This window comes from Grus americana, chromosome 2, assembly GCF_028858705.1.
Source record: "Grus americana isolate bGruAme1 chromosome 2, bGruAme1.mat, whole genome shotgun sequence".
Classification (NCBI taxonomy): Eukaryota; Metazoa; Chordata; class Aves; order Gruiformes; family Gruidae; genus Grus; species Grus americana.
Window position 1 is genome coordinate 28,318,567 of NC_072853.1, and position 144,179 is coordinate 28,462,745.

General features: G+C 40.1%; 2 protein-coding genes and 1 long non-coding RNA gene across 6 annotated transcripts; 1 reads left to right on the plus strand and 2 right to left on the minus strand.

Annotated features, from left to right (window-relative positions):
- Positions 1–719: 719 nt before the first annotated feature.
- LOC129203764 (Y+L amino acid transporter 2-like) lies at positions 720–26,755 on the minus strand. 3 transcript variants are annotated; one of them, XM_054818688.1, is made up of 11 exons: positions 26,616–26,755; positions 26,384–26,478; positions 18,410–18,927; positions 13,340–13,465; positions 10,045–10,189; positions 8,936–9,059; positions 8,077–8,180; positions 7,670–7,766; positions 6,160–6,309; positions 4,114–4,297; positions 720–3,381 (listed from the first exon to the last, which is right to left on the minus strand). In XM_054818688.1, exons 3-11 carry the CDS (start codon positions 18,909–18,911, stop codon positions 3,290–3,292), a joined length of 1,524 nt encoding a protein of 507 aa, XP_054674663.1. In that variant the 5' UTR covers positions 18,912–18,927; positions 26,384–26,478; positions 26,616–26,755; the 3' UTR covers positions 720–3,289. The 3 variants fall into 3 exon arrangements, with proteins under 3 accessions (XP_054674663.1, XP_054674662.1, XP_054674664.1); XM_054818687.1 differs by having other exon boundaries at positions 26,556–26,703; XM_054818689.1 differs by lacking the exons at positions 26,384–26,478; positions 26,616–26,755 and adding an exon at positions 25,517–25,669.
- Positions 21,968–28,951, plus strand: LOC129203765 (uncharacterized). Its single transcript, XR_008576143.1, has 3 exons — positions 21,968–25,625; positions 26,625–26,888; positions 27,855–28,951. It is a non-coding gene; the product is annotated as an uncharacterized LOC129203765 (long non-coding RNA).
- Positions 28,952–32,656: 3,705 nt separating this feature from the next.
- On the minus strand, positions 32,657–54,780 carry RIPK2 (receptor interacting serine/threonine kinase 2). 2 transcript variants are annotated; one of them, XM_054818684.1, is made up of 11 exons: positions 54,443–54,780; positions 50,421–50,574; positions 49,096–49,251; positions 46,072–46,229; positions 42,789–42,838; positions 42,272–42,433; positions 39,123–39,208; positions 38,852–38,941; positions 38,121–38,226; positions 34,482–34,661; positions 32,657–33,259 (listed from the first exon to the last, which is right to left on the minus strand). In XM_054818684.1, exons 1-11 carry the CDS (start codon positions 54,628–54,630, stop codon positions 32,934–32,936), a joined length of 1,656 nt encoding a protein of 551 aa, XP_054674659.1. In that variant the 5' UTR covers positions 54,631–54,780; the 3' UTR covers positions 32,657–32,933. The 2 variants fall into 2 exon arrangements, with proteins under 2 accessions (XP_054674659.1, XP_054674661.1); XM_054818686.1 differs by lacking the exon at positions 50,421–50,574 and having other exon boundaries at positions 54,443–54,779.
- Positions 54,781–144,179: the final 89,399 nt, after the last annotated feature.

A 144,179-nucleotide genomic window follows, 5' to 3' on the forward strand; every position in this document is an offset into this window, starting at 1 on the left:
CAACTTCTGTTTTCCTTTGCTGATGCAGAAATGGAATCTGATACCAATTCTCTTCTCCTGTTTTTATTCAAAGAACTGTGATTCTTCATAAAAAAGCTAGAATCCTGTATTTTCTTGATTCCTAAAGAAGAGCTAGTACTACTCCCAAGTACTGTACTTCCCTGGCTTTTGCTCCTGAAAGACCCTTTCCCAGCTCTCTTCTCAAGGGTCCCCTGTCCCTGCAGCCTGCCAGGCTCCCGTTACACATCGCAGCGCAGCCTGCGCCTCCACGGGCTACATCTGCCAAAGGCTTCCAGTGTCAACCATACCCCAGTCCCTTCCACCCCAGAGATGCCAGCTGACAAACAAACTAGATGTCAAACAGCCTCTTCCTAATATTTTGTTACGTAATGGTGAGATACTTAGTCTGGAAGCCAAGACTGTCTCTGAAAAAGTAAAACTTTTACTGTTTGACTGCATAATTGAGCATCTGTAAATAATGTAAAAAAATGTGTTTCCTCTTAGAACAAGAAAGTGTTTGGGTAAAGAATTACTCATAACTGCAGTGAGAAAGAGTCCCACCTGCAGTAACTAGAAATTCTTCCATAAATGCTTATTTTGTTGTGTTATAAAGAACATAACAGTTAAGAGTCTCCTGGCAACCAAATTGCAAGATGTAAGGCAGGGCAAATTTCATTCACAGTACTATTTTTATGCTTTTAAACCACACGACTACAGCATTTGCCAAGGATCAAATGTTTATTTAAACACTTCAGCATCTATGACTTCCTTTAGATATTTGACAATAACTTACATGTATTATTTCTAAGGAGTGAAAAATCAACATACATTAACATTTCTGAGATTCCAACGTCCACACAGAATTTCAGTAATATTATTCACATTTATAACCTTGCATCTGACTACTACTTTCCTTCTGTCCAGAAAAAAAAGAAAACAAAGGCTTGAGCATCATGCCCAGAAAGTTAACAGTCATGCAAAACCAGATTTTGGCAAAAAAAACCACACAAAGAAGTTTCTCAGCTCAGAATTTTCTGTGGAAATGGTCTTAGTCCACAGCCCTTATTACACTACCTGTAGTGCCTGCTATCTCTTAGCACCCGAAATGTCACCTCAGGGGTCTCAAATTACTCAGGAACTTTGGTGCTACAAGGAAAAACTTTGGAGGATGGTACAGTGCGGTCTTGGTGTGACATAGCTCAGCACCAAGCATGTCTCTGAACTCTGTGGAGGCAAAGATGGTCATGTTTAGTTTGCTACCAACTTGCAGAGTTTGTACTCTCTCCGTGCCCTGTCTGGGACCGCAGGTCTGTTGTTAACCAGCGCTTTGTAAGAGATGGGGTGAAAACGCAATATTGCTATACCATTGTAGAGCAGGATCAAAATGGTGCTATAACAGAGGCACGTGTTTTGTGTGTGAAGAGTACGTGGGGATGTTGTGAGCTGGGAAAACTAGACTACAGCCTAGGTCGTCTTTCCTCTTCGTGTTTTGTGATTGTGATACTGAAGTGATTTTAGTGCTTGAAAGCTGTGGCTTCCAAAAAGCAAAACATGCACCTCTAATACCTTCACGTTTACCTTAATTTAGAGCATTTTTATTGTTCATACTTAGTTTCAAAAGAAAACCCCGTTGAAAGGAAACTGCCACAGCAGATGGCATTGAAATGCAAACAGAAGGTTTCAGAGGAGCCCTGTCAGCAAACACTTTGTCAGAGACGCACAAAATTAAAATCCTACAAATGACTTTACAATGTGGGGAGGGAATGAAGAGAGGTTTAAGTAGCAACGATTGCCTATTCCTTTGCTCTTTCTCTGGGCAGACATCAATAAAAGACAATAATGCTAGAAGCTACAGGGACTTGTATAAGATTAAATTACTCTAATTGGGGTTAATTGAATAGGAATGATGAAACTTGAATTAGAAACAATGAATGTTATATTCAAATATAATTACAGAAAGGAAGTACGACTTGCCAACAAGGATAACAAATGGTACTACAGATCAACAAAGCATATTAGAGCTGGTGCAGCTGTTTTTGTGGTCTAGGTTGCAAGGCTGATGGCTTTGTTTTTAATGACAGTTGTCGTCTCATCTCATACATTTCAGGAGACTAAGACTTAGGACTAGTTGCACATTCCTGTGTGACACACTGAAAAACTTAATGTTCAAGAGAGTGATCCTAGTTCTTAACTGCCCTTTTCCTTCATGGCACCCGCTGGTGAGTGCACTTGTCCAGTGCACGTGCCTATGCTGGGTATTGTGCAACAGGCACCCACATGATGTGAAGACCTGGCAGCTGGTGCTGGAAGCTCTCTGCCTGCTCCGTAGGAGACCTGTTACCTTGCCAGCGGGAACTGGTGAGGCCTGAAGGGTTGGGCAGGGGCTCAAGGGATTTTGTAAACATCAATAGCTTTTAATGTCTCCTTGTGAATTCCTTAAATAAGTTCCACTGTGGAAAAAATTAGTATGATTCATAGGGTCACACCTTCGATACTTCTAGGCAAGCAATGGACACTATGAAAATGTGAAATGTTTTCCCTGAATATATGCTCGCTGGAACATGACTCAGTCCCTTACAGTGCTCCATGGCAGGGTGTTCTGCTGGAAAGCAGAAGTATTTAAGTTATAATCTGTTCTTTGAAAATACCTCTTCTGCGAGAGGGTAATGAATGTGGGATATCATCAAATGAGAATTTCTCACAGAATTTAAATCATAAAAACCTTTGTTTTTCTCCTTTTGGTAAATTATGTATGCCAGGAATTATGCATTAGAATAGTTTACCACTAATACCACATTGACTCAAAGCATGTCTACCAGTTTGAATTATATATTTTTTTTACTTTGGCTAAGAATTTAGTTATATTTTAGAAGTACACTGTGGCTTCTACTTCCCAACTCAGGTCTTGAATCTTGCAAATATCTGGTCTGTCTATTGTGATATTTATCAATTTATTTGTTAGGATTGTGACTATACCAAATACTTTTTAATTATGATTTTGCAATTAATCTAATATTTAGCATTTATCTAATAATAAATGTTTGTTCATACAGTATTTTATAGTTTCGAAGTGTTACATGATAACTCACTATTAACAAACAGAATTTTTTTTAAAAATCCTGCAAAACAGAGTGGTTTATAAAACAAGCACAAGATAACACACATCAAACTGATGCATAGTACAGTGGTTAGTGCTTTAGTATAACTGAACACATGGGGAGAACTTCAGATGATAAAAATTCCTCCAGATAGGACATGTTAAGGCACAACTCTCAATGTCAAGGCAACTCTATTTACTCTTAGCTGCTGAAGATTCCATGTCTATGTCCAGGTCCGACAGAGCACAGTAGAAGAGCAGCTGAACATACTTTGTTGTTGTAGCTGTGATACATAGCAAAAATGTGTGAGACAAAGTTATATCTTAGACAAATATATGGATTTTGAGGATTTGAAAGCACTACAGAGATATTAGGAAAATCTTAAAACACCTTAATCAACTGGATTAAGCACGTTATAAATAGCTAAAGGCAAAAGGAGCTCAATAATTAAACAGAAAGTCTTGTTTAATCAGACTTTCATCCACACTTTCACTGAATTGTCAGATTGATAGCTGAGTTCAAACTGAATAAAAATATTAAAGTTTTCCGTTTCAAGACTGCCTGAATTTGAGGAGTGGAAATTACGCTTCAGGCCAATAATTCATTATTTCATAATTTACAAAAATGCATGGACCCCTCTGACTCAGATGTCCATTCTTTGGACAGAAAATGAAGCAACGGTGTCCTGGTATTTCTGCTTTCCAGGGTATCAAACTGCATGCATTTAGTCTCCACAATCCTACATGGATTTTATTGAGCCAACATACTGAAATGGCTAAACATCACAAATATTAGATGACCATATTTTATCCACATATTGGACTGTTTGGTACAGGTATGCATGGTTTTGTTTTCAGGACCACGTGATGAAGCAAATAATCTCAAACATGCCGTATACAAAAGCACAGCAAAACTTTATAAAGAAAAAGGATTCTAGGAAAAATTATTCTTTCTTTCTTCTGACTAAGCATTCAAGATTTTGGCACGCTGACTGGGACAAGATGACGTTGCTTACCAGAGAGCCACTGTAGACATTTAGGTCGTTTTTCAACTGGCAGATAGACTCCCAAATAATATGCAGGAATGCCTGAGAGGGCAATACCAATGCCAATAAGGGAATTGACTGTATCGCTGTAGAGAGGAACTATTACCAGGAAAAGGGAACATAAACAGTATACTATAGGGAAGAAGAGGTTAAGCTGTGGAGACAAAAAAAAAAAAAAAAAAATTCCAACATTTATTAAAAGATGCAGCAAATATTCTATTGTAAAAACGTTAGGCTTTGCAGATCAGACATGTCAATAATAAAAATATAGCTATTGACTATATGCTACTATGTACTGAATCTTTTGACTGCCTGCAGTCAGTACTATTTGCTGGCTTCTGTGTACGCTGCTGAGAGCCTCTTCTTTGGTACACACCTGAGTATCTGACCATTTTCTTGTTTTCAGGCCTGCACAAGCTCAATTCCTTTCCAGTTAGCAAGAGATCAATCTTTGAAAGCAGTACTTTAAAACTGAGCAGTAATGGGTAGTTTTCCCTCTAACTTCAACGGCAAATTTTTAATTGTAATTTTGATTGACAACTAACTCAGCTAGACTTTCAATTACCGTGTTGATGCTACAGAACTAATAGACTGATTTACAACCTGGGCACTTAACAAATATCGTACCACAAATAAGGAAAGTTGCAATAAACTCTTTATGGATTTGGTTTTCACTAAAATATTTTTCACTGGCTGTAGTAATGTGTCTTCTCAAGAGTCCAGGACTTGACTTTTGAATACCAGCTGAAACTGCTGAGAGTTTACTGGTACAAATACTTCTTTTTCCTTATAAAGGTTAAAAATGTAAGTTAATGAAAACCAACTGCTACATTTCAGAAAAGGAAAAAAAATGTATGTGGAGTTGTGACGTTGACAAAGTTGGCAAATGCTGATAGGAATTAAACAGTTGTTATCTATAATCTGACTGTAAACCTCGCTTTAGTAGAGTCAGTAGCAAAACTGCCAATAAGGCAAGATTTAATCTTCATCTTCCACATATTTTGGGGGAGAGTTTGGAAATGAAGTGTGAAGATGCTTCAGGAAAATTCGGTCTGCGCTGGAAGACTGGAAAGTTTTCTAGCAGTAGGTGCTTAGGATACTTTATGCCTTTGATTGTTACACATTGTTTGTCAGGATGTTACACTTTGGAAATAAATGTGTTGGTAAAAATGCTGCAGGAGGTTAGGAAGAGCGTGACAAGGAAGAAATGTTTGGATTGGTTGTTAATCTGTGTTTCTCATAATTTTTACTGCATCACTGCAGAGTCAAAATGCAGGTCATGGAGCCAACAGAGCGCAATGAAACGAGAGCCAGTGAGTGGTTTTGTGTGCCTGGGGGAAGCTGCACGTTTCCATCCCTGCTTTCTTGACAATCACTGGATTAAAACTAGAAACAAGTTTTAGGCGTGCTTTGTTTCTTTTTTCCCTCTCCTAACTGATAGCCAGACACTCTTCTACAGTCAGTCATTAAACTTGGATTTTACTGTCTATGACCACTATGCAGTGGGAGGGAACAATCAAAATATATTTGATTGTTCAAGTTTTTGAACTTCTGCATTAGCAAATTTGGGGCATTTATGGGCTTTGGAGGGATTTTGCTGAATTTGTTAAGTCATGTAAGTTTGATCAGAGTGTTAACCTCTCTGGAGCCGCCATCACTAGCTCTACTGAGGTCCACTGTGAACAATACGAAAGGGAGTTGTTCAGGATGGGCCAAGAACCCCAGGCATTTATTTATTCCTTATTTGTTTTGAAATAAAGATAGTTATAAGGTTGAATGAAAGGAAAAAGAAATGGTAAACATCATTTAAACCTCACAGCAAAAGTGCCAGAACCAGTTCTTGTGGCAACTCGAATGGCTTTTGCTCCTTCATTTCTTATCTTGTATGCTGAAAGGATTTTTATGGCTGATAAATAGTCTATAACATAACTGGTAATGTTATGGTTGTGGCATTAAGGATCACATAAACGTGTGTATTAGTTGGCTTTTAGGGCTTGTTTCCTCTCGTTTACTTACTTTAATAGGCCGTGGCCTATGCGGCTGAGTATATCTCAAATATATTAGTCCCGCAATAGACAGACCCACAAAGAGCCAGTAGTTGAAGCAGTAGTAATTAATGAGGAGGAAAACATCTTCCACAAGGAGATAAAGCAAAGTCATTAACCCCTAGAGATAATAAAAACAAAGACTTTTCAATGTTAAAATAAAGACATGTCTTATAAAAAGATTGTAAAGTTATATACCTCCTGTTTCCAACAGATTTGTCTGGACTTGGGAGATCAGGTCCTTGCAAGAAGGATGTGCTTAAAACTCTGAGAAATCTGAAAATATGCTGTGTGAAACCTGCTGGTATTGCTTCCTTGAACAGAGCAGTGAGACCCCCACATTTGGCTGAGGAGGTGTCACATTTGTGAAGCTATGTTTCAGCACCAGCAGGAAACCCTCCTAAGCAGGCCAGATGAGGAGCCCCAGGCTCTCTGGGAGAAGGCTGCTAAGAGGCTTTCTGTAGGCTTTCTGCTCTTCTGGTTGGCTTCAGTTTGAAAGCAAACTTTTAATTTAGTTTCACAATTGGAGGCACTCGTACATTGAGACCATTAGAGTAAATTCTGTGGTATGCAGGTATGCTATACCGCCTGCATGGAAAGACCTAAAATACTAGGAATTTAATGTTTGTTTTAACAGATGAGCAGAAAAAAATTCCACTGTGAAAAACGGGAATCGTCGTGTATTAAGGGAGTATAACTCATCTTACTGGTGCAAACACAATCCCTCTGAGAACAGCATTCATAATGAGATTATAACTTTTACTAAATTATTTCATGTCAAAGGACTGGTATGATGATCTATTCATAAACCGCATGTAACACCAGGCAATGAAAGACACCAAGTAAAACACATGTTCAAATAACCAGCAGTGAAATGCTTTCTAATGATTCCACCTTCTCTGTGCGTGTCCTCTGCCTTATTTTAAACTGTTAGATTTATGGATTATTTATTAAAATCATTTGCATTAATTCTATACCTTATGATTCCTCGATTTCATGTCGCAAGATTCATTTCTATAGTGACAGCTTGAAAAAATATGGCGACAGGCATCCAACGGTAGGAATTTAATCATAAGTGCTTTGTTACTCCTGCTATAACTACAGTCCTAGAAAATCAGCCTATGGCAGGGTCTGAGAGATGTTCCTGCTACATTCTTTTCCAGTGACACTCCAAAAAAAGACTTACGCAACGCCTGTCTCTACTGTTACTGTTAGCCATTCCCTGTTTTCTAAAAGTAACGCTATTGTACTTCTCACTAATCTTGTTCAGAGAGCATATGAATGTGAATCAAGCTATTCTCTTTCCACTGAACCCTCCCCGCCCTGCCCAAGACAAAATAACACCACCACCATCCTCAGTGAGTCTTAGAAATTGTGGGCATTTGAGGATGATGTCTCCAGCGCAGGAGAAGCCCGGGAGAAACACGGGGCAGAGGCGAGGTGTTGTACTCCCCAGGTCCGAACCCCGGGCTGTCGCTTACATTGAAGAGGAGAGCAGGGACTGGTGTGAAGCACTTTATATGAATCAAGCTCAGACTGTCAGGGAGGTGTCCTTCCCTGGCTCCAACATAAAAAAGCCTAAAAAAAAGAAGAAAACTCAACCAGACAGTGAACCAAAGAATAATAGCTTGTTGCTTTCTGACAAAAGCAGCATTAATTCTTTTATTACTCTGTTGTAAATGCTGCTCTCTTCTCAAGTGGTTTTAGTTTATCAATTGGTGCCGATCATGAGAAGACACATCAGATCAAAACAATTCTTACATCATAAACGAACAACTTGACATGGCAAAAATTAACTGTGTCACTTTTACAATGCAGTAATAAAGAATGAAAATTAGTAATAAATCATTCCTTTTCAATTATTTTAAATAAATCTTATCTTTCATACCTAGATGCTGCAATTATTGATGAGTTTAAGCCACTATAGCAAGACATGGCCACTGCTATAGGAATTATCCACTTAGCATAACTAAGGGTTTCACCGCCAAACGTCTGTAACAGAAAAAGAAAATAGTGAGGCCTGTTACCTTAAGCATATGGAAAATCCTGAGAAACTCTCATGAAAACGCACCAGCCCAATATAGTGTCATAGCCCATGCCTTCTTATGACACCCGATAATGACTTGGGAAATTAGAATGTGGGAAAACTGATCAGTATCAAAATAAAAATGGCAGATACATTACAAAAAATAAAAAATAAATTCTAAGCTTTGATCAAGTCAATGAGATAACAGAAGATAATGTATTTGCTTCAACGATTTCTGACAAATCCTGACTGTAGTAATCCATTAGTTACAATTGTATTTTTGTATAAAATATTGATAAGGTTTTAAAAAGCATTTCACTGCTCATTTTTGTGTTGAAAATATTGCTGTGATCCTGCAGCATTAAACACCACTCACTATACATTAGAATGATAGCAAAACCCCCGGATTCTTAAACCACCCAGACTTTCCATAGCTCGCTCTTTATCTGGCCCTGGCAAAAGCATCTTCTACAATGAAGTTCTGTTAGGAGCAGGATTTACAGAGTATATAAGAGGATTTTACAAGAGCAAATTTATTGGATATGGTTTTTATATGCACCTTCTAATATACTGGTACTCTTAGATGAAAACAAAGTTTAAAACAAAGCAACAACCTTCAGCATGGAAATATTTCAATTGTTTTGCCAAATATGCTACCTGAGATTTTTCTGCAGTGTCCTCCATGCAGTAATTTTTGTTGTAATTATTTTATACAACTTACCACAGCCACTGCATCACTTGTGAGGAGAGCTGACATGTCCAACACTACATAGTATGCTATATTAGTCAACAAGTAAATAATAGTCACAATAGGCATTGAAATTGCAATAGAAATAGGTAGATTCCTGCAAAAGGAAAATGGCAAAATTATTTCATGTTCTTTAAATAAGGAATATTTAAATAGAAGATTGTTCCCAAATTCAAACACTTGCTAATGGGTACCTCCATCACTTTTTGTAATCCATCATTTTGCAATTGTGGGGTTACAAAATAACGTGCAGCTAAGTGTGGATCAATTCCATAAGCAGCTTAGTTGGCTCCTTGTGGGTCTGTCACAAGTTTTAGAGAAAAAAATGTACATTTATACCTGTAAATTTTACATACTGTCTTTTATATGAAGCAATTTAAGAGAGCACTTAAGCAAGGAGATTTAAATGCACATTTAGGTGTTTTCTTGATCAAACCTTTTTTTTTCCTGACTCATAACCTATGCATGTGCCAAGACAAGGTGCACCATATCAGTCTGAGTAGGTGAGGCACACAACTCCCACAGGGCTGACATCTCTACAGACAGGAGAAGATGATATTTCCAGTGCTACTGTGGGCTTTTTATTTTTTTACTTAACCTTTCATCTTTAACAAAATTAAACATTTTGCCCATAAACAGTAATGCTGAAGATCACATGATAAAACAGTCATAAACCTGACACAGTCTTACTCTACTGTTGGCAAAACCAGTCCTGGAAACATAAAATAATTGCTCTGTTCTGACTGAAAAGAAGTAGGGAATTGTAGAGGGCTAGATGGACCCATGCTTTTCCCTGCTTTCAGCAGGGATCCGTTCTCCTCCTTTAAAAATTCTGGTCTGAAGTGTAAGGTGTAAAATACATATATGCAGACAAGTGATTTATTAGTGTGATGCAATTGGTGAGTGAGGACAATAATCAGAAAGAGTTCTCATGCTTACTCCTTCTTTTGAAAAGAAGAAGGTTTTTACAGAGAAGATAGTTTGACTGATTTCCAATCAGAAACAAATACAGTGCGGCTCGTCCTGCCATCGCCTGTCTTACCCGGACAATTCAGCAATTCAAAGGAAAAGCACGCGTTTACCTCTCGGGATTCTGCATTTCCTCGGTGACGTAGTTGAGCGTGTCCCATCCCGAGTAGGAGAAGAGGGCAGAGTAGAGGGCCAGCGCGATCATCCCTGGGTTTGTTGCTGAGCCCTCGAACGGAGCTCTCAGGTTTTCCGTTTCTCCTGTACAAACGGCAGGTGCCGATTGCCTGTTATGTTTCAAGGATTACAACGTAGAAGGACACTACGCTAAAAGTCTCAGTTAACCAAAAAGAAATAAACTCCCACTGTATTCAGGTTTCATTACTATTTCTAAAAGTGCACAGCTTATCTTTTCACATGAGAAATAGGAAAGTTTCAATCAGACGTTCAGACAGCTACACTTGTACAGGGACACAGCAGAAGATGTTTTCCCATGTTTGTTATTTGGATGTGACTTGTGTAATTCTACCAGAATTCATGGCACCTTGTCTCCAGGCATCGCTGCCCAGCCTACCGAAGGAGGGAGCCCAACTGAGGTCATGCGATGCCCTGTCAGCCAGGCGGAGGCACTTGGGAAACCCAATTTCAGTTCCTGAATCTGTCTCATATTTCTTCCTCTTACGTGTGCTTTTGTTTTCACCAGATGAATTAGTGGCCGCTGGAGGGGGAACTCCTGGAGGCATGGTTCTCAATGGCATGCTCTACCCCACAAAAGCGTTCTCCAAAAATAAGAGAAGACACTTGAAAAATCTTTCCTTTCAAAATTGTCCTCTAGTTTAGCTCAATCAGTTGAGACGACAGCCTGAAGAATGGTGTAAAACAGATGAAACATTAATGAAACTGCATGAGCCTTCACTGTAATTCTGGAAAAGGGAAGAAAGGCCTGAGTTTGGAGAAGGAAAGTCAACTATCAAATATAAATGGGAGTGGGTTAAGTATTAAGGAAGACAGAAACATGCTGAAGCCTCCATTAGGGAAGAAGGTAAGGTCTTTGTTGTAAAATGAAACCACTTCACCCTGTGGTTAAACTAAGGAGTTTATAGATACCGCAAAAGCAATTTAGTCTTTGAAGAGCAGTAACTACCAGGAGAATGTTCAAACAGAGGAAGGTGAAGCTATGAGATGTACACACACTTTGAGGAAGAAAACAGTTGAAAGGAAAAAAAAATAGAAAAAATCAAAAAGGGCCAAGAAAAGCTTTTTTTTTTACTCTTGACAGCTCATATTCAAAACCAGATACATTCACAGTGTTTTAAAACAAAAGGCGTATCTGAGCACATCAGAAGGAATACGGCAGGGCTAAAACATCATAACTGTTTTTTCTCATTAAAACAGCTGCTGAGTTTAAAAGAGTGCATTGACCAAATCACAGCTTCCTCCAGAAAGTCTACATCATTCCTCCTCCCAGTCCTGTCTGTACTTAAGTGCTCGGTTCTGCTTAAAAAGAGCAGAGACGAGACCTTTACTACCACTAAAAGCCCTCAGCATTTTGTGTTCCTCACAGTAATGTCTCCTTTCTGCCTTTACCCTCCCTGACCCCACAGAGCAGCGCAAAGGAACCGGCGTGGGCTGTAACGATGCAGGAGCAGATGGAATGGCCCCTGGGTCAAACTGCATCGTGGTGGCTCCACGCCAGCGAGCGGGTTGGCAGTTTTGAAGGAGGCGATTTGAAAGCACAAGTAAATTTGTGACTATGAGGACAGGGCAAAGCTGCTATAGGGATGACATCATGGACTCACACCTTTGTAAAACTGCAGCCGCTTTATGAGGGGAACTACTCCTTCACGTAACTGTGGTCCTTAAGCAATGTTTTTCCTCTGCATTTCACGTTCCTGCCCTCAGGACTGGGCTTGTTTGTTCAGGGTTCTTTAGACTTGAACAAACCAGAGACAACTGATAGGCATGCTAAACAAAAAAGCACTCTTAAAGTCTGGTGTAGCTTTACAATGTAACAGCTGATGCAAGGGCAGCCAGGGAAAGAAGGCCAGCAAACATGGAAAAGCAAGCACGCTCATTAGCTTTTGTAAGCTAGTTTTAGTAGGAGAAAAAGACAATTCCTAAACGGAAGAGGGGAAACCATTTTTATTTAAACTGCATAAAGATACAATGCCTATTTAAGAATTTCATGGGAAAATGGAGAAACCTTAGTAACTAAGCAACAGAGCTAGAGTTGGAAGAGACTTCACTGTACCAGAGGCCCAAATTAATAAAATCAAATCTATTGTCATATGCAAAGACCAGAGGTAGCACCGGAATAAACTAGTCAGTATATTCAGTTCAGAACACGGAAGACTGGTGAGGAGGATTGTAAACACACTCAAGTGACTCGCAGCTGGGGTGTAGAAAAAGACATATATCATACTAATCATCGTTTAGTCTTGTGTGCTTGACAACTACAACATCTACATACAGATAACACAGGCCTGTGGTAGACTCAAAGGCACCCTATCGAACGTGCTTGAGATTCCTGCCCTGCTGTGGGAAAGATCAAAGCACAAAGGTAAACTACGCCTGCGTGAATCCCTGATACACAGGCAAAAGCAGCAGGTTCAAAAACTCTTGAGCAAGGACCGAGCTCCTTGATGTCTGCATCCCTGCTTGTGTGCCTCTGCCTGGGTGCTGCTCTGGAGATCCCCTGGTTCGTGAGGTAACAAAAATAAATTTATTCTTTGCATTTCACCCGTGGTTTTGTGGTTGTTCCTGCATTCTGCCTGTGTCAGCTCACACATCCAGTTACTGCTGATACGAGGTGGCTCATCTGTCCTGTGATGTCTTACAATATCATAGTGATTCACAGGACTGCGCTATTGCATTCTCCTCCCTTGTTTCAAGGAGCAAGCATGCCCTCACCGATGAAGGAAAGGACGAGTTCCTCCCTCCCCGACCCTCTCCCCTCGCAGGGCGCTGCGGTGGCTCTCTGCCACGGACAGGGCAGGGGGAGCAGGGGGTGAGGAGTGATGCGAAGGACGCGTCTGGCCATTTCTGCTGTGCTGTCCTGTCATAGGACAAGTAGCAATGCCAGCCTTTAACAAGCATGAGCCAGAGACACAGAGGCTGACTTTAAACTAGTTAGCACTGAACTGATGTTAATTCAGCTGCTATTTGCTGTTCAGCCCGAGCAACGCAGAACTTGGCGTGTGTTGGTTTGCCACACTAAGGATAGATGAATAATTAAACCCCCATTGCTTAACAAGCCATAAAATTCCTCTGACCTTCCTATAGTAGACAGTTTTTTCCAGAATAAACAACACTTCCTATGTAAGTCTTAAGGAGTCTGATCTTCCTGAATAGATTTTGAAATTCAAATATGGCTCATTTTTAAGAATTTAAGTAAATGAAAATTATTCTTACCTTTACCAATTTTGTAAAGACCAACAGATATCACCAAGATAAGAGCCATAACTTTTGCATATGTGAAGACATCTTGTACACGGGTTCCCCATTTCACATTAACACAATTAATAAATGTTAAGGAACCTGCAGAGAAAAAGAATATGCATGAGAGGAGCGCTGCATTTTTTACATCACTTAAAGCATGTTTCAAATCCATCCTTCCAGATACAACCCCTCTTTCAAGCAATAAAATAGAATCAAATTTCACCATTTCAGGACCACCTAGATTTATTAAAATAAATGGAATAACTGGTTTAAAATTTACACAATGGTTTTCTGAAGGATTTTGTTTTCATGACAGTAGGTAAGACAAAACACATCAGCTTTTGAATTTTAGGACTAACTTCTGCTCCTTTTAAATAATCTTTAAATTTTATTAAAGTCAACAGAGTTGCTCACATGCAGAAGGTGAGATGTCTTTATATCCTTTATTGGAATTTAAGTTTTTCCCAAAGTTCTCCATGCTGATTCAAGCTCTAATCTACGTACAGAGTAAGGACAGCTTCTGCACTGCAAAGTTTGGATGCCGTGGACAAGATACTGAATTGAGCCAGGCGAGCAGGCTGTTACCCTGTGCCCATGGCTTAGAAGCTGCATCATTCATGCTTTGACTCTGAGTCGGAAGATTACAGAAGTACTTACAGAGTTCTCTCAAGCCTCAATTTTGACAGAATCTAATAGAAATAACAAAACAGTTGGTTACAGAAAGTGGATGGGACCAACTTTTTCTCTTTTCCTCCTTCTGCCATATGTTTGCATTCAGTTTTGTCGCAGAATTAAACCCCGATGAGTGGATAAAGCGCTGTGACAAGTGCTGCTGCTTGGCCAGCAGCAGGTTCAGCCAGGGGCCGAGCTGTGTCCCCACCTCCTCTCACTCTAGTACACACACGGCATCACAGGCAACTTCTCTCTCTCGTGACTCCATAATTCAAACCAGAAACAGATGAGGAAAGGTAAGAGTATGCATTGGTACTAGGTATGAAGCCCAGCTGCTGGAGAAGAGAGCAGAACAAATGCAGTATGGGAGGTCCAGAGTGCTCTCAAGCATGGATCAGAATGGGCTGTTTCTTCTCTAGCAGCCTTGTTGGTCTTTGCTTGTGTTTCTCTGACCTGCGTATAATCTACACTTCAGTTTTGAAAGGAAGAAAAAAGGTTGCGTAATGCTTAAAACAAAAACCTTTTAGAAACCTTTTTATATAGCAAGGAAATTAGCACCCAACCACAGATGCTCAAAGAACTTCTTGCCTTCATTATCACGAGTGACTCTGTTAGCTGCTAAGGTAATAATAGGCCTATTTACTGATTTGCCCCCACTATTTCCTATTAATCTATAATATCATGCAATGGGGACATAATTTTGTTTTTATTCTGCTATTAAGAAACCTCAATAGGTTATAGAATGATTGTTCATGCCTAATGTCAGGTTTGAATATAATTTTAAATATGTCTGTAAATAATGACTTCTGTAAACTTTGGTCTGGTAAAGGAAGGAGGGGTGAAGGGGTTGCCCTCTGCATCAAGAAATGAATAGTGTGAAGAGTTGTCTCTGAAGAACAGCCATGAGCAGATTGAAAGCTTATGGATAAGAATTAGAGATGGAGGTAGCAAAGGGAACCTTATGGTTGGTGTTTACTACAAGCTGCCTGATCAAGGGGAGTCTATTGGTGATGCCTTCTTACTCCAGCTACAGGAAGCATCGCACTTCCAGGCTCTTGTCCTGCTAGGGGACTTCAACCACTCCAAATTCTGCTGGAAGAGTAGCACAGTGAGCTGTAGACAATCCAGGAGACTCCTGGAATGCATTGAGGACAACTTCTTAAGCGAAGTAATAGACAGCCCTACCACAGGGGATGCGATACTGGACCTGATGGTCACCAACACAAGTGAGCTAATCAGTGATGTCAAGATTAAAGGCAGCCTGGGCTGCAGTGATCATGTACTGGTGGAATTCGCAGTCCTGTGGGATATGGGTCAGGCAAAGTAAAGTCAGGACCTTGAATTCTAGGAAAGCAAACTTCCAGCTGTTCAAGGAGTTAGTCAATAGGTTCCCCTGGGAAACTGCCCTCCGGAACAAGGGAGCAGAACAGAGGTGACAGATCTTTAAGGGTGCTTTTCATTGACTGCAAGAGCTCTCGATCCCCAGCTGTAAGAAATCAGGAAAGGAAGGTAAGAGACTGGCATGGCTGGTCAACCTAAAGGGCAATGCACAGGCAGTGGAAGCAGGGTGGGTATCCTGGGAAGACTATAGGGATACTGCCTGTTTATGTAGGAATGGGGTCAGAAGGGGCAAGGCACAGCTGGACCTGAGCTTGGCAAAGGACACAAAGAATACTAAAGGCTTCTACAGGTATGTCAGCCAGAAAAGGAAGGTCAAAGAAAATGTACTCCCTCCCCAATGAACATGACTGGCAAACTGGTAACAACAGATGAGGAGAAGGCTAAGGTACTCAACAACTTTTTTGCCTCAGTCTTTACTTGCAACCTCTCTTCCCACACCTCTTGAATGGATGGACCTCAAGTCAGGGACTGGGGGAGCAAAGTCCCTCCCACTGTAACAGAAGATCAGGTTCGAGACCACCTGAGGAACCTGAACATCCATGAGTCTATAGGACCTGATGAGATGCATCCCAGAGTCCTGAGGGAATTGGCTGATGTAGCTGCCAAGCCACTTTTCCATGATATTTATAAAGTCTTAGCAGTCGGGTGAAGTCCCTGGTGACTGAAAAAAGGGAAACATTGCACCTATTTTTAAAAAGGGTAGAAAGGAGGACCCTGGGAACCACTGACCTGTCAGCCTCACCTCTGTGCCTGGGAAGATCATGGAACAGATCCTCCTAGAAGCTATGCTAAGGCACATGGAGTATAGGGAGGTGATTCAAGACAGCCAGCATGGTTTCACCACGGGCACTGACTGATCTAGTGGCCTTCTATGATGGAGTAACTACACCAGTGGACAAGGGAAGAGCTACAGATGTTGTCTATCTGGACATCTGTAAAGCCTTTGACACAGTCCCCCACATATTCTCCTCTCTAAATTGGAGAGATATGGATTTGATGAGTAGACTATCTGGTGGATGAGGAATTGGTTGGATAGTCACATCTGGGGGGATAGTGGTCAATGGCTCAATGTCTAGATGGAGTTTGCTGACAAGTGGTGTTGCTCAGGAGGACATGACTGGGAACAGTACTGTTTAATATCTTCATCAATGACAGAGACAGTGGGATCAAGTGCACCCTCAGCAAGTTTGCAGTTCCTCATCCCTGGGAATATTCAAGGTGAGGGTGGACAGGGCTCTGAGCAACCTGATCAGGTTGAAGAAGTCCCCTGCTAATTGCAGAGGGATTTGGACTAGACGACCTTTAAATGTCTCTTCCAACCCAAACAATTCTATGATTCTACATATACATTGAAATAAGATTTTATGCTCTATAATTTAAAAAATCTCTATAGCAGAACTTAACTATACCTCTTTGTTAAAAGTACAGTAGTATATATCAGTAACTGTTAGAATTTTAGGGTTATTTCTTAAAAATGATAAAGTAAGTGTTGACTGACGGTTTCAATACTGAACAGTTAGGAGTCATTTGTGATGCTATAATATGCCATTTGAAACACCGCAAAGGATATGTTCACTGCATGTGTATATGACTCTGACATGTATCATGTGCTGCAGAATGTAATTAAATTCAAGGCAATGGGATCTTGCCATGGAATTCCCAGTAACTTCTACTAAATATATAGATTTAAATAAGTTCTCCCCACTATGTTGGTGAAGTGCCAATTGAATCCATACTACTGAGCCTTATCAAATTGTTCAAGTAATAAATTTGCTATCTGACACTGCTAAATTGCATATCAGAGTTAATATAATAAACTATAATTTTCCCAGCAATCTGGGTTGTTACTCAAAATGCTTGTTATAAGCCTAGTCAGTGGTGAGGCAACTAATTTGCTGTATGAGAATGCAGCTGCTGCCAGCCACACCTGGGGCATCAGCTCAGAAATCAGAGGTACTAGAGCACACAGTTGTTTCATGTGAAGACTACAGCAAGAATAACTAAGAAAGTGAAGCCTTAGAGAAACACCAGCATTTGAAGACTACTCTTAAGTGTTAGGATTTCATGAGGTGCACCTAGAACACTGGAGAAACACATTTTGATCCAATAAATAACTGCTTTCCTGTGCAAGTGGAGAATTTCAGCTGATAAAATCTTTTGGAATAGGGTTAGTTGCCTTTTAGGCTGTTGATTGGCCATGATGGTCTTAAGTTATACCATGGAGCTTTTTTCAGAAGTGAACTTCCTCTGCATCACAGTGGTCAGAGTCAGGGCTACAGAGAAAACACCTTTTCAGAATTGTCAGTATACTTTATGTTACCTTAAATTAAAATTACTTGTCCTTTTGGAAGTTTTTGTTGAGATTTAATTTAAGTAATTTTTAAAAGATTATGCTATAGCACAGCCTCAAAGGAACATGTACCCTAGCTTGACAAATTCATGTTTATAAGGACAAGAATTTGAGTATAGTCCATCTGCTGGAGGATAGCTTTGTAATGCTTATCCCTGTGTTCACCGAGGACATACAGTCACGATGAAGTCAACTCTGCGGAGTGCCTGATTACACTATACAATGTCTCTAGAGACAACATTCATATTAGACAGAGTATTTTTAATTCCATATGAATTTTAAGATTTTTTGTTCATTTTTTGTGATTTGCAAGAAATAGGGAAGAAAGAACATGGACCAAATGTGGGCTGCCAATTAGGCCAACGATCCATAGAGTTATATATATCTTTAATCAGCAGTCATAGTTTCCCCCAGCCAAATTACTGTAATTCTCCTCTCCCCTCTGATAATCCCAGCCCCAAATAAAATCCATCTAAACAAAAGATTATTAGTTCCTAAGAATATGTTTTAGAGAGGCAATAATTATTTTCGCAGAAGGTGAAGAAATAGAAATTTGGACAAATCTCTCTGGGCACCTACAATTAGAATTCTTAACTTCTAGGGACCATATCGTTACTTACATATACAAGCAGCTGCAATCAACCTGACTGCATCATATGGCGGCTCACAATGAGGAAAAATTGGTTGAACAATATAGTTAGCAAACGTGATTGCTATCACTGCCTGAGTTGTTGGTTCGATAATTAGCAAGGAAGACCAGAGTCTGATGAAGGCCACAAAGGCACCAAATGCTTCCAGGATATAAGCGTAACTGGCTCCAGATTTAACGATGGATGTTCCCAATTCAGCGTAACACAAAGCTCCAAACAGCGAAAACATTCCACCGAGCGCCCAGATGACTAGAGAGAGTCCATAGGAAGCACTGTACATTAAAACACCTCTGGGTGATACAAATATCCCAGAGCCAATCATGTTCCCTACAATTAAAGAAACTCCATTTAGTAAAGTGATTTCTTTTTTCATCTGCATTTTTTCACTTGTCTCTGCCATATTGTCCATTTCAGCTGCTCCATTCTTAGTTCTGGATTTTTTATTGCCGCATATTCTCCAGGAGGCTGGCATCCTCAACTATCATTACCTGAAAACAAGAGGAGAGAACATCTTTTGCAATGCACGTGGCATCAGAGACATGGATAATTATCACACAAGGAATAAACAGTGCAAAGAACAATTATTTTGCCTGCTTTTATCTTGCAGTCCAGGAACCACATACTAGTGAATTGTCTTAACTTTCGCCATTCCATACCTTTTTAATGGATAAATATGAGGCCACTGTCCGTGGTTATAGATCCTGAAGCTTTCATGAACTCTCATTTCACTTCTATTATTTATCTTGAATTGTAATTCTACGTTATGTTATTGGAGTTATCTTAGGGAAGAAGGAGACACTGTATCCCTAGAAACACGTTCTAATGCAGCTACCTACAGGTATACCTCTCCCTAAATTTTGCTCTCATCCTTTATTTCATTACTATTTGTTTCATCAAATCGCACCTGTCTGAAAATTATCTGCTGAGGAACACAAGAGAAAACAGAGAAAAAGATACTCAAAAACTCCAGCCTCAGGAGGTTAATGTTAACGTGAGGATAAAGAAAAAAGCTTTAGATGTTCCTAGAGATGAGATTGCTGCTGCAGTGAATAATGCAGCTTGTTTAGTTATTAACCTCACTTGACTTCTGGGTAGAAGCCACTAGCATGCATAGGGACTGAGTTTTGAACACCCTGTCCCTGGAACTTTTGTATAAGGGAGTCCAACAAAATGCGACGGTAAAAGCTTCCCACTCCAGTGCTCGCAGGGTAGGATCCAAGTAGGCTGGGAGCTGGGAAAAATGACGTAATGCATAGCTGCATTGATAAATCAGCCTTGTGCACACATCGCACCCCTCCGGGGCTGAGGTCCTTTGGGATGGGGAAAAGAAACGTAACAGCCGGGACTGCAGCGACTGTCTCAATTTGTGGGTCCTGCTGACTCATAACAATGCTTACGTAGAACAATGGATTTTTTTTTTGTGCCTGTCTCTAAAATAATTTTTTTCTCCTCCCTTCCCCCCCTCCACACACTCTCTAAAACACTCCCAAAGAACACTTCCTCAAAATCCTATGAGGTAAAGCCAAGTTTTCTGAGCAGAACAAAGCTCCTCCATGCAACACTGGCCAAAAACATTTGATCACAAATCTATGTTGTTAAAACAGGGGTCGATGACCAGTTTAAAACAAACAGACTGCCCTCTCCAAATTTCCTGTAAGATTTGCTTTCCTTTGTAAAGTACGTCTGTTTTAGCAGCCCTGAATAATTTATAATTATATGTGTTCTTTTCCAGCTTTTTTTGGTGCAACTCAGTTTCCTAGTTGATCAAATAACTAATGAGGCCTGATGAGGATTAAGGATTAAAAGATGTCAAACTCCCCTTAAAGATTAAATGCTTTTCTCATCCCAGTGGCACTTTCTCTAACCTCAGGAACACTGTGGGAACATTGGAGTAAAGTTAAATATTAATTCTTGCCATAGGTGTTCAAGCGTGACTGCTGAGTCTCCCATCTTTTCCTGACCCCTTCTTCACACACGGGTGACTCCTCTTACTTCTCCATTTGTCCCTCTAAGAATAAAAATCATCACCTTGGTCTGGGAGGAGGAATTTCAGGCATCCAATACACCAGTCATGTATCTTCCTTAAAATTCCTGATAAGCATTCCCAGTTTCCTACTATTAACACAATTTTCTGCTTGTGTGAAAGAAAGGAGGGAAATGAAGTCACCCCCTGCCCCTGAAATATGAGCTAATACTTCCAGAATCTCCTGGCTCTGTTTCTACTTTCCATGGCTCTGCGAAATGTTGGCAGAACCCCCCTCCCACGATCGCAGCTGTCCGGAGAGCCCATCAGGACAGCAACATGCTAGAAATTTGGGCAGAACTCTGTATTACTACTACTGTGGGAGCACAGCTGATTTAAAATCACCTTGTGTTTTTTATGCCTGATCAGGGAATTATTTTTCTTTAAATTTTTTAGTTTTATTTTTAAATGTGAGGCTTTCAGAGCTCTGGCTCTGTGCCAAAATGCGCAGACGTTTAAGTGGATACAGCTCAAAGGGAGTGAGAATTTAAAATGCAGCTGTTCCTGAGATGGTGTGAATGTGGAGCTATGCAACTAGTGATCAAAACCAATGGCTACCTGTTTTTCTGAAATGAAGTCTCACTAATAAATGAGATGATAAAGTTATTTTCCTGTAAAGTAGCATACATAATGGAGTGGAGATCAGTGATGAGTGGTGCTCCTCAGGGATCGGTACTGGGACTGGCACTGTTTAACATCTTTGTCAGTGACATGGACAATGGAACTGAGTGCACCCTCAGCAAGTTTGCCGAAGACACCAAGCTGCAGTGGGAAGGGATGCCATCCAGAGGGACCTTGACAGGCTGGAGAGGTGGGCCCGTGCGAACCTCATGAAGTTCAACAAGGCCAAGTGCAAGGTCCTGCACGTGGGTCGGTGCAATCCCAAGCACAACTACAGGCTGGGCGAGGAATGGATTGAAAGCAGCCCTGAGGAGAAGGACTTGGGGGTATTGATTGATGAGAAGCTCAACATGAGCCAGCAGTGTGCGCTTGCAGCCCAGAAAGCCAACCGTGTCCTGGGCTGCATCAAAAGAGGTGTGACCAGCAGGTCGAGGGAGGTGATCCTGCCCCTCTGCTCCGCTCTTGTGAGACCCCACCTGGAGTACTGCGTCCAGCTCTGGGGGCCCCAGTACAGGAGAGACATGGAGCTGTTGGAGCGAGTCCAGAGGAGGGCCACAAAGATGATCAGAGGGTTGGAGCACCTCTCCTATGAGCACAGGCTGAGAGAGTTGGGATTGTTCAGCCTGGAGAAAAGAAGGCTCTGCGGAGACCTTATTGCAGCCTTCCAGTACCTGAAGGGGCCTACAGGAAAGATGGTGAGGGACTGTTTATCGGGGGTGCAGTGACAGGACAAGGGGTAATGGGTTTAAGCTGAAGGAGGGTTGATTTAGATTAGATGTTAGAAAGAAATTCTTTACTGTTAGAGTAGCGAGGCACTGGCACAGGTTGCCCAGAGAAGCTGTGGATGCCCCATCCCTGGAAGTGTGTAAGGCCACGTTGGATGAGGCTTTGGGCAACGTGGTCTAGTGGAGGGTGTCCCTGCCCATGGCAGGGGGGTTGGAACTAGATGATCTTTGAGGTCCCTTCCAACCCAAACCATTCTGTGATTCTATAATGCAATTGGTAGTTTGTCACTAGTACAGGTAACTTGCGTACATGATATCAAACCTGAACTTTGATGTCTAGTACGGATGACCTGGTAGCTAAAGAGAATTTGAGCATTTAAACTGGCAATGTTACTTGAGTCTAGTAGAACTTTTACAATCTGTAGCTTTCATGAGAGCACAAAGGTAAAGATTAAATTATTTTCTTAAAAAACAAAATGTTTTGCATATTTTTTTCCTTCTCTCTTGTGCTAACAAACGATTATTTCAGATCTCTAAAAATGTGTAACCAGAGCTGTGTAGGGAAATATTTCTTTCATAAATAAGTGACTGTGGATGAAACCGCTTTGAAAGAAAAACAATTAAAAGAAGAAACAGTTCAAACTTCTGTACTTTAAGAGACGTCACATTAGCAAAACTTTTAACCAGACCCTGAATTAAGTCCACGAATAGGTACAGCCTGAGAATCAAAGAATAAGAGATTCAGTTTCCATAACCAAGATGTGTAACTTCACTGTAGTTAAGTTACCCCAATTAATACCAGCTGAAAATCTGCAAGAAAGTAGCAATTTGAGAACAAAATCTTTTAAATAGCTTCTGTTTGTGCGTCCTTTGCCCCCCAAGCCAATGGTAATATTCCCACTAGCGTTGACAGTGCACTGATTTAATTCAGTGGGGTCACAATGTGGAAGCTGTTATCAATTTCTTTATTCAGAACTATGTCTTCCTTAAATAAACAAAGTTTGACTGAGGCAAGACTCATGCTAGTTCTCAGCAAAGTCTTCATGCTATTAAGAAAATCAGCAGAATATAGGAAATAGTCTCCTGTACAGCTCTTCCTGTATAATAGCAAAAGAAGAATAACTTTTTTTTTTGTCAAATGTGTAAAGAATTTACTGCTGTTAAAATCCAGGCAGTAATTAAAACAATTTGAGGATATGCCCAATGGCTGTTGCCGTGGTCTAACCCTTTCCCTCATTTACAGCTTCTGCTATTTTGTTCCTACTGAACCTGGCCCATAGTCCTGCTCTACTGTCATCACTGTCGCTTCATCCTCGTGCTACCATCTCCCCTTTCTGGGACCATCACTGCTGCTTCTGCCTTGAACTGGTGTGCCAAAACGCTTAAGCTAAGAAGCCTAGCTGTTTGAGCATGGCTCTGTTCTCTGTCACTTGGGCATCTCTGTAGGTCACATTTTGAGAGTGCACATAATCCAAGTGAGAGCCAGTACAAGCTAAGGTCTGGGAGAGCTTATGTGCTGGGGACAACCATCAGAGCTGTAACAAGTTGACAGCTTACAGAGGTTGGTCTTTTTTGGTTGAAAAATCCTGTATTATAACAGGTAACAAAGCCTGATCGTGAATACTCTAACAGAGAAGAATTCAGAGTGGCTTTCTGAGAACAGAAGGATTTAATTTACGCAGTAATTAAAAAGGGGAGGTTCTTTGCATTCTGGCATTCCGCTTTAGCATGGTCAAGTATTTAAAGGGTAATTCTACCACAATAATAAAACTTTATGGCATCAAAAATTTAAGTATTTTAGTAGCTCTCGTGTACGAAGGCTGAAGAGCAAGACAAAAACGCTTCCTGACATGGAGGAAGGTCCCTGCTCTCTTGGTCCCTATGGACTGTGACAAGCAGGAAGAGCTGTTGCTCTCTGGAAATCAGAGATTCAGACAGGCATCAACATGCCGATGTGCCTCAGAGGCTGCAGCAGGCTAAATGAAACAGCTGCAAACACTTGTCCGTGTCTTGCGTCAGCAAGTGATCTCTACTACAGAACTTCAGAACCCTGTTTTCTTGCAGGTCCTGTTCTCCCTTAGGAGCTTGCTCAACAAATGGAGGAAAATTTTCCTCTCAGAGAAAAAGCAGAATGCCTTGAGAGCACAGACAGGCAAATGCCCCTAAATCCTTTGCAATCTTATGTTTACCTCCCAGCTGTATGCACAAAGAGCAACAGAAAGGAACTTGTAGACCGACACCTGATAAGAAGGAAAACGATAACATCATATACAGCTAATTCTCAATTGCTCATTTTTCGGTCAAGCCACTGCCAGAAGTCATACAAAAGAGTGAAGGAGGAAGGGACAGCTTGATAGTTGAAAACCAAAGTTGAAATTAAAGACAGTTCTTCCATAAATTAGTGCAGGACTGGTTTGGCAGGGCCGGATTTTCTCAGACACTTCCCATCCTTCAGGGATTTACAGCCTCATGAGTGATTGCTTCCTTCTTGAGGAGGTAATTAACCTTTGCCAAATAATTAAGCAAGGCTTGGTCAGGGGTTATGGAAGTGTGACATTTTATGAACTGCTCATATAGACTTCCAGAGGGACTGAGCTGCCTCTATTTGTTAGGAAATTTTGAAATTCTCAGCTTTTAATTCAAGAAATACTAGTAAATAAATCAGAGGATCCTTCTTAGAGACCAAATATTACTCTGTTCAGCAGATTCCCTTAAAAACTGAGGGCATTTAGAAAGTCATATCCTATCAACGATTTTGGAACATGCTGGACATCAAATTTGCTCCTTAACATTATTTCAGATAATTTCATGGCCTTTTCTTTAGGTGATTGTTGTCTACTGCCACATAATTTCTCAATAATGAAAGTCTGCTATGCCATCAATGAACATAGCAAAGTCAAGCCAGGCAATAAAGTGGATAAACCCCCAATATTTTCTAGTTTCAGTTAGAAAATGAATGACATTAAGGATGACATTTAGAACCAAAATCTAGCCTTTTTTAATTACGTTTGTATTAGAAATCAATATATCTATAGAATGTTTATTTAAAAGTCATGAGTAATCTCTTATTTTCTCCACGTAACTCTGGGTGTTTTTTCCCTGCGTGTAGCAGACTGACAAAAAAAAAAAAAAAAAAAACCAACCCAACAGCCATATATATTTATATTAATAGCTACTGACATGAAATCAGATGAGCCAGCAGTTTTCAACATAACTAAAATGTGAGGATCAAACTTCAAAACAGTGTTGCTCAGCATAAGCATCAACAGGTCTTAAGGGGAGTATTCATGGCAGATTATACTGTTGAACATTTTCCAGTGTGACAGGAGATCAGGCAAACAAAACAAGATTATGCGTTATGAAGGAACAGCATAAAACACTCTTAGCAATAATAATTAAAAAACCAAACAACAACAACAACAAATCCACTTTGATCTCCTCTGAATAAAACATATCCCACCCAGTAGGAAACGAGCAGATTTCCTTTTGCTTTTTAAATTTTATGTTTATAAAAATATTCAGTAAATTAATGCTTCGCAAGCTCCAGTCACGTTACTGTGGTCAGAGGCTGGTTTTCCCATAGGACAGACTTGCTCCACCCTCAGCACTCCATTCCCACCCCGAAGCAAATCACAGAGGATATTTGAGAAAGAAGCTACTGTAGTCCAAATCTATGAAAGGTATTAAAAAGAGAAGATAGCGGCTTACCAGAGGGTTTGTGATATGCTTGTTTTCTTTAGCAGAAAGGCTACTGTAATTGAATAGTGACTCCCTAGCTGCTGCTCTATATGAGCATACGTCTGTTTCACCAGGACGGGTAAGTTAACACTAATATGAATAGTCTCTTCTCTCACTCTCGGTTTAGCCTTGCCTTTAGCTGCTATTTTTATTACGGTAGCATGAATATTAAAATCAATGAGCGCTTTCAAGAAAGAAGATCCCAGACTCTCCTGGAATGTGGTTTCTCCAAACAACGTCAACTGAGGTCATTAGCAGGCAAAAGCAGGCAGCTTAAGTATCAGCTGCTCTCTATTCCTCAGAAAGTCGTGATAGAAATAAGACAAAAGGAAGGTGGGGAAAAAAAAAAATCCTTTGTCCATGTGTCACTGAAACCAAGAACAACACTTTAACAGATGTTAAGGTGAAACTAATGCAGTCTAATTCCTTCTTGTTAATTTAGAAAGCCACAATGAGACTTTTTACTAACACTGTATACAAAGAATATGTTTATTCTCGTGGCATGACTTGCCAAAACAGAAAGGTTTTCAGAGTGAGACTAGAAAAGAGTGGTAGTTAACTGAAAAACACAGGTATTATTTAATTTCAAACAACATCATGTTTATCTGTTTACTTTTTTGCTATATTTTCTTTTAAATTTAATGTACTCATTATTAAATATTTATCAACTCTGTTATTTTTCTTAACCAGACAATTATATACATGTGGCTTTTCTAATAATTTCTGACATGATGCATGGCACACAAAACAGGCTGCTCTGTTGTTAAGATCTTATATTAATTAAATAAGCTTTTAAAAAATCTAAGAAAAAAATAAGCAAAGAAAGAAATCACTTACCCAGTGTATTCAGCTCTGTCTGCTGAAACAGTATGTCACCCTCTTTATGAAGGAGTTTTGGCAAACAAGGGCCAGTGTGGTATACAGCACAACATCTATCAAAACAAGTAAACATCCAGAAAATAAAGTCTTCTGGGCAGAGCAAAAAGTTAATGAGTGAAAGAGCACTAACCTGGAATTTTTGTTTTCCATGAACAACAAGGCCAATAGTAAGGCTAAAATTTGTACTCACTTGTCAAAGGGCATCTGGAAGGAGCTGATCCAGCAGGTCAAGAGTCTTAAGGCACTGGACTGAGTTGAGGCACCAGAAAACAGGATTGCATCAGAATGGGCGACTAATCCAGACAGGAAAGTGAAATAATTGAATTCAATCACAGATATCCCTCCAATCAGCCTCAGTAATCCAACTGGAAAACAAGCAGGAGAGTTGCATCATGTTGTACGTTCCACACTGCAACCCACCGTGACTTAAAGCAATAATAAAACCAACCCAAATCTTTCCATGGTAAGTCAGTGCTCCTCCTATTTCTTCCATTTAAAGTAACATCTTGTAAAAACGTGCTTTCTGTGATAGATTGAGACAGATCTGCAGTTAATGTTTACACAGAAATGGCTGTGCTTTTTTAAAACACTATTCAAAGCAGGTATGTGACAAGTATTTTGAATAAACAGCTTCCAAGTTGCTTTATTTTTATCTATGAAGGACAGTTATTTATCCCTAAGAGCTCTCTAAGCCTGCCTGAAAAAATTGCACAATTCCAGCTGCCTGCGAATCTGTGGTTACGTATATTATAATATATCAAGAAACATTCTGGCAACAGAATTGTTTTGCAGGGATGTTGTTCTCTGCTGGGAGAACAGAGAGGCTGAGCACCACGTTCTTTAATCAGGGCCTCTGCTGTCTTAAAATCTTTTTCTTTTGTCAGGACAGTGTTAAAAAACTATAGCCTAAACCCCAAAATACATATTTTTCAAGAATGCATCATGACTTTCACTCTGAAATTTGAACTTGAATTTGTCCTGTTTCTGATTTGGGGCACCAAACTGTTTTCTTGATTGTATGCTATGCTGAGAGACTCTGTCAGTCAGACATTTGCCCTCCTTAGAGCTGTAGAGCACCTTTATATTGTTCATATATCCCCCTTCCTAAGCCAGCTTCAGCTCTTTGCTTTAATTCTGTAGAGGCTGCATGTTGGAACACGAAACAAAAAGTTTTCTTCATTAATGCTTCCCATATTGCTATTGGTCTGATGGCTACGCCCTACTTGACATTTCCCACAAATTTACAGTAGGAGCACATAAATCATAAAGCATGCAGTGTGCATGAAAAACATTTCTTTCTTGAGCATTTCTTCTGTGAATACAAAATCTAGTTCCTTTTACACTTACTTGCATTTTAAGTAAGCGGGATGGATAACGTGAAGTGAATATGACTTCCTTTATAACATATTTTTCTCACTCACTTTTGCAGTCTTGGAGAATTTGACTAGCACTTCTGCAGTGAGGATTCTCCTGTGCCAACCTACTGCTCATAGCGATTCTTCTGTGTGTGGTAGCTACACATACACGCATTTGCTTATGGAACAGCAAAACGAGGTGCACTTGCCTGAATAAGCCTGTGACACTTTCTGGTTTCTTGCCTACACTTCCATTACTGCTCAGGAAGGCTTTTCATACTCTGCACTGGAAACAAGAGTACTTCAATTATTTCCAGAGCCCTCTTCATTCATACCACTGCCTGGATGCATCAGACAGTTGAGCTACACCTCTGCCAAGTCCTCTGCTTCCTCCTGTTCCTTACCTCTGCCCTCTGCACCTTAGCGCTCGGCCAGCACAGGCTCCCTCAGTCCTTGTCTGCAACAGATGCACTTACCATTAACCCCGACTGAAAAAATACTGCCCAACACCCTCTGCTGTTAGCTGCAAGAGTCTGAATGACAAACAAATGCCACTGTTTGTGTTGTCTCAGTAAAATCAGATCTTTACTTACTTCCTATGAAGTTGACACAGGACAGAGCACAGCGCACCGACCGCATCAAGGAACCTCTACAACCATGTTAACTCAAGATATGGGAGCAGAACACAAGGATTAGCCAGTACTAAGTGACTAGGTGTCCCATCCCACTTAGGTGGGTTAGGGCGAGGTTAACTTTTTAATTCTCTGCGTGGTAATCAGGAGTAATGACAATTACTCTAGAGGTTCAAACAAATCACAAATTTACTTAAAACTCAGCAGACCTACAAAAGATAGAGGCTTGGCAAAAGTTATAGCAACACTTAAAACTTAGCAGAACTATAAAAGATAATGGCTTAGCAAAACTTGTAACGATATTACCCTAATTCGCTGAAAGTGAAGTTAGAGACAAAGAGAGTGGTGGAGAGGAAAAGAGAGAAAGAATGAGAGAAAGAATGAGAGAGAGAGAGAGAGAGGAAAAGAGAAAAGATATCACCACCCTTGGATCCAGCGATGTTCTCTGCTTATAGTTGTAGTCATCAGGTGGTGGGCACGCGCTGAAAACTTATGTTGTCCCTTTTTATAACCCGATGTGCCCGCCTCATAGGCGGGGGTCTGTCATCACTGAGCAGGCGCAGTATGTGCTCAGAAATGTTCAGAAACGTTCTAGAAATGAGTCGGTGGGTTGTGGGGGTCTCACTGTTCCTCCCCACCTTCATGGCTGACCAAGTGAGTGGTGATCTGTCACAGGCACACGCGCACACAGGACGCAGACGGTCTTTGCGTGTTTCAGGAATAGAGGGGTGGGCTCACAAGATGGTATCCTGCCTCTGCAGGCTCCGTTCTTGGTCAACACTCCCTCGTCATCAGCCTGTCCCTGCCCGTGTCAAGATGGGTGTTTGCAACATTTACTCATTATCAGAGCCTTACAGTAGGTGCTAAAATGGCATATGAAATCTAATCATAACAAGGGCATTTCCCCATGTACATGTAAAAAGAAGTTTTTACACATACATTTTAAAGGGCTCTCAATGAGCTGTTACAATTAAGAGAAAAGCTTTCATTGTCAGCAACAACAGTGCTCTGAAATATCAGCAGCATTCCTCCTTGGAGTGAAAAAGCTGAGAAGTCTGTTAGGAATTGCTATGAAGAAGCGAGGAGTGCACAAAATACTGTTGAGTATTGGAAGGTGTGTGGGGGAAACCAACCAGCTTTTCAAATGGTAGTCTTCTCGAGCACTTGCAACCCTTTCTCTCACAGAGCAGGGTCCCACCTGCCACATCCACCGATCTGGCATGACCGTAGCAGACACCCCAGACTTGGGCTTCCTGACAGAGAAGTTGTACATGAACTGCATGACTGTGCCTGACTGTCCTCACCGGCCCTGGACTTGCAGCCACAGTTAAAATCTGTGCTGAGTGTTCCAGTTGCACAGAAACTCTGTTCCTCTTTCATAGCACTGGAGTTAAACAGAAGTGGGAACTTTGACATAATTGGCTCATATGTCTGTCACCTTCACACACCCTTCACACACCCTGTGTGGATCATGCTCACAGCCTCCACCTCCCTTTCCCCATGCCTACCCCAGAGCTTTCTCCTTACCCCTTCTTCCGTATCCCTCAAGTCCCGAGTGTGGCTGCCCCCTCCTCCATTTCACTCTTGAGGAAATCAGTGCATGCCTAACATGTTGGAGAGGGCAGGTTTCTGGATTTTACTCCCTCACGGAGGGAAGCTCAGGCGCCAAGGAAAGACGAGGAAGATAGGACTGAGTTCTTCTATTGAATGGCCTCGGGGTTTCCTTGGTGGGCTGGGCTTTGGCTAGAACAACACTCATGGCCTTACGGATGCATGTGTATTCAGGACTGGGGGTAGAAAATTACTTTTCCTGCAGCTGTGCCACCTCTGGGTTATGGCACACAAAGAGGGGCAGCCCACAGTGATTGCAGCAGCATGACAGCACCATTCCTGAATGTGACTCTGTAGGCCGGATTTATCATTATTATTATTAACTGACCCCAAGTTAGTTGCCTACTGACAAGCAAGAGTCAGCAGGGCGACTTCAGAAAGCAGCAGGACACTCTTTTCCCTCAGCGAGGTGTCCTACCAATGGGTTCTCACCTTTTACGTCCAATATTTCCTCTCCTGCATGAAGAGACTGGTGGGTGGGCAACTACCACAGTTGCCTTGGCAGCACCTGGAATGGCTTTGGGATCTGTCCACTCGTTCCCCAGGGCTCCTGCACCCATCCACATGGCTTCTGGAGAAGAGCAGCTCACGGGGCACTAGCAGAAAAGCTGCAGCAGGCACACTGGCAGGCTGCAGGACATGTCAGAGGCAAGCGAGTGCAAAGGTGCAGCAGCAGCAGCACCGAGAAGGATCAACAGCACAAACCACAAATTTAGATCAGTCTGCCAGGCTGTACAGCTGTCATCATCTGCTGTGCACAGCGCTGTCCTCAAGTTCTGTTTGCTCTAAGGCAGAAGTTGCTTTCAATGAGTCGGGGAATAGGAAGAAGGTGCTGACCCCCAGACATGAGACATCAGATGCCACCTGGCAGGCCAAGGCTTTTTACACATAGCAGGACTGCTTTTACCTTCTTACACATAATTTAAAAAAAAAAAAAAAAGATTACAAAGTTTGCAACTCATGCAGACCCTACTACAAGAACAACATATCAGCTTGTAAAAAGATACCTCTAAAGAAGCCTCTGTACTTCCAGTTACTAAAACCAAAATTCAGGAAAGCTCTTAATACATGATGAATTTTGGACACACATCTAAGAAATGCTATTTTGCTACCTTGCATGACAACAAATCTTTCTTTAGGCACTACGAACAATGAACAAGTGTGGCTTAAAATGTGACATGCGGTGAAACACACAGTTCTGGTACCAAACTTCCACTGGCAAGGCTGGCAGCTTTCCTCAGAGCCTGTCCCTGCTAGACATCTTCAAGTCCGCTCTACAGAAAGCACAACCATTCATTGCACCATTGTCCTGGTCTCAGCTATCTTGTTTGAATTTTACACCCTTCAGAAAGAAGCAGGATAAAATGCAAATTCCTGGTTTGTGCCATAAACTTCAAAAAACTTTAAAAACTCCTTTTCTATCCAATAAATTATACATTCTATTCTTGTGATTCAGTTCACAAAATAAGTTAAGACAGATACTGAAAAAACTAAGGTGTTGGCAACTAGTAATGCCCACATTGAGGCTTGAATTGTTGAAATGTGGCAGATCTCACATCTCCATACTTAGGATTTCTCATTTTACTGCTCTTTTTCATATGGCAGTTTTGGTAGATTTCAGCTTTCTTGTATGTGAAATTTGGATTTTCCCAAATTTTAGATAGTGTTAGTGGAATTTGGAATTATTTATTAATGCTTGTAAAAGGCGTTTGCCTGTATTGTGTTCTGACAAATTAAAACCAGTAAATTTTTTATTAGTTTTGAAGCCACCTAGGTAAAGTCACTAAGGCTTTCCAAAATAAGATGAAAATAATACAACATACCTTTTCCTCTCAGGTGGCCCCATTTGTGCCTCAACACGTTAGCACCACCTTTCACACAAAAAAGGACAGCGGAGATGTTGTCTGGAGGAGGTTAAAGGCAGTTCATGGCAGGAGAGATCCATGCACATCACTTCCAGCCTGGCAGGGCAAGGCACGCTTGATCTTTGTACAGACTCAAACTACTGCTCATCATGTAAATACTAAAAATAAGATTGAATTAAAAGCTTGATCCAGCAACATGAGATGACAAGTATGTATGGCAGATGACAAAGGTAAGGGAGGCATTAACTAAGGAAATGTAAAAGAGGTATTAACTGAGGGTTGCCTTGTATAAGCTGTGTGTCGATCTCATCGTACTAGGATTTCAACAGGAGTTTAAGCAGGTGTAACCAAATAATGTAGAAGGCTATAGTTGCACCCTTTCTAATGTATCAGTTCTCAGCAGAACAAAGAAGATTAGCACAATGTCCTCAGACTCCTCTTTGGACTGACATTCTTTGTACGTAGTGGTCTGAAGCGCTCGCCCTGGCAACAAAATGGAAAAACCAAAACAAAATACAATAAAAAACCTGTAAAAATGCAATGTAAACTTCCTCCCACCTACCACTCTTCTCCAGTTTCTCAGGAGGAGTATGCCTGAAAAAAAAAAATTATTATACACTCAGCATGCAAGCCCCGAAATAGAGCACCTAGATCTTTTTCTTCCTCTACGGGAAAGACCAGATGGAGGGAGAAAAACCAATACTCCAAGCTGAGATGGGTTGTCTCGATGCTGTGAGGTGAAATGAAAGGATAGGTATAAACAGAAAATATGTAAAACAGGGACCATTTAATGTTTTTTCTTTGTCACATATAAACAAAATACTTTATGAATTGAGTCAACAAGTGTCAGGTGTTTGACTTTATGACTGCACTCCAACTGATTAATTGGTAACTCACCAAATGCAGTCTAGATGAACTCAGTGTCATTTCTGAGACTCTACAAAGGCATAAGAAAGACAAAGCAATACATATATAAAACTACTATATAGAAACAAGAATCATGTTGTAAGAAATATTCACATGGTTTCATATAGACAGAATAAATTTAAAGATGCAGTCTTAGAGAATTAGATACAATGTCTGGATAAGGTTGAAGTCCTAGCTGTTTGTTATCTTTCAACTTTTGTATTATAATTCTGGCAAATTCCTCTCCTTGGCTATCTGAGGTATCAAGCAGTTGTCGGACTTTTGATGTCCTTGTAGGTTTGGTGCTTATAAGTTCATAGTCTTCTTTCATGAGTAAAAATCTTGATAGAAGAGCATCCAGTGACTGATTCAAACATGCTTCAGTCATCTGATCAATAATTTCTTCTCTTTTACTTTGGATCCATTGATGAGCTACATTCTGTTGTATGGTTTCCAAAACAAAATCTGAGATTGGAGAGGATTAAAAAAAAAAAAAAAATTAGTATTGTAACTGTCTCTCAATAAATAGTGCCACAGAACAAAGAACAAGCTGAGAAGGAGCTGTTTAAAACTTATTTTTGGTCAGAAATACACTAGACTAGTAAAGATGCTTTTACATTTCATTATTGTATTCCACATTTAAAATGTTCCAATTTGTCAAATTTGGTGGTTAGAGTATTTCTTTTATCTGAATCACAGACTAATTTAGGTTGGAAGGAACCCTCAAGGAGGTCACATCTGGTCTAATGGCCTGCTCAAAGCTGGGGCAACTTCAGGGATAACTCAGGTTGCTCAGGGCCTTGTCCAGCTGAATTTTGAGAACCTCCAATTGATGGGACTTCTACAGCTTCTGTGGGCAACCTCAGTGTTCAGTCGGACCTGGTACTGAAAAGAGAGAGGTGGTAACTTCACTTTGCAGTGGGATTTTTATTGACGTTTACTTAAAACATCCCTGTAGTTTCCTGCATATTTTCCTGAAGCTGAGGATTCACAGTGAAACGGTGCAGATTCTCATATTTCCAGAAAGGGGATGATGCAGCAGATCTTTATAAAGCTGCATGTCATTGTGTGGCCCATAAAAAAAAAAAAATCTCTGAATAATTCATTATTCATTAAAATTTCTTTTTGTTATTTTTTAGGAAGCACACTTTTAAAAGTATTTTGATGCATGGGAATGTCATGAAGTGGGCTCTCAACTAACACAGAAGATCATTAAAGGTGAGATGCTGACAGCTGCGGCTTCTCTTTGCCCCGCTGTTACTAAGAGGAAGATTGACAAGCCTAAAAAGCGGGGAGAAGTGACAGGCAATGAGATGAAATAAGCTCGAGCTAGCTTTTATACCTGTTCTGCTGGACTGTGGCACTGCTACAGCAGTAGTAGAAAGGAGAAATTACATGAGCAAAGGGAATGGGATAAAGACCACCCAAGGCAGCAGGAATCAACTTTGCTTAAAAGGAGAGAAAGAAGGAGCTACAGGTACATGTACTAGGTCACATTTTACATTGGTTTTACTTACTTTGTCATATAAGGCTACAAGGGTAGAATTACTTGCACTCTTAATTTGTAGAATGCTTTGGTTTCATTTTACAGATGAACACCACTTCCAGTTTCCATTTCATACACATACATATTTGATATTTAAGACACTTATTGTGGGTCTGGGAATTAAATAAGTGTTTGCTGTACCTGAAGGAACTGGTGATGACCGCAGCATACATGATGCAGAATTTGAGGCATCTGAAATACTCTTGTCAGATGAGGGGAAATAACTGTATGGATGCACAAGAAGTTTGGCACTCTGAGTTACAGAGATATTTTCATCCGTGCTCTGAGTGCTGAGAGAGTGTAGACCTCCAGAATTTCCATCTTAAAAAAAAAAAAAAAGAAGAAAAAAGAACAAGCTGTATTACTTCTATGTTCAAATAAAATACAGCCATCAGAGACTATTTAGAGTAATTCCATAAAACAAGTCATAAACAACCGAAATTCACTTCAAATACATTATTCCTTACACTTAGGTTCTGAGTACCTTTGTGTCCCTTAGCTTTTACCAAGGCTTGACCACGGGTTTGGGGGTCTTGTTTTATTTTAAAATAACATTGAAAGAATAAATTCAGTAGATGTGAACTTTAAAAAAATCTCTGTTCAAAAGAAAATTTTTGTAGGGACTGGAAGAACAAAATAACTCCTTCAAGTGTTTGGAGAGGTACCATGGAGTCAGTATGAAAGCTGGCTAAGTTATTTTGATGAAGTTTGGCAGCATAACAAAGGTGGAAAGATTGAAAAAAAGATTCAGGTGGAGGGAAAGAACATGAAGACCAACAGTGGCATTTGGTGGGAAGCCAATGGAAGCTTTTGGTAGTCTGTCAAGAGAGCATATGACTTCAAGAAAGCTTCATGTAAATGTTTGCAAGAAAGGGGAAAAAAGGGTTTTTATCATGTGGAAAGCTTAATAGTTTCTATTTTTAGGATTTTTTATGGCAGAAAAAGATGATGGATATGAAAACAGCAGTAGGAATGACTGAAAGAAGAGCTGACAAATAGCTGATGAGAGCCAACTACAAGGCATATGCCTAATTCTGTATACAGTTTTCATTACAGACTTTCACAATGTCATTTGATAAAGAGCTTCACAGATGTTAACTAAGAACCAGAGATGCAGATGTAAGAATTCAAATGAGCATCTAGTGACACAATAAGAACAGGTAGCCCCTCAGCTCAGGATTTATAGATACCCATCCAATGGGGGTATTTGAAGGTGTATTCCTAGATCAGAGTGTTGAGCTGTGGAAGATGGCTACCAGTACAAGGAGCAGGAATAGAAAAATGTGAAAGAAATTACAGTCTCATTATTTAAAGAATGGTGGACTATAACTCATAGTAACTAGTATTTCATTTCATTAAAGAGAGAGAAAGTAAGCTGGGCAGAGCTATATAGAGTGAAGCAGCAGATGTTATCTACTGCATGAATGAGAAAGGATTAGGAGATAACTGGTGTGAGTGAAAGATCATTTTAGAAAAGGATTTTAAACAGCTCTACTGGGATAGATTGTTATAGATCTCTAGGCACACACAGATCTTTAATAGCATTAGAGAGAAAACTACTGGGATTGTACTTCACCAGTGACTATAGCATAACAAATAGAAACATGCTAATGAAATTTGCAGGTGTTATTCAGAAAGAACAGGTTGACTCAGGTTACTCAGAAATAACCTAATTGACCTAGAAGATTGGAGTAATAGCAATGGAAATTTGGTAGCACAAAACACAAGATCTAGACTTTCTGTTTCCAGCTGGTGCTAGTGATTTGGAATTGAGATGAGGAAAAAAACAAGCAACCTAGGTAGATTATTCTATAACAAAGAATCTTGTGAGAAATAAAAAATAAAATTCTAAGGTATATTAAGTAAAGTTCTTATTTCAGAAAGAAAACACTTGTCACACTTCTGTTTAAATACTAAGTACAGATGTCTGGTAGCCTTAGTTCAATGACTTAAGTTAGAACATGCACAGGGAGGACTAGTAGGATACCAGGAGAATGAAGAAGCTTATTTTACAAATGGACTTCAAAAGAATGTATCCTGCTTGTCTAGCAAAACAAAGTGTATTAAAGGATTACTCTTTATTTCAGAAATGAAATGGGAAAAGAGGGAAAAGAGCTATTTAAGCTTAAAGCAATGCCCATAAACAAGTGTGTGTATAAACTGGCTAGGGAAGAAAAATTAGAGAGATAGAAAGTTAGAAGACAGTTCCTAACTCTGAAGGAGCAAGTTTCTGAAAAAGTCTTCTAATTGTACTGGTGGAAAAAATGACTCAACTAAAATCTATAGTCATTAACTTCTGCCTTGGTGCCATGCCAGACTCATCTCTTGCCAACAGCTACCTGGGAACAGAGTTTCACCTGAAACAGTTGCATCTCATTTAGGCAAAGTAAGAAGAATGTCAGTCTTGCTTGCCATTATAAAACTACCTGGTGCAGATATTGGCAAAGTAATAACAAGCACTTATGCTGTAGTAAGGTTTTGTAGACACTATTTTCATAGACTTTACAGTATCTATACATATGTACAACAAAGTCTAAGCAGTGACTCTGTAAAGGACCACCAACTGATCAATCAGATGAATAGTACCACCACAATCTCATCAATGACCTCCACAAGCAGATATGACAATTTTTAACAGGAACCACCAGCAAGAAGGGCTGACATTTATCATTACCTTACAGTCCATGCTCATGTTCAATCTAATGCTCCATTTTCTAAAATTCATCACAACATTCCTATTAAGCTTGGTAACCACAAGTTACTTTTCACCTTTAAGATTTTCATACTATGTGTATAGATAAATTCTTGGGTAGAGGTACAGACAAACTATACTACACTTCCTTGCTGCTGTTTTCCCCTGTAACTCAAATACCTTAAGCCTCCCGTAATTTATTTTCCCTGGAATTCCTGCTGTATTTATATCTTTCCAGTACACTGAGTACAACCCCAGAATTGTGGATGTGTTCAAACAGAAGCTGAAAAAGAAACTGTCTGTGCCCTCCTACCTCTACCAGAATACCTACAATTGTGCAGCACCTCAGCACACTTTTTGATTCCCTCCTTCATGGCAGTGAAGTCAATCTCATCTTGTCTGCCTTCATAACACTGGTCCCTGCAAAGCCAAAGGATGCTCCATTCTTTTGAAATATATGCTTGCATTTTTTCAAGGGAGGGAACTGAAGTGCAGTTTTAGTTTCACAGTGTATTGCTATTTCACCTGAGTCCCATCACATTTTTCTGGTTTCTGATGTCAGCAAAATCTCAAAATTGAGTTTTGTCTAGGAATCTTGCCAATTTTTATTCAGAAAAGGTGACAGCTACAAAAGGTCTGTGCAGATACTTTTGCAAGGCAATCTATTTATTAAAGCCATTTTATTTGTTGAATCAAAAACGAGTGAGAGATTGGGCTGCATTAGAAACTTACAGTTTGCTCAGCTTTAGGAGTGCCTCAAAATGTTTAGCTTTTTTATCTGTAGAAGTAGTTCACAAATGATTAACCAAACTGCCAAGAGTCTGAAGGGACAAGTAAATGCTGTCTCTGCACTCACAACCCTGAACAGGAAAACTGAAGCTGTGAGCTGTGGGGGTTTCTTGTGACAGGTACAGAAAATCAGAGTTAAAATACTCTAGTTTTCTACCCAGAGCACTAAGTTTACAAAACACGTCTCTTTTCTGACATAAACAGACATCCAACTATCTACTGTGCAAATGCAATGTTACAGTGGGAGTGTAAAGCTGTGATGGCAATTTAAATTTATACAAAGTCACTAGTATCTCTACCTGATGAAAGGATATTACACTTGGGAACAGACTTGAGTCTTGATGTATCTGGAGAGATGCTCCGAAGGGGAAGTGCATCGCATTGTATGGAGCCAGAATATGCTTCCTGAAATTATTCCAGTTGTAGAATGAAAATGCACATTAAATAAATACAAAGTTGCAATGATTTACAGAGTACTTTCCCATCACTGTCTTTTCCCTACTATCTAATGGCTCAATAGACAGCACAGCTAAAATACAGTAAAAACAGAAGAAATCTATGAAATCCTAATACTTGTGGTTTTCCAAAGCTGACAGCAATTTTGTATAGAAGTTTAATTACTAGTAAGAACCAAAAGAAGCAGCATTAAGAATCAAAATATAAAAGCAAATCTATATGACCCCATATAAGCAAGCTCTGTAGAGGTGTAAGGGAGCAGAAGAGAGTCTCATACAAGTTGCAGACATTGTGTGCTCCATTCCTCCTTGAGCGACTGGCTTTCCCACACTTAGACGACAGAGGCCATGCCAAACATGCTCTTCTTATTACTGCTTACCCACCCTTTACTATCTTCACCTATACGGCTATGCATTTGTTACACCCCGGCTCAACTAATGCATTTTACAGCATTCCTGACTGCATAGGAAAGTAAACTGCAGAACAATTCCCCCTTACGAAGTTAACCCCCCTTTAAAGCTCTCAGGTTCTTTAATGATGCCGACACACCAAGTGCAATATGTAAAATATTTACCTCTTGGGGATTCAGAGGTATATTTAGAGATATCTGCTCCACACCTGCTTTCTTTCCACTCTTGTAAATACATCGTGATTCATATAGTGACTGGAAGAGAAATATTTACCTATACTAAATTTCTGCTAGAAGACAAGATGACAGCTCTGTAAAACACATACTTCAGCCAGATACAAGATTAGATAAATGACAAAGGAGATTACATTTCTTTTAGCAAGCAAAAGTTACCAAGTTATTTGACCAACTCATGACTGTAAAAAAAGCCACTTACCTTTGATCTCTTTAACAGAATTACTGCTTCCAGCATAGCTATTTCATCAAACGTTCGCAGGACTGGCTCAAGGTCTATTAAGCATTCTGAACAAAAAAAAGAGTACTTTTGCTGAAGGATTTAAGGTGGAAATTAAGCTTTCATTTTGCTAAAGCTACTTTCTTACATGTAGAAAGTAATTTGTCTATTGATACATATCAAACTACATACACTGCTGCACAGAAGTTTCTCACTTTCACCTGTTACAAACGCAACAGTTTTGCATCACCAAAACCAAACCCTGTCCTCATCTGGCCACCTCAGAGTGTGTCACTGTCTTCCCACTCCAGCAGAGGTGTTAGAGATTTATATGAAAAAAAAAAATTAAACAAACAGCTCCCCACCACAGCAAAATCCAGAATAGGTGCTGTGCGGCAGGGCCAGAGAAGATGGTGACAGTCAAGGCACTGACCTGTCACATCCCGTGAGTCCAAATGAAAGTGTCCACGCGCTCACCAAAGGCAGCAAGTCAGAGAAGCTAAAATCATCTGCTCACACGGGGAGGAGACACACGACAATCCAATAAGCAAGTGATAACCTGTGCTATGTTCCCTTGCTTTCCAGTGCTGAAAAGTTTACAAAACTAAGAATTTCAAATTTTGAGATGACTGTATTATAAAAATATCTCTTTGAAACTGTGCCCAAGTACAACAAAACCTCAGGAAAGGATGATGGCACATCACAATTCTACTGCATTTCTATGGACTCCACCCATTTGGCAAAATCCATTTACCATACTAGCAATCTGTCACACTACATCCTTATTAACATATTTTTTATTTTTTACTATAATTTTACTACAGTTCTCCCATATTAACTTTTTTCCCCTAGCATCTTCAAGACATACATTCGATTCTGGGATTCTTATTTTCTCGCATCACCTAAAACAGTTTTGCAGGTTTGGCACTCCATTTTCCACACTGAAATACTAGGACTGATAATTTTTGTTGATTATAATTAAATTGTATGTACACATTCCAAGTAAATGCAGAAACATGGTGATAAGTAGTCTTTATCCCTCCTTTATAAGGGGAAGAGATAGGTTAACCAAGCTCTTCTATTTAAAATTTATTTAATAAAAAGAGGGTTTGGGTGTTTTGGTTTCCCCCCCTGAGCTACGGTAATTGCAAAATTTCCCAATACGCGAGCTTTACTTCCCTTAATTTTGCAACAGTTTTGCAATTTCCTCTTTCTTTTTATGATAGTAAAGTAGGGGAAAAAGCAATGCATGTTTTCTTCAAAGACCATCTTACTACAAACACGGCACTAATAACAGAACCCAAGTTAGCTCACACTTCAGTACATATCCCAGGTAATTATCCCTTCAGTGTGACCACAGACTTTGATTACTATTTTGTTTTGGTTAACTGACACAGGAAAACAAGAATACATAAGGAAATATCATGATGTGTCTATTCTGTTTGATTTAAAAAAATATTCTAGATATATTTCCTTGCTTGGAAAAAAGAAAAATAAATCCACAATTTATAATAATACAAACCAGACTCATGCCAAAGTAACCTGACATTTCAAAATGTTCTTAATGCAAAAATAACAATGTCTCAAAAAAGGCCAGGTAATTCATTTTGGACTGTAAACTCAGCATGAAGATGCTGTATGTATTTGGATGTGTCCCCATTTTGTCCTCTGCCAAACTGATGCAAAAAAAATGAAGTTATGAACATTTCTTTCTAAGCTATCTGAACACCATTTTTTTTTACACTTTCCAGCTCAAAGGAAGTATGCATATAAAGTTTTTCAAAATAATAAACAAATTTCTGTTCACCAAAGCTACAAATGAAACATTAAGATTGCTGACCTCTCTACTCATAACATTAAAAAAAACACCTCAAAACCCCCTAAAACCAAAATCTACCAGAACCAACTAAAAAACCCTAGTATTTCAGGCTTGAGTCATTGCATCCTCAACCTAACCAGTGAGGAACTTAAAACATAGAATTGTTTAAGCCACACCTCTTTGTACTGTTCTACATTTGAATACTTTCAGTAACTCTTTTATTCAACATTTTTGCCTCTCCAGGGTGATTCAGCTTTCCCTACAGAATTAGGATCACGTTTTCTGAAGGTGTAGGGAGGAAGTTTTTAAAGCACACGCAAATTAAACATGCACAGCGAGGCAGCGGCAGGAACCGCTGTTTGCTTCACCACACTGACATATGTGACCACAGCAACACTCGCAAGAGCAAATTTCACGTTCGAAAACAGGCAATCGCTTTCTGCCAATTTTGATGGAATTACCTTCACGCAATGGCCAATCGAGAGCCAAAAATCACCACAAAATTAAGCATTTGAAGGAGAAATTGTTATGGGGGATACATTTGGACTCAACATACACCAAGTATGTCGGTTAAGCGCGACAAACACGGGCTGGCAAAAACCAAACCAAAACTTTTCCAGTTCACACTATGCCACTCTAATCTCTACAAGCTCACACTTCAGTCTTAAGCTCTAAATTCCGTAATCAGCGGTAAAAAAGGCTGAAAGTACCTACATTTGGTCTTGTGGACAAAAAGCTGAACAAAGGAAAGACGGGAAGAGAAAAGTAAGCGTGTGGGTTTAACCCGTTCCTGCTCGAAGTGGGAGGTGGAACAGTCAAAGTCTCAGTGAAAAAGATTTACACTGAGATGCAAACACAAGGTGATGTCACTATAGCTTATCTGATGTGCAATGATTTGTTGGTGTGTTTGCCAGCTTGCTAATAAATCCCACAGTACTCATTATATACTTCACTTCCCCCCACTTCTTTAAAAAACCCCAGTTCCTTTCAACAACAAACAAAAAAACCCCAAGTGCATGTAGTTAAACAAAACATGCTGCTTTTTTACAGGTAAATTAGAGAGGGCAAATGCAAAAGACTCCAACTAACAACTTGGTTTTATGGCACACAGGTAGTTCCATTCATAAAAGCTGGGTTACAGACATGGTGGAAGCAGACAAGCACCTCATCACATGCAACAAGACTGAGCACATGTATCTCTTGACATCTTTACCGTTTCCCTTTTGCGACTATAACCTTGCTCTGTAAGTACCGTGTTCAACAGAAATCTGGCAATTTAAAAATCTTTTCTCATTACACAAGGTAAACTCACTTAAGAACGATGGTCTTTCATCTGGGTTTTGTGCCCATCCACTTCCTATCAATCTTATGATGAGCACTCGGTGAGGAATGTCCATTGATAAACTTTCTTCACTTAAGTCTAGCCGCTGTCCTTGTGACACACTATACATTATCTGCAAGGGGTTTATAACTTCTGTCAAAATAGACATCGTGCATTCATTAGAAATATATGCAATATAAATAGCTTACTATAGGAGGAATAATTTAGTTTGCAGACACAGTATTTATAGTTCACCAAAATAAGGTTATGTTTCTTTTTTTTCTTAAATGTATTTTTAATTTATCAAATAACACTGTAATTTAAAAAAACAATATAGAAAAAGAGTCTAATTTGAAAAGTAACTCAAAGTGCTGCTGAACAAGCTTACAAGTTGAATCATTAATAAGTAACCCCTAAAATGAAATCCCCAGGTACCCAGGTCTCAGGTTTTCAGGTTTAGTCTTTAAGTAAAGCTGGGAAAATTCATTAAAGGAAGACATGGCCTTACCTTCAAATGGCTGCTTCCTTGACATCACTTCCCACATAATAATTGCATAACTGTTTAAAGTATAAAAAGTACAGAAGACGTTATTTTAGATTACCAACACTTAATAACACAATGTGCTCAGCTTTACATTTTAAGAACATTTTGCTAGAACGACCCTGCATGCACACACGGGACTGACTATAGCAAACTACAATGATGACCTGAATATATAAAAACTAGCAGGAATTTTAACAAGTGACTTCAACTAGAATTAGCTAATAATATTAAGTACGGAGAAGGTACATGGCTTATAAACTCCTGTTCCAAATCTGTATTAGCTCTGCTCTACTAGTATGTTGTGAATTAAATACATGTAGTTTAAATCTCAGTATGTAAATTAAAGTGAGCCCCAGAGCCCTAACTGCAATACTGTGGCATCTCCCCTGGGAAGCAGGGTACTAGCAGGGAGGATGGCATTCACCCACACCTCTATCCCAACACAAAGTCAGAGTCAGGTAAGATAGGGACCTGCATTTGGGAAGCACGCTCCAGCTTCTTCCCCAGACATACATACTTTCAACATATGCGATCTTCTCTATAGGGACAGATGTCACTTTTACATGCAAGATTCACTTTACAAAAGAGACTCTCAGATGACCACCCTGAACTATAGCCAGCAAACTGAACGCACATGTGCTTACTCAAACCGGTGAAATTTTTTTCCATTCACATCAACATGAATGGGAAGTGCCTCGATGAATACAAATCTGCTTCGTCTTTAGTAGACTAGTCACTGTCTTCAATCATCAGGATATATTAAAAAACCCCAAAAAACCCAACTTTAAACAAGTTTGTAATTTAAATTAGAATAGATTATTTCATTTAAATGAAGCATTGACTTCATTTATAAAAAATAATCAATGCAGTTGAAGAAAATAAAATAAAATAAAACAAAAACCAAAACAAAATAAACCAAACCAAAATAAAACAAAATAAAATAATGTAAAAACCCCAAATCTGGTTTTCCTATATAAGAATAGGAATTTGGTAAGAGGAATAAATGTAGTAGTTCTAAAGCTAAAATAAGAGAGCAAAAATATTTCACTGCTTAAGAACCTAATTTCCAATGTTAAATGTATTTTTGTAAACTTACCTCTACTCCTTTATTTTTCCAGTAAATCAATTTAAAAATGTATTGAAAAATTTTTAAATTGTTACTTCAAAAAAATTGATATCCAGTTTCCACTGAAGCAATAAAAATGAAACTATGCAAAGAATTATTTTTTTTCTAAAGAATTACACTTACTAGAATAAATGTTTGCTCAACTACTCAAATAACTGTACACAAAGATAGTATTTTCCTACATCACTAAGTAGTAATGAATTTTGCATACAGATTACATTTAACTGCCTCTAAGCGTCATATCATCTAACAGCTACCAATTAGGAAGAATCAAAAAAAATTAAGTAAGAATGAAATAACTGATGCTTAAAATCAATCATATAAATGGAGGTTTTCTAACTACTTATTCTGTTCACATTTTAACATTCATCAATGATAAAATTTATTCAAGCAACTTTTAATAAAAGCAGCCCTCCCTGTTAGAAAGCCGGCTTTTGATGCATTCCTGAGAAACTCATGCAGGCTGATTTTTTTTGGCATGGCAAATTGTTCCTTTTGTAAAAGTTAATGCAGCTTAACTGTTGTTTAAACAATCTGTTTCTTTAAGAAAGATCTTTCCTCGCAAATCAGCTTCAATATCTCAACAACATTCAGCTGTATCTGCTGTGGTCAATTAATCAGACATCCAGCCTTTCATTCAGTTTGGAATCTCTCTACAATTAAAGATTATTTTCGCAATTCTACAACGCTGCAGCATACCACTTCCTGCTGATTGCCCTTTACACTATTCATGTTTTCCTTTCTTATTTCTGCTTCATAGTATCTCTATCTGATCCTAAGCACTGATCTTCCTGTGTGACCTTTCTGGTGGTTATTTCCTTCACTGTCTCTCTGCCTTCATGTCTTCCTTCCTTGAACTGCCATCCCTCTTTACGATGTTGTCTTGGATTTTTTTCTCTCTTCTCAAATAATCTCTTTCCTTCCTAATTTATCAGTTTTCTAAGCTCTTCTACTGATCTTTTCTCTCTTATTTTCTCCCATTTTGTTGTTATTCCTCTGCGCACCTTTTTTTTTCCCTTTTGTCTTTCTAACACACATTTGTCTTCCTCATCTCCACTCACTCATTAAGCCACCAGCCACACTTTCAAATCCTCTAAAAGAAGAAGCCAGAGGAGGTAATGTCACGCTGCTACTTCTTCCCCCATTATATACCATTATTCCTTTTCAATGTCTTCCTAGTCCAGATTTTCTCATCAAATAGTGAGGAAAGCAGGTATGTTACCATCTCTATTCTTTGGACAGGAATGTCAAGGAACTTTGTGTGCCCCGTAAAGGTAAGGGATAATTAAGAGAAGCAGTAGTCTCCCTGGAAGTCAGTAAGACCCTCTGAGACTGATTCATCTCTCACCAATATATAACCCTGTCAAAGATAGCTGAAGGTAGAGGTGGTAAAGTGCAAGAGAGAGGTGGACTTTGTCACAGTGATATGCCTCTTCATGCCTCCTCATCTCCATTTACACATGACAATTCCCTCCACAGTCATTCGAGTAAGCTTTGAGCTCTCCAAGCCTTTTCAGATTAGCTAATTGTAACTCTAATATCCTAAGAGCAATTGCTGTTTTGTTATATGGGTCGCCACCACTCTACTACTTCCTATTCCATTACTTCTACTACTTGGAACTGACTGACGCAAATCTACCTGAACACTCGTAAGTTATTCCTTAAGGAGATGTCTCTAAATACCTCCTTCAACCCCATTACCCTGTTTTTTCCTAACCCTTTTCCAAAAATATATTTTATTCTTTCCCCGGACTACATTCTGCAAATTATGTTAATTGATGTGCACAAATTACAAGGGCATGTGCATTGAGATAATGGCATGAACAGCTCTTCCCCTCCCTACACTGTCTCTATGTGTATGTTCGTTTATAGAAACCAGTCTCCTCTGTTTCTGTAGTTCTAGCTTAATTTCTGGAGCACTACGCTTGTCACAGTGTTTCCTAAAGAAACAGGTGATCAAATCCAGCTACCACTCAATTCTATTTTCCCTCATTCATTTTGCTTATACACTTACAACACTTCTGAAAAGAATAAAATTGCTGAAAACATGTTAAAGTCTAAGTTCAGTAAATCAAATCTGAATTCAGATTGCAAAGCCCACTTTAGAACAACGTGAGTTACCTGTAGATATCGTGTTTTACACTCGCACGGGTTTTCTGACTGGGATTGTAATCTTCAGGTGGCATGTAGATAATCGTCCCTCCTTCTGGCAAAGAGGTTTCACTTCGTGATTGCGACATGGATATAACACGCCATTTTGACATGCCAAAATCTGCAATCTGGAAAGGACAAATCAGTTGTTCTGAGCAGAAAAACTGGATTTATCTGCTGACCGTTGCGAGAAATTGCTGAAATATGCCCGAAAGAACGGATAACTAAAAGTCCTTAACCTGACACACAAAAAGTACGTGTTTGTCCTAGCAACAGGAAACACCGGCTCCAGGTCAGAAAGCGTTCCCAGATCATGACTCATGCTATCCCTATAGCACTGCCCTATCTTGTTGTTCTTTTAAAGGACTCATATACTCTACGGCTGGAGAATCTGCTATGGGAGTCTGTCCTGTATGAAGAAAATCACTTTCTTTGGTTAAAAAAAGCAAACAAAAACCCACTGAGTACTTCTAGCTCCCTGGTTGTGAAGAAAGCACAGATTGAGTATAAATCCTAATAGGTCTACGTAACTTAGCTTGCAGATATCCTGAGACAGTTGCGCTCTCAGAAAAATTTTAGGGCACTCCACCTCACCTCTAAAACTATGAGATATTAATCTTGAATTAATAAATTTGATATTCTGAGATTCTGTGCTGCAAAAGGTTGCTGAATATTTTGTTTACTGTGCACACTGGGACCTTGTCATAAAGAATTTAATTGACTTCAGTTTACGTTCCCAGACATCCACGAGCCAGCGAGCAAGATGTCAGACTAGGTTACAGGTAGGGAGACAAACAGCCAGCAGAATAAGCTTGCTGGCTGAGCTGCAGAGTGCCTGGCATACAAGGGAGAAAGATAAGCAGTAGCTATGAGCCCTGCACTTGTTCAGTATTTGCATAAGAGAAAAAACTTTTTCAACAAAGATGCCTGTGCAACCACTGTGGCAACTGAGATAACAGAGATAAGCTTTCTGGAGAGCATACAGTCGAAATCTACAGTGAAAAATAACCTTTTTTTCCTCTACAACTCACTCTCATCAAGCCTTCCTCACTGTAACTGGTTGCGTTATCTTGCTCATTCAGTAGATCTGGGACAGCCGGAAGCACTCAATGAATGGTGTTACTTTTATACATATGCAATACTTCTTCTATTTGGTATGCCTGATAACCTTCTGTGCATTTCCTGCCAGCTGTTCTAATTTAGAGATTCTTGTTTTACCCCCAGAAAACCCACTTAAAGCCCCTAAGGACAACCTTCCAGACACTCCTTACAGGAGGCAGGGCAGGTATGCAAGAGTTAACCTCTTCCCGGCAATCGCTCCAGCAAAGCAACTGTTTAGATGTGGTCAGGCAGAGCACTAGACCACATCAATGCTGTTAGGGATTCAAAAAAGAGTGGATAAAAAAATTTTAAAATTACTTGGACCAGTTCCCCAGTCAGGTTTATCAGGAAGCTCAAGAGATGGCAATATCAGCACAAGTGGGTGGGAGGAGGTATCATCTGCTGAGGGTGTGAGCAGAAGGCACCTTGCTGCCAAGAAAAATGTCTTTGCAATGGAGAAAGAAGATATCAGCACTGGGCCTGTTGATCTTTGCTCAGAGGATTGAGAAAAAGATTCATCTCATGGTAACAACTGAAGCATTTGCCATTCAAGTATAAATTAAGGGCAAAGTATCTCTTACTTCTCATTTACTTGAACAGTATATTCTATAAATTTTAAAAACAGAGGATCTGTTACAGAAAAAAACCCCAACTCTTGCAATTATGGAAGCACCTAACCATTTTGTTAGAAGTACTTCTAGTCTCTTTTTCACATCATGACAGTGATATTTTAAAAGGTAGAATTAAAGTTTTAAACTTCTGTTACTTCTCTATGTATGCTTGCTTCACAAAAGCCATCTTCCGACATGTTCAGATTTTGCAGTTACGTTTTACGTGTTCTTATGCTACACTAACAGAACACATAGGCACTTATTGCATGAGAAATATCAAATGGGGTTTTAACATTTGAATTTGACCTACTATCCTCCAGAACTAACTTGTCTGAGCATCTTGGACAGGAACACTTTCTATTTTCTTCTCAGAATGGGCCAGACATAGCTACCCTTGGAAGGTTGCCATACGAGAGTGTCACTGGTACTGAGTATCAGCTACTGCTATAGCTGAAATAGCCCGAGTTCTGGCTTTTCTGGTCTTTTCAGATGGATCAAATCCACACTTGAACAGAGCAGTTTTCAAAAGAAAAACTCAAAAATTCTGTCTGCAAGGATAGAAGAAAACATCTGGCATACAATAACATCCCCTCTGTATGGTCACATCCTCACTCTTCCTCCTCTACAATAATTAAAACACTTTTGCTTACTCTGGATGCTGAATGTAGAAAATATAGAAACTTAGCTATAAGAAAACTTATGTTAACCAGAAAGCTGCTTAAGGCCTAGAACTGTTTCAAAGCCTATAGTCGTGGGAAAGGAGTTTGTAACCAAGGTAATAGGTAATGAAGCTAACTGACCATGGCAATGTACAATGCTGCTACGTTCCTTGTACAGTCCCTACCCAACCGGACAACAGGGCCGGGAATATGAATCTTATGAAGTAAGTTGTTATGGACAGGTGCACGAACAGGTGCATCCACAGCGAGGATACTGCGCATGCCTGGAAGAAGAGGGTCATCCAGCGGACACGGGTGAGAGACCACTGATGACCACCAGAGACCCTTGAGGACCACTGACTCAAATCACTGAGCGTGCATGACGGGGAGGAGACTACGGAAATGGATTCTAAGAAATTATTATCATAAGACTGCCTTTTCTTGGAAAAATAATGAATATGTATATTTTGATTCTATATAACCTGTGTGTTGGTAATCACCTGGATGCACGTTTGGTGGAGCTGTCCCCCGTGCATCCAGCGCTGTAACAAAGCAAACCTAGGGTAACTCACATCTGGTAGATTTCTTTTACACTGAAGAACAAAAGAATTCAATAACTTTACCTTGACATGAAACTCATCATCCAGCAAAATATTCTGGGTTTTCAAGTCATGGTGCAGCAACGGAGGATTCATGTTATGCAAATAGTTTACTCCCAAAGCAATTTCATACAGAATACGGAATCTCAGGCACCAGGAAATGTCAGGATATACATCTTTCTGCCAAGATAAAACCACAAAACCAGAATATAATCCTCTGCTCTGCTCTAACAGCACAACACAAAGTCTTTTATAATAAGAAGAAAGTGACTTGGACAAGCAGTAATCTTTTAAAACATATATTATATGAACTCTTTAAAAAATTGTAACTGAGCATTAAGACTAGTTAGCTGTTAAAACAAGTATATAAATGTTAATCATGCAGTGTTATGTTTCCATTCCCTAGCATTCACGTAATAGTTCATGATTGCTATACATGATGTAGGACATTTACTACATTACTCATTCATATGGAAATATGATTTACAGATGAACTCCTGTATGAAACTTGCAACCCAGAGATTATGAGTACTACAGAAAGGAAGGCAAGAATCATATCTTCAGCTGATATTGGGGGAGGAAAAAAAAGCTGTGGTGAAGCTAAGCACAAAATACTACCTTTGTAAATATTAATACACCAAGAAAAAGGCAGTAAAACTCAACTGAAATCTTAAAAGTTACATTGACACTAATGCTTTTATGAAAAACACACGGCTGAGCTCTCTAAGGCACGAGATATGTATGGATTAAAGGTACAGAAGAGATTGCAGTGCTGTTGAGACACAACTGCAGTAGCTTTACAGTAGCACCACTGGGTGCTCAAACCAAACTAATGGGAGCAGCTGAGAGTTCAGCACAGAACTTACTCCTGAGAGTAAGATCTGGTAGAAATATCCATATCTGTTTAGATAAATGATATTTGACTCCTATAAACTAAAGTCAAAATCTTCAATATTTTTATAAAGATTCAAATTCAGGAAAAAAACCCTCATCTTTGCGTGATATTTACATTGGCAAGAATTCTGAAACCCAGGCTGAAGTAAGGATAAGTATTTCAGCTTCTAATTAGAGAACAACAGAAACTGTATATAGTAATTCAACATGAAGCCAGTTATAGGTCACGACATTAAAGGTAAAAGTGTAATAAAACTAAAGTCTGCTCAATTTGGTTGCCTTTCAGGGATACAGAAAGTTTAACTGAGCACCAAAACCTACTAGTGATAATGACTGTCTTTTAATTTGAAATATTATTAATAATACACTTTACTATACTACTTCTCTTAAGTATGGAAATCACAATCTATTTGAAACAACCAGGGATTGTATCTAAAGACTGTAAGTACACTTACCCCATGTAAAAGCTGGTTTAATGACCCATTTGTCATGTATTCTGTTACTATCCCCAGAAATTCAGGCTCATTGCAAATTCCCAAAATTGGCAGAATGTAACTGAACCTGGCTTTGTGTAATATCTCTGCTTCTTTTAGAAGGTGGTTTCTATCACTTAAAGAAAACAAAAACAAACAAACAAAAAACATTACCACACCAATACTAGGAAACTCAAAGCAAATGTTGGGTTGATGATACTGTCTTTTAAAAAATTATGTACTTATATGCAGTACCATCACCTTGCACCATTTGTTTCCTACTACACTGTTTTCATAACAAGATACTGTAAGACAAATCAGAACCTGCAAATACAAGATAGCTTCCCCAGTTTTGTTTTACCACACAAATCTCTCTATTTCCATCACACATTTCATCCATGTTTCCAGTAAAAAATGATACAGTCAGAAGTCCAACTTTCACCATCCTGTGTAACCATAATGGTAATAACCAGCTACATTTGTCCTATTTTACTGCCTGTCTTCAAAGCCCGAGTTTTCACTGAGGCTCAATATTAATCTCCTACAGTGTGGCGATTCTAATACTCACGATTCTCCAACCATTTAAATTTAGCGGACATTGATGTGCGCTAAAATAATATGGGTAAGAGCAACGAAGCTGGTGAAGGGTCTAGAGAACAAGTCTAATGAGGAGCGGCTGAGGGAACTGGGGCTGTTCAGCCTGGAGAAAAGGAGGCTGAGGGGAGACCTGATCGCCCTCTACAACTACCTGAAAGGAGGTTGTAGCCAGGGGGGTGTTGGTCTCTTGTCCCAAGTGACAAGCAATAGGAGAAGAGGAAATGGCCTCAAGTTGTACCAGGGGAGGTTTCGATTGGATATTAGGAAAAATTTCTTCACCAAAAGGGTTGTCAAGCACTGGAACAGGCTGCCCAGGGAAGTGGTGGCATCACCATCCCTGGAGGTATTTAAAAGCCATGTAGATGTGGTGCTTAGGGACATGGTTTAGTGGTGGACTTGGCAGTGCTAGGTTAATAGTTGGACTTGATGATCTTAAAGGTCTTTTCCAACCTAAATGATTCTATGATTCAGTTTCTGAAGGAAAAGGAACAACTAACTATGTTTTTTCACATAAATTGTTCCTTCAAATTGGGCCCCTGCTTTGAATCACCCTCTGGAAAGAACATTTCCCGATTGCACAGGAAGCAAGAAGGTACCAGCATCATGATGTTTGGATGCCTGAATTTGTCTGTGTGAATGCTCTCTCAAACCTCTGCATAAACATGAATTTGATGCATCTTTACAAATTCAGACCTTGCAGCATGGGGATTCGAGAAGCTCAAGTTTTTTTTAAGATTGAGTATGCTTCCATGCTTAAAAATTATAAACTAATTGGTATGCCTTATATCTCCAATGTTCTTGAAAAATAAGGGTTTGTCGACAGTGAGGATACTTGGACCATGAAGAATAATTCTAAGAAAAAAAGATTTAGATTTTATACCAGCACAGGCTGGTACAGGTACAAGTACACAGCTAGGATATCCAAATACAGGACTTTTACAGCACATCTAAGACTGATCCTTTGGATGTGAGCCAGTCTGATTCAGAAGCCATATAGCTGTGCTGGGTCACGGCTGCGTACAAGCCAGGGCTATGCCCATCATGAATTGCTCAGCACAGCGCTGTGTTAATGTGGCTATACAGCTCCCAGGTGAGAGCTGGCTTGCATCTGGACCCATTGATGTAGATCTAGCCCTCACAAAGAAAAGGTTGTCAGAGCTTATGGGGAAAAGGGGAAGCCTGGACTAAAGCCTGCTGCTTTTACAACAGAAAACCTTCAAATTTAGATGGACATGAAATTAAGGGCGATTGTTGGTACTTATCTATGTGATGGAAAAAGTTTTTTATTGTAGAAAACTCTAGGAAATGATCAAAGTAAAAAGGCAACCTTCAAGAAAAGCATGGTACAAAAGACACAACTCCCTCCCTTCCTCCCTGTCTCCAGAAAATACTAGGTTTGAGAGAGCTAGGGGTTTTCCCAGGCTGCGAGGCACATCTGCATGGGATTCAGCTGTAGCTGGGAAAAGAGTTGCAACATATCAAGGTCTATTCCTGTGTCTCTAAGTCACTTCACCTTTGTCTGCTCCATACCAGAAGGGCATTGAGTAATGCCTAAATTAGTACAAGCCCACAATAGCTTCCCAACTGGCTTTGCTCTTTGGCTGATCACACACCAAGTTCTAGGATACACAGCACAGGCTTTCTGTTTGGGGAATTCACTGCACCATGAGCTCTTTCCTTTCCTTCACAGCGTTTACAGGATGGCATTTTATGTTGCCTACTATACAACTGACAAATCATGTGCTGCAGAGACTCGGGTATAACAGATTTCTTACAGCTTTCAGTCTTCTGATAGCATTTCCAAGCTTTGCATGATATATGGTAGGTGGCTGAATTATTTCAATTGCCTCAGTTGCCCTTTTCATCATGAGTTCACAGGTTAGGTGTCACACTAATCTAAATTCTTGCAAGGCTAAAAATAATATTTGTTGTTTTCTCCCAACCGAGTTTGGAGGATAAACATTGTAGTTCTGATTAACAGGGATTTAAGCAGACATGTAAATTAAAGGAAAAAAAACCCTGCAACAATAAACTTATCAGAGAACTCAATATTCCTGTTTAAAAACATGACTGAGGTTCCATTTCATTCTGGCAAGATTTCAGAGATAAAGCCTGTGTACACACACCTGGGGAATAAGAGGTGAGATATATTAAAACAACTTATCTTATATTTTAGCATATTGGGTCACGAGACTAGAAGCCTTGTTATTTTCAGTAAAGCTATTCTGCCTAAATGCCTGATACTAGATCAAAGAAACCTGAGGCAGTAAAGATTAAAGACACCTATATAAGACACAAGAGGCAGGTTTACAGTCAGGCAGGCTTCAGACAGCCTAAGATAAGGCAAATTTGCATTGATATGATAAAAAAATAGGCACTATAGGGAGCGAATGAGGCAGAGATGGACGAAAAATTATTACCTGCTGCCCCCTGACATGGAGTGACAGCTCCTGTAATAAACATGCTATCACTAGGGCCCCAGGAAAACGGGAAACACGATTGCTACGAGTTGAAGAGCTAATGGAAAATATTCGTTGTACCCGGGGGCCTACAAGCCTATTATATTAAATTTGCTTTTCTCGGTACTGCGAGATCTGAGGGGAAAAGTAAAATCAATCGTACATTGTCTCAGAGAAGCTCCTTCTAGGAGCTAGAAGCAATCTCTGGTGGATACAATAATATATTCCTTATATTCTGTCTCTTTCTGTAAAGAACAAATCTATAGTAATCACTGTATTTTAATATCCTGCTGATACTTCAGCAAAATGGTTAGCAACCAACAGACCCAGAAAGAAGCCGAACTGTGCAAATCCCACCTTGAGGAGGAACCAAGGTGCACAATGCAGAAGAAAAGACTTTCCAAAGAGACAACCTGCTTGGCGTCTCACACGCTGGGACTGAAACCACCCATTTTCAATAACCGAAAGCTAGGAAGCTCCGGGGCTGCTACGTGCTTTCTCATGGCACCAGCTGAATCACTGTTCGTGGGATTCCCTTTGCTTTTGGATTTAAAGCAGCGCTGCCTACCAAGACACCTGGTCTGTGACCCACGAACCCGAGAAACCCACGCCGGCATCACCCCCGTGGCAGCTCGACCCACGCCCGGCAGAACGCGGATTCCACCACCCGTGGCCGCTTTACCCACCGACGGGACGCACTCAAGGACCGTCCCGGGCAATACGGCAGCGTGGGACCCCTCTTCCTTGTTTAGGGGAAAAGCGGGTTCAGTTCAGTCCTTCCCCACGGGGGGCGGCCGGGGGGGGGGGGGCGATGGAGGCGGCGCGGCTGCCGGGTGAGGGGGTCCCCCCCTCACCCGGCAGCCGCGCCGCCTCCATCGCCCCCCCCCCCCCCGGCCGCCCCCTCCGCGATGCCCCATCCCGGCAGCCCCCCTCCTCACGCCCGGTTACCTGTCTAGCAGCGGCCCCTGCAGGCATTTGAGGGCCACAGGGACCCTCCAGTCAGCGTGACGGGCGGCGGACACGGTACCGTAAGCGCCACGGCTGATAAAACGCAAGTCCGGGAGTTTGTTGGAAGGGATGGAGGGAAGGGCGTAGCTGATGGCGCCTGCCCGGCCTCCGCCTTCCCCGCCGCTCATCCTCGCACTCCGCCGGGCGCAGCGGAGCCCAGATTGCCGCTCCTGTCGCCTTCCTTCCCCGCCTCTTCCCCCCACGTCCCGGACCCGCCTCCTCTCCGCTCTGCCGGCAGCCCGCTCCTCCTTTAGCCTCACGGAGGAGCGACTTCCCCTTCCCCGCGGAAAACAGCCTCCCGCGGGTTCCCGGGTCGGGGAAGGCGGAGCCGCCGCGATGAATCTTGCGGGGAGGAGGAAGCCGGGAGCGAGCCGGGGGAGCGCGGTGCCGGTCCCAGCGGTTCCCCGGGAGAGCTGTGCCCGGGCAGCGACCTTTTCCTTCAGGAGAGCCGGGCCGTGGTGCCGGCAGGCGTCCCTCGGGCCGGGGATGGGGGGGAAGCATCCCCCTCCATCTGGCAGGCGGGCGGGGGATGTCTTATTTTTGTTCCCGAAAAATGATGCGGGATGCCGGGGCCGAGCCCGCCGCCCTCTGGAGCTGTGATTTGTGCATTTGTATGGGCACTGCTCAGGTGAAGCGAGAGGAGAGTTAGCTCTGGCGCTCCGTTGTCTCCTCCGTGCCTGTGCTAGGAAGATTTTTCAGGATAGCAGCGTTTCAAAAAGGTAATTTCGAAATTGCCAGAAAGTGCAAGTTCACCTTTGCCCCCGCTCAGAGTAAGCTGCCTGACCAGCTGATGTGTTTGTGATAGCTTTATGCGAGGGTTGCGCAGGAAGGTTTTGCAAGGCCTGTTCACCAAGTCAAGTTCTCAAATGGTAACAAAATGCTTTAATTTAAAGTTAGAAGTCTGTAGCTTTCCACAAGGAGTGACAGTTCTGCAAGATGAAATGGAGGTAAATAAAGCAAATCCCTTGCCTTTCCACGTGTATGGATCCTAGGCGAAACCTCTGTGGCTTTTCACCTCTCCTCTTTTCTCCCAGTAATGGATATGGACCAGAGAATGAGGGAAAGGAGCTAAGTTTTCATACTGTGACATTGTACAATATTTCACAGCATGAATTTTAAGGCATGGCAATTATTTTCGAGTTCTACCTAGGTACTAGTACTTTAGGTAGCTTTGCTATGTTTTTCCAGTTTTCTTGTATCTTGGATGACTTATATTCTCCAAATGCTGCAGCGTTTTCAGTTTTCATTTAGCCTGGGTCCTTCAGACACACTAAGTGGTTTCCCAGAAGTGTAATTTTGATGCAATGTTTGCAATATGCAGGTTTTGGGTATTTGTTTATGTGTATCCCTCTCTGTATTTACCATGTCAGTAGTACTATTGGTCATACTATTTCAGTTTTGATATATAAGAAAGATTTTGCTTCCTAAAGAAAATGGATATATACCCTGAGCAAGTACTACAAAACCACTGTGTAAATACATATTTACGGTATTTCCCATTAAGAGATTATGAATGTCACTATACTAAAAATTTTAAGATACTGTACAAAAAATTATTTGTGCATCTTATACATGAAATCAACACAGCATATGGCAATATTTATAGTTTGAAGTATATTAACTTAAAAACCAGGAAAATTACTATAATTGTAAGAAGTGGCAGATTGGTGACAGTGCCAAAAGTATTACAATAATCTTTTATTTAACTGTTTTGTTATAAAGTGTAGAGCTATATGTTGTTTTTTATATATATATATTAAAAAGTGTACTGTTATATATTGTCTAAAGAGCCCATCCATTTCTGTTGATGTCAGTGGGTTTTGGACCACGCTAAGAAAACACTGGGCCGGTTTCTGGTAGTTGAATGGAAGCAATATTGACATTTTCATCATAGTAGGAGAATATGGGATGAGTAACAGGAATAAGTAGTTAGTTGTTGCTTTCTACGGGTCTTTAGGAACTTTGTCAGACTTTGAAGGCAAGCTTGGTGGTAATGGTGGAATGGGAAGAGGAATGCTCAGTTTGATCCAAGTTCTGTGACTGTGGCACTGTGGTGAGCTGTGTGTTTTGTTGACCCACAAAACCAGAAGTTCCGAAACCATAAATTGGTGACTTGGACCTCCCAAGACAAAGAGGGGATTTTGAGGGAAAAATTAGAGTAAACCATTACTGCTTCTGGAAAACCCCTTTTTTTTTCATTAGTATATTAAAAGATATTCTCTCAAATTACATAAGTGGCATCACAGCTGGCTTAAGGTTTCACTGTTGAAGTTATGTAGCATAAACTGCAGCTAAAATACAAAGTAATTTCAGTGCAAATTAAGGCTTTAAAATATTTTTTGAGATTGTGTTGAAACTGTTAACTGGTGTAAAACTCAATTATGATGTGATGTCAATTGAAGTATTACATGTGGTGTTCTGATTTTTACATGACACTGATTTACATGACTTTAAATCAGTGCTGTAATGGTGTTCAGGAAAGCCATGTACCAATAGCTGTTGACTTTCTGTTTCCAACTGTAAATTGGGTCATAGCCTCATATATGAGAGACTTGCATTACACTCATTACATATTGTATTGTACTCTTTATGTGCAATTGATTTTTTTAATCACTTTTAACAACTTTTGAGAAATACTTTCATAACTATATTAATCAGTATAAAACCTAACTTGTTTCAGCAGTTCATCATATGTTAAAAATACCCCAAAACTTTATTGTTTTCATTGTTTCTGATTTTTACTTAAAATCCCTTTGGTATCTGTAAATGTAAGCATGATCCCTTCTTGTAATGTGTGCAAAGCGACCTGCAGGAAAAATCAATGGCAGATTTAAGGATAATCAGAGATTAAATGGTGAATTCTGATTAGTTTTTATACTTCCAGTATGCTGAAGATTAAGAAAATAAGCATTTTCTTGTAAAACTCCATCTAGCTGTTTATGCAACCATAGAGGCAGCTCAGACTTCACTCACAGAGGAAGTGCAGCTCCCTCACCTGTGAAGAGTACGTGATGGACTTCCCAAAGGTGTGGTCATTACAGGAAGAGAAGGGTGATGGAGACAACATGTAGCAAAGCTGCTTGTGCCAGTGCTAATTTGTGCGTTCCTGTCTGGTGGTGTTGGTGGGATACAACGCTAGAAGAAACCTGAGCATATCAAAGCACTGGCATTTTCCACCCTGTTTTCTGGAATCATGTTGAACAGTTAAATCTGTGGGAAGTTCTAAAACAGTGAACAGCTAGATTTTTCTGGATAAATTAACTTGATTATTTCTATCTGAATAATCCTGGGATAAAGAAAGAATATGGACCAGTGTGGTGGGTTGACCCTGGCTGGAGGCCAGGTGCCCACCAGAGCCGCTCTCTCACTCCCCTCATTCACTAAACAGGGGAGAAAAGGCATAACGAAATGCTTGTAGGTCGAGATAAGGACAGGGAGAGATCACTCACTAATTATCGTCACGAGCAAAACAGACCAAACTTAGAGAGGGAATTCATCTAATTTATTACTAGGCAAAACAGAGTAGAGGAATGAGAAAATAAAATCAACTCTTAAAACACTTCCCCCCACCCCTCCCATCTTCCCGGGCTCAACTTCACTCCTGGCTTCAACCTTCCCCCCCTCAGCGGCACAGGGGGACGGGGAGTGGGGGTTACGGTCAGTTCATCTCACGGTGTTTCTGCCGCTTCTTCATCCTCAGGGGGAGGACTCCTCTCATCGTTCCCCTGCTCCAGCATGGAGTCCCTCTCACGGGAGACAGTCCTTCAGGAGCAAACTGCTCCAGCGTGGGGTCCCCCGTGGGGTCACAAGTCCTGCCAGCAAACCTGCCCTGGTGTGGGCTCCCCTCTGCACGGGTCCACCGGTCCGGCCAGGAACTTGCTCCAGCGTGGGCTTCCCACGGGTCGCAGCCTCCTTCAGGTGCCTCCACCTGCTCCGGTGTGGGGTCTTCCGCGGGCTGCAGGTGGAATCTCTACACCCCCTCATCCTTCCTCCATGGGCTGCAGGGGAAACAGCCTGCTTCACCATGGTCTTCACCACGGGCTGCAGGGGGATCTCTGCTCCGGTGCCTGGAGCACCTCCTCCCCCTCCTTCTGCACTGACCTTGGTGTCTGCAGAGTTTCTTACATCTTCTCACTCCTCTCTCCAGCTGCAAAAGCTCTCTCTCTAAGTGTTTTTCTTCTTCTTAAATATGTTATCAGAGAGGCGCTGATTGTCTTGGCCTTGGCCAGCAGTGGGCCCGCCTTGGAGCCGGCTGGCATTGGCTCTATCAGACACAGGGGGAGCTTCTAGCAGCTTCTCACAGAAGCCACCCCTGTAGCCCCCCTGCTACCAAAACCTTGCCATGCAAACCCAACACAACCAGAAAGGCAGAATCTAGGTCCCAGAGCCTGAGCACAGGACTGGGGAGGAAAAGGAGGTTTGTGTTTTCTTCCTGTTCCTGAGGCTGGCTGTCAGATCACCTCAGAACAGTTACAGAATAACAGAATGGTAGGGGTTGGAAGGGACCTCTGGAGATCATCTGGTCCAACCCGCCTGCTAGAGCAGGTTGCACAGGATCATTTCCAGGCGAGTTTTGAATATCTCCAGAGAAGGAGACTCCACATCTCTGGGCAGCCTGTTCCAGTGCTCTGCAAAGGAGTAAAGAAGTTTTTCCTCATATTCAGGTGGAACTTCCTGTGTTCCAGTTTGTGCCCATTGCCCCTTGTCCTGTCACTGGGCACCATTGAGAAGAGTCTGGCCCCATCCTCTTGACACCCACCCTTTAGATATTTATAATCATTAATAAGATCCCCTCTCAGTCTTCTCTTCTCCAGCCCCATCTCTCTCAGCCTTTCCTCATAAGAGAGATGCTCCAGTCCCCTTAATCATCTTTGTAGCCCTCCACTGAACTCTCTCCAGTAGCTCCCTGTCTTTCTTCAACTGGGGAGCCCAGAACTGGTCACAGTACTCCAGATGTGGCCTCACCAGGGCAGAGTAGAGGGGGAGGATAACCCCCCTCGAGCTGCTGGCCACGCTTTTCTGAATGCACCCCAGGATACCATTGGCCTTCTTGGCCACGAGGGCACATTGCTGCCATGCCAAAACAGCTTTGCTTGTTATTGCAGAGGCCTTTAGCAAAGCGCAGACCCATGAAACTGTAATTTGAAAATGTGCAGTTGACAACAGAGAAGATGCGTAGTATACTAATAAATAGAACTGGTAGAATATCAGATAATCACCTTATAATGTGTTATTTATGCAATAAACTTTTTTGGGGCCTGATTAAGTCTACACTGTTTCTGACTGCTGCTGCCACATTTGAAGGAGCAGGTGGTACAGCCAGCTGTGCCTTTCACATTGCTTGTTATCTAATGGACATAAGGATAAAAAAGTACTCTTCATACTCAGAAGTTTAAAAGTCCTTCATTATGATTGGAGACAAGATCCCTATTCATGTGGGCTTCCTAAGGCAGATCAGGCTTTTGATAAAACAAAAGCTTTTATTAAGTACTGTTTCTGAATGATGGAAACAGTATTTAGACCATGTAGCAGATAAACAGCTGCCTCTCTGTTTCTTCTTTGAATTGTTAACTTGTGAGAATTCCCACATTGACCTTTTCATTCTTGTTAAGAAGTCTTTGATCTGACTCTTCCCTTCACATGGGAATTTTCTGAAGGTCTACATTGATAATGAAATAAGCAAAGGTCCACAGCAAAGAGGCTATTTTTTTTTGTGTGTGTAATATTCCTCATGGTTTGATTAGTGTTGTGAGGAATGTAATTCTCTTTCTTGAATTTAAGTAGTATTTGGCGAAACTGGTTTTGAAAGTGTGACAGCTATGTTGATGTGTGAAGCTTGGTCTTCAACTTGCAAAATCCAGGAGGGCAGCTGTATGTTCAGTACGTGATGATACAGACTTGTAAAATGCTTTTCACGCCTTGTATCTCTGTATAAAAGATCAACTAAAATAACAACTAAAATTAAACACATTTTCCAGACTGAAGTGATATTTGCTTTCTGACATTCTTCCCTGTGGGCAGCATTGGCTGGAAAGAGCTCTTAGACTTCTGCTGTAAACAGGTATTCACCAGATGTTGAGAAGTGGATACAAAATACAGAAAGAGGTTTTTTTTCTGTGCATCTGTGGAAGTCATACAGTTTGTTTCCATCTGAAAGTCAGGCCTCCAATGCACAGATTTGTATGCACCCCTTTATATACATATATATATATGTACATAAAAATGCACACTACATGCATGTCTTTACTAATAGAAAGACTCATTTTTCTGAAGTAATTTGTTGCAATCTTGTCCCTCCATCCAGAAGAATTTTAGTGTCTTCATTTTTGTCAACATTAAACACCAAATCCAGTTGTGTTGTTTTTAAAATTCACTGGACTGACTGTGTTTCCACAACAGCACAGAAAATTGTACAGATCTGTTTGTTGTCAAGGCAATACGTTCACATTTAAAGAAGCTATGGTTTCATGATGCAATTTTAAACTGATTTAATCCTAGCCCAAGAGGGGTAATTTTCTCCCTAAATAAATCAGGTTCAATTTGTCATGGTTTCAAATACTTTCCTTTCAGTGCAGTTTCTCCTGGTTTGTTCTTAGTTGTGAAAGTGTGATTTATACTGCCTGTATGCCTCACGCCTGCCCTTTTTGGTCACTTGTTTTATAGATGCATCTGGGTTTAATGAAGTAGCTGGAATTACACTGGAAACCAGAGATGCCAATTAAATGATCCTCTGTGATCTCAATGGCTAGACTATCTCAATAGAAGACTATCAAAACCAGTGGACTATATCCAACACTTAGGCTATGACTGTGTGTTGGGATCGAGGATGGATCTCAGTCTGGATGTGTCACCTAGCTGTGACCTATCTGGAAAACAGCTGGGAAGACATCTACCCGTGCATCATACTCTCCCACCTCAGCTGCCTTGTCTTCTCATGCTGTGCTTCCCATACAAAGTGATGCAATATTCAGAGAGGACAGCTACCCATAGCTCCCACCAAACAGTGGCACCAGGACTGTGATGGTCACCATCTGTCCTGCCTCATCAATACAGCCTTATTTTGGCTCTGTCAGGGCCCTTCCTTGGTTTTTTAGACTACTTTTTTTTTTTTTTCTTCTTCTTCTTTTTGGTGATATTTACAGGTATTTTGCAAGTAGGATTGTTTTCATGGCAGAATTTAAAATGACAGGCCCAGAAAAATGGAATTATTATCATGCCCATAAAATTTGGAGAGGATTGTAGAAAGCTGCTGTATTTTTAGCAAGGTAGTAAAAAAGCAAATGGTGATTAAAATCAAATAGCAAAAGTGGTTATGTCTTGTAAAGTTAATTGAACACTTATTCAGGTCACTAATATAATTTCCTTTGAACATATAGCATTTAATATCCATTATCAAGATTTATTGGATATGACTAACCTGAGGACAGGAAAGTGCTAATCTTAAATACACTAATCTGTATCACTTAGATAAAACTATTTACATGATCATATGAAGTAATATGAAAGCATGTCAATAGTCAGAATGATATCCATAAAGTAGAATTTTCCACTTTACCGGGTAAACAATCCCACTTTTGGGACAACAAGAACATGATCTTACATATTTAGCCGTTACCTCTCATACAACTTTACTATATTTTTACTGTTGGACTTAAACAGGATAGACCTTGTTATGTATTAAATATTCCAAAACATTTGGGGAAAAAGTACTATTTTTCTCCTAACTCTTGGTAGTCCCTGAATTTTATTTGTATATTTAGAGTTGTATAAAGTATCCTGTTTTAGAAAATGAGTTTTCATTCAGTAATCACAATGCCTTTGTCCTTGCTTTTTTTGTGGATTTTCCAAGCTTTTAAAAGAAAAGAGAACGGTCATTTATTTTATGACAGCTTTTTTAAAAAAAAAAATATTTTGTCTGAATATTTTGTCCTATCTACATAGCAGAAATGAAGGAATTTGGTAGTAACCTCTTCAATTGTGCTTGTTCTAACCAGTGAGAAATTGTTCCCAGTCCTGATATTTTCCAAAACAACATGCCAGGTGTGTAGATTCTGGCTGAGATCCTGTTTTGCCTGCTGCCACCCTGGCAATATAATGATACGCTTGCTCAGATCTATTGATAGCGAGGGCTACAACGGAGGAAACCAACACCCTTTGCAATCAGCCGTGTAGTCTCCTACCAGCCTTAATTAACCCCTCCTTGTTAGCATGTGCCGCACACTAGCCGAGCCGTTCCTGAACATCTGAATTCTTTTGGAAATTATTACCTATTGTTTTAGATGACTGTTTACACAATTTTACATTAAGAGTTCTGCATGAAAGTACTTGTTGCATCCAGCTATTGCAGCATGCCGACACTACCCAGCTGACTGAATCAAGGGCAGAGCTGCTCGGAACTTTTCCAGCAGTGTGGAGGGAGGGAGCGCTTGGGAGTACAATGCTTCTGAGTCACCTGGGATTTTATTTCCATCTTGTGCTACAGCTCTGGTGGTGCCCACGTGGTGATGACACGTCATAAGTATAATGTCAGGATAAACTCTGATGTTCTCTTGAAGATAAATGACATTTCCTTTCGGCACTAGCAATTTAACAGAACCACCCCGTGCTTGAATCATTTTGAAGTGTATTTGCGATTTTCACTGAGCTTCCTCTTTTCTCCTCTTGCTTGTGGAACTTGGTCAATTTTATGATGCCAGTTCTCTTCCTAGCCACCTGCTTTGCATGAAGCCAGTGAAGCTTTCTGTGTAGAAACACTGCAGGGGCAAAAGCTTGGTAGAGAAGGAGGAAGAGAAAGAGAAGGAGATTTTGATGGATTCTGCTTGGGCACAATAACACTGTGGTACTTTTCTGTACCTTTCTCAACACGTGCTGTCTTGGATTTTCTGGGGCCACACGGAACCCAGGTCTCTTGGTGCTGAATCCGTGCCAATAAATTAAACATGTGCTGGGCCATTTCTTAGCAACAAGGCCAGCTAGCATGGGATGACTGTCATCCATCCAAACCAGAGTATCTGCATCAGAAACGCCTGTTAAGAATAGTTCCTGGCTCCAGCTCCTGAAGCATGGGGATTGTTTAGGAGAGTAGTATTTCTCATGAGCCAAAGGAGATTATACTAATAGTCTTCTGATGGAACAATCTTCTGGCAGAAGATCGAGGGCCAGGGCCTGGAAGCATTCCCTGACACCTCTGAATTTCCTAGTACAGGTAGTATAAGGCACTCAGTGGTCTGCTATGTTCAGGATCAGCCTATGCTCATATTTTAGCCTGGGTTATTTCCTCAAATACTTCAGCTTCTCCCTTCTCCCCACTTCTAGGTTTTAACCTTTATTTCAGTCTAAAATGCTGATGTTCTTGGTGTTTCCCACAAAATTATTTCAGCAGAGAGTGAGGTCATATATTTACTTTCAGCAGTGCATTAGAGAAAATTTATTTTCTCCCCTTTTTTCTCTTTTTAAATTTAAGCTGTTATACAAGTGTGGCAGATTTGATGCAAAGCACCTCCTAGAGTGTCAAAAAATCTCTCAGGTCTGTAATTACAGTTCCCAGAATTAGATAATCTGTTGGAGCTCTGTCCTGTAACTTGAATAGCTACAATTCTCTCCAAATAACTGTCAAGCTGTCAGTCATGACAGAGTCATAAAGGATAACATTCGTTGCTTTACTAAAAGACTGCAAGGAGAGGTCTAGGTGATCAAATGGATGCATAGAACCAGGTGGTCAAGTGGGGGCTGGAAATGTTAAACATTTGCATTGCTTTTTTTGCGGTTTGTGCGGGTACTTCAATAAGGGTAAAGAATCGATGTGTTTAATTGACAACACCTGTGTGCCTTGAAATCAAATTAAGATGCAGCCTATCTGTAAGTAAAACAAGGAGCTAAGGCTTGTAGGAACTGAGCACGCTTGGTACAGTGCAAGACTGAATTCTCAATAGAAGCAACAGCCCCAGTTTCCAGCTCCGGGTTTGAAACCCTTCGGACTTGAACGAGGTCAAATCTTGCCCAAATTCTGTGATTCTGAACCATTGCCAATAGATACTCCTTTATGTAATGATGTAATGAAATGTCATTTTCTTGTATAGAACTAGTGGTTATGGCTTTCTCTCTTTTTTTTTTTTTTTTTTTTTTTTTTTAAGACACAAATAAAGCCTCCCTGATGTTTGTTGACTACAACATTCAACCCCATTCACTGGTAATCCAATCCTTAGTCATTTTGCTAGTAAGTGCAATTAATACTTGTTCATTTAGGAACAGGTAATTCCTGATGACTATTCTGCTGAAGGTCTATGGCTTTTAGCAACAGTACTTATGTCTTGAGGAATTTATAGTAAGCCAAAATGAATCAACCCTGTTAATCATTTCCTCGGTTTTCAGGCATAAACACATGGCCCTGTCTTCCTGTTTGTATACGTAATTAGCATGTGTCATCTGGGAATAACGTAAGGCATATTTTTGGCGCAAATGTAACAGTTTGGGAGAGGGTAAATTCCAGAAAAAGATCTTAGAAAAAAAAAAAAAGGTGGAATATGTTCATGAACAATATATATAGAAACCAGATATTAAATCATAGGATCATAGAATGGTTTGAGTTGGAAGGGACCTCAAAGATAATGTAGTTCCAACCCCCCTGCCATGGGCAGGGACACCCTCCACTAGACCACATTGCCCAAAGCCCCATCCAACCTGGCCTTGAACACTTCCAGGGATGGGGCTGCCACAACCTCTCTGGGCAACCTGTGCCAGTACCTCACCACTCTAACAGTAAAGAATTTCTTCCTAATATCTAATCTAAATCAACCCTCCTTCAGCTTAAACCCATTACCCCTTGTCCTGTCACTACACTCCCTGATAAACACTCCCTCACCAGCTTTCCTGTAGGCCCCTTCAGGTACTGAAAGGCTGCTGTAAGGTCTCCCCAGAGCCTTCTCTTCTCCAGGCTGAACAATCCCAACTCTCTCAGCCTGTGCTCATAGGAGAGGTGCTCCAGCCCTCTGATCAGCTTCGTGGCCCTCCTCTGGACTTGCTCCAACAGCTCCATGTCTCTCTTGTACTGGGGCCCCCAGAGCTGGATGCAGTACTCCAGGTGGGGTCTCACAAGAGTAGAGTAGAGGGGGAGAATCACTTCCCTTGACCTGCTGGTCACACTGTTTTTTATGTGGCCCAGGAGACACTTAGCTTTCTGGGCTGGCAGCTCATGTTGAGCTTTTCATCAATCAACACTCCCAAGTCCTTCTCCTCAGGGCTACTCTGAATCCATTCTCCGCCCAGCCTATAGTCGTGCTTGGGATTGTGCCGACCCACGTGCAGGACCCACCTGCCAAGCCTGTCAAGGTCCCCCTGGATGGCATCCCTTCCCTCCAGTGTGTTGACTGCACCATACAGCTTGATGTCATCGGCAGACTTGCTGAGGGTGCACTCGATCCCGCTGTCCATGTTGCCGACAAAGATGTTAAACAGTGCTGGTCCCACTACCGACCCCTGAGGAATGCAACTCATCACTGATCTCCACCTGGACATTGAGCCATTGACCACAACTCTTTCGGTGTGACCATCCAACCAATTCTTATCCACTGAGTGGTCCATCCATCGAATCCATGTCACTCCAATTTAGAGACAAGGATGTCATGCAGGATAGTGTCAAATGCTTTGCACAAGTCCTGGTAGATGACATCTGTCACTCAAATAGAATCATAGAATCATAGAATGGTTTGGGTTGGAAGGGACCTCAAAGATCATCTAGTTCCAACCCCCCTGCCATGGGCAGGGGCACCCTCCACTAGACCACGTTGCCCAAAGCCTCATCCAACCTGGCCTTAAACACTTCCAGGGATGGGGCCTCCACAACCTCTCTGGGCAATGAGGACCCCCATTTACCAGCCCACTTACATAGAATACCAAACACCACTGCTATGGTTCAAGTTGTCTGAATGCCTGTAGGTATTAACATGACCCTTTCCCAAGTCTCTAGGCTGGAGCACACGGAGCTTTTCTGTGGGGGTCTTCCATGAGCTTATCGACACTTGGCCAATGTATGAAATGCCTATAAAGATTTAACAGGACTGGAGTTACCACAGCTCACCATCATACAGGGGAAAATAGCACAGACAGGCTGAGATGGTAGCTGAGATGGGGCAGAAAGGCAGATTTTGGGTTTGGGAGTGTGTTTGAAGTGATCTACAGAATGAAGTTGTTTCCCTGGAGAGCAATTCAGAAAACTAGGCACATCAATGTGATATACTCTATTGACAATGGTGAAAATGTGATGTTATGATCTTGGATAAAGCGTATGAAAAGAAAACACCCCAACGACTAGCTCCTAACAGTTAACATCCTCACAACTTTAGTGTCCTTTGAGCATTCCAAAGACATCTGCTGAATCCGCTGAATTCAGAAGTGTGTGAGATAAGTGAATAACTTTTCATTGCACTCAAATAGACATCATTGTGAAGAGGCTCAGACCTTCCATGGTGTAGCACAACAGTACCAGATGTTGTATTTATGCATTTTAAAATATAGTTCAGTGTTTAACAAAAACTCTTAATGAATTTTTCATTAAAATGAAGTTTTAACACACCACAGCTGTATGCATGATCGTCTGCCTGGTTCCTACAGCTGTTGAATGGAAATCATGGAAGAAATTTTCTGAAGTTTACACTGATTGTTCTGTATTTTACCTCTGTTGGTAACAAGACCCAGTGTCTGTGGTAGAATACCCTAATATACTTTTATGTTAGAAAGAATAGTCCCTCCTTGTTAATAAAAGCCTTGTGCACCTTATTCCTTTTCCATTGTAAAGAGCTTGGACCGAAAAAGACAAAACCCCACAAAAAATTTAGACTGCTTCTTAAAACTGTTTGAATTTTCAGGTAACGGTCATCCGGTAGAACAGCATACTAGTTTTCTACTGTATACTTTCAAGTATGTTTATTCTATGTTTCACATGCCACCTTGTGGTCTTCAATGAAAAAAAGAAATTTTGTCTGATTTGGCAAACTGGAAATATGTTTCTGTGTCAATATTTCCGATAAATGAAAATCTCAGATATAGATCCATATGTCAGCAAATTTATCAAAACCAAATTTTCAAAAGTTTTATAAAGAATAAATTTTAAGAGCATCAAATACAAATTAGTTCAGAACATGACCTTCAAACTGACAGTATTTATGTTATAGCAATCGCGCTGTACATATAGTCAAAATAAAGATTAAATACCAGAGGAAAGATGCAGGATGTGAATTCTTTTCATCCTCAGCATAGAAGTATCAATAAAAATATTGTGGATTCTGGCTAAGAAAACAATTGCAATTTAGTCAGTGGTGCTGACATTCCAGGAAGTGTTCTCCTCAGAAGTTAGATCCAGCAAATCTATCAAGATGGTATCTTAGAAGATTTTCACTACCTGAAAAATAGTTATATTTTCAAATCAGAAAATATTGTGGGTTTAAAGCAATTAAGAAGTTTGTTTTGCTGTTGTACCTTTCCTGAGTGACAAAATGAGAAGTTAATCATGTTTAAATTTTCCTTCAGTGAGAACTTCTGAGACAAGTTGAGATTGGAAATTTGAATCTAACCTGCTTCTGTAAGTCTGGAAGGGTTTAAAGGTCTTGTAGGAAAATACCCATTAAATTTTATTATTTATTATTTTTTTATTTTATTATTTATTATTTCTTTAGAACTCAAAGGTTTAAACTTGGTTTAGAAATATTTGTACTTAAAGTAGTACAAACAAAACAAATACATTATGTTTTTAAATAGTGTCAAAACTGATGAAAGATAATTGAAGAGTACAAGGAATAAGTGGGAAAGAGGGAGAAAATAAGAAGGACAAGGACAGGTAAGATTACATGGGTTTTATACCATCTGATAGTTAAAAAACTCTTTCAGAGTTCTGATTATTCATTTATTATGCAATTGTTAGCTGGACAATTTTTTTTAATAAGACCATCAACTCAAACAGACTTGCAGGAAGAAGACAGTAGCCTCAGGTTGACTTATGGAAGGTCAGTTAAACTCACTGAAGGCTTCTGTGCTTATGAATGGGTGTCATCATATATTGCTTTTCTGTACGTCACCGTTTTATGTGCTGTGTCTGCTAGACCATTAAAAAAAATCAGCCTCTTCACGTGTCTAAGTGTCCCATACTTCTTTGAAAAATGTGGTCATTCTACAGTTTTTGAGCACTAATTGAGATTTTATTTTCATTCTATTACTGAGTAGATAGTTGCCTCTCAGCTTTTGGGTACTTCTGCAGCAGCCCTGTTTTGGTGTCATGCAAAGCACAAATCATCCAGATGATTTATTGGTTTATTGACAGAAATGGCCATGGCACCTAGAGAGGCACTTATAGAAAAATAAATAAATTGGGTTGCACTTGGACTGGGTCCTTTCAGAATTGCCATGAGGTCATGTTCTTACAAGGCAGAGCTGACTTTGTGGGTCTTGCTCTGTGGTGTGGTGGGTTGACCTCAGCTGGCTGCCAGGTGCCCACACAGCTGCTCTATCGCTCCCCTCCTCAGCAGGACAGCAGGGAACAAAATAAGATGAAAAAGAACTCATGGGTTGAGATAAATGAAGAAAAAGCAAAGTCCGTGCATGGAAGCAAAGGAAAGGAAAACAAAAGATTTATTCTCTACTTCCTATCATCAGTCACTTCACAGTCCAGCCACTGCCTGGGAAGTAGGGCCTCAGTACATGTAGCGGCTGCTCCAGAAGACAAACGCCTTAATGATTACTCCCTCCCCTCTTCCTTTCTCTTAGCTTTTATTGCTGAACACAGTGTCATATGGTATGGAGTATCTCTGGTCAGCTTGGGTCAGCTGTGCAGGCTGTGTCACCTCCCAACCTCTTGCCCAACCCCAGCCTACTGGCCTTTGGTGATGGGGGGATGTGGAGAGACAGCCTTGATGCTGTGCTCAGCAGCAGCCAAAACACTGGTGTTTCTGACTACAAATACAAAGCGCAGCCCTATGAGACCTTCTATGGGGAAAGTTAACTCCATCCCAGTGAGACCAAATACAATCTCCACCCCTTGTTCCAATTCCATTTGCATCATGCTCAAGTCCCATGTAATTTAATACATTTATACATCTTCTAACCATCCTTTCGTATCTAATTCTCATTACTGAAATCCCTGCATAAATATTGAAATTACTGAAATACTACATACTTAAACCATCTTTATACCCAACATGCAGATTTATACGTTCTCATTAACTACTACCTCATTTCACAGGCTTCCTCCACTCCTCCAAATGTTTATAAGAACAGGCTATGACTTGGGCCCCATCTGACAAGATGGGTACGCAGGACAGGAGAAGCAGCATGTTCAAGCGTTGGGTGCCAACACTGGCTTGGTTTGGGTCATCATTACACTTGCCTGGTTCCTTGTAAAGTTCACTCTTTGTTGGTTCAGGTCATTCCTGCTACATTACTTCGTACAAGATATAACTCACATCACAGATTGTTTTTTCCCCCAATGAGGCACGAGGATGACAGTCTCCCCATCCTTCCACATTATCTACCAAGTACACCCAGGTCCTTGAGTGAAGACAATCCCGAGAATGGGTTTGCCTTCTCCCAAGTGAGGAGCAATCCATGCCGCCTTCCCCAGACACTACCCTGTGTGTACTACTGGGACCTTATCTCCTCCCACAGTATGTCGGGGTTTTGTCTGGGCAGGACCAGGAAGGTTAGCAGATCCTCTGGTGTTAATCAGCCAAGTGACTTCTGCTAAATTTACATTTCAGAATTTCCATGCCCCATTGCTCAATATTGTCAACATAGTCTTTAACTGTCCATTATATCTCTCAATCTTTCTAGAGGCTTGCGGATGACAGCGGATGTGATGCACCCACTCAATGCCGTGTTTCTTTGCCCAGGAGTTTATGAGGTTATTTTGGAAGAGAGTCCCGTCTGATTCAATTCTTTCTGGGGTACCATCTCGCCACAAAATTTGCCTTTTGAGGCCTAAGACGGTGTTTCGGGCAGTGGCATGGTGTACAGGGTATGTTTCTAGACAACCAGTAGTTGCTTCCACCATGGTGAGTATGTAGTGCTTGCCTTCGTGTGTTCATGGCAGTGGTCCAATATGGTCACTTGTCAGGCCTTGTGTGTTGGGTTTGCATGGCAAGGTTTTGGTAGCCAGGGGAGCTGCAGGGGTGGCTTCTGCAAGAAGCTGCTAGAAGCTCCCCCTGTGTCTGACAGAGCCAATGCCAGCCGGCTCCAAGACGAACCTGCCGCTGGCCAAGGCGAAGCCAATCAATCAGCACCTCTGTGATAACATATTTAAGAAGGGAGAAAAAAAAAACCAAACCCAGTTAGGGAGAGCTTTTGCAGCTGGAGAGAGGAGTGAGAAGATGTAAGAAACTCTGCAGACACCAAGGTCAGTGCAGAAGGAGGAGGAGGAGGTGCTCCAGGCACCGGAGCAGGGATCCCCCTGCAACCCGTGCTGAAGACCACGGTGAGGCAGGCTGTCCCCCTGCAGCCCATGGAGGAAGGATGAGGGGGTGTAGAGATTCCACCTGCAGCCCGTGGAGGACCCCACGCCGGAGCAGGTGGAGGCACCTGAAGGAGGCTGTGGTCCGTGGGAAGCCCACGCTGGAGCAAGTTCCTGGCAGGACCTGTGGACCCGTGGAGAGAGGAGCCCATGCCAGAGCAGGTTTGCTGGCAGGACTTGTGACCCCGTGGGGGACCCACACTGGAGCAGTCTGCTCCTGAAGGTCTGCACCCCATGGAAGAGACCACGCTGGAGCAGTTCGTGAAGGACTGTAGCCCGTGGGAGAGACTCATGTTGGAGAAGTTCATGAAGGACTGTCTCCCGTGAGAGGGACTCCATGCTGGAGCAGGGGAATGATGAGAGGAGTCCTCCCCCTGAGGATGAAGAAGCGGCAGAAACACCGTGAGATGAACTGACCGTAACCCCCACTCCCCGTCCCCCTGTGCTGCTGGAGGGGGCGGAGGTTGAAGCCAGGAGTGAAGTTGAGCCCGGGAAGATGGGAGGGGTGGGGGGAAGTGTTTTAAGATTTGATTTTATTTCTCATTCCTCTACTCTGTTTTGCTTAGTAATAAATTAGATGAATTCCCTCAGTTCAGTCTGTTTTGCTCGTGACGATAATTAGTGAGTGATCTCTCCCTGTCCTTATCTCGACCCACAAGCGTTTCGTTGTACTTTTTTCTCCCCTGTTTAGTGAATGAGGGGAGTGAGAGAGCGGCTCTGGTGGGCACCTGGCCCCCAGCCAGGGTCAACCCACCACACCTTGCCATATCAAAACCCCAGCCAATGCCCTCTATTCCAGGGAGATTTTACTTGTGTGGCTCACTTGATTGCAGCACATGGTTCATATTCATGAGTGACCTGTGTGATGGCCTCCATGGTCAGGTCCAACCCTCCATCACAAGCCCATCTTTATCTTGTGTCTCTCCCTAGATGTCCTGGTGTTTTGTGGGCCCACCCAGCTACAAATAGCTCACCCTTATGCTCCCAGTCCAGGTCTACCTGAGCTACTTCAATTTTGACAGCTTTGCCTTCTTGCTTATTTTTTTGATGTTCTTCAGTGGCGCTGCTTTTGGGCATGTGAGCATCTCCATGACATACATCAAGAGATAAGCAGTGCAGTTAGCAAAACTCCATGACCCGCACAGAAGCTTGCCACTTACTCACTACTATAACTATAGCATGCTTAATACAAAATTGACATTGTCTTGGATTTGGTTTGCATGGCAAGGTTTTGGTAGCAGGGCAGCTGCAGTGGTGGCTTCTGTGAGAAAATGCCAGAAGCTTCCCCATGTCTGATACAGTCAATTCCAGCCGGCTCCAAGGTGGACCTGCCACTGGCCAAGGCTGAGCCCATCAGTGACAGTGGTAGCACCTCAGGGATAAAATAGTTACGAAAGGGTAAAAACTACTGTGCAACAGCAGCTGGAGGAGAGGAGTGAGAATATGTGAGAGGAACAACTCTGCAGACACCAAGGTCAGCAAAGAAGGAGAGGAGGTGCTCCAGGTGCTGGAGCAAAGATTCCCCTGCAGCCTGTGGAGAAGACCATGGTGCAGCAGGTTGTCCCCCTGCAACTCATAGAGGTCCATGGTGCAGCAGATATCCACCTGCAGCCCATAAAGGACACCACACTGGAGCAGGTGGATGCATCCAAAGGAGACTGTGACCCCACACTGGAGCAGGGGAAGAGTGTGCGGAGGAAGGAGCAGCAGAGACAACGTGTGATGAACCGACCACAACCCCCATTCCCTGTCCCCCTGTGCCACTGGCTGGGAGGAGGGAGAGAAATTGGGAGTGAACTTGAGCCTGGGAAAAAGAGAGGGGTGGGGGGAGGTGTTTTAAGGTTTGTTTTTATTTCCCATTATCCTACTCTGATTTGATTGGCAATAAATTAAATTAATTTCCCTGAGTAGTTTGTTTTGCCGTGACAGTAATTACTGAGTGATCTCACTTGTCCTTATCTCAACCCATGAGATGCCTTTCATCACGTTTTCTCTCCCCCTGTCCAGTTGAGGGTGGGAGAGTGATAGAGCAGCTTGGTGGGCACCTGCCATCCAGCCAAGGTCAACCCATCACAAAAGGCAAGCTTGTACATCCTTCAGGAGCCATCTTCCCTCTCTCCAGTGCTGGTTCTCTCTGTCAGTCCCCTGGGGTCCTTCAGGGACGGCGCTGTTGCAGATCTGTGCAAGAACCGTCTCAGGTGCAGAAGGACATCTGATACCTCAGCTGGGTGCATACCAAAGCCCACCAATGTTTTTCATCTGCTTAAGTCCCATTGTAAATATCCATTAGTGCAGTGCTCTCAATTACTGTTCTTACAGAAATGCTATGTAAATTGTTTCTTTCCAACGTAGCACATCAGTGAATAACAACTTGGGGATATCAGAGTAAGAAAACAACAATTTAAACAGGACATTTTGTGCACACTGTGTGTCTTTGAGAAAGGAGTTACTTATCCACACGGGCTATTACGACATACTCCTCTTCTGCATTGTTCTTCAGATTCCTCTAAAGTCTCACACCATGTGCAGAAGCTGTTGCACATCATGCAGACAAAATACCGCTCGCTCCTTGAAATCTGAAGGTCAAAGTCTTTGCATGTTCCCTCAACATACGTCTAGATACCAAGGAGAGCCTTCTGTTAAAGGCATGGCCTTCAGATGCAGGGTATGAAATGGAAGTATGTTTGAGCAGAGACTGTATTATGTGAGACGTGCTCTGGATGCGCTACACATGTGCACCCAAACCTGTGAAAAGCTCCAGTGATTTCTGACAGGTGGTCACTGCCAGAAGGCATCTGCCCTCACAGCTAAGGCTACAGCCTTACCATGTAAGCAGCAAGGGCAATAAGGGGAAAATAGTACTTTTAAATGTAGAAATGAGACAAACTATTAAAAAAAGTAATAGAGAACTGAAAAAGATGGGGAATTTTAGTAGAAGTTCTGTCACACTGTGGCCATAGGCATTGGGAAGGAAGAAAGAAACAACAGATTAAGAACATAATGTGGATTCAATTAGAACCAAAAATAACCACATAAGCATTCACTGTATGCCTGACTACTGAGTGATCCTTGCCCTCCTGCTGTCCGGTGAAGCCCTCTCAGTCATGCAAAAAGCCAAGCACATGGCTCCAGCTAGCTGAGTGCTTATGGGCATGATTACCTTTAATTATGCAGGTTCTCTGAGGCATGACAGCACTCACCAGTGTGCTGGTTCTCTGGTTATCCAAGCAAGGGGACTGGTTGGAGTGTGTGTTCTGGCACCCATCCAGCCTGCACACACAAATTGTTTTGCACAGGTATAAAGCACTCAAGGAGCAAGGGCACATGGACATGGGTGGTTCTTCCATTGGCATAGAGGCTGAGCAGGGCCAGAGCTAGCACCAGCACCAAGTGGTGGGGAAACACTTCTGGAAACAGAAATTAGCCACAGAATTTGGTGCTGGTCGCACACCTGATATCATACACATGCGCAAATGCTTGTATGATTCAGGCCGTGTTCTTCAGGTTTTTTTTGATGCCAACCTTTTAAGGGTGCAGCCCCTCCTGTGGCAGATGCTCTGTCTTCATATTCTTCTTGTGCTTTTGTCAGTACATTATAGGCTCGGCTACGTTGTACACAGGATTATGTTTAAAACGCTTGACTGTGAATTTAAACTGCACGCTGACAGTTGGTAATGAATTCACCTTTGAAGCTGCTGTACAAGCAGTGCTAGTTGATTTAGCACTGTATACTACTTGAAGTCTACAAATTTGGCCTTACCATTATAGCCGGGGTTTCATGGCAATACACAGCGGCAATTAACAGCGATGACCACTCGATGTCACTGTTGTCATTCAAATTCATACTTGAAAAAGCCGCCTTAGCTGTGTTTTGATATTAGTGAGAATGTGAATGTGACATTTCAGATGAGCAGCATGACACATCTTTTCAAACAGCTGTATAAATAATCAGGTTTATTAAAACACTCTCAGGGATAGATCTTTCTTCTGTGTGTTACTCAAGTACTTGTAGAATATAAATATAATCAAATGTTGTGATCTGCATTTCTTATTTTTCATAGAATCCCTTTAAGATGTAGACTAGCTAATTTAAGGTGCCATCTGTATTACAAATCTAGGAGTAGATGTTTTTACATATCAGTATATTTTTAGTGATTATCCCTCATACACAAGCACATTTAAAGAGATCTTTCAGTATTTTACCTTTCATAGAGCTGTTTATTTGATGCATTTTTAAGTTTTCATGTACAGTGATAGAGGAGGACACATGAATTTTTTTGATAAAGCAGCTGGACAAAGTTATTAGCTTAGGTAATTATTTGCCAAAAATTGCTATTAACAATTGTATTTGTGCTTAGAAGATGTGAAAAGCTTTTTACGATAATCATTCAGATATTATTTCTTTTTTGTGTGTGTTATCTAATTTGTTTATGAAACGAAAATCAAAGTAAATGCTGATGGATGCAGCATTTGCATTACTTGGGTCATATTCCATATTTCTGAACTTCAGGCCAGCACAGAGGTCACTCATGTAGGTGGAACCCTGCAAACTTTGGGAGCCAATGCCAGAGAGACAGAGCTGTTTGGGTGTGATTGTCTAAAGCCCCAAAGAAGTATGGACTACAAAGGGTGAAGAAATTTCAGCCATTTATACACTTCCCTGAGGCAGGTATATCTTTTATGGTCTCTTCAGAAAATGCATGAAGTCTTGAAGACCGTTTGCTTGTCAGCACAGTTTGCTCTCTGTCTCAGCATAGCTTGAGCTCCTGGGAACCTTATTTAGCCATGGAAAAAATGGCTCTGTCCTTCTCTTAGTGCCAAAGCTTGTCTGAGAAAGCTTGTGCTGCCTTTGCCAAAGAAGACATACCCGGAAGAGTGGGATTTTTTCTTTTCTGCATTTTCCATCTTACTTCATCACTGGCAGAACAGCTTGGAAGCCACAGAGGCTTGCAAAACAAGAACAGGCACTGAGGGGAAGGTGCTAAGTGCTGTGGTGGTTTGATGAAACATGTCTCTTGAAGGACGAGTCTTCCTGATGAGGCACATGGTAAAAATCTGTGCTCTGCTCCTCCAGATGCCTGGAAAAGATGAATGCTTTAAGTTCAGAAGTCAAATGAGGACCCTTTGAAATTCAGGCAGAGCTGAGTCTTACAACAGGGTACAAGTGTTAGCGTTCTGCAGCTCTGCCTCCATTATTCTTGTGCTGCCTCCTCCTACAGACCTTGCATAGCCACCACAGTTGTCTTACGGCAATCTCACATAAGCAGGTATGCAGATGGTAGGACCTTTGCTCCAATCCATTTACCCAAGATGAACAAAGCAGGCTGAGGATCTTGTCCAAGGGACACCACGTGGGTGGACTCTGATTAGGCAGTTCTGAAAAGCTGAATTATTGTGGCTTTTCTATTATAAAACTAATTTAGAGTAGGTTTTGTAGATATCTTCAGGAGACATCTGCCTCTGTCTCTGAAGGCTCATACATCATGTAGGTGACAGATCGAGTCCTGGAGCAGTGATTTCCTGCAATTTGTTTCCAACGGATGAGAAACTCCTTTGTCATCCCTCACTCCTCACTCTCTGGCTGGTGAGTCACAGCCCAGCCCTGATGTCTCGTACGGACAGATCTTCCTTGTATTTGGAAAGATGGGCTTCTCTTCACTGATCATATCCCACATACAGAGGCTTCATTAATCACTGCCCTTCTGTGAAATGAAAATGAAAGTCACCATGAACCAGCAAGACCTGGTAATTCTTATTAATATGCATTTTTCTCAGGATACTTTGCAACAACTCTACCGTTAATGTGCTTTGCCACCAGAAGAGTGCTGAGTAAGCTCACGCTGCAACATTTTCTTAGTGTTACACACTATTCCACATCTGTCAGGCAGGAGAACGTAACTAAGCTACTGACACAATGGTCAGGTAAGCAACTTTTTACAAGTGAAGCACTCATGATGATTTATTATGGAGTTACATTCCTTTCTTTGAAACTCTGTCTTTGCCTATAAAAATCACATTTAAATTATGTCGTGCTGCTCCAGATGAACATCAGAATACCCCTTTGGAGGCCAATTTTTAAATGAGATCTCAAATTTTTTCTTCATCCTGCATGTCAATAAAGCAGCAGAATTCCCTGTATATTATGATTAAGTGGTATTATGAGTTAAATGCTGAACCTACCATTTTGGAAACCATAAGTTTGACATGATTTTAAAGACATTGATAATAGAAATAGATGAAAGTTTACTGCTGTTGATAAAAAGTTACAGTGTGGGGGCACTACCCATACTACATCATTTTATGACGTACTGGATTTTCCAAGGGGTCAAAAAGGGTTTGATGATGCAAATCAGTTAGATTCCCCTTCGCTGCAAAGAACATGTCTCTATTGATAACAGGGACTTTCTTCCACTGATTTTATAGCATCAAAATTGTTAATGCACTGGCAGTGGGCCCTCAAAAGTACTACTCTATGAAATGGTTCTTTTGGGAATCACATATATGCTAATCATATAATGAATTCAGGAGTATTTTTAGACGCTGCTGTCACATGAACAGTTATTGCCATGACAGCATGTTCTTAAATATTTTAAAATTTTGCAGAATATAAAAATATTAATGATTTCTTATTATCTCTTCAGCAGCCAGACTGTGTCAGGAGGGTCAATCGAATTTGTGCAGAGGTTAAGCTGATAAATAGCACATACCTAGAATTTGGAGACATAGATTTTTTCAGTTCAGACTCTGTGGCTTGCAAGCAATCAGCTTAATTTCTCTGTTTGTATGCACAAGGGTTTTAAAATAAGATGGATATACACATAGAAAATAATATTTTGGCAAATCATATCATGTAACACAAAATACCTGTAGGCAGAAAATATTCATGTCATAAAATTAAAGAACTGAAAGACTGGGAAAGACTTTTTTTTTTTTTTTTTCTTTCCCCCCCCAGTGGTATGAAGGAAGGTATTACTGAAAGGGAGATAATGGCACTTTTCTCATTTCCAGTTTCAGTCTCACTGCTACCTGCAGCAGTGGAGGAAAAGGCTGACGTGCCGGGGCACAGCCCTGTGCTGATGCAGTTCCAGGGCTGGGCCAACGTAAGTGCAGTCGGGAGTCCAGCGCACCACGCTCCCCTTTCTGGCACAGCCACGCTGCGAGCCTGGGAACTCGTGCGTACGCATTAGCAAAGCAGCTGAGCAAGCAGTCGATATTGCCCGTGATGATCCTGTCAGGAGAGGAAGAATAGGGCATGTTTCTAGCCTGGCAGCATTTGGCTGCTGCGGCAAGTGGGAGGGATGGGAGCTGCTTACCTTGCACCGGGCAAGACTCAGCCCATCAGCTGTCCCCACTGCAGTGACGCTCCCAATTAGGTGATATTTCACTGCAGTGATCTCCTGCCAGAGTGAGTTCCTGCCAGTCAGCAAAGCTGCATAACCCAAAGTGACACTTTTGATGGAGCACCATCCAGAATCGGAGTGCAGGTACACCCGGAAGGGAGAGCAGTGAGAAGGAGGTTTTGTGACAGCCATGAGCACCATTATAAAGTAAACTTTGCAGGTAACGGGATTTATAAATACAGATTCACAGATAGATTGACTCCTTTGCTAGCAATTTATACTTCATAGATATGGCTAAGTTTTAATGACACTGAGGCTAAATATATCCTGCCAGCAAAATTATGTGTGATTGATAGGTATATCTAGCTTTATAGATAACCTCTTTTATTAAAATAAAACTTAGCAATTATAGCTTGCCATTACCAGTCAAGAAGTTTTCAGAAAGGAAAAAATAATGTAAGCAGACATACAGACAGAGATCTACATAGGTATGCTTTCTCAGAAAATACTGCAATAACTACACGTAAGCTAAAAATTCTTATGGATAACTTTTTAATCGACATTGAAATGTATATACTTCCACAGAAGGATTAGAAAGAGAGCTTCTCCTGGCTTCCCCTTGCCACTGAACGACATCAAGGAGGGCCACAGACGCAGACATCTCCTGGCCTGTAAGTGAACCCGATAGTACTGACCGTGCCCCACCAGGAGGGCCCATGGCGGGATCCCGTGCTAATTGGGGTTATAGCACTATTTATGCTATCCTTTTGAGAAAACCTGCTCTGTTAAAACAGAAACTACTTCATGCTGCAAGTTCTGATTTTGTTTTGACTTTTGTTGCTTCTCAGAAAACATTGCCTTCCACATCAACTTTAAGTACGAACATCTTGTGCACCTAAAATAAATTGGGACAATACATACTCCTTTTTGTGAAATAAATACTTTAACCTCTTTATCACAAATGTCTTTTTCTTGGGCTTTATAGTTTAACTTTTGCATGATAACTCCCATCTCCATGTTTTAATAACAGTCCTGTGGATCTTCTCCTTAACTCTTGCAATATTAACGTTTATTACAAAGTTTCAGTACTGCACAGTAAATTCTTCTGATTTATGTTTGATTGACTGAGCTGCATATGCTACATTTTGGGCACATTTTTTAATCATTGCTCTGAACCATAGATACTTAGGAGATCTGATCACATACGCTTTCATAATTTAGTGTCCCTTTCAAAGTATTTGCACTTCGGTTTATATCCAACAGTTTGTTCTTCATTATTTTTTTTTCTTCTCATTTACAGATATAATATCAAACTTCAGTTCAGATGGTTTGTATCCAAACTCCTTTTTCCAGCTGAAGGTGTTGGTGTTTTTTTGGTCAGATGTATCACAGGATCACTAAAATTGCAACAGCAATTAGCAAAAATCTAATGAATATACCCCTCTTACTTCCTCAGTCTGTCCTGGAGAAATGGTGGCTTGCTTTATAGTACTGTACTGAAATGAAGCATAAACCCTAAGACACACTCTGAAGGAGGGAAAGAATCAATAATATGGTACTCTTTCTTTTTTTTTTTTTAATTGAGGTGTTCAGATGTCCCAAAACAAAACATGGGCATGTTGTTCTATGTGCATGCAAACGTAGGAAAAGAGGATTTGTGCTCTGAAAAGTACAACTCCCGTAGCAATTCATTTACAAAGCTGTATAGTCTAGTCTCTATGTGCTTTTCTAACATATATTTTCCACAGTTGATTCTAGGGGAAAATGCAATGTGAACTGTAACTTTTTCTAATTAAAAAATAAAAGAAAAAAGAAATGTGGTTTAGCTATAACCTCAGGTATACATATATGAATTCAGTAGTAAAGCTAAAAAATGTAATGTAAGGTATTATCAAAAAAGAAAGAAATAAAAGCAAAGAAAGTTAAACTAAGAGAGGTTGGGCATACTGGGACCTTTTGCTTTGCTATTATATATTTTTCCACCATATATCACAGAGGAGAAATTGCAGTATGTAATCAGAACAGAGGTGTAAGGCATGAAGGCTATGCCACCCTTTTTCTGAAAATAATATAATTTCTGTCTAACTGGTAGTCATGCTGTGAAGCTTAATTAAAGTTTATGAAGCACATCAAGATCTTTGGATAAAAGATGTAGTACTATGAACTTGGAAATTTGTCATTTCCAGCACTAAAGAGTGGAAGGCTAAAATAGAAATGCTATTGTCTTGGCGTGCCATCTTTGATTTGGTCAGCATTAATTCTTTACGTGGATTTATCCACAAGGAAATACAAAGGAAATTGTGATTTTTTTGGTTTCATTACCATTTATGTGAGAGTATTTGTAGCAATATGGAAGGTATTTTTGGTCTGAAATGCCACAGTAACCTTCTCTTTGAGTTTAAAATACGTGTTTACTCCATAATTTATTTCTGATTCTGTTTTCTTATCCCCTTCAAAGTGTGTCATTGAAATAGATAATCAGTATCATTATTCAGTGAAAGTTCAAATTAGGCTACGGCAAGTGCTCAGATGTAATTTTTCAGCTCATTTTAAATGTTCTCATTTTCTTTTCTGGATGTATTTTCAAAGGCTTGTGCAGCAGGGAAGTTGCAAGAATTATACATGACCATGACTGAAGCTGTGTTTGTTTATGTTTTTATAAACAAATCATGCAACATAGAGTGGAAGCATGTAGTCCCATGTACATTAGTCTGGCTGTGCAAACTCAGCACATAACAAAAAGTTTGATGTGTCCAAGAATCATGTAGCTGAGCATTAATTTCATATGACTCATCCCCTGTACAAACTTGTAAATGCTTAGCCTTGGAAATCACTCTATTTAGTTAAACCCATGTTTCATTATTGTTTCTGTGGACAAAAACCCTTGCGATTTTAATTTTTAAGTATTGACAAATTGTATCTCACAGTACCTGGCTGCTTGAGGCAACCTGGACAAAGTTGAAACCACTGCAATTTGGTGTTACATGCATCTCTTAAGTATTGATAGATAATTCTTTTCCTTATAGAATGTAAATCAGTGGTAAAGATAACCTCTCTGAATACAATAGTTTGACAGAGACAAAATTTATAAAGTTCAGTAAAATAAGATTGAATTTTCAGTAATCTCTTGACCTATTTTATCTGATGGCATCATGATATTATAGTTCCTGACTGTGATGATTTGACCTACAAACAAATTTCTCCTGGTGGCTTGTTGACTCAGGAAGCAATTATATTACTGAAAATCATGATATTCCAAAAATTTCTCTAAATATTAGGAAGATAACTATCATTGTAGTCTTGCTTGTAGTCGCCTTTCTTATTTAATTATCATAATTTTATGGTTTCTTTTGTCTTGATGAGAGTTTTAATGTTTTATTCATTTTTATCTTTATGGTTGTCATGGTTTAACCCGGCAGGCAGCTCAAACAACCACACAGCTGTTTGCTCACTTCCCCCACAGTGAGATGGGGGAGAGAATTGAAAAGAAAAAAAAAGGTAAAACTTGTAGGTTGAGAGAAAGACAGTTTAATAGCACAGAAGACACCACTACTACTACTGCTATTACTACTACTACTGCTACTAATGATAAAAGAATATACAAACCAAGTGATGCACTGCACAACTGCTCTCTAACTGAAGCCAATACTTGGCTAGTTCTCAAGCCAAAGTTCCTCCTGGCCCACCCCCCAGTTATGTACGGAGCATGACATCATATGGTATGGAATATCCCAGGGCCAGTTGGGGTCAGCTGTCCTGGCTGTGTCCCCTCCCAGCTTCTTGGGGGCCCCCCGCCTTCTCGTTGGCAGGGCCGTATGAGAAACTGAAAAGCCCTCGAGTGCTTGGCAACAACTAAAACATCAGTGTGTGAGCAACATTATTCTCATCCCAAATCCAAAACACAGCACTATACCAGCTGCTAGGAAGAAAATTAACTCTCCCAGCTGAAACCAGGACAATGGTGTAGTTGAACTTCATGAATCACAAGTCTAGAACGGATCACTCTGGTTCTTGATTATTGTATTTAGTTGTGTAATTTTCTATATATTCTAAATTAATCTTCTCTCTCAGATGCATTTTAAATATCATGTAATAAACGCTTTATATAGTGTGCATGTTCCTAGTATCTGATATATTGCTTGTGAGCATCAGTTAAAATACTTATTTTAGCCATTTATTTTTGCTTTTTTTTTTTTATTAAGTTCCTAATAACTTATTTTCATTTATGTGGTTTTATAATTGCTCTCCTTATGGAAGTTTTAAATTGATAAATTAAATTAAATGAAATCAAATCAAATCAAATAATCAAATCTTCCTTAATCACCAATGTTTCTGGTTTTAATAAAGGTTGATATACACTCAGTCATCTTAGTGTTCATATGTTGCGAACGAGAATGTGGTGCCACCCACATAGTGTCTGTTATATGGGTTCTTCTACCTTTTTTCTACCTTTTCCTTAAGAATTCCAATATTCTCATGTTTGTGAATTAGTTTCACACTAGTAACTTTTTTCAGAAATGTGTTGGTGTAGCTACTTCTAAGCCTTTTCAGTTTTGCTGTGCCTTCCCTTGGTTCCGTGTAAAGTCAGTGCACACAGAGCGTCCAGTCAAGTGTGACTCAGTGCAGATGCCTGACAAAGGTGCCTTAGGTTAGGTTGTGTAAATAATGCTCTTTATTACAAATCTGTTTCCTCCCTAGACCTTGCTCTGTTAGCAGATGTCACCCTCAGAAGTTCTCTAACAGTGACAGAACCTCAAGGTGAGTTTCCTAAGTGATATAAATCAGAAGTCCATCTAACTGCACCCATACATCTCAGCTGAGACTGTGGCCTTTCATTTTTATTTTCACGCTCTCTTCTTTCTTCTCCTTTAGAATCAATAAATGAACTTGGAGAAATTTCTGCCTTGCTTAGTAAATGTAGTTTCTGCAAGTCATTAAGACTAGTCAAGGTGTAAATCAAAGTCTGAATGACCACATTTAAAACAATGGCCAAAGATCTTAAAAACCTTTCACAGTCCTGAAAAGAGTATCTGCATGTACTTATGCCAGGAAGCAAATAGATTAGAGCAGAATAGAGTACACTGAAGTTTCACAAAAAAACAATGGACAGAGTCAAAGAGTCCATGAATGACAACTCTGATACTTCTGATCAAGCCTCTAAGTGAATCTTTTTTCTCTTAGTTTGTACTGTGCCTTAATTTAGCATCTTCCCTAGAGCTTTGCTTGCTTCAGTGTTTTTGTCTTACCCTTTCAAAATTCCTTAGGATCAATGATACCATTATTTCTGTATTTGTTTTCATTGTCTTGGGGTTTTTTTGTGTTTTCTTCCCAGTATTTGTCTTCTTGTATTATTTGCCATTTCCAGTATTTGCCTTGTTTTACTATCTGTCACTTGTTAGGCAGTTCATATTTCCAGTACTTGTCATTTCCCTTTGCATTTAATTTCAACATTTGTGACATGCCTTTTCTTCTTCCCATGACTCATAACTCATTTGCTTTCAGTGCTTCTCCAAATGGCTACAGGATAGATTAATGGATACTATGGAAGGTTGCAAAGTCCAGAGAGATGGCCTGCTATTCTTATTAGCATACATCTTCTTGATTTTAACTGAAAGGCAGAAGGGAACAGAATAATTTAATGCATTAGACAATGCCGCTTACTGCCTTTGACTAGCATTAAATTATTGTCATTGAACAATATTTCTTGACACATTTTTCAGTCATTTCAGAGAGGACTAGTAAGTATTTGATATCTGAATATATTCAGTACTGATTTTCAAAATACTCATATGCCATTATTCTGCATTATTAAGAAAAAGACACATTTTAAATACTTTCTCCATTGTGCATATTGCCAAACAGAGTGCAATTAAAGTATACAAGATTTTGTGTTTGCTTGAGAAAGAAATGAGTGGGATCCTTATGCATAAATATCTTTTGAGTGTATTACTATACATTGTGTTGCTTCAAAGGCACGTTTTGTGATGCTTCGTAAGTGTAATATACCTTACATGCTGCTTCTTACAAATTTACAGCTAAATCCAGTAGGAACAAGACACCGAAGGAGAGAATTTACAATGAAAAATACCTATCTGAGTATCTTATAAATATCCTTAGTTCCTATATAGTAGTTTCTTAAGTGCCCACTGTCTGTTTGAACGGTAGAAGCAGAACAAGGACTATGTTAGCATAGAGCAGGAAGATGTAAACATCCCCAGTGCTGTGGAGGGTCCAGTCTTCTGGTGGGGAGGGGCAGTAGTTAGCTATGCACCACGCAGTGAAAACAGGAGATGGGGTTTGGATGCTCAGGGGTGATCTGTGCAGGATTTCAGTTTCTTAGCCTACCCCTGTGCTAGTTTCACTGTATTTGCGTCTCATTTCAATGCCTCAGGGAGGGAGGTGCCGGACAGCAGTAGTAGCCTACTGCTACCTCTGCCAGCTTCCGCAGACCCCCCTGCATTCTTGAATTCTTCCCTCTGGTGCAGTCTTTTCCTTTCTTTTCATTCACTCCGGAGTAGAAAGTGAGCAACAATCTGCTCCCTGTGTATTAAGTGATCTAGTTTTTTGCCTTTTAAAACACAGTTGAACTTGAACCATTTATTCGTACACCAAGAAACACGAGCAAGCCTGCAGTCCTTGGGAGGATACATGACCGAATTCTGGAATGTCTGCTTTTTTCTGCTCTCCTACTTAGAAATAAAGCATCGAGCTGCTAGGCCCCATACTTAGTGTCACTTTGACATGTTTATTCTTACTTCATATTCAGAAATTTTTCTGAGTACCGGTAGATGTCACTGCACTCAAAAGAAAGTTCCTAGGGGAGTTTCACTATGAATAAAATTGCTTTCCTAAAAAAATACAAATGATAAACCATTGTTATTTCTAGTACTACTCCCAAATTTTTTTATTTGGCAGATCAAATCCTTGAGAGGATGAAATATGCCTCAGGAAGGAATTCAGGATTTAGGTCCAGGTTATTAACTTATTCTGAAAGTCAAGTGGTCAGAAATTTCTCAGTAAAATGTGTTTTCATTGGAAAAGAGAAACTGATTCATTGAAATAGTTTGTTGAAGTGTGATGCTGTAATGAAAAGGTTGTTAGAAAAAAAAAAAAACCCAACAACCCAATTTCTCCAGTGTACAACAGAGTTTGTTCAACATTAGGAAAGTAGATCCAAGGCCAAAATTCTTCAAACTCCTTTGATTAGGGGATACACTTTAAATGCAGAGAACTGGACAATCTGCATAATTCTCCCTTGCTTTATAGGCACTACTTGAACCCATCTCATGGGACAGGAGAAAAGGAGAAACTTCAGCAGTAGAGATTAGGTGAAAGAGCATCTTTCCCTTCAACTCTGACTGTGATACCTTTGGAAGGAAGAACACTTTATGGAAAAGGATAATGTCGTAATTAAGGCTGAGGGCTATATATCTAGGTTCTCTTTGAGGTTCTGCTAATGACTTTTTATTTGATACAGAGAACTTATTACCTCCATACTGCATTTTTCTCATCTTCAAAATGAGCATAATACCTTCCTCAAGGAATCCATGAAGATGAATTTATTAACTTTTTTAAAGGAATATGAGATCTCAAAGGATCATGTGAGTGCAAAACATTGCTGATTTTCCCACCCCTGTGTTACAGAAAGTTGCATTAAGCAAGAACTCAGTGAAAAAAAATCTTTTCCATTTTCCCTTGTGAATTTTTGTGCAGACTTGATGTTTTGGGGTACATGTGGGTATATTATAGTTTGAAATGACATTAGGACATTTCAAAGTTGTTAGTAAAAAAAGGCAGACCTATCTATCCCATATTATGTAATATCTCGAAAGAGATAGAAATCTAGATCTTTGTTAAAGGCTCTGTTCTGTCCAAACATGCCAAAAGATTGGAACTTCTGTCTTTTTTTTTCTGTCTACATTTCACTTGATGTGTTTGCCTTTCTGTAAACTATTACTGAAACAGATATTTGAACCCTGGAATGGTAGATTTTAATCAAATGCCTGAAGCATGTTATTGAGTGTGTTTCTCTCTGTCATTCCTATTGGAGATACTCTACTTCACATGGATAACTGCATTATCTGTTTGGAGAGAGCATAAGGGAAGATGACTTCATAGTCCAGAGAGCAGAAAACCTGCTGGGTATGTGGGAGTGTGAGGTTCAGATCCATGGGCTGAACTAAGCAAAGCAAGAACGTCATGGTTGGATTCTTACTCCCATGTGACTACCTGAAACTCTTTTAAGGTCAGTGAACATCTGTCTTCCGTCTGAGTTTGACCAGATAAGCCTTGTCCTTTAAAAGTAGCGTGACTGCTTCTCAGTAATACTTTTCTATTTTGACACATCAACAGTTTCTGACAAACAATTATTTCATCACAAAACTGTCTGCCAGTTTTACTTCAAACAAACCTACTCTGCAAAGAAAAAGCTCAATGGTAGAACATATAGGGAGTGCCTTGATGAACAAAAAGAACATTTGTTTAACTAATTCTCTGTGTTGCCCAACATCATCAAGGTTAGAAGTTCCCAGTATGTGGACTGGGGGTCATCATGGAATCGTATGAAACATTGAAACTGATGAATGCGTCATTTTTGTGTGACTGTATTTTCATGAGCAGCAAGCACTTTACTCCAGGGAACTGCTTTTCAGTTAGAGGATATGAACCATACCCATCGCAGCAGAGAAATTGCTGATTGAAAAGGGCTATGTTCCATGGACAGAGATGTGGCTTTCGCTGGCAGTACTTTATTGTGTTACGTGCCTCACGATGTAATGGTTTAAAAATACGGGCACAGCGGGAAGAAAAGCATTAGACAGACCAGCATGAAGGATGGAGTAACTGTGGGTTTAACTCTTTGTTAAATGTTAGCAGTATTTGTACTGTCTATGAAATTAGACTGTTGCCAGACTTGGGCTAATAGCTGAAAAAGGGAGATACAAAATACACCTACTCATGGCAAAAGTGATGCAGAGAGCAGTAGATGTAAAAACTGATACTGTGCTTAAGGTCAGACTTTGCTGCAGCAGCTGCCAAGGTGTTGGTGTTGGAAGGTGTTGGAAAAGCACTGGAACTAGAGAAACTAGTTGGCTCTGTACCATCTCCTGTCTTAGCAGAAGGAATCTTTGCTCCTGCCAGTAAGGTCCTGCGTTGGTTCTGAGACAAAACAGCACTACTGAATAACAATTAAATTCACTTAAAAATCCAACTCAAAGCAAACGAGTGAGCAGTTTACCTGGAGGCTGTTCTACAAATGTTTGAAGTCACCAGAAAGAATTTCACAGAGTTCAGCAGGTGCTGAATCAGACCCTTAGCAGAAAGGAAGATATGACTCTGTTTTATGGGCTTCAATAAAACCACAGCCAAGAAATGTAAGAGCTATTGGGTTATAATACCTTAATAATGGTGTCTTACTTTGCAATTGAAGAAGGCTAGAATGTAGTCTCACAGATGTGAATGCCCTGGGTAGACACTATAGACATAAGGTAGACACATCTATGGACCTTATTGTTCTAGTTTGGATCAGGAGCAAGTTTGTGAATTCCCCTACTGTCCTCAGAGTTCGCACTGCAGAATGGTCTTGGTGCATGCAGACTGGATTTCTTTTTTTATGAAACTAAAGTGCTGGAAATGCTGCAGGAAGATGCCTGCACTCCAACTGCTAACAGTTTGAACAAGCAGGATCAGACTAGATCTAGTTTTCAGCAAAACCTTTAAACTGGATATGGACGTCACATCCTTATCACCAACTCTTCTACCTCCCAGCTTCTCTCCTTTTGAAACGCTCTACCTGCTGAGGGAGAAATAGCTGAAATAAATTCAGTAATTTGTCTCTGATTCAAGAGATGCTTGCAAAGGAGATGTGATGCGTGCATCAATGTCAGTGAGAAGTCAGCCTTTGTTGCAACCTACCTTTCCCTTTTGTATTTGTTTATCCGGTCTTTATTTGTGGCATGTGGAAGCGAACATTCTTTATCATAATTTATTTTTCTCTGTGCTTATTTATGTTGCAATAAATGTAAACCATTTATAATTCTTCAGAATGAGCAGGGGCAGATGCTGCCGCAATCCAGAAAATGGTGTTTTCTGTCATGTCATTTCCATGCATTGCATGAGTACATCCTGCCATTTCCCTCATTGTCTGGTGAGTACTGCTTTTGCCGTTGTGAGATTCATTCATTAAGAACAATTTTAATGACTAACACCTACTAACTTGAGTGATTCATCATCAGTTGTCTTCCATAAATTTGCCTTCCAGAAATCAGCCTTTTATTCCCTAGGCTGATTCATGCAACCATCAGCTGGCAAAGCAGTAAGGCCAGGGACATAGGTCTGAGGAAAGTGGTCCCCTGAAAGTCAAAATTAGAGGACAACTGTGGCACTGAGAAAATAAGACTTGTGAGATGATGATACCTGTGTAAGTAGCCTGCTGCTCAATGCTCTGCCAAATGGAATAAGACATCCCCATTCTTTTTTTTTTTTTTTTTTTGGTCAGGATGGATTTTGATTTTTTATTAATGGACAAAAAGAATTTGCCACATATGGTGGCTAATATGGTTATAAAGATGTTGAATTCCAAGCAGTTAATTCAAGAGTACCAATTCTCTATGTTTCAAAGATTTTGTCACTTGTGCATTTGATCCCCCTTTTGTTTTACACTGTATTGTCGGTTCTTGTTTTCTTTGCCCTAGTTTCCAAATTCAAGCTATAAACCTCCAGCTTCACCAATATGTAAGGAAGTCAGTGCGAGTTTTTCTACTGACTTTAGCTGGTATAGGAAGAACAATATGAGCCATACAGTGGCCCTTCTTTCAGCTATGTTTTTAGTAGTCATCCTTCTGAGTGATCCCACTGTAGTAGGATAGTAATAATCAGGTAAGCACGACTTTGGGCTTCACAAGCTGGCCCTCCTTGGAGAATGAAAAAAGAGAAAGAAAATTCAGGTTATGGGAAAACCAGAAAAAGCTAATGGAAAGAGCAGATCAGGAACAAAGATCCTACCTATGCTCTGACTCCCAGTTTCCCACATGTGAGAAAGGAGGAATACCTCCAGAAATCCAAGTTTATTTCTATCTCCAACCTGTGTTTACTGAGCTCCATTGTTTGTTTCTGTATTCCTGAAGGGGTGCAAACTCTTCTATTAGACCTCTTTTCACCAGAACGTGGTGCAAAGCAGCACCTGGTAGTCCTTTTGTAGACTGAATGCACAAAAAGGCCAATTACATTGATTATGGAATTAGATATGATTTTCTGGACCTTTTACATTCTCAGGAGATACAAAGTTGTTTTTTCTGGAGATGATATGCAGCAAGGAAAGCTCTAGTTAGAGTTGGAACAATGGTAAAGGCAAGCTATTTAATCAGGTCTTTTAAAACTGATGTAACTATCATGAAGAAATAGCAGAAGGAGGTGTTACCAGTTTCCTTGAAGAGGCATCAAAACTTATAAATATACAATGAATCCATAAAAAATAAGATGTTAGCTTTCTAGCAGAAATGTTACTAGTCTTTTGCTAAGACAAAGCTAAAAGGACTTCTGAAATAAAGGAAAGTATATTGTCCTTCCATCCATATCACTGTCCAATCCGAATGTGACTTTAGAGGAGGTCAGTTGCCTGGGGTTGAATCCAGTGGGTCTTATACTTTTAAAAGAGTGCTTGAGTATCAAATGCCTGCGTGCTGAGAAGGGATTGCTTCAGCAAGCCTGAGTTACTTTCTGTACCTGCTGTTCTGCTCTCAGGAGCTGTGAGCAGGAACAGACGGTGACTCAACAGCCTTTTCAAGTTACTATTCACAGTAACACTGCATGACATAAGAAAACAGCAATAAAATAGTCCATAGTCCATACACTGTAATCTTCCTACACACAATTCAGCACTCTGCAGTTGTTAGCCAAACAGCTGTCTTCTTCAGACTTCCTCTGCTCTGCCTGTGTCAGAGAAAGTTGCAATAGTTTTATGACTGAACTCTAGTCCTGAGCTCAACCATCAACATACCTGCTGACATGCTAAATTTGTATCCGGATTTGGCACGTCAACTACCACAAAGCCCAGGCATATGGGTTCAGTCAGGGTCTCCATCTCAACTTGACACCAGAAAGTAAGGAACTGAGGTCTGCTGGACCTCAGTGAGCACTTCTAGCCCATTTCAGGGCAAGGTCAAAGAGAGCTTTCAGCTCCCCCTGAAGGTGGCTTAAAACACAGAAGAGCAGAGAGAGACATTTTTACCTGTGTATTCTTGTTTCAGGCCCAGCAGCCTCTTTTCCCAGTGATAGGGCAGTAAACTAAAATATGAGAAGTGATAGCCGGTATAATTCCCACTTCCTTTAGTATCTTCCTATATTCTGTGATTGTAGCTATCCTGTTGATTTTGGCCTGGTTCACATGGAGTCAGCTACCAGGTCTCAGGTGGGAGCTATGACTAATGACCGAGATACAGGAAAGAATAGCTACAGCTCTCTGCACCAGGATCCTGATCTGCTTCCTCACGTCCAGGTGAGGAGGATGATGGATCAGCGTCATGGCTTACATGCTGGCTCACTTTCCCTGGTGAACCCACGCCCATCCTAAACTGGGACATTTCTCATAAGGATGCTCTGACTCAGCATCGTGTTCCTGTGACAACTTGGATTCGCATTCAGTCCCTCCTGAAGCAGCTGCTGCCTCAGGAAGTAGCTCTTCCCCCAAAATCTCCTCTGCTGAGAGGACTTTTGAGCCTGAGGACCAAGACCTTGAGACCCAAGTTTTTATTTTCCTGGGAAAAGGTAGTCGGGTATGTATTTTCTCACTAAACTCCCAGATATTAAGCATGTTGAAGTTTGGTGTGTGGGTTAGGTTTTTTGTGGGGTTTTTTTTTGTTTGTTTGTTTGTTTTTTCCCTCCCAGAAGCATTGTATCTCTAAATGTTCTATTTCTTTTGTTTTTATTTCTACCTGGCTATTTATACTTATCACCTCATAATCACATAGGAACCTCTGGTAAAGCAACTGAACACTCAGATGGCACATGCAATGTTCACAACTTAAAATAGTATAGGTTATATTCTCTGTGCACTCTGCTATTTTATACTTACAGTTGTGTGGATACTTTCAAATATGCAACTGTGGCAACACACCTTCCTGAGAATTTTTCAAGTCTATCCAATATTTATGTGACTTTTATTAAAAAACAAATTAATTTAAAAAAAAATCCTTCACATCCTTTCCTGAAAAGAGTCAGTCCACAGCAAAGACACTGAACATCTAAAGTAAAATAACAATTATTTATTCTGACACATGGAAAAAGATGTCCAGGAGCTAGCTAATCAGCATAAAAATACATAATGTTAGAATTCACAGAAAATTCAGGGCAGCATAATGCAAGTTCTCCCAGCATTCAGTATTGATTATTATGCTGATATGGACATAAAAATAGGAGCATATGGCTGGGAGAGACAGTCTAGGTCATGATCTGTAGACAGTCTGGTTCATCTAGGTCAGAACACCCAGAACTGTGGGCAACCAAGGCAAAATCTCTAGTTCAAAAGGCTGCAGAGACTCCACATGTACCTAATACCCTGGGCTGCAAAGCATCTCCAGCACCTTGTACTGAATTTACAGTCTTATAAAGGCTAAGTGTCAGAGCTGTGCCATGGGAAGCATGAGTGAGAAACTGAGAACATCTCCAGTCTCTGTACTAGTATAGTATATGTTAAACAAAACTCGCTCAAAGAATGACTACTTTCCTCTCTACACTGAAAGGCAAGAGAAAAAAGACCTTTTAAGTCAAACTTGGGAGAAAAGCCCTCTCTTGATCAATATCTTCTTTAAGCCTTAGCACCAGCCTGGAGCAATATAATGCGCTATGACCCTCAAATGTATCTTATAAACTTCTTCTCTGCAGCTATGGTGAAGCTTTTCAGCTTCAAAGCTGAATACAAAACCTGCCTCCCCTAGAAACTAGAGCATTCACCTGGGGAAATCCTCCCTGACCTCCAAATGTGACAAGTAAAAAGCCTTGAGAATACATTACAAATGCAATACAAGCTCATGGAGATCCAGGTACTTAGGATATGTCTCTGGCTACATAACACACAGCATATCTGAAATTTGATTGCCCGTGCTCACTGCCTGATTCAGAAGTTTAAGCACAGTCACCTAATGCCGTTTGAGATGCTGTAACTTAGCTGAAAAATCTGCATGTCTGGCAAATACTGCCCAGATCTTGTAGAAGAACTTCCCTGGACTGGCAGCTGAAGTCTAGGAGCAGTGTCCGAGGATATGGCACTAGTTGCCTCTGTCCAAGGGACTGAAGTCAGCCACCAACTTCTTAGACCCACACATTTTCTTACTCTGTTATACAGCTCTTTCCATACATGTACTGAAGTTCATCTTAGAACAAATTCAGCTTCAGTTTCTCCCATAGCCGATGTGGATACTCTTAAAACTTTACTCCTCAGACACAAGAAAATTCCAGAATAATAGATTTATTCACTACCAATTTATAGTAATTTGATTTTATGTTAGTGCTTCTATTTAGACTGAGCCATTCCTTCTCTCCTGATATTCATCTAAAGACATATTTCTAGAGTCCTCATATCCTCTTCCGTCTCTTGTTTTGCTTGGCTAAACAACCCAAGCTCTGCAAGGTCTCATTATAAGGCTTTCTCTTTACTTAGCGCTATAGATTGTTTCTGCTCCTCTTCCAGTTCAATTTTATCTTTCTTGAACATAGATGACCAGCCCAGTACATGATATTCCAAATGGGACTTTACCAACGCCTTGTTGCAATGGCACTTCTGCAATTCCCCATCTCATATTGGTGTCACGCTGTAGGCCTTTTAGCATAAACGACCATTCAATCTGGAAACATTCTATAAATTTTAGTCACTTAAAACTGATAAATCTGAGGGACAAAACATTTCACTTGCAATTTCTGTAGAGATAGGAAGGTCGATGCAGGATTTTTATGCAGGCAGGAAGTTTTACATGGACTGTTTCTTTTGTATTTTGTTCACTTCCCCATTTCCTCGCACGCTGCCAAAGCAATTTTCCATCAGCACTTTGCCTCTTCACTGTAAACAGCCTCTTAGTTCTTCAAGTTCTCTATGTATCAGTAATCAAGGACACTTTTTACCACTTTCCTCTGTTAGTAAGAAAGGAAGCTTTATCTTCATCATGTATGTTTTCTTCTCTTATTTACAGTCAACACCATTTGCTGGTACATGTCTCATATAGGTCAATTGCCTAAAGGCACTACTGTCAAGGACTAAGACCATTATCAAACTACCAGCGGACTCTGGGGAGAAAGAGCTGTCACGGTATGCCATAAACCCATGTGAGTTTAAATGATACATTCATACATGATATGTGATTTAGGTTACAATGTGACAGACTCAGAAATCCCTCTTTGCAAAATTTAATCAAGATACTTCATTTATGAAAACACAATACTTCACCAGGGAGTTTCAGGAAATAAAATTTATCTTTGTGAAACAGAGATGGCCATACTTAAAGGATAATATAACTGAAATTTTAAATTCAGTTAAGATGACTGGCTAGGACAGGAATACATACAAAGTCTTTCCTATCAATAAACACTGATGAAATCACAATCCATCATCTGAACTGCAAATGGCTCACTTCTTACATTATCTACATAGACTTTTAGGTCCTGGAATGTGAGATGGTTTTGCATTTCAAGTTAAATAAGCTACTTGCAGAGTGGATACAGCAGGAATAAGTTCAAGCTAATATAAATTGGTGTCACCTATCTTTCGAAGCATGCCAAAATGAAGCAGGGGAAAATAAGGAGCAATGCTAAATACGAAATGTAGGCAAACTCCTTCTTATCAGAGGTGCTATGCTCCACCCCAGCACAACATTATCACTGTTGTGCACAGAATATTGGTGAAAGCCCTTACTCTTTTCTCCTGCTTTGCTTCTATAGTTATACAGCTTCCCTATTACCCCATCCAGTGCCTACAAACTCTATTAATTTTACCTTTTCTTTGTTGGTGTGGTGCGTTGACCCTGGCTGGGGGCCAGGTGCCCACCAGAGCCGCTCTCTGACTCCCCTCCTTCACTAGACAGGGGAGAAAAGGTATAACAAAAGGCTTGTGGGTCGAGATAAGGACAGGGAGAGATCACTCACTAATTATCATCACGAGCAAAACAGACCAAACTTAGAGAGGGAATTCATCTGATTTATTACTAGGCAAAACAGAGTAGAGGAATGAGAAAATACAATCAAGTCTTAAAACACCTCCCCCCACCCCTCCCATCTTCCCAGGCTCAACTTCACTCCCGGCTTCAACCTTCCCCCCCTCAGCGGCACAGGGGGACGGGGAGTGGGGGTTACGGTCAGTTCATCTCACGGTGTTTCTGCCGCTTCTTCATCCTCAGGGGGAGGACTCCTCTCATCGTTCCCCTGCTCCAGCATGGAGTCCCTCTCACGGGAGACAGTCCTTCATGAACTTCTCCAACATGAGTCTCTCCCACGGGCTACAGTCCTTCACGAACTGCTCCAGCGTGGTCTCTTCCATGGGGTGCAGACCTTCAGGAGCAGACTGCTCCAGCATGGGTCCCCCACAGGGTCACAAGTCCTGCCAGCAAACCTGCTCTGGCATGGGCTCCTCTCTCCACGGGTCCACAGGTCCTGCCAGGAACTTGCTCCAGCATGGGCTTCCCATGGGCCACAGCCTCCTTCAGGTGCCTTCACCTGCTCTGGTGTGGGGTCCTCCACGGGCTGCAGGTGGAATCTCTACACCCCCTCATCCGTCCTCCATGGGCTGCAGGGGGACAGCCTGCTTCACCATGGTCTTCCCCACGGGCTGCAGGGGGATCTCTGCTCCGGTGCCTGGAGCACCTCCTCCCCCTCCATCTGCACTGACCTTGGTGTCTGCAGAGTTTCTTACATCTTCTCACTCCTCTCTCTGGCTGCAAAAGCTCTCCCTAACTGTTTTTTTTTTTTCCCTTCTTAAATATGTTATCATATTGGCCAGCGGTGGGCCCGTCTTGGAGCCGGCTGGCATTGGCTCTGTCAGACACAGGGGGAGCTTCTAGCAGCTTCTCACAGAAGCCACCCCTGTATCCCCCACGCTACCAAAACCTTGCCACGCAAACCCAACACAATTGGCAATGCTATTGTTCTGGACTCAATTATATTCTTTTCTTGACCAGGTCTGCAGGGTCTTCCATTATCATTTGTCCTACATTAACCTGTGTGAGACTATACTGGGGTAAGAACAGGTGAAGGGGCTTTGTCTTCTGTGTTGTCTTACTCCTCACTGCCACAACATAGGGATATACATAAAGACTCCTTTTTTCTGCACAGGTAAAGATGAAACTCCAGAAGAAGCAATATTTATGCTACTTGCATTACAGTGATGAACCTCAGCTTCTCCTTTAAACAGAAAGTATGAATGTTTCTGTGGGAGTGAAGAATCTGTTATTCGGTCCAAGAAATGAAATAGAAAATCCAGTACTAACAAAACCATTTCATTATGGTGACATAGCACATGAGCAAGCCATGAATAATTTATTTTTTGTGGACCTGGTAATCAGACAAAATATCTCCAGTATTTCTGTCACTTAACAGTATCCTTAAACTGCTTTCAGTTATAGACTTCATCACCTAACATGGAAGTACAAGGGGCTGAAGCATATCTTCCCCATTCCTTAATCTCTGCTTCTGATAGCCTTGTGGAAGTTGCTTCTCGAAAACCTTCTCTTCTGCATTGGGCTATTATAAGACTTGTCTGTGGATGCATAACATTCACCTTCACCCCTGACCCCTGTGAATTTGGCTCCCGGCTGGAATCCTGGCAGCAGGCTACCTGTCAGCGATTTAATGGAAGGATCCTGCCGTCATCCATTTCAAGCTCTCTGAGCAGGAAAACGAGATGGAGGTTTCATATTTCAAAGAACAATAGAGCTCATGGATGGTTTTTTAAATTGAAATTCTGGCTGTGGGAGTCATTAAATATACTTCTGCTTCTCTTCTAGACTGTGAGATCAAACAGCATAGGCAATAGGAGGAATATTTGCTCACTTACGGTACATATGCAATTTTTGCAGATTGGTTGGCTTCACTCTGCAGCTTACTATAAAAAGGACATAAAAATAGCATTGACATGTCTGGTTTTGTGCTGAAAAAAATCCCATACTAATTTTTTTTCCCCCCCAAACTGTTTCTGAACTTTTTCTTCATTGATAGTTAGGCTCTAAAACTTGTTTTTCTGGAGTCTGTTGATAGCTGATTGGAGAAAATACACAGTTTGAAAATTATCTCAGTTTTGACTAAGTGAACAATATTTAATTTGAAAGATCTGGTATGAAAATCATTCATTTTCACCATAATCCAGCCTGGTAATGCTGAAAAAACCATAAAAAGTTATGGATAATTTAGTAGCCTCCAAGACCCTAATCCAGAAATCTTGACTCCAAGCTCACTATAGAAGCAAAATTTTCACTAAATTCACCAGACTAAACTTGGGAGCATTGTCTTTCACCTTAGGGTCAAAATCATATTAGAACAAACCCTGTCCTACTCATGATCTATAAAAGGGAAACTGTTTCTATCCAGTTTAGCACATCTCAGCTTCACAAAACCCAAATCCTAAAATAAGGAATCAGCCAGCTTAGTGCAGTACACCTGCATTTAGGGTACAGCTAAACTGAAATTCAAGTTGTTTTTTTTAAAATGCCTAACCAGAAGTACATGTGCATGTGTAATCTTCAGTTAGAGTGTCTGGACAATGCTGATTTGTTGCAGTAAGAAATGTGATGTTTTTGAATACAATTTCATTACTTTAAGAAAAAGGTTTTTGTTAATGGAGGTTAGTGTATTGCCTTTAAAGAGTTCATTTCACAATTATAGTATTTACATGTATTTAATAGCCAAAATACAAGAAAGAATTTTTTACTACTATAAAATACTAAAGGAATTTCTGTTACTTCTTGGGAGTTTTAAAGTAATAAATCTGGAATGTCTCCGAATAATCATGATTTATAAATGTTTAAACAATTATTAAACCTTTTTTTTTTTTACTTTAAGGCATTATTTATTGTGTTTTCAATAAAAAGAAACTTCCAAACTAATGGAATGCTGAATGTTTTCTCCATATATGGCAGAAATAATCTGAGCATTAATGAGGAAATATTAAAAAATGCAAGATATGCATCACTTGCATAAAATATATCAAAAGAATCTTCAAATTTTTCAGACACGGGACTGTCAAGTCTGAAGGACAACTTTGGGATACACCAACATGGAGGGGTCATAATGCATAGGTATTGGATTCAGTAAAAAACACGCAGAATCATGTCATCACAGTACAGACCCTGAGAGGCTGCCTACTGCACTGCACAGAACAAACCTCTGGATCGTAAGAATTCATCAGCACAGTGGTTTGGGGAGTCTCACCCAAGCCATTGGAAGGGTCTGTTGCAAGGACCCTTGCAACTGGGAGTCATGGCACCATTTAGTCTGGGACTGACTGTCCTTTTTGAGAGGTTTTATTCCACATGTGAGTGCTACCCTGTGCAAAGACCCTGTGAATTTTTTTTTGTGAGCAACACCGTTAGTGTGCAACAGCTGACACGGAGGAAAAGAAAGGATTTAGTATCTTAGTGTAAGTACTTCTAGAAAAGCTATTCTGCTCTTTAGATGAAGCTGGTATTTTGGAATTGCTAGCCCTTTGTGACTTTTTGCAAAGAAATAGAATCATAGAATCACAGAATCATAGAATCGGTTGGGTTGGAAGGGACCTACCATGAGCGAGGACATCTTCCACTAGACCAGGTTGCTCAAAGCATCATCCAACCTGACCTTGAACACTTCCAGGGACTGGGCATTCACAACTTGTCTGGGCAACTTGTTCCAATGTCTCACCACTCTCATCATAAAGAATTTCTTCCTAATATCTAATCTAAATCTACCCTCTTTCAGTTTAAAACTCTTGCCCCTTGTACTGTTACTACAGGCCCTAGTAAAAGGTCTTCATCTTTCTTATAAGCCCCCTTTAAATATTGAAAGGCTGCAGTAAGGTTTCCCCGGAGTGTTCTTTTCTCCAGGCTAAACCTGGAGGCTAAAATACCCTCTATAAACTTCAGAAAAGTCCTCCTACTATATTCAGCAAAGAAATTACAGAAAAAATTGGTTTGCTGCAATGCACAGAGCCATGGGATTTACTTCCTAGAAATTATAGAGACATACATGACCAAGGACAGCAAATCTGACACACTTGAAGCTCAGATGCCTCCTCACAGCATGACTCATTCAAGGTTAGGCTAGCTTTAGAGGAGCAATTCAAGCGAGTAGTTAAGCCTCTGCAATGGAAATGTACATGTAGAAAAACCCCTTCTAAAGAAAATTGCAGTATCATAGTCAGAGAAGTCAAATGATTTCAAGAACTACCCATAAGAAAATCAGTATTTTTCTACAGTGTCAGAGTTTTCTGTTAAGAATTTAAAGCTTAATTAATCCTAAGCCTGATTTCTGATGTTGAGCTCTCACATTCTTTTGAGCTCAAGGTTCATTTTGCCCTGACCCGTTTCTGTGGCTAGGTAGGCAGACCTGAGTTTTGCCACCTCTAGTGCTTTTAAAAATGGGCTTTTAAAAATGCTGAATGACCTGCTGAGGAATAGTTAGCAGTTCCTATTGTTCTTTGCAGGCCTTTGTAATTAATGCATAGTAAAAGCTCTCTTTCTGAGACTGTGTGTACGAGTAGCAGCTGGATAGAAGATGAGAGCTGCTACTGGAGCAACGCCATCTATACAGTGTGAGAAAGTAGACTTGGCAAAGGGCTCTGGCGGTACCAAGTGGGTCCCACTGGCAGATGAAACTTTAGCAAGCTGTCTGAGTTATCTCATTATGCATCTGTTCTCCTTGTAGTTTGTCAAGGCGCTCAGGGCATTGGTTGGTCTGGCAGAGCTCTGGGATTCAAGCTAAATTACACCCCATGCCAGCACTGTATATGCTGAAATAATAGGAGTTCTTCTCCTATTATGAGATTATTATGAGATTTAAATTTATGCGTTATTAGAATTTGCTTTTCAGATAATGTTGCTGTTTTAATGGGTTCACTGAGTAGTTTTCATTTACTTTTCTAGTCTTAAACGTAATTATACAGCATAAACAATAAGAATGGCATTGATAATGAAAGCTTTGCAGTACTTACTGTCCAAAAATTTTTACATTTTGAAAAGGTATTGCTTCTAATGAAATTTTTAGTAGTTTTTTCTTTTTTTTCTTTTTAATGTCCTTGCTGCATTTTAAAGCTTAATAGGTTTATTTTCTGAGTCAATAATCCACTTTTGCACTTCTTGTGAGGTCGTGTACTAAGTAAATCTATTTGCATTAAAAATAGTGACATTTTAACAAAGATTGGCTGCAAGATTTGTTCAGTAGTTTTGCCAAGCAGCAGTATGCACAGCTAGAAGACTTCTCAAAAAGACCTTGTAAAATTTTTCTTTTGGTGCCATGGGCCCCTCTCCAGCTGTTCTTTCCACTGTTCTCTTGCAGAGTGAAGCAACTCTATTGGTTTGTAGCCTAGTCTCACTTATTCGGAGAAGTCAAGATATCCTTGCAGGTATTGAATGATTGTAGAGGGAAAGTTTGCATGCTTGGCCACTTCTACCAGTCTAATTCTTCATCACAGCAGTTATATCTCTCCACACCAGTTATACAGCACTGGAACACCCTCAGTCCATATAAACTTTTGCTGTGGCCCCTCAGACATCGAAGCTGATCCCTCCTAAGTGAGTGGTCCCAGTCATACTAATGCCTGGGAGGTGGCATCTGCATCTCACCATATGGCCCAATGTGCAATCCATTTTCAAAGCATCAACTCTCGTGTGTTGCATGGTGTTTAAAACAACCAAGGGTCCATTCACTCATGGCTGTTCTGTGTACTGTTTTGGCAGTGGCGAGAATAATTTCTGGCTTCACTGTTTCCTGGGAGTCAGAGGGATTCACCAATATGCATGTCAGGGTGAGCTGCCAAAAGAATGTTAACTGGTGTTGAAGTGGTGCCAGGGACATGGAAATGAGCCAGGGGGTCAGCTGGCAAGTACTGGACCCTTCAAGTGCAAAGTATAAAGACTTCCATGTGCAAGCCTGAGAAGAGAGCAGGAAGAAGTAGAGGAGACATTCATCAAAGCAAGAACAGGCGACTGTGCTCAGGGAAAATGGCAGCAACAAAAGGGAGCAGTGCTCACCAGACTGAAGTTTTTTGTCAGAAAGTTCAGGAAGCAGCTGCTGGCTGAAAAGAAATGAGTCCGTTTCTGGTGTCCTCCATCATGACCCTGATACATGGCAGAGTTTGCATCCAAAGTAGTTGCGGTGGAATGGGTATCCAAAGGTGGTTAATACAATCTCTTTCCCTCACATGACCTAAGTTAATATCACCTATTATTTCCTAGGGATTGTCAGGAAAATGGGTCAGCTGTTCGTGGGCATGCTAAATTGTCCTCTTTGGCTGTGGATAGGGTGTATATGGATAGGACAAGCTCTCTTCAATGACATGAATTCTTCATTAAAATTTATCTGTTTTGACAGGACATTGAAGCCATTAATACCATGGATTTGATACTTTGAAGATCAAATGTATGGAAAAGGAGAGTTTTAACTTTTGTTAAATACAAGAGGAGGCATTATATGTGAATTATTTAGAGAAGATTCATAAGTGAGTATAGAGCAGACTTCAGTTATGCGTGTATGGACCCTTTGGACAGTGACAGGCTGACATGGATGAGAGCTGTACAAAACTAGCAGAGGCCAGGCTAGATGGAGCAAATATTATTAGGCAAGTGGGCAATGAAAGGTAGCCGATGGTAAAAGATGAGCTGTCTGGTTGGCGGGCTGGTGCATGCATTTTGTTAGAAGGCACTATGTCTCTCGATTGCTTGTGTGACCAGAAGTTGTTTTCTGACTGCTGAGGAAATATCATGGCAGCCAGCATCTGGGGTGTGAATGAGCATGTTAAGATTTGTGAAGCTGGTTGCATTGTAAAGATCAAGGAGTAGCAACTGGAGGTTTGAAATCTTATTGTGTAAAAAGGACAAAAAACTGCGTGGAATTTATATTCTGAACTCTGGGGGAAATTTTAGGATAGGGCTCTGGATCTCACTGGATGAAAAAACTACAGAGCAAATCACAGGAGTAAGTAGACACCCTACCAGGAACAGGAAAAAGTCCTGCTCAGCAATGCAATTATGTTTAGGAGATCAAGAAGAACAGGGATAATGTGAGACATGCCAAAAGTCAGTCCAAGCCAGACTTTGTAAAGGAAATTAAACAAATAGCAAAAGGTTATTCAGCTGTATAAATAAAAAGAACACAGGAAAACATAAGTAAGTCCACTACGCAATAATGACAGAGCAGAGATTAAAGATAACCTAGCCATGTCCCCAAAAGCAAATGAACACAAAGTACAAACTGATGCCCTTGGAGCCTAATAAGAGGATTTCTTCTTTAGGCTGGAGTTCATTAGCTGGCATTGGTAGAAGAGTCAAAACCTGATGTTTTTGTCCATAATAGTCAATACAGGTCTTGCATGGACTCCAGTGAGGTGTGTATCAGTCATTAGTAACACTAATTTGTTACCAGCACACATGTAGAGCTGAGTAATATTGATATGAAAAGCCATCATCAGCTCTACAGATAAACAGCTCAATGCAATTGTGTGAAAAGAAAAGAAACAGTGGGATTGAGGGGTATTGACTACATACGTATTGTAGGTTTGATAAAATCATGCAAACTACAGCTATTTAGGATGAATAAATAACCACTAACAATGTACATAATATGTACATTCTGGACTTAGATCTCTGCTTTCACCTCTGGTTGTCATTATCTGACAATGGTGTTGCATGGCAGATATAGATGCGAGGCTAGACAAAGTGTTCTTGTTTACCGAGTTTGTAATACTTTACAAGGGGTGACAGCAGTGACTTTTCCAATATCCAGAGTCAAATAGGTTTAAAGTATTATCTATTTCACTTAGGCAGTGCTTGCTAAATCCCTCCTGCAGCTTTTCAATTGCATAGATACTGAAGTGACACAACTAAGTTTGCTCTCTTGTGACACACTTTGTATGGCAGCAGTTTTCAATGCTGAATCAAGTTCCTTTCCTGTAGATAGTTTGAACCGAGCACTGCTAAAACTGACACGGTGGTTCCTCTTTCCTGAACATAGGGAAATAGCCATACTGTTTTAGGAAAGAAAGGTAAAGAATACTTTGAAAATGTTTTTTGTACTTCTTTCTGAAGATAATTTACTATCTTCTATACATAAGCTTGTACACATTTAATCAACATACAGGTCCCAATGTACTGAACTGTTTTCTCACATGCAAGAGTCCATGTCTCAAAACCTGATCTAAAAATTGTTGAAGTGAATTAGAAAAATTCTTCCGTTTATTCCAGCTGATTTTTTTTGTCTTACAGAGGCTTGGACCAGATCAGGCAAATAAAATGTGGGAGAGAGAAATTATAATTTCCAGTTCTGAAATGGAGTTATTGGGATATAAAGAGATTAAATACTTGTCTGAGGCTGCACTAGGTAAGTTTGTTCCACCAAGAAGAGTTTGTGTCCAGTCCAAGATCCTATGCCCACAAGCACATCCCCTCACTCAAATAAAATGGTGGTTTTAATTCAAAATAGTTGACACTCTGATAATATAGAATAATCCAAACTGAAGCACTAACACAAGCACTGAAAGGCCACTTTAATGCTTGTAGTCTTCCATTAGCATCCAACAGTTCAAATAGGGGATTATAGGAAGGACAAAGACTCTCATAATTCTTTGGAAAACAATTCCTAGAGTATCTGAGCTTTATATTGTGCAAAGATGCTCCTTCAGTTGCCTCAGTGCCATGGAAATGAGGATAGTATAAATGAGGTCACAGCAGACTGAATATTATTTCAAAGCCTGGGTAGTTCTCATTTCATAGAATCACAGAATCATAGAATCATTTAAGTTGGAAAAGACCTTTAAGATCATCAAGTCCAACTGTTAACCTAGCACTGCCAAGTCCACACTAAACCACATCCCTAAGTGCCACATCTAGGTGGCTTTTAAATATCTCCAGACTCAACGACTTCCCTGGGCAGCCTGTTCCAATGCATGACAACCCTTTTGGTGAAGAAGTTTTTCCTAATGTCTAACCTAAACCTCCCCTGGCACAACTTGAGGGCATTTCCTCTTGTCCTATTGCTTGTTACTTGGGAGAAGAGACAGACCCACCTCATTGCAACCTTCTTTCAGGTAGCTGCAGAAAGCAACAAGGTCTCCCCTCAGCCTCCTTTTCTCCAGGCTAAACAACCCCAGTTCCCTCAGCTGCTCCTCATAAGACTTGTGCTCTCTAGACCCTTCACCAGCTTCCTAGCCCTTCTCTGGACACGCTCCAGCACCTCCATGTCTTTCTCGTACTGAGGGGCCCAAAACTGAACACAGCACTCGAGGTACAGCCTCACCAGTGCCGAGTACAGGGGGACGATCGCTTCCCTAGTCCTGCTGGCCACACTGTTTCTGATACAAGCCAGGATGCTGTTGGCCTTCTTGGCCACCCGGGCACACTGCTGGCTCATATTCAGCTGGCTGTCAACCAGCACCCCCAGGTCCTTTTCTGCCAGGCAGCTTTGCAGCCACTCTTCCCCAAGCCTGTAGCGTTGCATGGGGTTGTTGTGACCCAAGTGCAGGACCCGGCGCTGAGCCTTGTTGAACCTCATACAATTGGCCTCAGCCCATCGATCCAGCCTGTCCAAATCCCTCTGCAGAGCCTTCCTGTCCTCCAGCAGGTCAACACTCCTACCCAACTTGGTGTCATCTGCAAACTTACTGAGGGTGCACTTGATGCCCTCATCGATGTCATTGATAAAGATATGAAAGAGAACTGGCTCCAGTACTGAGCCCTGAGGAACACCGCTTGTGACCAGCTGCCAACTAGATGTAACTCCATTCACCACAACTCTTTGCACCTGGACATCCATCCAGCTTTCTACCCAGCGAAGCGTATGCCGATCCAAGCCATGAGCAGCCAGTTGCACCAGGAGAATGCTGTGGGAAACAGTGTCAAAGTCTTTACTAAAGTCCAGGTAGACAACATCCACAGCCTTTCCCTCATCTACTAAACGAGTCACCTTGCCATAGAAGGAGATCAAGTTAGTCAAGCAGGACCTGCCTTTCATAAACCCATGCTGACTTGGCCTGATTGTCTGGTTTTCCTGTACATGCCACGTGATGGCACTCAAGATGATCTGCTCCATAACCTTCCAAGGTCAGACTGAGGAAGTCTAACTTGAAACGGTTAAACTGAATGACTATCATAAGTCTTCAATAAAGACTTATGCACCTGAGAATCTGAGAATTGAACTCAGATATTCATAGACTCACTGCAGTGTTTTATCCAAAAGAAATATCTCTTTCTTTCCAGTAATGTAAAATTCTAGCCCTGGATAGGAAGGGACCTAAATGATCAGATTTCTAGCTGAGTGTTCACTGTAAAGTTTATATCTCTAATATTAACTAATTAATTAAATTATTTATCAAGATTTAACATCTTAATTGCATTATACATAAAAGGTAGAGTCTTAAGAGATATTGATGTCCTAAGAAAAACAAAAGAGATAATAATATTAGAATCTAAGTTCATTTCAAAGACATACTTTTTGGGGTATTTTTAAGTCAGTTTATGTTCATATGAATTTATTTAGAGGTGGGTTTTTCTTGCAGTTGGAGACTTTGTTTCTCTGAACCTTGAAAGTTTCTGACAATAAAGACAAAATCTAAGGATTTGGTAAAATTATAATTATTCGGTAATAGTCATTATGGTGTAGGATGTTTGTCCTAAAATGTGATTTAATATTACTTACAGCTATGAATAGTTTTATTCAGAAGAATAGTTATTGTTAACTTGAACACAATACTTGTTGATTAAAGAGAGGCATACATATATACTTGATTAGTCCTACGTCAGTGCTTCTGAAGATAAAATTCCTTCAGTGGTCTACAAATTTATAAACTTTTTTTCTAGAACTAAATTTTTTGTTAGATTATATGAAACTAAAACTTAATCTTTTTACATTTATGAGGGTCACTTTATACTCCTTCCTCATGCAGCTTCTTCCTACTTAGCTTAATCATCTCTTTATTTTTTCGCTCCTGACCTCTTGAATCCACTGCTGTTTGTAAAACCTTTTCTGTAATCATTGTTTAGCAACCATTATTTAGTAACCATTTTTTATTGCTTTTACATTACTTTGTATATTGCTGGAAGAAATGTTTAATGGGATAAAATTCATTCCTATCTTGAGGAATTTCACTTTGAAAAAAACAAAGGCTTAATAGCTTATCTGAAACCAGAAAAATAAATAAACAATAAAATGTGGTTCTACTTATTATAGTCCTCCTTGGGTTTTTTGATCTGTTCTGGTTTTATTTAAAAGTCAGAATAGTGCAGAAACAAATATTTGTAAGTCAAAAATAAGTCTAGGGCTGGTTAAAAAGTGTTGTCACTATTTCATTTGTAGAGGAATGGGACTGCTGAAACCTGCAGCAGTGTATGATGATGTCTGCATTTCATCTTGTGTTTTTACTGCAGAGACAGTGACAAGGGTAGGCTCGTCTCTGCTCTTTTTCACAGAAAACCCCATTAGAGTCTGTGTTTGCAGACAGTGAGTCACCCCTGGCCACATGAAACCACAACCTTCACTCTGTCTGTTGAATGTTGACCTGTCCACGTTTTGGCAGATGAACCACACCTACCTCATAGCTTTTATAACTTTCTCACCATTTTTGTCATACTTTAGCAAACACTGCACCTGTTTCTAGTTCAACATATGCTGAGTGTAACAGAACCACAACAGGGACTTAAACTGTAAAAAGTTTACAGGGAGTGGTAATGTCAGATTTTCCATTCCTCAGCAATGAATGGGAAGATGCTGAACATGAGTAATGTTTTATAGTACAAAGCACCTGTTAGCAGCTGCTGCTCTGCCTTGATTCTGCAGCCTGGCAATGCTGACGAATTACCATTTTGTGTTGCTTGGTGCCCATCAACTCGCTGCAACTAGCTGTACTTCAGGCACTGTGCGTGTTTACGCTGAGAAAGAAGTATTTCAGCACCTGCACGTTAGAAATATAGAGACACATTCATCTTCATTTTGCAACGTGATTGCCTTTTGTGTTAAGAAATCAAACACCTATAGCTATGTTTCAAGGAGAGGAATTGGAAGTACCTTTCAAAAGTACAACCAACTCACACACTTATCTTGCTTTCATTATTTGCTGTCAGTGTAGAGACAAGCATTGCTTCAATCAAGTGATCCACCTGCCAGAGTATAATACTCCATATAGTTAAAATTTTGCCTCCAAGTGATTGTCTGTAGGTACATTCCCAGAGTGAGGGCATACATGGTTAGTAGTGGGGTGGTCCATGTTCTACCCCAGAGGCGGTACAGTGGCATCCCTCATCCCCTTCTGTCCACTCCCTGCACATTCTTGTGTTATCTTAGCTCCTCTCAGCTACTAGCTGGAATTTTACTTGTAACTTAGGGCACTGCTCAAACCTTTCTGTAGTGTAGTTTAGTTCTTTTTGTAGTTGTTTTTTTCTATTTTTATTCTTTAGCATTTAAATTTACTTCCTTTTCTAGGCCTCTCTCTTTTTACTCATACGGCTTCTACAGCTATGCCATCTGGCTTAATGTCATTTTTCACCTGAGGCATCAAGCTTAGTTCAAGAAAAATGCTTGGAGAAACTTCAAAACTTCATCTTTGGCAAGGCTCTGTGGTAGAAATTTGAATTCAAGTGCTTAGATTTTTACTTTAGCTCCATAGCCTTCAAAGAAGAACTCATTCAACTTGCGATCAGGAGTCCAATCTCAAATCTCTGCTGTGCAATGCAGTACGCATGTCCTCAAAGCATGAGGGGTCCCGGCAAGCCCTAAGACACCCCTGCCCACTTATTGACGTTTCAGCCTGCATTGGCACCATATGTGGACCAATCTTGGAGTTCAAGGGAAAAGTAGCAGAGTCAATAATTCCACAGCCCGAACTGGTGTGGATTACAAAGCTGCATACAGGGTTGGCCTCTAATTGCTCTTGCAGTTCAGCTTCTAACTCAGCTTTTCTATCTCCTGGGTGATCCACCGCTGAGATGTACAGCTCCAGGTGTTTCTGCAAGGAATTTTTCCATTCCCAGACTCTGTTGAAGGATGTCCTGAACCACACTTTTGCTTGCTGTTCCCAATTGCAACTCAGTATTGTAGGGCAACCCTTCAGCAGTTTTGCTTTTCAAAAATCCTCCTTTCAGAAATCTCACAGTTTTTGAAGCCAGGAACCAAGAAGAGTGAATGAGGAAACAGATGCTCACTTGGAGATAAAGGAAAGATTGTTAATCTGGAAGGTTTTTGAGAAGTCTCACATAAGCCATGACATCAACGGATGTAGAGCTATAGAGGACTGCAAGAAGCTCTCTAATTCCTGAAGCATCATGAGAACATGTAACTGACTGGTCAGTGCAATCTAGCTCATATTCATTGACAGAGGTGTCTCTTACAGATTCTGAAGCTTTCCCACAGGTAAGTCATCTTCCCTAAGAGGTGATTGACAACCTGTCCCTACAAAATTTCCTTAATGTATATTCCACAAGTACTTTGTTAAAGTGGTCCAAGTTCATAGTAGCTTAATAGAGTTCATGATGCCATCATTACTCTAATATCATGCCCTAAATATACTTGGCAATTTAAAGTCTGAAAGCCATAACCAAGAAGCTGTATTTGAGGTACAGATATTTTCATTCCTTTAAGTCAGTAAGTGCTTTTCTGCCCAGGTTTAGTAATTCTTTTCCAAAGAGTATTTTCTAGGGAGACACAGTCTCCTTTTATCTGACTTCCCAACACCAGCTCTGCTGGATACTAAATTTTCTTTGCTTCCCTGACCTCCCTGAACTTTCTGATGAGCCCACACATCAACCTCTGGAAAGGATCATAGTTCTACAGCTAATGCCTTGGTGAAGCTTGTGGAAATAAGCAATCACTGAATTGTGATACACAATTCAGTTTGTCTATATTTATACACCTTTTGGTTGATTCTTCTCCAGACAATCAGATGACCTTTTTTATTTGCCCAGATGACCATTTTTATTAGTTTCCTAATTTTCTTTAGCAATACCTATATCCCCAGTGCAAAAGAAAACACAGAAAAGTACCTTTGTAACCTTACTTGTAAAAAAAAATCTTAAATGCAGATATTGGCAACATTCTGTGGAAAAAAGCCAAGCCAATTGTTGTGGTTTAACCCCAGCCAGCAGCTAAGCACCACACAGCTCCTTACTCACTCCCTCGATGTCAAGATGGGGGAGAGAATCAGAAAAGTAAAAGTGAGAAAACTCGTGGGTTGAGATAAAGACAATTTAACAGGTAAAGCAAAAGCCGTGCACACAAGCAAAGCAAAACAAGGAATTCATTCACCACTTCCCATGGGGAGGCAGGTGTTCAGCCATCTCCAGGAAAGCAGGGCTCCATCACGCCTAACGGTGACTTGGGAAGAAAAACAGAATAACTCAGAATGTCCCCCCCTTTCTTCTTCTTCCCCCCAAGCTTTATGTGTTGAGCATGATGTCATATGGCATGGCATATCCCTTTGGTCAGTTGGGGTCAGCTGTCCCGGCTGTGTCCCCTCCCAACTCCTTGTGCACCCCCAGCCTACTCGCTGGTGGGGTGGTGTGAGAAGCAGAAAAGGCCTTGGCTCTGTGTAAGCACTGCTCAGCAGTAACAAAAACATCCCTGTGTTATCAACACTGTGTTCAGCACAAATCCAAAACACAGCCCCATACCAGCTATCATGAAGAAAATTAACTCTATCCCAGCCAAAACCAGCACACCAATAAAAATTTATTGAAGGACTGTGAGAAAGAAAACTGTGTAAAAACATAACACCACTAATATTCAGGTACAACAAAAATATTTAATGTTGTAGCAAAGTATTTGAAATATGTCATGACACCCCTACCAAAAGATTACTTGGCAATGAATAAGCAAAAATAAAGACAATTAAACTTGCATGATCGTTCCAAAGATTATAAAATTATGTCTGAATGTTCAACTGTGGAAACATATTTTATTAGTATATTTCTCTACAGAGAATATGAAATTAATCTTAAGAGAAACACAAAAGCTACATGGATGCACGTGATCTGTTTGGACAAAATAATGACTTGAAAGTGAAGGTTATGGATATGGGTTATGTTCCTGACTCTGGAATAACTATGCATGTTACTCTACACTTTGTTTTCCTGTTGAATTCTCTGGGTTTCAACGCAATGGCTTACAGGAAAAAAGTTTCCACTGAACCTGAGGAACTATATCAGATATTGGGTTGGAATTTCTCTTAGCCTCAGCCTGTTAGACTTTAAAATAGGAAGATTTTAAGATCTTCCTTATTTTTGTGAAGACAGAACACAATTTTTTTTAATAACAAATTCTTGCAGAAATATTGGGTTTATTCAATGCTGTACTGAAAGTTGCAAATTGTTTGGATAGTACTTGTCAAAATAGGCTATATGGTATGTAAAGATTCACATATGACTTTTAAGTGTGGTTTGGGTTTTTTTGCTCAACAGATTATCCTAGCTCTGAAGAATACCTAGATCTTCTGGTATTGTACCATGCAGACAGTCAGTGAACCAGACTTGTTTGTCTCACTTTACCAGAAGACATTTTAATCAATTCCTGTATGAACATTGTCTTCATATAACTTGAGGATGGCATGAACAACACCACGACTGGAACAAAACAAGGAGGACTTATGAGCTACCTGTTGTGAATTATGAATAGGAAAAAAAAAAGTGAAGAGATTGTGAGAAAGAGAGAGGAGGTGGAGGATGATGACAACAATCCTGGAAGTCTTTGCATAAAAAGAGGTCCCTGTATCCAACCTAGCTGGCAAAAAAATTGAGAAGCAGTAGAGGTGAGTCATCCAGCCTTCTCTACAGGCTTCGCTTCTGCACATATGTAGTCATGACTGTGCGTTTGTGACACACGCAAAATGATCTACCTCACACCATGGGTCCAGCTATGACTCCAGCCACTGAATATGTTCCAAGACTGAGCATCAGTGATGAAAAGTTATTATATCTCTTCTATATGTCAGGCTTGTAGTCACATCCTGAAATGTGTTAAACTTAACATGAAAGCCGTAAATGGTAAGTCCATCAAAACCAGAAAGAGTTATAAATTTTTCAGTCAAATAGAAGTGTTCCATTTTTTATTTCTGTGAAGTCTGGGAAAAGAGTCTGCTGGTTTGGGGGAGGGCTTCAGTGAAACAAATGTAGTTATTAAAAGTATTATGCTTTGCCTTTGGATCAAATCTTCACTAACAGACATATTTTACTTTATTAATAATCTTGCATTAGAAAAATAGATCAAGCTCTTAATAAGCATCTTAAGACAGATTCTTTTTTACTGTATTTCAGCTAAAATGTTAAGCCTTGTGGCTTTTTATAGGCTTTATAGCTCCTAGTTAAAAATACATATGCCACTCCCTCTAACTATAAGTGAGAAAAAGGAACAGTCTAAAAAGTGCTTTACGGCTACAAATCCTCAAATAACTGACATTTAACACTACCAAAAAGAAAGAAGAGGGCCAATTTCTACTCACAGGACTGCAAACTAGAGAAACTCTGTCGGAGACTACTGTGCACAGAAGTGCCAAGGGAAGGACTTGCAGAGACAACACTCACCTGTGCAGAGTGCTGCTTTTCAAACACCTTGCAGATAAGATCAAAGACAGTCTGAGCTGAATTCCTGGCACAGCCTCCTCCTTTGGAGGTGGTGGTGGTGGGGAGATCCAGTTATTACACTTGCACTTTCAGGTGAACGAACCTGAGGAATTAATAGGTTGTTACCATCTCTAGGTAGTGGGAGTCTAATGCCAGTGGAAGGCTTGTGTTTTGTCTTGGCAAGCTTGTGTGCTGAGCGATCACGAGTGAAAAGCCAGTCTGAAATTTTTAGGCATGTAGTGCTGAGCATTTCAGGAAGAGTTTTCCTTAGAGGCATGAAAGCTTTGTTTTTATTCCATTTTGTTCCTAAATTATCATCTACCTCAATGGAAAAGTGCTTACAAACTCTGCAGACATAAAACCAAATATATTTGACTGAACATAATTATTCACAGCAAATTAATGGCCATTAGAGTAATTTGGTCCAAGAAACACTTTTAGGGTTCAATAACTTTTTACATCTGCTGTGCTTACTGTCCTGAAATATTAAATAACTAATCTTCATTATAATACCTCCCATAAAATGAGAACTTAACATTTGGTTTGTCTTGGGAAATTATTAAACTGTAATAAAGTGATACATATGCTAAGGCTGGACTTTTATTTCTGAAGATGTGTACAAATCATTCCAGCTTCATCTCAGTGCTGCTTGATTAAAAGAAGTGGTCTACTACTACACTAATGGATATCATTTATTTCATCTGTTGGAAGCAAAGAGAGTAGTCATCCTTCAAATTTTCTTATCTGGAATAAGCCCTGATTTTGTTGCTACAACTCCATAATCACGTCATGTTAGGAAACTGAAGAAATACGCTCAATAGGAACAACAACCACCAAAACCAACACTCTGCAAATAAAAGAAATGCATAATTTGCCAGGCAGTGAGGACTTTAGTCTTAAGACATTAATTGTTTTATTCCTACCTGTTCCCAGGGTGTTTGCTTATCTAAAGAAAGTGTATGGCCACCCCTGGAAGCAGCTGGTTTCCATTCTTCATCCCAAATATTTTTACAGTAACTGATTAAAGTCTAGAAGAGACATTGTCCTCTTTTTACAGGTGAAAAACTGGGGTTCAGGGAGATCAAGTGATTAACCGAAGTACCAGATTCTGTTGCAAAACAAGGCCTTGAACTCTACTCCACAGGGTCTAAAGTCTACATACTGAATTAATCATAAAATAACTCTTTTTTTCTCTAACTAGGATAAATAAATTATCACGCTATTGCCTGCTGGTACCATCATCTCAAAAAAGAGCTAACAGGTCTCGGTCAAGATGCATTGCTGAATGACTATGATTAATTTTATATTTGTACTGCTCTATCGCTAATGTTTAGGCATATATTTATTATGTAGAATTTTTTAACACATCACAAAGTCCTTGGTCTGAGAGGCATTTAGAAGGTTGCACAGTCTATCTCCCTGATCCAAAGCAGACTTAACTGCACTTGTGTTATCTCTAGATAAACATATACATCAGACTTCCAGTGGTGAAAACTTCATAGCATTTCCAGTAACCTGTTCTGGTGCTTTGCTACCTTCACGTTACAAAGGTTTTCCTGGTATCTAACCTGAACCTTCCTCACTATCTTTTTAAGAATCTCCTGTTTACCATGAACATGAAGAATATTTTATTCTGTCTCTTACTGCAATTTTTGGTAGTGATTTATATACTAGTAACTGGTAACTAGTAACTTATGTACTAGTAACTAGTAACTGATATCCTGGGTGCATTCAGAAGAGTGTGGCCAGCAGGTCAAGGGAGGTTATCCTCCCCCTCTACTCTGCCCTGGTGAGGCCATGTCTGGAATATTGTGTCCAGTTCTGGGCTCCCCAGTTCAAGAAAGACAGGGAACTACTGGAGAGAGTTCAGTGGAGGGCTACAAAGATGATTAAGGTACTTGATCATCTCTCTTATGAGGAAAGGCGGAGAGAGCTGGGGCTGTTTAGCCTGGAGAAGAGAAGACTGAGAGGGGATCTTATTAATGCTCATAAATATCTAAAGGGAGGATGTCTAGAAGAAGGGGCCAGACTCTTCTCGATGGTGCCCAGTGACAGGACAAGGGGCAACGGGCACAAACTGGAACACAAGAAGTTCTGTCTGAACATGAGGAAAAACTTCTTTACACTGAGAGTGACTGAGCACTGGAACAGGCTGCCCAGAGAGGTTGTGGAGTCTCCTTCTTTGGAGATATTCAAAACCTGCCTGGATGCAATCCTGTGCAACCTGCTCTAGGTGATCTTGCTCTAGCAGGGGGATTGGAATAGATGATCTCCAGAAGTCCCTTCCAACCCCTACCATTCTGTGAATCCGTGAATCTGTGAACTGCCATGCTCTCCCTCCAGACTCCTTTTCTTTTGGCTAAGCAACCCAAATTCATTGAATCTTTAACACCTAAACACCTAACCATTCCTCCTGATGTGCTATGGCCTTACTTCTTTTGTCCCACATCCACCTGAATATACTCCAGGTGAGATGTCAGTGGAGACAGGTAAAGAGGAAGGACCTCACATGCGATCAAAAGAAACTGCTCGCTACAGAAAGCTATCTGTTTATCTATCTAGATAGCTATCTTTTTTCCTGCCTAATAATTTTTCCTTTTTGAAAGCCAGCCTGTAAATTCTGGTGCATGACAGAAAAAATTGGGGGAGATGGGTGTTTGTGAGGAGGAAAATTGTCTTGTGTATCATTCACTTACAAGGCTGGGTGGGTCCTGCTCACATTTTTTATTGGCATTTAAGCCAGTGTTTGCACAAATACATCTTTGTTTCCAAGGTCTCAAGTAATTTGAAATTAGCCTCTGTGACTGCTAGCTCTGGAAACTAACCAAGAAAATGGTTCTTTTTAAAAATCTAATAATGAAATGGAACCTAGAGTGCCAGAAATATTTTATACATGATACTATGCCCTGCTGTGTTATTTATCTTCGTGGCTACTACACGTTGCTCTTAAGTTATCCCTCTCAATGTTGCAAAGATAAATGCCTCAGCACAATAATTTATTATGCATTCTCTCTCTAGGTATACCTTATATAAAATAGAGATGCATTACCAAAACATTGCTGATGCAAGACAATTTGGGAACAGTTGCCCATTTTGTTAGAAAATGGCAGGCAGCCGTGGCAGAGGATGTTTGGGACCAAAATCCACAGAACCAGAGCTGGAGGCCAGAAACATCTCTAATCTAGAGGAGCTCAAACATTTGGCATCTGCAACTTCAAAATGATCAAATGAGCCAAGGTGGGACCCTGAGCTTCACTGGTTCCTTGAGATTTTCTTTGTTTCTGGTGTACTGTTTTACTCTTAAGGCTGGATATTTTCCATGGTCTGATTAGAATTGTCTTTTTTAATGAAGAACAATGTCAAAGAAAACACCAGGTAGTGACAGCTCTTAGAAACTCCACCACAAGCTTAAAGTGTTGGGAATGGAGAGAATGAGTGATAGGTCAGACGGCTGCAGAGATCAGCTGTTTCCTGGAAGCCACAGTGTAGCTAACCCCTTCAGTGATATGTGGACCAAGTCAAGAAGAAGATGGACACAAGATATGGAGAATGATGAGCAGAAAGTGCAGCAATCAACTATCTTCAGCATAGTAGAGCTAAAAGTTTGTCAAGGTGTAAGTATACATATGCATATCACGTGTTACTAATAAAGGTGAACAATGCTTTTAAATTCACATAATAGATCCTACACATCTCCATTTTTGTTTTAGAACTCAGATATTGTCATGATGGACTAGTAACTGTTCCAGAATTTCATTAATTTTGTAGAATCTCTGATGAACTTGTATGCATATGGGAGCTTAAGTGCTTGTAATCAAGACATTACCATCTAATGGGTTCATTTTCAGGCAGCTAATCCTACAGTTTCTAAATTAAGACAAAAAGGAAGTGCTTCAGCTTCAAAAATTTCAGCATATTCTAATTCTTTGAGAAAAAAACCCATGCTAAGATAGAAAACAGACCTTAGTTTGGAGGGTGAAACTATGTGAATTTAAACAACCTCTCTAATTATGTAGAATAGTTTTAGCTTTTTTTTTTTTTAAAGGAAAAAGTACACCAGTACTTCCATGATATACTTAGTATAGCTCTGAGGATTTTATTTTCTATTAGCTAAAACAGTAAGTTAGAATGTCTATGAACACAGTTTTGATGCAAGAAAATTTCTCTAGGAAAAAAGTGTTTCAGTTCTAATTTTCTTAGTGATGTTCAGATGGCTCTGGTGTGTGTATCCAGTGTATTCCTTTTATATGCCCAAAAGACATTTGCATCCAAGATACTGCAACCAGAAGTGACGTATCATGCAAAAATTCTTACCAGTAGTACTTCTTTTAATACCAACAGTCATCTTTATCGTCATCTATATTAGGAATCTGCATCAAGTTTGCGTTCTGGATTTGTACATTCACCTCAACATTATTTTCCACAAATAAGGAATATATGTATATTTAATATATGATACTTATCCATTCAGCAAGCTTTTATTTTTTTCAGATTACAACATTGTAACAACTGCTAACACCTAAGAACAAAAAGCATGAAAAGAATATTCATGTGAATTATAATAAGAAAAATGTTTAAAATTGAGAAGAATATTTGACAATTGCAAATTTTTGTTGTAAAAATCTGCATACCTTATTTGCATACTGTGTGTATGGGAGCAGCACAGAGGAGTGAGCATTTTTGTGACAAAATGTCATCACTACAAGAGATTACTAGGAAGACATTCTTTATTGTGAGGGTGGTGAGGCACTGAAAGAGGCTGCCCAGAGAGGTTGTGGAGGCCCCATCCCTGGAAGTGTTCAAGGCCAGGTTGGATGGGGCTTTGGGCAACCTGGTCTAGTGGAGGGTGTCCCTGCCCATGGCAGGGGGGTTGGAACTAGATGGTCTTTGAGATCACTTCCAACCCAAACCATTCTATGATTCTATGATTCTATTATTAATATTTTTTTGAAACTTACTGTCTTTTTTTTGTTAGTTTGTGATAGTGTTTCTTTTCCTGAGGATCTCAAAATACCTTACAGAAACTAGCTGAATGATTATGTAGTGCAAGAATATTTTTTTTCAAATATGATTAAATGCATTTCTTTCCATCTAAGATAACTAATAGGCGAATCTTACACTGAAGGGAGATGAAAGTAGAATCCTGAACTGTGTTGTAGCTACAGTCTAATTCCAATCTGTCAGATGAAAATGTTGTCAAGATATTAATGTTTGATGGCCTGTCTCCCTCTCTAGTTAGTAGACAAAAATCACTATGGCTTTTAAGAAAGAATCATTTCAAATAAAGTAATCATTTCAGTAAATTACAAGGTGACAGGTTAATACAATCTCTTCCACTGCAGAAATGTGTTTGCCTTTCCTGATATCTCATTTGGAACTTTTGCCAGCATGCTCAAGATTAAGCAGAGACGATTTTTTGCTAGGTCAAAGCCTTAGAGATTATTGTGCCAGGAAAGGTCTCACTATTTTGCTATCTCTTTCATTTCCTGTTTCTTGCTATTTTTGATAGCACCTTCTAAATTAGTAAATATCTCACTTTAGGGAGCAAGCTGTATGACCTGAAATGTATTAGGCTTTTCCATTCTGAAAATTCTGAAGTGCAGAAGGAGAAACATTGTATTTCAAATGCACTATCTCGGCTCTTATCAAAGTGCAAAACCAGCATGAAAAGTTGATATTTACAATTTACTGCCCGTTTTACCACTGATCACTTTGATGCCATACTACAGGTCTCCAGCAGCAGAACTGGACTACCTAAGGAGTCAGATAACTCTAACAGTGGGATTGCAGGATGCATTGGTCCATAGGATCAAAAATCTTAGCTCATATGAAGTGGGAGAGAAAAAGCAACATATCTTCATTCCTTCCAACTTCTTTACAGTACTAGGAACACTTTTAACTTTCTGGTTTGAACATCTTCTTGATCTCTTGAACTTAGCAGCTACTAGGAGTCACAGTAAAGTAGCTAGACATGCTTAGGGTATGAGGATACCCCAGGCACGTATGTCCATAGCAGGCAATGCTTGATTAAATCTTTGGATGATTGGAAATTTTTTAGGGATCTGTACAACATATGTCTTTTCTAAGAATGTTTCTGCAAGCAGATTTCTTCCCATTTCCATTCTCTGCACGCAGCCAAGAGGAACATGGTCTTCTTTCAAAGCAAAGAAATGCTTTGCAATAGGAACAGTTAGTAAAGATGTTACTTCCTTTTTAAATGTAGTTCATGGCATTTCTGAGTTTTCTTAATGGATTCTACTGTGGGAAATGATCAGAAGAATCGAGCAGCAAACAGAAGGGGAGAAATGTTCCTGATCATAGACCCTTAGCAAGCTGGAACAACTCCTGAGAAGAATTTTACAATTTCTGGCACATTTCAAATACTATGGATCTGACATTCTTGACATCATAACATCATGGTGATTTGCTGCTATAACTCCATAAAAATGGGGAAGACATATTGGTTTTGTCCAAATTAGATCTGCTTAATAATGTTCACTATTTTACTGCCATGTCACCCCTGATATTCCAACATCTGAGTAGCTGCAATGAACTGTCATATTAAAATCAACTAAATGTTTTCCCCCGGAACCAATAAAAAAACCCCCACAATAAAAGCAACGACAATAAAAATATTTCTCAAAAATAAAACACCTTCTCTCCTTTTAGAAGGTGCTTTTTCACTTTCCTCGAGTACAGATTTTTTAACAAAAACCTTACTGACCTGAAGATCAATATAGGTAATAATCTTCCTCAGAACAGTGAATACTTTAAGATTCTGCATTTTGCTAACCACTGGGATTTAAAGTATCTTATTCCAATATAGCAGGTTCATAACTGGACTATGTATGGAAAATCTATTTCTGGTCTCCTGTCTTAGCAGGGATGGTAATATAGAGATATTGGCAGGATAACTGACTTTCCATGGTGCAGAAATGGTTGAGGGCAATGACTGGGTCAGCAAATATGAAAATATATCACCTCAGATAATTTGGTTTTATTGTTACTATTATTTAAGTTATTGTTATTATTTATGTTCCCAGATAATAACAACCTAGATCAAGAAAAGTGAAATAAGTGTAAAACTTAAATTTACTTTAAACTCTTTTCTATTTTTTATGTTTTATTCAGCTTTGCCACAGAAAAGAAATATGTCAGTTGTTACTTTGTTTTGATAGTGAGGTATAATATACACTGTGGAGGTATAATATACAGAATTTATTGGAAATCTTGTGGGATCCCCTAAAACTTGTACAGTCACCACCTGTAGGTATTATTAAATACCAGACTCAAAGCTGTAAAACACTTCATAGCACATTAGCATGTTCTCTGTTTTTATATGTGTATCATACATATAATAAATAAACATTGGTGTTTTGTGCAGAGAGGAAGCTCCACAGTGGCCTGGGAACACAGCGTGCTGTAACAGTCCCTTCTGTGGTTACCCATGCATGTGGGTAGAGATATAATTACTGGATAAAAGCAGGTCAAAGAGTGGAAAGGTGAGGAGTGTGTGACAATCTTCCAAGAACTGATGACTTCCAGAGGCCAGCAGTCCTGCTAGATTCACCAAAATGGAGAAACTCAGGGCCAGACAAAAGTGAAGGCCACCAGCATGCACGGATACTAGTAAGGAATTACACAATTCGGACCTTGTGTAGGAAGGTGGTGGCTGCTGTTTGAAAAGAAAGAATACAGGGTTATATGCATGCCTGGTGGGACGAAGGACTCTTGGAGCCTTTCTGAAGACCAGCCCAGAAGCCACTGTCACATCGGGATGAGCTGCTGCTTCTGCAGCTGGGGTTCACATCCCAGCTGCAGCCGGGTAATTGGGGGACCCAGGTATGCATGAGAGTGAACTGCATGAGGAGTAAGTCAATGTGCTGTGTAGACAGATATTTGCTATTAATAATAACAGATTGATGCTATTAACAGCTAAAATAATAAAAGGTGTTTTAATAGACAGTGGTTGTTACCTGTGCTTCTTCCTGACTCAATTCCATATCAGAGAAAAGGAAATCTAGAACAAGTGTATGTAATGGAAGGCAATACAGGATTTAATTAGGATGAGGATATGTGCTGGTTTTGGCTGGGATAGAGTTAATTTTATTCATTGTAGCTAGTATGAGGCTGTGTTTTGGATTTGTGCTGAAAACAGTGTTGATAACACAGGGATGGTTTCGTTACTGCTGAGCAGTGCTTACACAGAGCCAAGGCCTTTTCTGCTTCTCACACCACCCCACCAGCGAGGAGGCTGGGGGTTGGCAAGATCTCAGGAGGACACAGCCGGGACAGCTGACCCCAACTGACCAAAGGGGTATGCCATGCCATATGACATCATGCTCAGCATATAAGGGGCTGGGGGAAGAAGAAGGAAGGGGGAGGCATTCAGAGTGATGTTGTTTGTCTTCCCAAGTCACCGTTATGTGTGATGGAGCCCTGCTTTCCTGGAGATGGCTGAACACCTTTCCTGGAGATGGCTGAACACCTGCCTGCCCATGGGAAGTGGTGAATGAATTCCTTGCTTTGCTTTGCTTGTGTGCGCGGCTTTTGCTTTACCTATTAAACTGTTTTTATCTCAACCCACGAGTTTTCTCACTTTTACTTTTCTGATTCTCTCCCCCATCCCAACACAGGGGGAGTGAGAGAGCAGCTGTGTGGTGCTTAGTTTCTGGCTGGGGTTAAACCATGACAGGATAATAAAATTCATAGTTTTTCCTCAAGGGTTACACAGAATTCCTTCTCACAAAATTCAAAACTGATTTTGCTGTAATTTCTGTGTGACCAAAGTTTCATTTTATGCATCCTTCTGTTATACACAATTTTTTATTTAAAAAAATATTTAATTTAGGTATTCAAAATTCATAGTGCTCATTAATCTTCTTAGTTTTAATTTTCTAAAAAAAAAAAAAAGAAAAAGAATAACACTGCATCTTTTTTAAAAATGGGATTTACTTGATGGAGAAGATGGAAAGAGTGGAAGGGGGAGTAGAGATTGTTTACTGTTTATTTGAAGCAATCAAGTATGAGAATAAATCAACTGTTTTGTATAATCTGGAGATGACCTAGAAATATTGTATTCTAGATGGACAGGAATTAATTAAGTCATTATATGAAAATCAAGAATAGTTATCTGAGATTATGAATGTTTTCAAAAATCATCAGATGACAAAGATTTCAATTTTACCATGGACACATGTGTCTGAGGTTAGGGGTTAAAAATTAGCAATTTCTTTAAGCCAACAGAATGTTATTCTACTGCCTTCCTTTAAATAGAATTATGGACAATTTTGAAAAAAAAAAGATTAAATATGGTAAAGGAATAAAATATATGCAAATATCTGAACTTTATTCAAACTTTGTATCCATGTTTTTGAAAAGTCATTAGGATTTTTGTCCTTTTGTCCTCTTGTCCTGGCAGGATAAGAATGTCCGTTCATCCCACAGATAGATCAACCTGGTTTATGAAACATTTAAGTAATGACAATATCTGATCCAATACTCCTCCAAATGAGTGGAAAGATAATCCTAGTTTACTATTTGCTGTTGAGTTATGGAAACAAGAAGATGGCAATGCACATGCACATATGCACATCCTGTACAATCCCTTGATTTAAGCCTGCATGATTTGGAGGAAATTTAGCCTTCTGCATATAAAAATAAAGTGTGTGTGTGTGTGTGCGCGTGTGTGTGTGTATATATATATATATACACACCCACATACACAAAACTTGGTAATGTGAAATAATTAATCCGTTTCTGATGCAGTGCTTAATTATATTTCAACCATCAGGCACATATACACAACAATTTAGAAATATCATTATGAAGCACAATAATCAGGAGGAGAGATCAAGAGGTCATCACCTTAATATGGATGACCTTATGATTGCTTCATGTTCAGATCTGGTATGCTACCTTGTTGAAAATATTTATGAAGTATGCGTCACCTAATGAGAAAATCTCATATGTTGCAAAATGATCATAAAATATGAATAAATGCCAAAATATTAATTGCATTTGTTCTACAGATAGAAAGTAATAGTAAATGAGTTAATAGCAAAATTAGGCCATCATACATAATCATGCACAGAGAATAGTTATTCTGAACTGTGAATTCAGCTGTGTGAATTCATTTCACAAGAAATCCAGAGATTTTGGCATTTCCTTTTATCATAGAATCATAGAATCATAGAATGGTTTGGGTTGGAAGGGACCTTAAAGATCATCTAGTTCCAAACCCCCTGCCATGGGCAGGGACACCCTCCACTAGACCAGGTTGCCCAAAGCCCCATCCACCCTGGCCTTGAACACTGCCAGGGATGGGACCTCCGCAATCTCTCTGGGCAACCTGTGCCAGTGCCTCACCACTCTAACAGTAAAGAATTTCTTCCTAATATCTAATCTAAATCAACCCTCCTTCAGTTTAAAGCCATTACCCCTTGTCCTGTCACTACACTCCCTGATAAACAGTCCCTCACCATCTTTCCTGTAGGCCCCTTCAGGTACTGGTAAGCCACAATTAGATCTCCCTTGTCCTTGCTTAGAAGAAAACCACAATATTTCTGGATTTTCTGTGAAATATCTCTCAAAATTTTACAGCTCAAGCAGAAGTTGCATTGCAATTTTAAACTTTTTATTTCGAACAGTAAAATAAGGCAAATTTTAAAATGACTATCATTTCAAACAAAGAAAAAATATGTTCTCCATATATGAATATTTACGGAATTCTTGAAACTCTTCATACCTCTTCCTCAGTGTGTTTTGTTTAAAATAGCTATATTTTTGGGGAAATATTTATTTTAATGCCATAAGGCTTTTGAAATGTTTCCAGCTCTCATGAGCACACCCTCAGGATGCCTCTGACTGCAGATTCCTGTCTTAAACTACAAGGTGTCTACAGTTCATTTTCCCACTAGACCTATATGTTTCCACCCCTCATTACTCATCATTTCTGTCTTCTGATTTTCTGATCTTCATTTGCTTTCTGACAGCATGATTACATAGAGGCCAGGAAAACACAGGAAGCCTAATTGGACTTGTTGGGAGCAGGACAGACTGAACACAACAGCAAGAAGTCTGATTTTGGGTTGATGGGTTCCAGGAGAGAACAGTCTGAAGCTGACAGATCACTTTAGATTAGTGGATCCCAAATTTTTATGGTCAATGGATCGCTGTGAGCCATCAGAACTTCTCACTACCCACCCAGTGTGCACCCTCACCTTTGAATCAGAGGTGAAAGTGCTGTGGTAGGGACATTGTTCCAGGGACCAGCTATGCCGGGTCTTATGCATTTGAGCCTCTTGAGGCACTAGAAGTTTGCAGACCAGAATTTGCTTCCACAACTACCACACGGGTACAGGCATCTTAGAGACATCCATACTTGAGGACTGGTGACAGAAAATTCCAACCAACCTCTGAGGCTGAGCTTGCCTTCTCTTGCCCAGATGTTGTCACATAGGGGTAGAAAAGGGCATGCTTTCCTTAACAAGGGAATATTAGATTTGATAAATAAACCCTGGTAAATGGGTAACCTCTCCACCCCAAAGGTAAAAATAGGAGCAAGTATTCTGCTAGGGACAGTGTGTTTTAAATCTCTGTTTTGGGTTTTCCTTCTCACCCTGAAGCCCTCCAAGAGCTGTACTTGATCACTTCCCACAGCTAGAAGGTGAAGTCCTGCCCCAGCTTTCCTCACCTGCAGCAGGACAGGCTGAGGGTTGACTTCAAAAAGGGACATTGTAGGTGGGGGGAGTGGAAAAATGACTGTGGCAGGAATGGAGCATGCACGACTGCTCTTCTTTCCTTCTACCCCTTGTGTCTGTAGCTGTTATTTTTTACCCTTGTCCAGCTATTTCTGTGGCTTTTGGAAAAAAAAAAAAAAGCTGGACTGCATTAACAATTAGCTGAGGACACAATGGGAAGGTGTCCTAATTTACTTGCAAAGGGCCAAATGAAGAGACTCAGTCTGAAGCTAATGAGAAAGACAAGATGGGAGAGAGAAAACTGCTTTTCTATGTAGCACCTTTGTGAACCTGATAGGACTACAGACTACGAAGATGGTGCAGTAATGATGATTTTGCATTACCTTGCTTCTTTTTTGCTTTCTACTGATTTGAAAGCATAAAAATTACTACGTTTTGTCTTATCAACCTATCCAATTTCCGGTAGCAGGGAAGGCTCAGAGGAGAGTGGAGGAGTATGATAAATACTATCATTTGAGTAATCTTTTTCCTTGCCATATCTTCCTGTATTTCAGTAATCTGTAGTTAAGGCCCTCTTACCAGGAGTTTCAAGCAGAGTCTCACATTTAATTTGTAAGTAAGATCCTGCTATATTTAGAGAAGAAGAAATATAACATTTATTACATGCAATGAAAGCCACTTTCGATGAACAAATGCAGTCCCACCACTTGAGGCTGCTTTGTGACATCTATCTCCAAGAGTTTTAAAGATTTGTTATAAGTGGAGCAGTACAGACTCTTCCTTTCTCCCTGCCTGCTGAAAGGAGGATATGTTTTCTCTTTCTCTCTCTTACGGCCTTCTACATAACTGCAGAGTATTTTCTCTCTTTTTCTTCTCTTTTATAGGTAAAAACCAAAGATGGCAAATCTGCAATATAATTTTCCCGTCATCTTTTACCTCCAATCATTTTGCCCTCAACTTGCTTGTTCCTGTGATTTATACATATACCACTGGGTGTCTAGCATGTTTAGCTTGTGCATTTGTTGTATTTTCTGATGGAGGCACTGTGAAGACCGAGACAGAATTCTTTTCTACTTACAAGCCATGGATGAAAGCTACCTGCCCTTGTGATTTTCATGCTGAATGGGAGTCAGAAGGTTGAAATACTGCTTACTAAGCACACGAATTATTATTTTGCCAACAAGCTTGTCTAAATTAACTGGAGAAAAAGAGCATAAAATGAAGCTTAAAATGTTTGTTTTGTCTTTGGAGAGGAGGTGAAAGCTGCATAATTTTTCATTATTACCATTCACTTCCCCAGAGGTAAGGTTAGGTCAGCATTTGCAGTTTAAACTCCTGTTTCCAGAGGTTAACAACTCAGCTGTAAGGCTTCAGTCTCAGTTTAACATTTGGCAGAGTTGCTGCCTTGAAATAATACCTCTGGTACATATATATAATACCTTCTCCCAAAGGGTCTTGAAGCGCTTTAACACAATGAACTGTATAATGGTTTGTTTCATCCATCATCGAAATGCAGCCACTTTTGAGGTAAGATATAGTCTCAGAATGCAGAGATCTATGTAACAGTTTAGGTAAAGAAAGAATGATCATGCTGAATTGAAACTACAAGAGGAATTAATATATTCACATACCTGCAAAAATTCTAAAATTTTGGTTTTCCTGGTATTTTAAGTGCATACATTTTCACTTTCTCTAGACATGTTTTTGTAGTCACAGCTACAGTACAGCAATGACAAGATTTGAGATCATATTAAAAGGACAAAGACTTTTTTTATTACTTTGAATTCTTCTAATCATTCCTGCCTGCAAAACCTTTTCTAGTGCCTTTCTATTCAATGAGGTAATGCTCTTAGTTATCTTACTGTTGCTTAAGCACAATGGAACAAATTTTAAAGTACAATAAAATTTAAATCTCAGATTAAGCTAGTAAACGTTAAACGTGGCTATAATTAGCTTAGTACTTCCTGCTAAAGAATCAATATTTTGGCACTGACTGTGAGAGAAGAGGATTATTTGCCAGTTTGCTACTTCAGCAGCATGAAGCAATAACGTTATTGTCAAGAACTTGTTAAGACAGACAGTGGTGGTCAAAATATTAAAATCCACGTGTCTGAAGTTAGCTTCTGGTTCGCTGTTTAGTCTCTGAAATAAAAATCAGATGATTTTCAAACATGCTAACTATAATGAGAATGAGTAAAGGAGCTTGAGCTACCCAATAACAGACTGGAATGAACATGGGTACCTGTATGAAAAAAAATCCTTCAGAGAGGCCTGTGGAGTTAACACATCAGAAAATCAGGACGCTAGATGATTACGTGTGAATTTAGGTGACTCATATAGTCAGTCATGTTTGAAAGTGTGCTCTTTGCTTTGTTCTTAAGGAACAAAGTGTAAAATGGTTACCTTGAATAAAAAAAAGTGTGCATTAACAAACTAAGCACCTCAACACCTATCTGCCCCCTTGCAGTAGTGTGTAAGGCTTTATCTATACCACTTAATAACAGAGGCAGTACCTTGCAGTCAAATGGGCTGTTTAATTATTAACATGCTCTTTGGCACAGTTTTCACCGTTGCCAGAGGACTAGCATTCATCAGGGCCAGTGCCCAGGAGAAAGTTTAGACATTGACATCCTGTTCTGGGAAGGGAACGGGAGAATTTGGGTTTGTGGATGTACCTTGTCCAAAGACTGGAGTTTGGCCCTGGCTTGCTCCGTAGCCGTGGTATGGATGTAGCCCTGGGGATCTTGGGTGCTGAGCTTCCAGACCTCAGAGAAGCTTAAGCAAGATCAAAGGACCAAGGACCAAGTCACCACATGTAGGGCAATTCTGAGGAAAAAGTAGGAAATGTTTAGTCTAAGGAGGGAAGCCCTAGAGACTCTCAGAGATCTTCAGTTGCCTTAGTGGGTGGACAAGATTGCTATATTAGGTGCTTAAACTCAGCCTTAATCTTTCTTCAGGCTTGTAAGTCAAAAAGAGATTTAATATGGGGACACAGCATGTTTAAACATATGTTATGAGCGGTGGCAAATGAGCTCTGAATTGAAGAAGTACCTCAGCACTAACCACGTGTTAATCTGCTTGCTACTACTAATCACTTCATAAGGTTGCAACAGCAGACTCCAAGTGTGAGCAGAATGATTTTGAATCTGGCCATGACAGGCTATTTGCAGGTACCCAGAGGCTGTGTTTCTGATCTTGTTTTTAGTGGAATAAATCCCAAATGATGTCAAATGAATTTCTTCAAATCAAAATCAAGGCAATAACAACATTAAAATACCTGTTATGTTTGTCTGCCAGTTAGGCTAGTTTATAGATACCTTAGATCCAAAATAAAGCTTGTGCCTTGATGGTATTCTTTGAGAAAACATCAAGGTAACAAACATAGGTTTATCCACCTAAAAATGCCTTTGTGACAGTCAATTCAAAGGAGCTTTGCACACTTCGTAACCCCGAAGTTGCTGATTCTGAGTGACAGGTAAATCAGATCTGGCTCTTCTCTTACAGCTTAATCTCTCTTAGCTGAGGAAAAATGTAAAAAGGACATAGATCAAAGAAAGCTCTAGCTGGCAAAGAGAAAAGATAAGGAAAAAGATGACCCAAATTTTCAAAGTGACTGATGATTTTGGATATTTCAATTTTGGGGCTCCTGATTTGAGACAGCTTAATGGATCTTAATAATAACAGTGCAGTCGCTGAGCGTATTATGTTTGAATCACCATAGAGGGTCTTATAAACCCCTCTAAATCCAGACTCAAGCAGGCAGGATCCAAACAGAATTTCAGTGGAAGGTGAAATACTGCAATGCTCCCAGGTTTTTAGAAAGTGGTCAGTAGTAACTGAGGTCTTCAGAGCTCTTGCAACAAAAATATTTTCGCTTTTCTTTTTCTTTTTTTCTTCAACAGACTTCCAGTTCAAAGCCCTCTAATCCTCTTTGCTTGAAGTTCCTTGGTCACTGGGAGCATTCAGTGTGGTTTGGTTACCCACACTCTCCAAGCATGGTATGTGTGTTTTCTCCTCCAGTGACAACACTGAGCTGTTCCTGTTTGCTTTTTCTTTTACACAGAAATGCCCTCAAGCATTCCAGTATGTACATCTAAATTACGCCTCACTTGTTCCATCCACTGACATATGGATGGGATAGAGAGTTCATCCTCCCATGGACCTCCTGTCCATGTCCTCCTGAAGCCATTCAGTTAGCTCTTTCATACCAATAGCATTCCCTGTTTTCCCCAGCTGCTGCCTTCTCTCCTGGGATTTCCACCAGGCCAGCACATGCCTCCAACATCTTCTCTTCCCTCCAGCAGCTAAGATGGTGTCCCAGCAACCTTACCCTCAAAGGATGAACTGCCAGCAGGGGCTCTGGCTCCATCTCAGCATACGGAGGCTCGTTCCCACCTTGCCTGCTCAGGCTCAGACCAGTAAGTCCCTGTGTTTCCATATGGAAGAACAGCTCCTCTTGGCTTCCGTGTCGCAGCTGTCACCCTGGCCCATGACCCCACAGTCCCTCCTCCCAGCCTGGCATCAGCCAACACTCAATACTTGGTCCATCAGCAGGACTCGGGGACCATCACCTGTCTGCTTGCTACTGAGATCACTGCAGACTACTGCACACTTTCCAAGCTTTAGACTCCCCAGATACTGCACATAGTAAGGTAAGTAAGGTTTTGAAACCAAAACCATTTTATCCTACCCTTTCGCCTAATAAAAAAAGCTCACCTCTCCCCTGCTATGCTGGCATACTGGACTACACTCCCAGGGACAGCAGAGGAGCTACGCAGTGTTTGTGTGTGTTTCATAAATAGAGAAAAATGGATTTTTTTTCCCCCACAATTTAACTTTTCTATAAGGAAAAAGTGAAAAGAAAGTAACCCCCCAAACTATATCTATATCTATATCTATCTATATCTATATCTATATCTATATCTATATCTATATGACATGGTATATGGTAGGAAATTGTAAAACATTAATGTTTCAAATTTTCCTATTCCCCCCCCCCCCAAAAAAAAAAAATTAAAAATTTATCTGATTTTCCAGAAATCCCCAAAAAGCATAAGCCCTGCTCTGGGGATTTTGGAAATTCTCTCTTCAAAGAGCTCTCAAAAGTCTAGTGCAATGGCTTGAGAGTGAATGTAGTGGGCTTACTTTAAAGCTACAAACTCTGGAAGCATTGAGATTCTTGTCAGCCCTACGGTGATCTTGCAGGAAAACTTGGAGGGCTCCAGCCCTTATTTGCTTATGCATCAGTGAAATTCTTGATGACTGAGATGTCCATATAGGAGATGATAATTTTTTATAAACTTAAATTTTTCATTAAGAAACTCCTTCAGCAAAAAATATGCAAACAGTTCTGATGCTAAATCAAGAAGTCATTTACTAAAATTGTGACTATTATCAAGGCACAGTGAATGGAGACAGTGGAGCTCTCCCCTCTACTTACCTTGCATTGAAACCTAAATCAAGGCTTGCTTTGTTTCTCTGGGGCTTTTTTTTTGCCAGATTACCCTAAGTAGAGTGTTTCATTGCTTAAGTCCAGGTGGAACCACCTTTCATGGATTACCAAACATATGAACACTAGGATTATTTTTTGCTGGATGAGGGACATCCACTGATTCTGTCCTTAATATGCCCTTTTATTATGAACAATTACATATGTCTTTGGAAATTGTATGATTCCATGTGGGATACAATGACTGGGCTTAATGAGGTGCTTTATGGACACAATTCAACATTAACTTTGAATTTCCTGGCTTTTGTTGATTTTTGTCACAACCTTAACATTTTTCAAACATAGAATCATTACATTAAAAAAATAAATCTGTATTTTAACCAAGATTTATTACACCCCAGTGAGATAAACCTTGTTTTCACTTTTCAGTAATAACATGATTTATTTCCATGCAGCTGAACAGTAAAAAAAAAAAAAGAGAGAGATAGAGAGATAGATCTGAATGAAAAAATAATACTTCCTAACAAAAAAATGTAGACCTTTACAGGAACTTAAAAGAAATCTCAATCAGCCCCAAGAATGAATCCATCAAGTCTCTCATTCTGACAAGTTTGTGATATACTTTGCTTATTCTTAAGTGCAATTTAATACAAAAGCATTGATCTGAGTTACTATTTTTAAAGTTTTCTGAAAGATAGAGGATCTGACATCCCCTCATGTATTTGGCTGCTGGGCAGACTCAAAGTTGCTGACACTAAGCGGTCAGCTACCATGAACTCCTTGGAGGGGACTACTATTATATCACTTACTATTTTGCCATCTCTGGTCTTTGTACAAAGCTACCCAGATGGTAAGAGTTTGGTGAGGCATGTGTACCCTGAGCAGCGCTGGTAGCACATGGCTTGTAAGGCCCTCTAACAGATATATATATATATATTTATATATATCTATATATATGTTTCAACATTCTCCTTCCACTGGGTCCCAGGTCCTCTATTTGAATATAACTAGAGGCAGATCAGAGCTGGGAAACGTCTTGCACTTGAAAGGGAGGAGGATGATCTCCAACTACTGACAAGAAGAGAGAGTAGAAAAGCGACCTCTAGATGAAGCAGGTATAAATACATAAAATCACTGTTGTCGGTTCAGTCCTAGGGGTGGCAGAGTCCCAGTTTTGAGCCGGTAGCCCCTCTGAGCCCTTTGGATAGCAAAAGTTTTCCCCTTGCTTATTCTTCTGTTTTTCACATTTCACAAATCTGACAAAGCAGTTACCGTTATCCACCTGGAATGAGACTGTGATTTATCCATTTATTGATTAACTGCTTTAAGACCTGTCACACTCCTCAAGCAATTAGTGAGGCTCTATATCTCCCATGAAAACTACCTATTCAGCTTTCTGATTTGGAAATAGTTGCTCTGTGTTCATTGATTGCCATACTGTACTTCTGCATGTTTTCTTGCCCTGCTCGCCAACTTCCTTGTTCTTCTCGGAGTACATGTTGTTGTGGTTTAACCCCAGCTGACAACTAAGCACTACACAGCTGCTTGCTTGCTCACCCTGCATCGGGATGAGGGAGAGAATCAGAAGAGTAAAAGTGAGAAAACTCGTGGGTTGAGATAAAGACAGTTTAACAGGTAAAGCAAAAGCTGTGCACACAAGCAAAGCAAAACAAGGAATTCATTCACCACTTGATAACACCACTGTGTTATCAACACTGTTTTCAGCACAAATCCAAACCACAGCCCCATACTAGCTACTGTGAAGAAAGTTAACTCTATCCCAGCCAAAACCAGCACATTCTCGACCCCTTATTCCACACCATTTACATCATGCTCAGGTCCCACACTATCCAATACAACCGCATTAACCACTACCCCCCCTTCCCATCTTTTGATATAGTACACAGATATTATTCCTTTAGTCTATGGACCACCCCTGTGAAATGCCAGTAAAATGTCCAAAAATGTCCACAAAATGTCTGCTGAGTTCATTTAGCTCATGACTTTGGGCTCTATCTCTTATGGTGATCACTCAAGACAGGAGAGGTGGTGTGTTGTGTGGAGTTACTGGGCACCAAAGCCAGCTCAGGTCAAGTCACAGCTGCACTTGCACTGCTTCTTGTAAAGCTTCTCCTCCATTGGCTCAGGTGGTTCCTGCTATAGTAATTCCTATAACATACAACTTGAATCATGGGTTACAACAATTTAAAGGTATTTCCATTTTAGTCTCCACCCCTGATCACTTTGCACCAGACCACTGGGTTTAACATTGCAATGAACTCCTTCCCTAGTCCCTGCTCCAGCTTGGACTTATCCACAGACTGCAGTCCCCTAGGGGTGTACCTGCTCCAAGTGGAGCCTTATCTGTGAGCCACAGTGTCTCCAGGAGTATAGCTGCTGCAGCATGGACTGATCCACAGCCACAGTTGCTTTGAGGTGCACCTGTTTCAGCATGGCCTTCTCCACGGCCACAATTCGCTAACTACTTTTCTAGTGCGTTGCCAATGAGATCACATTTTCAGACTGTCATGCCTGCTGCCTGGTACCCATTCCTAACATGATAGGACTCTATGGTGTCCCGGTTCTGGCTAGGATAGAGTTAATTTTCACAAGGAGCCAGGACAGGTGAGCCAAGCTGGCCAGGGGGCTATTCCATACCATGTGACATCATGCTCACCATAAAAGGGGGCTGGTCGGGGAGGGGTGGGTTTGGCACCTCTCCGGGACAGTCTGAGCATCCGGTCTGTCTTCGGATCAGTAAATTGCTTTCTGTTATCACCCATTGTGAATATCTGTTATCAATACTGTTGTTGTTGTTTCCCTCTCCCTTGCTGTCCCTTATCCCAACCCTCGAGGCTTTGCCTTTGTTTTTCCGTTCTCCTCCTCATCCTGCCAGGGGAGGGGTGAGTGAGCGGCAGCGTGGTGCTCAGCTGCTGGCTGGGGCTAAACCACCTCATATGGGCTTAGAACATCTTCCACAGCAAGGCTCTCCACTTTCTGAATTCCCTCACCAATTTTCTCATCATTTAAACAGCGCTATGGGTGGTGTCAGTGGCTCAGTACCCTGTCAGCCACAACAGATAGAAAGATGAGAATGAAATGGATTGAGGCACAATGGGGACAACAAATACTGGCCCAAACCTTTCCCTATATGTTAGTAACTTGCTCTGTGATTTTTCATGTACAAGATATGAGATCATGTATCCACACATGATAGAGGATACCTCAGATGCAAGATACCTACTCCCCCAGACCCAGTAAATTGCAAGAGATTTTATTTAAACATATCTGCAGGATAAAAGTCTGAGTCATCCTCCTTAAGTGTTTGAGCTTATTATCAAGGAAAGTGCAGACATATCAGACTTCTAACATAGTGGGTGATTAGACCACCTAAGGAAGGCTTCTACTCTTACTTGTCCTTGGAAGCCTACCTCTCCATTGACTTTGAAGACAGCCTGAAAATATGAGCCTTAGTAAACTTAAGTTAGCTTCTGTGAGAATCCCTGAGGTCTATTCAGCGATTTCTAGCAAAGGATAAAGTTCTAGCAAACTATAAAGATTTACATTATTTAAATATAGATTGCAATTATCTATTGAAAGAATTATCTATAAAGAAATCACAGTAGAGTTTTAATGAACTGAAAAATCCATTCATATGTTTTCAAAGAAAATTTTCTGGGATAATTAGATACTTTCTGAGATCAGTCTGAGAGTCAGACAACTTAAATTACTGGCAAACCAGTGAACAGGAGATGACTAATTCCCATATAACAGTGTCACCTAGGCACTGCTATGATTAATGCATTGCAAAGCATAAAATAGAAAGCACCTGAATTAAACCATGTATCTGAGAATATCTAAAGGCAAGGAGGGGTGAATGAGGAAGGGAAATGAATATGAATAACCACCTTGACTTCTCAATCAACAAAGAGATTGAGTCTGTTTGGCTGCTTCATGGAACTTTTCAGACTGCATGCTCTGAATGAATGAGTAAATCAGGTAGAGTAAAAGCAAATAAGGACCAATCAAGAAGAGCCAGATTTTATTTTTTATTCTCTTTTGAGGGTAAACTTCAACTGCCATCTTCCTCTGTGAAGCATGGTGGCAGATGAATATATTTCTTTTATCTGCATTATACAACGGTCATCTTTACTTGAAAAACAGAAACAGAATGTGTGCTAGTAGCAATTGCACAGCCACTGGTGAAGCACAATTAATTCTCTTGGACCATGTTACAAAGTCAGGTGCCATCAACAAAAACGCAGCTGCAAGGGGCATCTTTTGGTTCTCCTCTCATCTTCCCTGCCTCACTCTTAAACACGCAGTCCTGTTGCTTATTTTGTACTGTCCCCAACATTTACCAGATCTCTTTGTGAAACACTTCGATGTGCTAAAGCTGAAGAAAGCAAAACTAGAAAGTTAGTTGATTTTATGCCTGCTAATGAATTAAACTGATTTACAAAGGGACTTGACAGAAATCAGAGCTGGTCAAAGAGAGGGGGCAGGGCTGCAAAGCTGGGGAGAAGAGAGAAGAGGATGGGATAAATTTCTATTGGGGAAGGAGGAATAGGCAAGGCAGAACAGAGCTATGAAACAGAAGACCTAGAAAATTTGCCACCTCAGCACAGGACTGAGGTGTCAACGGACCATGTCACCTTTTGGGAAAGTAAAATTTTGTATCCAAAGCAACCAGAACATTCTCAGCAAAAACATTGACTGGGGCAGAAAGTTGCTGGTTATGCTTGCCAGGAACAACCAGGAACAGAGAAGAGATCACTCCCTTTTTGCTCAGAGCTGTTCGGGCAACTACCTGGCAACGTGAATGGATGTGTGTCTGTATTCTAGGTGATTTTTCCCCTTAATTATTTTCTGAACACACTCTTATGTCTGATGAATAGACTGAGTGAAACTGAAGTAACACCACCTACAGTGTCCTTGAATGGCGAGCCTGCAGTTCCCTGGTTGTGCTTTTGCACAGTTTCTCTATAAGCAAAGCCTGTCATTGACAGGCAAATGAACCATAAACCTTAACCGTATACTTGAACTCTCTTACCCTCCAAAGCATGTTGGCTGCATGTGGACTACCTATTGGGAATCGTGTCTCCTGCTTATGCTGTTTTCTCCATTATGCCCAGGAATAATTTGGGAGTGTGCAAGCTTGCATAGGTCAAAGTCAAAAGTATGCAAAAGTCTGTTCTAAAAATAATTCAATGCCTGGCACTATATAATTTACTTTACAGATGTATCTCTAGTCTGTTTTACATGTTACAATTTTATAATGCTCTGCCTGAAGTTTCACCTCAGGTACTTATACAATAATTATTCTCCAGTGGTAACTGTTATCATTCCTCAATAAAAAAGTACAAAACTAACGGAAAGTTTCTTCTTTGAAAGTTCCATGAAAATATAGAAACAGAGAAAAAATTACCTTGGAACATGTCTATGGAGGTCATCTGGGCTAATCTTCTGCTTAAAGCAGGGATAGCATCAAAGTTATCAGGACCTCCAGTTCCTTTTCTGCAAAGCTGCTTTCTAGTCTTTTGGCATTCAGGATCAGAGAATCACAGGATGGCTGAGGTTGGAAGGGACCTCTGAAAGTCATCTGTTCCAACTGCCATGCTCAAGTAGGGTCACCTACAGCCAGTTGCCCAGGACCATATCCGGACGGCTTTTGAATATCTCCAAGGACTGAGACTCCACAACCTCCCTGGGCAACCTGTACCAGTGCTCGGTCACCCTCACAGTAAAAAAGTGTTTCCTGATGTTCAGACAGATCCTTCTGTGTTTCACTTCGTGCCTATTGTCTCAGAAAAATTCAAAAAAGGTCTACACTCAGTGTCCTTGAAAGAAATAATACAGACTATTGGAACAGCTAGTGGGTTAAAACATGAAGAGGTTGGTCTAGGTGATGTCTGGAATTGTATGTCTACGATTGTATGATTTCAGCTAATGTATGTGATTTTGCTAATGTGATAAAGAAGTTCTGGGGTCATGTCATTCTTAGCAGTCATAAAGCAGAAACTGTGACTCATAGCTGCGTGAAATATAATTGAAAGCATCATAAGCATGAAATTATTGTTTTCACTGACTTCTCAAAATGTGTTGGCTGTACTAATTTGAATACTTGACTTGTCCAAAAAAGCTAAATTTAAATTAAAGATTGCTTGCAGAATAAAAGTCAAACTTGCTTAATTATTATTAAAATAGTTTTACATCAGTGTGTGTTTAGAAGAGCAGTTACACAGACATAAAGGGTCAAAGTGTCTAAAATCTCAAAAAATTGAAGATGTTTCCCGGAGAGAAAGCAAAAGAATGATTATAAATCCTCCTCTTTACAGACAGCTCTGTTCCTTCCTATTTCTCCTAATCACACAAGTTCAGTCAGGAAAACACATTTCTCCTTGACCTTTTATTTCCAGCTATGTTGAACAATTTATCCCAATTAAGCCAGTACTGTATGTGGTCTCAAAAAATGGCATCATATAATATTGAAACCATGTCACTAATACATTACTTAATTTAACAGCCCACCTGATATATCAACTTTTCACTAATCCTTTTTTTGTGGGTCTGTGATTGAACAAAAAAGTTGTATTTATATTCAAGTCCCTCTGGAATACTCATTCAGATGAGTAACTTTCTCTTGGACCCTCTAAATACTTAACAGTGGTCCACAATACCTAGGCTAACAGAACTGGAGGTTTCTCTTAACAAGTCTTTCTTTACATAGGTCAAAAGCACTATTTACCTTCAGATCAGTATCTAAACCATGGAAAGAGAGAGATAGATAAAGCAAATGAGCAGATGTAATTGACTTAGACAAAGACTGGGTTTGGATGGCTTGGTTTTCCTCGTGAAGGCGCACAGTTGTTGAGCCATGCACATGTAAGTACGGCTACCAGTCAAAAGTGGAGGACATCTAATATTGGATATTCCAGGAAGATGATGAGTGATTTTCTGACTTACAAATTTATAGCTGGGGAAGCCAGTCCAGTTTAGATTAGTACCTTCGAAAAATCCCACTCTTTAGATCTCACCCCATGCGCATAGCTAATTCATACTTGTGTCAGTGTATGAGGACACGCCTGAAAGGGATAGTGGAAAAGAGCAGCTCCTCATTGTGCTCATAGGAAAATTCTGAGCTCACCGGTTTTCATTTCCATTATTCTTGGGTCAGTTTGTTTTCATTTCTGAGCATCTACAGACATTTTTTACACTGTGAAAAGCATGAGAAGAATCTGACCAACAAAACTAATAAAAATGAATTATGTAGTTTGGGCCTCCTATATATATTCTACCTTATTACTTCTCTTCAGAGAAAGAGACCAGAAGTCTGTATCTTACATATGCTTTCCTCTGTCCATAAGGGATTTTATATTTTTGTACATAGCAGTTGTTGTGCATAAATGGTCTGAATAAAATGAGCAGACAGACCATTTGCAGCAAGTGAAACTTGTTTCTCTAAGGATTATGTGTTTTCTAATAAAGCTTCTAATCTTCAGTCAATAAAAGGAGAGGGAAAATGGAAAATTGTAGTTCCTGACAAAAATATGAATGACCTTCTTTAGGAGCCACAATAAATTCTTCCTGCACATTTTGATAATTCTTCTGTGATGTTATCATTATGTAAAGAGGTAATTCAAGACTGCCTCAAAAATCTGGGATTATAAATACTCCGAGATACTGGCAGACATTATCTGCCAGAATTCATTCTTAAAGTTAATGCCCATCTCACCCTCACCCATGTTGAGTGGGCCTAAGATTTTGCTCCCAGTTGCTTTCTCTTCCAGAAGAAGGTATGGGAGATTTTAAGAGATCCTCATTCTCTTTCTCATTTTGTGAATAAGAAGGCAAAAGAAAGAACAACAACAAAAAAAAATCTCCTTTCTGAAATAGATGATTCAGGGCGTAATATTCGTTTTAGCATTTGTAACAACTCTACCAGGATAAGAAGAAAGGTGCATGCAAATTTTGGCCTTATCGAGTATAGGAATTTAACAACAGCCAACTTGTTGTTAATATGAAAGGAGCAGTAGTAATGGTAGTGAAAAGTGATATATTGATGATTCATCCCTATAAAAACACAGGGTAAAGGATGAGAGGGTTATTGAACGAAAGGGTTATTGAACGAAAGGGAGAAGTGCCGTTGAAGACAATGAAATGAAAAAATAATGTGAAATAGAAGCTTGAAAAAAGAGTATCAAAGAAAAATGACTTAAAATGATAATCAGAGCTGACTGATTTCACGTTAGGCTCAGAACAAAACCTGTCTCTAGAGCTCAGTAAGATCAGTATAACATAGGGACACATAATACTGGGATACCACCACATACTGCAATTTGATTGAATATTTTGAGTGGAGTCTCCTCAATGGATGATCCAGATGGCATGGAGAATAGGAAGAATGCCTACTATAGATAACAAACACGTTGCTGTAAGGAGCTGAGGAAGGTGAGGCTCTTAGCACAAAACAAGATATCTCAAGTTAATTGTGAAAATGCAGTTCCTCAGTAAATCTAGCTTGAAGAATCAAACTGCTTGGATCACACTCACCTCCATCTCCTTAAGACTTCCAGCTAAGGGGGAGGAATATCTTCCTCAGATCAGGCTCATTGCACAATAAGTTTGATATAGCTGTAAACTGCATTTTTCAGAAAAAAACCCTGTGATCTTAATGTTTAAAGAATTTAAATTTTTAAGTTGAAAGAAAATATTTCAATGGTAATCAGCATTCTGAAAACTTGCAATCATGAAGACAATTTTATTGATGGAGACTTTGCAATCACTATTATCTCATAGTTCATCCTTTACAACATCTCAAGTTCTTTTTTTTGGCCAAGCTTTATGTTTATATTTAAAGGGCAGCTGTACGTGTGGTGCTGAAAAGGTAAGGGGTGTGAAATGCTGGTGGAAGGTGTGAAAATGAATAATGAGAATAAAAAATTAAATGGAACTATTAATGGTCACAAAGAAGGCTAGCTTGACTGGAATTTCCTGTGTGATCATGTAAAAGTAAGATTTGCCTATTAAATTAGATACTTTTGCCTCTCTAGGTGGGCCCATGAGATACGTAAAGGTGAGGGTAAGGGTGAGGGCAGGGGTGAGGAGGAGAGAGGAGAGACAAAATTCTAGTACTTCTAGATAAGAGAAACTTTACAGACTCCTGACTTCAAAGAAATCTTAAAAAATTACAGCACCAACACTTGATTGTGCCCTTCTTCCCTTCCTTTTTTTTTTGTCCCTGTTTGTTCACAGCCTATGGGAAAAATGAGTATATTAATTCAATTTGTTATTTTCTCCTCAGGACATTTTTTTTACTTCCAGAGTACACTCAAAAACCCCTTTGTTTTGAAAGATTTGAGATTTGTAATTCATAATTTTCTCTCTTGGAACTTCTGAGGTTCACAGTACTCAAGATTTCAAAATCTAGTTCATGTTGGAACAAAATTACCAAATACTGAATTTCTTTTCATTTTCTGTGAGGGATTTTTTTTAGGATTGGTTGATTTAGTGAGCATAAAACTTTATGGTATATTATTTTGATTTTCTTTCTAAATATAAAGTGACATAGACAATATATCAAAGTGTGGTTTAAAAAAAAAAACAACCACAGACTTTTCTGAAAATCTTAAAATAGAATGTTTCTGCACTCACAGGGCTTCTTATATTATTTTTTTCCTAATGATAAGTTTGAGAAAATCACTGTCTGCTCCTGAAATTTTGATTTTGATGGAAAATTTTCCACTAGACTTTATCCAACCAGCTCTATAGACCACCATGAAAGGGATGGTGCAGCTCACTTCTTGCAGTTCATAAATAAAATATAAATGGTTTAAATATATGACTCAGGCAAGCAAAAGCTCATCTACTGCCAATTTTGAAAAGGTATTTTTCCTCTTGCAGTAATGTAAGTGCTTCTGATCAAAACTGCCAGATGTCTCCCAGAGAGTGCAGCGATTTGTTCATATTATCAGTTATTATAATACAGATGAGCATAACGATAAGGCAAACTCATTTAGTAGCAGAGATTAATAATGAAATAATTTAATTAAGATTAGGATCTGAATCAAAACCCTGACTCCAAATGCCCCCTAACTTGTGAAAGGAACTTCACAGTCCAAATCATAAAACTCATGCTCATCACTAATTTTACTGCACTGAACCAAAATTATCAGTGCTACTTCATTTTTAAGCAGTTCATTAGTTTGATTTACTCTGGTGATTGCATAAGAGATACTGTTAGTAGGCAAAAAGTTACTAGACATTATGTGTTACTCTGCAGCTTTGTCACACATAGCTATTTATGTTAGGGATTGGCTGGGAAGTGGGCTTTATTTAACTCAGCCACAGCTAGAACTGTCATGATCTGTGACGATTTTGTTTAACCTAGAATGAAGAAATAGGTAACAAACCCCAACAAAATAACAATTTTTGTTTCCATTTTATTTTCTTGAAATGGGATCATTTATAGAGATGGGGTTTATTTCAGGTAAAATAATGCTCCACAGGGTACTTAGCACAAAATAATGAAGGAAGCAACCTCAGGTTTAGTTTTAGAAATGCATTATACCATATCAGTTCTTCAGATCAACTTCTAGCTCTTTCACTCAAAGAAGTTGGTAGAAAAAGTTTGATAATAATTTGTCAAATGTTTGAACCAATGACATGGGATCAACATCACTAATGCGATGAGTCAGTCTGTTGAAGTGCATTCCTAAATCAGAGACCAGAGCCATGAAATGCATTTTTGTGAACATAATGTAGATCCTTGTAATGCCACAGGTCTTTAAAATCTTTTGGTCTCTTTTCTCTTTCCCCCAAACCAGTATGCTTAAGGTTAGAAATTAGTACAACTGTAATGTAAAACATTGAAATTGTAACATCTTCCATTTGACATTTTAAAAGCTTTTTTTTTGGTATGATGGGCATATTTTACCTTTTTGTGACAAAGAGGGAAACTGAGGCCTAAACAGCATGAGTCTTGGGGTGCTGTGTTATATGTAGGTAGCTTGCATTTCAACAGGCAAGCGAGAAAGTGACTGCTGCATGATCTCTGCGTCCAGGCAGCAGCTGCAGTCCTTAACCATTCACCATCCTCTTGTTACATCTACAGAGCAAAAAGGAGAGGGGAGGGGCAGCAGGAAAAAACACAGTTATGGAGAGAAAAGGCAGGGGAGAGAGAGAGAGATTAGCAGGAATTATGAATGTTTGGAAACAAAAGGATAGAGGATTTATCCATTTATGATTCAAAATGTATGGGTACTGTCTTGTCTTGCACAGTGCAAGTGACAGGTATTTTCAGACTCTACAGTGGGGTTAGGCAAAATTCCCTGGAAGTGTCTTTGTCACCGAGGAGTTGCCATGTTTCTCTAGCCAGAAAGCTCTTCAAGACTTCAATGAGAATATACAGCCTCTAGGGTGGAATTCAGTCTGCCTAATTTATGGGTGGGATTCAACCTCCCTAAATCTACCTGAGTTTAGTCATAAACACCTAAGCCCCGCTAACTCCCAGGGAGCCACTCGGCATGTCTATTTTCCAGGTCAAGCCCAGTTAATTATTGGGCTGGAGAGAAGCTTCCCCTTGCAGCAATCCATGGAGCCTCCATGTCCCTGACATTGCTGGCATGGTGACTCAGCTTCAGCTGGAGGGCTGAAGCATGCTTTCTTCCCTTGTGCAAATTACAGTGCTTGTATGGGATGCTTGCGATGCGATTCATGCAGAGTACAGCCCAGGGCTCCTCTCTTCTGGTAGGATGGTCACATGAAAGTGGGCAGTATCTTTAATTCTCCTACAGATGGATTTAGTTGTAGGTTTGTCATGGGTAATGGGCTGGGTACTAGTGGCTCTTTGCTTTTACCTACATAGCTGTAGATAAAAAAGAGACACCTATTTTGGCTATAAGAGTCTGGGAAACTTTTAGACTAAATAGGAAGGTACGTTAGGTAACATATGTAGACCTAGAAGTGGCCTATTGACTGGACTAACTGAGTGACTTGTGAGGGTTGTAGTTGTCTACACCCAGCTTCAATCAAGATCATAAGGTTTCATCTATTTTAAAATGTCTTGTGTAAACCAGAGCCTGGGAAACTCTTTTCTAACCACAAGCCCAGTCTTCCTTACTGAGGGTCTTTTTTTCCATTCCCTTTTCCTCATGTTCTCTGTGTGTGTGTGTATATATATATATATATATGAAAAAACCCTATCCTTTAACAAATAATTTATAAAGGCAAAATATATTTTTATCCTTCAGTTGTGATCTGCTCAAGCTGACAGGTACTATTATTATGATGATTGACGGTGCATTGACATAAGTTGCTCTGTTTTCTTTTTTGGAAAGAAAACGCTAAAGACTGGAGCATTTTTTCATTTTTTGTTCTACTGTTGAAAGAACAGCTTATTTAAAGAAGCATAACAACTCTCTTTCTCTGAGCATTTAATGAGAGGCAGCCAGTTGAATCACTTCCATCAGCCTGAAGCTTTGGATTCCTGAACTTTGCATGTAAGTGATTCATTGCATTTTTGCTTCAATTTAATGGCAGTGTCAACTGCAGACGAAGACGCTGAAGAGGAGCAGGAATGCAAAGGTACAAGGAGTAGATACAATTAAATGACTTCTGCAGACTGAGTGGTCAAAGACTCATACAAATGTTTTGAAGTAGAAAACATTTTTGACAAATAAATTAAACATGAAAACACCCTCCCATTGTCTTTGTTAAAAGCCCTGTTATACTTTTTTAAAAATTTTATTTGAGACTCCTGTATTCTGCTGCTAGCTGTTACATATTAAACCTCATTAAGATCATCATTAAACACTCTAGAAGTATTTGCCTTCCTCTGCTGCAGTACACACTGGTCTTGCTTGAGAGATGATATGAGATTGGATGAATCAACAGTTTTAACATGGTATTAGAGGGTTGCCTACATTGCAGTCACCTTCATGTTCATTTCCTGAGGGCAGAGAAGATGCTCACTCCTATATTTGTAAAACATAATGTGTTTAAGAAGCCTATTTATTCTATTTATTGCAGTGTTTTGTAGACATTACACTTATAGTCTCCCTTCTGAGCTCTGCTTTTGCAGGTTTAATTCCATAGTTCAGCTTTGAGGATTTTTATGCACTACTCTGGGTCAAGTCCTTGATGAAGCTAGAATCCACTTTTATGAAGAAAACCAGGAAGAGGATATCACAATTTATTGATATAGTATAGGCCTTATGTGGTACACAGCCTTGTTCCAGCTCTTTGCCTCTGGCTGAATTGCACTTTAAGCCCTCAAGTAAAAAATGCAAATTAAAAGCTACCTTGAGAGACAAGTTTGGGAAATGTTCTACTTGACTGGGGATAAATTAAAAGTTAAACAATATCTTTTGATTTGGTTAAAAATGAGCTTGTTAAGCAGCATTGGCTGCTTTATCACAAGAAATGACAGACTATTTGATATCTAAAATAGACATGAAATTACTTGATCTAATTAGAATCATTTGATAGTAAGTATATTCATTTTTAACACAGGCAGGAGGTTCCATCAGGAGAATCTTTGTGATGGTTAGGTGGGGATTTCTGCCATTTTTTACTACAATTGTGGCAAAGTTAGTAGTAAACCTTTATATTTTACTTATAAGAACAGACACATCACGTCACAATAACGTCTGTGGTTATCACCATACCATAAGAACCTTGGTTTAGATGCTTATAATTGTAATAATATAGACTGAAACTTGCTAGGTTAGTGATCTGCCTCTAGCTGAAATGCTTGGAAAGTTTCAGCTCGTAGGTTTGCAAGAATGGAGGTAGAAAAACTGTTCCCAGTTTTGCTGCGATGAAATCAGTGCTTGAAACAAGGACTTGGAATTCAGCAGTGGCTTTCTCTAGTGTTGTGGATAGGGCTCTTACCTCTTCCATCAGCGTTAGTTCAAATTCGATCAAATCACAGTTGCTGAAGATATCTTTAGAATGAATAATTTGGGTCAGATGACTATCAAAAGTAAACTAAAACTTTATCTCATGGTAAATTTAAAAACAGAAATGGACAATTATGTCACAGTAAAAATGCTGCTTTTTTAACCTGATGGAATCTAGTGTAATCTTCCCATCTTCTCTACAAATGTCTCCCTTGCTTCTGTCTTTTTACTTTTATATTTACCTGGGGTGAGTTGTGTTGCCCTACTAACATCAGTGAGATTTAACTATATGTGGTTAAAAAGATTGGGTCTGGATTTGATATCCGTCCAATTCTTCAGTGATCAGTACACACTTGCTCGAAATAGTGATGTTGTTCCTAAAAGACATGTTTCTTGACAAGTGGTACTAGTGTGTTTAAGTCTAAAGACTTCCACAATACTTCTGCCTGTGTGTATACATAGTCTTGAATAATGTTTTTATTTTAATAAATTAAAAAACTTTATAGCACATTATCAGTTATTAACAGAATTTACAGCCACATACATTATATTAAAGAAATATTGCATTTAAATATATTTATTTCAGTCATATATCAAAATTCTGGTAACTAATGTAACAGTACACAAACGTTACCTGATCTCCAGCTAGCATATTTTACCACCAGCAGTTATTATTATGAACACTGCACCAAATACACAGAGCTATGTCCTTCTCTAATAAGTTGCATTAACTCTAACATGTAGGAAAATTATACAATATGTTTATATTTTATAAGTGTATCTGATTTTAAGCTGCACTTAGGTACTGACTCTAAGCATTTTTAAGTAGGAGGTAGTGTGTGCTATAAAGCTTTAATAGGGTGTAAAATGCTTCATTAAGCATTATCTAACATGTCTAAAACAAAATGCAGGCTAAAGATGTGGTACTTCGGATGTTATTATAATTTCCCCGAGCATCATATGTATAATTACAATCCCAAATGATTAATTTCGACACTTAAATGTAAGCAGAAAATTATTTTCTCAGTTTGACTTCAGAATATAAATATACTACAGTCATTGGGAATAATTAAGGTTCTGATGTCCTGATGCACCTTCCCGCAGATGTTTGAAGTCGTGTTAATTTTAGTAGGGTCCTCATGGGAGAACAGGTCTACTCAGGCAGGCTGCAGTGTGGAGCTGTGACTCAGACACTGCCAAATGCGCTGGTGGTCAGAGTGTGGGGAGTGCCTGTGTCACTGTTTTATGCTTCTTTAGGGGTAAGGAATAGATTTTTAAAAAATTCTTTTTGAAAAAGACTGTATTTTGAAATTGGATGGTTTTCAGGCACAAGACCAGCCAACTACCCCTGACAAAACTCATGTTTTATAGAGATTATTTTCCAAACTTTTGTCATTTTCCTTTCTCATTGCTGGAGGAAAATGAGTGAATGACAACACTGCCTTGTAAGCGATAAAATGAGTAGACATAATGTGTTATTCAATTCTCAAAAACAAACCTGAAAGTTGTGGGGTTTTTTAATTTCTTAGTGCTTTGGCTTAGTGCTAAGAAGTGCTTGAAACAGGGACTAATCACTTTCCCTGCACAGGTGTTATCTTAAATGTTTCTATCCAGATTTTTTTACAATCACTACAAAACTCAGCAGTATCCATTTAAAATGTGTCTCAGATCTTTCCTGTCTTGATAGTTATATGGCAGGGACCAGTGCTTGTTACTACCAGTCTGTTGCATATGAGTGTGAAGCTGCTACGAATGAAAGGGGAACTGCGTGGGATTATCAGAAACCTGGAGGAAAACAGCTGTGAGACAAACATTCTAACACTGATCGTTGAATGTCAAGGAATATACAAAGTGTTAAAAATATGCTTTAATCCTTAGAGCAGTGGTCTTTCAAACCTCAACATTAGTTCCAATCATCTCAGTACAAGAAAATTACTAATATTCTTATTTCTTAACTTGTTCCAGGAAGAGAAAGTCTGAGCCTTTTGTTGTGTAAAGACTCTTGCAAGACAGAGTACATGTACCCACACTTTA

Excerpts from the sequence above, each read along its gene's own strand:
- RIPK2 (XM_054818684.1), bottom strand. The coding sequence starts at position 54,630 with ATGAGCGGCGGGGAAGGCGGAGGCCGGGCAGGCGCCATCAGCTACGCC. Across the intron at positions 46,230-49,095 it reads ATGATGAGTTTCATGTCAAG|ATTGCAGATTTTGGCATGTC; the intron begins GTAAAGTTATTG and ends TGTCCTTTCCAG. Across the intron at positions 33,260-34,481 it reads GTCATCACCAGTTCCTTCAG|ATTTTGTTTTGGAAACCATA; the intron begins GTACAGCAAACA and ends CTCCAATCTCAG.
- LOC129203764 (XM_054818688.1), bottom strand. The coding sequence starts at position 18,911 with ATGCCAGCCTCCTGGAGAATATGCGGCAATAAAAAATCCAGAACTAAG. Across the intron at positions 9,060-10,044 it reads GAAATGCAGAATCCCGAGAG|GAATCTACCTATTTCTATTG; the intron begins GTAAACGCGTGC and ends TTCCTTTTGCAG. Across the intron at positions 3,382-4,113 it reads ATGTCTACAGTGGCTCTCTG|CTACAACAACAAAGTATGTT; the intron begins GTAAGCAACGTC and ends TATGTATCACAG.